This window comes from Vipera berus (assembly GCF_964194415.1).
Source record: "Vipera berus genome assembly, chromosome: 2".
Taxonomy (NCBI): Eukaryota; Metazoa; Chordata; class Lepidosauria; order Squamata; family Viperidae; genus Vipera; species Vipera berus.
This window is the reverse complement of record NC_138203.1, coordinates 31,018,997-31,163,175: the sequence shown is the minus strand read 5'-3', so window position 1 is coordinate 31,163,175 and position 144,179 is coordinate 31,018,997. Positions and strand designations below refer to the sequence as shown.

Below are 144,179 nucleotides of genomic sequence, written 5' to 3'. Positions count from 1 at the left end.
TCACGGCCACTATGTGATCTTCCAAAGTAAGCCGTGAGTCTAAGAGGACTCCCAAGTTGCGAGCCCTATCTACGGGGGGTAATAATTCACCCCCCATAGAAAGAGATGGAATATTCTGAATATCCCGGGATGCCGGGATGCACAGCCACTCAGTCTTGTTGGGGTTGAGTTGAAGTCTGTTCCTCCCCATCCAGACCCGAACCGCTTCCAGGCAACGGGACATCACGTCGAGGGCATCACTGGGGTGGTTTGGGGTCGAAATGAAAAGCTGGGTATCATCAGTATCAACTCCAAAACCACGAATGATCTCACCCAGCGGTTTCATATAGATGTTGAACAGGAGAGGCGAGAGGACCGACCCCTGAGGAACTCCACAAGCGAGAGGCCTCGAGGTCGACCTCTGCCCCCCTGCCAACACCGACTGCGAACGTCCCAGGAGATAGGAGGAGAACCACTGGAAAACTGTGCCTCCCACTCCCAATCCCCTGAGACGCCGCAGCAGAATACCATGGTCGATGGTATCGAACGCCGCTGAGAGGTCTAATAGGACTACTTACTTTTTCATAGGAAAAAAACATCCCAGAACATAATATTCAAATCTCACACTGCCCATTTTCTATTCAGGTGTAAGCATTTCTTGAGGATGAAATAAATGATTTATAACTTCTGGTCTATGTAAGAGCATGAGGTATAACCCTAACCTAACCTTTGATAAGTGACTCACTTCCTTCTTTTGTTGATCCTGGCTAAAATCCAGGAAGACAAACTGATGCACATAGTGGGACTTCTTTACGTTTTCCTGCTACCCCATGACTGTATCATTGTGGAGTTTCTCATCAGATAAACCAGTTTTGATACATTGGGGAGGTATTTGAAGGGAGAATGGTGGTAATGTAAAGAGGATTTGTAATCTCTTGCATGTGTTTGAGACTACATTAGCAGACTCTTGCCTTAGCCTCATTCTCTTGTTTTATACAGAAATCATTACAAATGCAATCTAATGACAGTTTCCAATAAGATTATTATTGACAAACAATTACTGCCTAAGGCCTCATTTGCAAATCAGAAATATGAATACATTTATATTCATGATGATTCATAAATGACCAAGCGTGAAACCATATGTTGCAACTTTCTTTAATGCCATAGTTCTATCTATATTCAAGAATGTTACAGCTGTGTAAAAAAAATTTCAATGCCTCTAATAGTTCTTGTAATACGTACGAATGGGCTAGCAAGAGGATATACTTCCTATAATCATATGTTGTTCATATTGATTAACTTTATGTTGGAGAATTTTCTCTCTCTGCTGTTTCTACTCCATTTTATGGCTCACTTTCAGAAGTATAGTTTCCAAATGAGAGGAAGTAATAGCCTTCTCTATTTCACAGTGGTCAGATCCCACTTCTGTTGGAAGTCTAAATACAATAGTACTGAACCTTCAGAACCTCATGCCCTATTGTTCATAAGGGGCAATAGGCTCTAGACAGAGAATTAAGCTACTTTGTCTATCAATCTAGCCATTCTTTGTCCAAAAGATTGCTATCTGAGGTCTTCTGTCCTCCTTCCCAAACACATACACCCAGGACATTATTGAATCTCCTTCTGGTAGGATACACCTAGCTTAGATGCTAAGCATTGCCTTTTACTATAATGCCTTTTCTATAAATAAATTCATCTTCTATAGTTACAAAACCTGCATCACTAATAATTGTTCAGGTTGGGTACCTGCTTGCAGGAACAGCAGGGCAAAAGCTACACTCACTAATACTGATGATGTTACCTAGTCAAGCAATTAAATGTCTGCAAGCCAACAGCCAAGTTCAGAGAAGACCAAGGATTCCACAGTTCAGCCCTGAGCTACACATACACACACATACACACAGACACACATGCACATTTTTATTGGTGGGTAATCATGACTCACCAAATTAGCCAGTACAAGAGAATGAGGTTGGTGATTTAGCAAACTCTCTCTTGGCTCATGTCAATATAGTGAATCTCCAGGATTCCACTATATGGACTTATCCAGGTTTCAGTATTAAAATGGAGCTCCACTGCCTTCTTCCAGGAAATTACATCCCTTCAATTACTACTGCTTAATAAGTCTGATTTTTTAATGCCTATGGATTTTATTTAGGTATGAGCAGGATATGAACTTGCTTAGTAAATACAGCAAGCCATGATTTTCTAGCCAAGGGCATTTTAAGAAGGTTATATTGTGCAAAGAAACAAGTCTAAAATAGTTTTGTAACAGCAGCACTATAGAGTTGAGCATTTGCTAGCTTTCCTGTTAATTCTTTACATAGGTTATGAGAAAGAGCACATTTCCTTTTTGGACTAAGTAAGAGGTAAGAACTGTATCCAGCCCAAGGGCTCAAGTAGTTCATTTACCATGAATAGTTTTCAAGAAATACTGTATTGGAGAAGAAGTAGAAGATTAATGGATGCAGAGATTACTTTTAATCCACTTATTGAGCTGGTGACAGCTATGTAATCATTTTCACTCTGATGCTTAGCAGGTTACTTTGAAGAAGAACCATAGTCTTACTAAAGAACCAGGGTCTTACTAAAAGTGTGGTATAAAGCAGATGAATGGAGAATACAATTAATGCACTTTTTTTCCAAATTCTATCACAGGACATATTTTAGGAGGCATAGACAGGTTTGTCAATACCCCTACACAGGTAATCAGGTCCATAGCTGTGTATTTCCATGCCATTATTTGTTAGTTTCAGCTGTTAAGTAACCACAGTGATAGAAAAGAAACTTTTGTGCTGGCAGTTCTGCAGATTTTGTTCTCTTGTTCCACTGAGAAGAATTCTTGCTTCATGCTGCTTCAGAGATCCTGGATTATTTCAAGATAAGAATGAGAAGAATTGTAGCCATTTTTTTTTTAAAAAATCATGGTTAAAGATGTAGGTAGAAAACTTTTTTGTTGTTGTTGTTCCAAGGTATACGTATTGTTCCTAGAAGCCTCAGTCTTTAATTCAATATACATGTTTGTAGAAATTTGAATGATGTGTTTGTTATGTATTGAATATATATAAAGTTGTGTTAATCCCTGCTAAAGTGAAACTAACTTAATTCCAACTGCTTGTGAAGCTAAAATGAAACTAACCTTTAGATGATCCTGACTGTTAACTCCAACTGTTTTGGAAGGAAACTTTGAACATTTATATTTGGGCGCGTTTTTCAAGTATTGTGATTGGTTAAAGCCCTGTGGGTTCAGAGTATAAATTACAGGCAATTGCCTGCAGTTCTCCAGTTCTAGTTTGAGTCAATAAATGATGTTGTAACTATGCTGGTCTGATCCTTGTCTATTGAAACTCAATAGTGTTGATGGCTTCAAAGCTACTTTTTATAACAACTATTGAGATTATTTTTCTTATGTTCTGGGTGTGTGAATTCAGTATACTAGCAATTTATTTTATTTTTGTGAAGCTGTCCATGAGAAAGAGTTTCGTTGCTCTGGAATGCAGTAGTTCTTTGCTCAAATGACTGTTTTGTATTGTCCCATTAGTGATATGATGCTTATTGTTTCTAGAATTGTCAGTGAAGTTGACCTCAAAGTTGGTTGTTGGAAAATAGTTTAAAAGGACTAAGAAGTAAAACAGTGCTGTGAAGAAGTATCTGTGGTTACCTTGATAAATATTTTGGTTTGCTAAGGTACTCAAGGCAATCAAGGTTTTAGAGCAAGTGAATATTGAAGGTGATGAAAATATATTTTCTTTTACTGTCTCTATCAAGTTCTAAAGTAAAAAACCATATATATCGTAGATGTTTGCAATAAAAACTGAGAAATTTGCAAGACTAAATTTGCATGACTGTTTGTTTAATTGGCTGAGAAAAACAAGCACCAAAGTTTTTGAATCCCAAAGTTCAAAACATCAATATTGTTTTTATCTTGCTTCTTTAGCATCTATGTTCTGCTTCCATAAAGTGTTACAACAAAAAAATTCCCTGCATAATTTTGTTTTTTGTCAATATAGACATTTCATGGCATGTAAATATATTTTCAAAGCTCTATTGCTAATCTACCTAGTGCTAATCCATTCATTTCATTTCACTTTTGGTTCCTTTGCTATTGATAGTGAAGATATTGTCAGTGAAGACTGGTTGATGTTTTCATTAGTTTGATTTTCTTTCTATTTAATAGAAAATCCCATTCTATTCTAATTCTATTTTCTATTATGAGAGGTTCCAGATCATTTTTACCTGTCAGAGCAGGATCTTCAGCATAGTGTAGGTTATTGATGTTTTTTCCTCCAATTTTATACCACACTAATATTCCAATCCAGTTTCCTTCAATATATATTCGGCATATGTATTGAATATATTTGGGGATAACATACAGTTTTGTCTCATTCCTTTGTCAACATAGAGCCAGAGTCTTTCTCCACATTCTGTCCCGTCTGTGACTTTCTGATTATTTTTAGGTTTTTCATGAGGACAATGAAATATTCTGGGATCCCATTTTCCTAGGCATATTCTACAGCTTGATATGATCAACACAAAATAATGAAACGCATATTAACTTTTTCTGGATATTTTTTCGCTTTCTCTATTGTTCAGTGTGCATCAGCAACAATTCCTGTTTTTGCTTGACTTTTTCTTAAGCCAGTTGAACACTGGCATCTTCCTTTCCATCTAGAGAGAATTGAATGATTCAAAGCAGTCATTCTGAACCTGTGATCCGTAGACCGCAGGGGGTGGGGCCCTGCTCATCACAAGAGGTTCAATGAAGACTTGAAAAAATGTTATTATTTAAATCTTGAGTTAAATCTTGGGGGTCTATGGCCACAAAAAGTATTTAAAGGGGGTCTGTAGTGAAGAAAAGGTTGAGAACCACTGATCCAAAGCATTATTTAAGTAACTTAGTAATTATCACAGTAATGCTCTAATTTCATCTTCTTATGCAGAGTTTCTTCTAAATCTTCTAAGGTATTTTAGATATTGGCATCTGTACAGTACAGAATTTCAGTATACTTTTTCCATCTTTGCTTGTTCTTTGAATCAATTACTATCTCTCCTTTAGCATAACAAATCAAGGTTGGAACCTCCTTCTGAGTTCTGAGATTTTTTTTTTTTGGAAGACTTCCCTTGTGTTTTTGTATCAGTTTTTGTCTTTGATGTCCTTACAGATATTAATGTACCGGTAATCCTGCTTCTTTATCTTCTAACAGCTCTCTGAAATTCTTTGTTATATTCCCTCTTGAGCTCTATCCTTTGTGACTTTAGCTTCTCTTTCCTTCTTTCCATGGTTTGTTTTAATATCCAGTTCACTTTCTTCTATTTCTTGATCTTTGGCAGTCTCTTTTAAGATTCATCCTTAACAAGTTCTTTAATATCATTCCATAGTTCCTTTGGTTTCCTATCAATGAAGTTCAGGATTTCAAAAGAAATTCCTGTTCTATCTCCTTGAAAATAGTGGTTTGATGCTTAAAAACATATTGTGGAAACTGGTTGGCTTTCTTCTTCTTTCTTCTTCCATTTAGCATTTCATGATCCGTTCCATTGTTAGGCCCTGTTTGATTTTTATATATTTTATCTGGTTATGCCCATCTATACAGAATTCTTTTAGCTGTTGGATAGTTTCCTCCTTAATTTTTCCAACTTCGGATGTCCAGATTTCAACTAGTGTATCTTGCATGATGATTCAAGTTCAGATTTAACTTGGCCATTTAACTTGCCAACCTCCCTTTCTTCTTCATCAGCTACTGGAGCATAAACCTGAATAATCACATTAAAGAGTTATTCACAAAAACTAATTGGTATTATCTGATTATTGGCTGTATTTTATGAAATTTGTTGTAGATATGTGAAGTATAATACATTTTTCTTTTTGGTAATGTAATAAATTTTTCTTTAAAAAAACACCATTGAATTCTATTTTTTTGTGAACTAAGCTTTTAACTGTCTGATTTAGTCTGGCTGTTTTTAGCAAGCATGTTAATTGCTATTTAAGAATGATGGGACAAGAAATGATGCTCAGTCTGAAAAAAATGCCACTTAATACCTCCCTGCTTACTCTTTATTTGTTGCTTTGATTGTTGTTAAATTGCCCTTGATTTTCCCAGAAAAGAATAACAGCAGACTTGGATTTCTTTCTTTTGGAAAATGTTGTTAGGATCAACCCATGCCAGGTTCTTAAATCAACTAATTTTTTTCTGGGTCTTATTATTTGTACTCAGAATATAAATGTATCTGTATGTCAGTTGGTTATATTTTCTTCCAGTTTCTCATTTCCTATTTGGGCCAGTCCTAGCAAAAACAAAGAGACCACTTATATATCTAAATTGTTGGATCTTAAACCAAAGATACATAGAAATGAGACAATGCAAACTTCTGAGATCATAACATGTGTTGATAATTCCATTATTAATTATATATTTTTATTTAGGGGTACCTTTGTGTCTTTACAGAGTGCTGTAGAATTCAAAAGTAATTTTTCCATACATTTCATGTCCCATATCAGCATTCAGAATACTAGGTTTTATACATCTACATTATTAATTAGGATCTTAATTTATGCTTCATATAAATATATGGAGAGAAGTATATAAAGAACAAAGAATTAGTTTACTCATGGAAGAGCATCTATATTATTTTTGCCAACCCAAATTCTTTTTCAGTTGTTGAGTACATTATTGTAAGTGCATCCAAGCATGAGTCAGACTCATTCACAGAATGAATTCCATGTAGATGACCTGTTCACTATGAGATAACTATGGCAATAGGTTTCATTAAAATATGGTTTTCCAAGTATGTGCTAATAGTTCTTAGAATAGCACTGTAGCGAGGTGAATGACCAAACCAGAGTCATGAATGATCATATTTAAGAACTGTAGAAATCCTGTGAAAACATTTATCATCCTTTCTTCAGCTTTCCTATCTTGAATTTAGTTTCCTTGTGCTTGAATTTAAATATTAATCATGAATGTCTATTGCATTTTTTCCCAAGTTTTCCTCTCAAATTTCCAGGCAGTATTGATGGGGATGGGGGAGGGTGGTGGAAAGAGATACGCCTGAGGCACTGGGATGTGGGATGGCACAGGATCAGATATTCCTCTCTCTCTGTTTAACATCTAGATGAAGCCACTAGATGAGGTCATCAGTTGGCATGGGGTCAGGTTTCATACTCAACTGTGCATCTCAACTCAGGGCTAACCAAGAAGTGCTGTCAAGGTCTTGTTTCAGTGCCTGAAGGCTGCTGGGATTTGGTTGAGAATGAACAGGGTTAAATTCTACCTTGACAAGACCAAATGACTGTGTGTTTCATATTCTCCTGGTACCAAGGAGTTCCATCTAATTGTAAATATGGTATCACTTCCCTGGACTGACTGGTTCACAATTTTGGGGTACTCCTGGACTTACTCCAACTCAACAAACAAGTGGTAGTTGTGATGGTGGGGTTGCTGCCCAAATTTATTAGTGCACCAATTAGCATGCTTTCCTAGACTAAAAATCTTTTCTATTCATCACTCATTCCTTAACCACTTTGTATGTGTTTTATTGCAATGCAATCTATGAGAATCTACTCTTGAAGACTACTCAGATGCTGTATCTGATCTAGGATTCAGTAGCACAATCAGTTATGGACACACCCTGGCATGCCTATGTAATACCTGTATTGTATGAGCTGCACTGATTACCAGTAAAGATCTAGATGAAATTCCAGGTACTGGTTGTGAGATTAGGGAGACATATATGGTGTTTTCCATTCCCTTAATATTCCATCCTAGTCCTAATAAACTTTTCCTTGCTAGATTCCTCAGGATTATTGCATTGTATATCTCTAGATTATATGCCTGGTTTAAAACTAGTACTGAGCAGAGGCTAATTCAGTATCTGATATTTATTATTTTCCTTGAAGAGCCTTAGTTTTCCCCATCACTGCCTCCCCATCACAGGGCAGTGATGCTGTAATCTCTGTTAGGAGGCTGCAGACTTTTCAGTAAGAACACAATGAAAAGTTGTTCTCTCCTACATTTCACATTTATTAAAAGATTTCATCTTCTCCTGTATAATGTCTGCATCACAAAACAAATCATCAGCTTGCTTTGACCCTGGCACTATTTTATAAGCTTAATAATAATAAATCTATGTCTTCAAATAGTTTCAGCAGATTATAGCAATCCATCAACATTCAGGGAGCCTCAAACCATTAATGTCATCAGTACTGATCCAGCACCCTGGAAATCTGTCTAAATCAGCCATTATTACTAAAAATGCTCCTTAAGACCCTAAGATAAAATTTCCCACTATTGCATAAAAGTAGTATAAATTGCAGCTGCTCTCCTCTCTCCTTTTCTTCCCTTCCCTTCCATTCCTTTCCTTTCCCTTTCCCCATTTGGTAATTATTATTACGAAATCTGGCATTAAATGCCAGATTATTATTTTTTTAAAAAAAAAAAAAGCTGAATAAGAGTTTTTTGAAATAATACTTTGCTTGTAAGTACTTTATCTATTAAATATGAAGGGAAATTATTATAAACTACAGCCTCAAATATTTGTGCTAAAATCAAGACTAGTTCAATATTCATATGATGTTATATCTTGCCATTCTTTCAAAACCCAATTTTTAAAAATTTTTAATCTCATTGTTACGTTGTTGATTTAGTTCCAGGACTGCTGTGCTCCACATTAGTTATCCTGGATTAAATATTACCCCACCATCGAGGCTTCTACATTGTTAAATTTGAAACTTTGGCTCTCCAGGAGGTGGTTGGTTTCTGTGACAGTGCACCACTGGCCCAAGTGAAAGCATTTAATACCAGATGAGAGCACACGAAGCCTCTAAAAATGCAAGGAACTCAAGGTCAAAATTGGTGATTTGGACCAAAGCCATTTCTATGCAGCAGCCTAAGCTGCTTGTTTCCTGGACTACTCCTGGCCATTTCTGTAACCAACTCTAAAATAATACTAATACTACTAATAATTTATTAAATACTACTAATAATTTATCACAGCAACTCTAGGCAGTTTCCAGATTGTTAAAAAATATATTGTGAATTGCAATGGTTTGGCAATGAGGTTGGTTGGATCTCAGTCCAGTTGATGGCCACCATGGGCCCTTGACTGGTCATTTTTCTGCTTCTTACCCTTCCCATATGTTCAGGAGAGATGCAGGAAAGATAAGCCTTACTGCTGGTCCCTTTGCCAGTAGTCTCCGCATTTTCCTTTTAGGAAATTTTTCTGCCTGCGTAGTCACCATCCTTTTCTTTTGCTTCCCAAATTTTTGTTCCCAGGTAGATATCCACATACTCCCTTCCCACATTTTCTTCTTTGAGAATACTGACATTTTCTCTTTTACTATATCATTGTTGCTTGATGCTACAATAATTAAAGCAAAGGGGACCAAATATACTTTTATTTTTACATTCCGTTTTAGGTTTTTAGAAACTTTATGGAAGGATTAACTCATGATTCAGCTCCACAGAAGAAAAATAGCATTCACTGAAACTTTGCAATTTAAAGATTAGGGGGCAGGGAATAATAGGAGGAGCCATCTTTAGATAAAATGTGTGATTTACAAAATGGCAACTACTGAGCAATGGAATTGATAGGGAGTCTGGCAGGTTGGGATGATATGGCTACACAGACCCATGACCAGCAACTGGAGGGACGGAGGCAGGCCAAGTGCTGAAGCCAATTGTAGCTTAGGCAGTCACTAGACTGAATTGTTGCAGACCATCCATATAAAAGGGCTAATGGTAGGTTAAGGAAAACAACAGTTTTGAAATGGAGCAGGAAAACAGGCAGAGGAAGTATCTGTTGGGAGGGGATGGAGGATTACCTCTACCTCTTCCTGGCTTTAAGAAGCAGTTAGTACTGTAGTCTTTTTGGTAATAAGGTAACCATAGAGCAGGGGTGTCAAACTCAATTTCATTGCGGGCCGCATCAGCATTGCGGTTGCCCTCAGGGGGCCGGGTGGGTGTGGCCAGGGTGGGCGTGGCCTACTGGGTGGGCGTGGCTAGACTGTGTATGGCCTACTGGGTGGGTGTGGCCAGCTCTACATCGTTCGCATCAAGGGTGCCTATGGGGGCCTGGGCAGGAGTGGGACAGATCTGAGGGTCTCTGGCAGGAGGAGGGTCTCTGGGCCAGGGCCAAGGCAGTGGGGGCCGTTCCCTCACTGTTTCCAGGATGGTTTTGCGGGCCACATGAAACCACTTCGCGGGCCGCATCCGGCCCCCAGGCCTTGTGTTTGACATGTCTGCCATAGAGTGTGGATCTGCCCAGAGTGTATTTGTAAAAAAACCCATACTCTTTCTTAGTTGAGCCTCCATTGCTTCTAGGATGTTTCTTCAACTTCCAAGGCTAGCCTATAGTCCTGGACTAAAACTAGCATGCACTTAAGCTGTTGTAGCCATTTAAGAGGCATTGCAAAAAAATTTCTGTATTTAAGTAGCAAATGGGAGTGAAGATGACTGTTGTGTATCTTCATAATTTGGGGAGTGGACAGTAAACTTAGATCATTCTGTACTCTACATTTATGATCTTGCTTGTCACGGAATTGCCTCCATTGGAAGAATTTGGAGATGAATTGTATTGAATTTGTTACTGAATAATTTGTATTGTGAATAGCAGTTTCATCTGTTAGATAATCTTTCAGAATCAAGACTGATATTGCAAATCTATTCTATATTTAGGTGCGTAATCTTTCTTTATTAGAGGCCAGGCTTTTTCACTAAATGGTACTTACTATTTATTTTTGTAGTGAATAAGAAAGTTCAAAACTAATCTTAGTAAATCCTTAAGAAACAGTAAGAATCCCTCTTCATCCAGTATCTGCACAGATCCAGGATTGAGGGGGTCATGCTTGTGACTCCAAATGTTTCAGTTATCTGAGTTGATTCACAGGACTGGTGTTGGGCCGCATAGACACCTCATCCTCAGTGAGTGACGAGAAGTCAAGAATGGAGACTGAGGGGATCTGGAGCTAAACTCAACACAAAGATGGAAGACTTCCCTGCTTACCTAAATATCTGTAGCTCCAATTTGGGAAGTAGAAAATAAATTTAGATCATTCTGTACCCTATATTTATGATCTTGTTTGTCATGGAATTGCCTCTAGTCATTTTCAGTTGGAAGACTATATGAGAGAGAGACAGTAACAGTGGATTAAGTGTCAAAAAACTAAACCTTTTTATTTGGGAATAATTATTTGAGAATACAGGTTGTCCTTGACTTACAACAGTTCATCTAGTGACCGTTCAAAGTTACAACGGCATTGAAACAAGTGACTTATTTTCATACTTATGACCATTGCAGCATCCCCATGGTCACATGATCAAAATTGAGACACTTGGCAACTGACTTATATTTGTGATGGTTGCAGTGTCCCAGGAACATGTGATAACTTATTGTGATCTTCTGACAAGCAAAGTCTATGGGGAAGCCATATTCACTCAACAAAGGTGTTACTAACTTAACAACTGCAGTGTTTCTGTTAGCAACTGTGAAAAGAAAGGTTGTAAAGTGGGGCAAATCTCACTTAACAAATGTCTCACTTAGGAACAGAAATTTTGAACTCAATTGTCATAGGTCTAGGACAACCTATAACCTCCTGAGCACAGTTTATCAGCAATCTGAACTAAGCCAATGAAATCCTACTTGTTTAAGGTGAAGAATTGAAGATATAAAACAAGTCAAGATGACCTGTATTGGCCACAATGTCTTCAATCTCTGCTTTTATAACCAGTTTCCTTGGCTTTTTCCATACAGACTACTTGGTTTGTATCCTTATCTTGCTTTTCATTGAAATCTCCTGGATACACCATTTTTGTTTACTTTGGTTGATTTTGGATTGTTGATGGTCCAAAGCCTCTGTTTTATTTCCAAGTCGGTGACTGTTTGGACAGGAAAATGTAGTAAGACCTATCTGTCTGCCAAGTACAGTACCTCCTCTGGGGAAAAAGACAGAAGACAGAAAAGCTGCCAAAACACTTGCTCTGTAATAATTCCTGAGCTTATGGTTTGCCATTGGTGGGAACTCTTGCCTTATCCTGTCTCGTCCTCTTTCCTGCCTCCCTGTAGAAGTAAGAATGCTATTATGTCTAAGTTTCAGCCGACCAGAGGGGTTGCTTTTTCTTGCTATTAAAAGTGTAATGAGACGAGGGCAAAGAGAACGTCAGTGCACTGGCTGGGTGCCAAATTTTAATTCCTGTTGGCCATCTGGAAGAAGTGTTGGCTCACTCATTGATACTTCTACATGCCAAGGGTAACTTTGTATGGCAATGTAAGACACCAGCAGGTAGGTGCAAAAATCATTCTAAGGATTTAGGACAAAATTGATACCTGGATGAAATCCTTCCTTCCTTCCTTCCTTCCTTCCTTCCTTCCTTCCTTCCTTCCTTCCTTCCTTCCTTCCTTCCTCAGAGAAGGGTTAAGGCAGCATGAAAACATCCAAATGCCACTGCCCCCAAACCAATATGGGTAAAAATATGAAATTAAGAAAAAATGGTACCATTTTTTAGTATCCAAAGGCCCCTTTCCCTGCCAAACAATAAACAAGCGTGCCAGAAAAAAGAGTTATGACTTTATATCTTTTGTCATTGAACAATGGTGACACACTCAGCAGAAAACCACAATTCCAGGAATGGATGTTATTGTTTTTTTCCTGCTCCCATGATTTACATGCTGCCAACATCCTTAGTCTTTTATTTTTAGTAAAAACAAGGATTTCCTTTTTAAAGCAACCATATATTAAGTTTTGGGGAACATGTCACAGATGTTATAACCTGTGTTTTTATTGGATTAATCAATTTTCATTCTTTACTAAACACTGAGTTGTTGTCACTGTATAATTAAGTCATGAGTGAAGGAGGAAGTACTATAACAATTGAAGTTGGAGTAACAGAGTAATTCAGAATGGGGCAGGGAATGAGGCAAGGATACATATTGCCTCAAATCTACTTACATTGTACAGGTAATAGATCAGAAGAATGGCACAGTTAGGAGACTTGACAGCTGGAATGAAAACTGAAGGTTGAAATGCTAATAATTTGATTTATACAGATTATATCACTTTAGTAACAGAAAGTAAAGAAAATTCAGAAGAGTTCACTGTGAAAATTGAAATGCAAAGTGAAACATCCAGTCTAATATTAAATATTAAAAGAGAAAGGAATACAGTATTTTCCTCTGTGCTAGGGCTCCAGAATAGATTCATATAGATAGTGTGTTAGGCAAATAAAGAGGAGACTAATCCTAGAGAGGAGAACAGTGCTGTATTTGGCCAAGATCATGAAGGTTGAAGATATTTTAATAACAATAAAGATCAGATTAATTGCAATAATGGCCTTTGGAGTGAGTGTGTATGGCTGTGATAGCTAGATCCTGAAAAGAATAAGAGAACAAAGATAAGATGACAATTACTAAGAATGCCAGGGATTCTTAATAATATATAAAAGCAGACTGGTCCATGAAGCAATTATCAGAAAGTAGAAACTCACATACTTTTAAAATGTAATATGAACACATGATGGATTAACAAGAAATGGTTATGCTAGACAAGGTTGAGGAAAGTAGAAGACAGGGAAACCAATGGATTGATGGCGACGAAAGAGATTATGGACCTGCTTGGAAGAGCTTCAAGTTATTAGTAAGGTATCAGGATGATGAACATCTGTTGATGCAACTATCAGGTGCTGAACTTTACTCAGTAGCTCTGAACTAATAAATGTTAGGTATGTATAGAAATTAAATGGCAACATGAAGTAGAAGAGCAGCAAGATTATATTGTTGCATGGAACAGTAGTGTGCATCTTCTTAGGATATGACCCTTACCAAATGACTGATTGTGGATAATTTTCTTTCCATTGGTAAATGGGATTGTAGAGTATCCCACGGGGCAAGCCGTTATAGCTTACATTATATCAGACTTTTTTCTCTTGATCTTTTTTTCTTTTATTAAAATTGAAAACTAAAGCATACTAAAGTGGGTGAATTTTATTGCAAAAGCAGATTTATATTTAAGCTGGTATTATCCAATAATTTGTAGTTCAATTCCATCAGTGATAGACAAAATAGCCAATAACTTCCAAAAACTGATAGGCATCTGGCTGGCTATCCTTGAGATATGGTAATGTCTCATGTGCATAGATTCAAAGATCAATCTATTAATTTTATATTTGCAATATACTGTAGAATTGAGATTATTTGATCCCATGGTAATTCTAAGGATGTTTTAGGCTATTAATCAGTGTTCAAAGTATGATAGCTCTGTCACAGCCTTGTTCACTAAGAGTCTTATCTGGCTAAGAAGATAAATGCTAATTCATCTTCTGTGCAATTGCTTTATAATCTAAACAGGAAATACTTCTTGGGGGAATAAAATGAGATGAAGCCATGTCAGAATATTCAATTCTGCACTTTACTCTTGTTTCATGACCTCTTATTTTTAAGCTGTCCTCTTTTCTTATCTTGGATCTTGCAAATTGAGGGGCTTTTCAAAACATCTGCCTTTAACTTCTGACCTTTCTATTAACCTGTGCAACTCTGGGCCAGACTGCATGCATTGACAGCAGACTCAAAATGCAAATCTATATCAGACTGTTTGGAGGAGCAGGTGGTGAATCTGCTTTTAAGAATATAAGGGCTATATAGTAAAGACAGATTATTCCTTCATCACTTGTGTCTTAGTTTTCTCAATCAGTCATCACAGTCTCACCCGGCTTTTGATTGCAAAACTAAACCCCAATGAAGAAAAACAGTTGAGGAAGGACTTATTCATTTATTTGTATAAATGAATAAAGTGATTTAAGTGCCCGGGAATGAATTGCAGATAGTTAAGCCACAAGTAGGAAAGCGCTCAGTGCCTGTCACCAAGTTTGATGGTTCTAGTATTAGTCATACTTAAAGTAAATCCACTCAAATTAATGAGATTTAAGTTCGACCTGAATAACATAAATCTGCTTTAAGTATGACTAGGACTGGATTCAACCCAATTGTACAAAGTGGTGGAAATTGTATGATTTACTTTAAGATGAAGATTTTTCTTTTTAATTGTACATCATACCATTTCAGACTGGTGGATTTGCTGTTTGAGTTGTATGGATTAATATGGATTTCGAGGCCTGGGCATATGTATTATCACTATTATTAATTTAAGTTTTTATTTTTTGTATTATTATTGTTTTAATCATCTATGTGTTGTCCAAAATCCCTCTTTTAAGATAGGCAGCTATATAAATTGTATCAATCAATCAATCTATGTATTTCAATTACATTGGTATATCTGGAACTATTGTCTTTGCTTTCCATAGGGAAACTCTATTACATTGTGCTTTTTTTAAAACAAAATTGAGAAGCTATTAATGCAATAATTATGCAAATATCTCTGGACGGAGTAGATTAATACTCTCCATCTGGAAGTTCAGATTTTGGTCATTTTCTGACCAGAAATAGCCTTCATAAGCAGCAAATCTGACAAAGATATCTGAAAACAGCATTTGGAAAATCATTTTGTACTACATCACTGCAGACAATGGTATCTGATTCTAGGTCAACAGTTGTCTGGAAATTTTGTTCTGAAAAATCCAGTTACTATAGAATTTGCAAATACCAATAAGAGATGATGTATTCATTTTACATTTTAAAAGGAAATAAATATTGAAACTGCATCCTAATATGTAGATATATAAATGCCAATTTTGTTCCATTTTAATGATACCCAGGTTAATAGGGAATTTGAATGGAACTGTGTATGAATTTCTATATGTAAAATATGACAGAGTTCAGAGTAGGTTGACTTGCCCACTTTATTGCTAAAATTATTCATTTTGTACATTTTTAGGTGGTATTCCTAAATATTCATTGACCAATCTCATAAACTCAGAGAACAATAAATATTTGTCTTCAAGCAGGTCATAAGGAGCTACAGTGCTAGTCTTTAAATTGTTTGTCTTCAATTATTTGTAATCTTTCTCTTGAGCTCATGAGCTTTCATGATATTACATGGAGCTGTCAAAGAAAGCAACACATTCAGAAACATTCAGTTTCTACACTGCCAAATTCAGAGTGGAGTGTAAATCCTTAGCCTATGATATAGATATTCTACATACATTTTACACTGGGAAAATCCCACTATTCAACTACTTGATGGAGAAGCTTCTCTATTCTCATTTGAATCTTTCTGGCCTTGGACAGAAGATATCACATATCAGGGACTGGCTTATTTTCCTCTAAGAAGGTCACAAAACCTTAGAAGACCAGCAATTGAAACAACTACACAAACATTCACAAGGAGTACCGTAATTAAGTCTATGGTTCTATTGTCTGTAAACAGTTTGGCGGGCTGAAAAGTTTGCTAAAGTACATTTTGGATAAGATTGTGAGCCTTATGGTGGGAACCAGTGGTGTTCAGTCAGTTATGCAAATATGCAATAACTGCTTGGCTTCAAGGTTATTAAGACCCTTGTTTAACAGGTAGAAGAAGTCACAAGTAATGGCCAGACTATAAAAAAAACTGGCAGTAGGCAATCACTTGTAAGGTATGGCATCTCTCTTGTTGACCATAAAGATTTTAGGGTGGTCAAACCATGTCTCCAAGTCTTTGACTGAGTTTAGCTTAGGAATCAAGTTGAGCTCAGATTCAAATTATCCTGTTTGGAGATATTATATGTCTCTAGACAAAGCTCTAATGATGGCAAAGGGGTGAAGAAAGAGAAGAGGATGACCAACAGCAAGCTGGATGGACTCATTGGCAATGGTGCACTGTGGGAAGACCTGAAAGGTTAGGAACAGATTGTCACAGAGAAACTCTGTCTACATGTTGCTAAGAGTTGACACTGAGTTGATGGCAGAAAATCAATCACTCAAAACTATAAAATGACAAGATGTTAGTGATTTACTGCAGAATCCTGGTCAGGGAAATCTGATAGTTTGATCATGAAGGAGAGCACAGTGGTTCCTGACTTATAACAACTTTGCTGTCGGCCTAAGTGCCACAGTCTTACTTTGGTAGAAGGTCAGATGACAATCCAGGGAGGTCAATAAACCCAGTTGATGAGTCAGCTGTTCCAGGAGGTAATATAGAATAAACCATGACAGGACGTTCCTTCCTAATGTGGGCTTTTGACAGACCCTATCATTACTGCTGGGTTTCTCCAGCTGCTGAATTCTCAAATGCAAAATGCCCATTTCTTTGCCAAACAGTTATGATGGAAATTCAAGCAAATTTGCTGTGCTCCTTGCTTGATGCAAACTGTTTCCTTTAAACCTGATTAACCTCCTATTTAAAGGTAAAGTTTCCCCCGCACATGTGTGCTAGTTGTTTGCAACCCTAGTGGCCGGTGCTCATCTCTGTTTCAAAGCCGAAGAGCCAGCACTTGTCTGAGGATGTCTCCGTGGTCATATGGCCGGCATGACTAGACGCCAAAGGCGCATGGAACGCTGTTACCTTCCCACCGTAGTGGTCCCTATTTTTCTACTTGCATTTTTACATGCTTTCAAACTGCTAGGTTGGCAGAAGCTGGGACGAGTAACAGGCGCTCACTCTGTTACGCAGCACTTGGGATTCGACCTGCCAAACTGCCGACCTTCTGATCGACAAGCTCAGCGTCCTAACCCACTGAGCCACCTCCTATTTACTGAGTCCATATATTTATAATTAGCCTAGGGGGGTTCAGGAAGTGCCAACCCCTTTCTGATTCAAAACAGCTCAAAGCTGTGAAAATATTGTGGCACTCCTTAGGAGTAACTTTTAGGATTCAGCCAAACAAGTGATTGCCAACTATAAAATGCAGGACCTATGGCAGTATGCAAGAATATACTGCTGAATTCAGCTATTAGTTGAGGATATAGGTAGGTTCAGATAACTAAGGTTTAAGCTGATCTGATCAGAGACTTTTAATTGAAATATGGAATGAATACATCCATCAAGGCATCCCTGATACAATGATAGCATTAACTCACATTTGTTTGGCTGATTACAAAAGGTTAAGAATTGCAGATTGCAGCCAGAAAAGGTGGTTGCCATTTTGATATCCTTATTTTCCCTACAGCCATACTTGAGAAAGTTGGTAAGTTGAGTCAATGCAGCTGTGAGCCAACAGAGGTACAGCACTGTCTGATAAGATTTTGTGACAACAGACCTTTGTCTATATTAGTATTTTTCGACCTTGATAATGTTTTAGATGTGTGGACTTCAGTTCCCACAACTCCCCAGCTGGCTCTCAGGTCTCAAACCACAGCTTATCTACCCACATTAACCAATATTAGCATAATCCATACATTTGGCAAGCTATTTTGGAGGTTATATTAGTTAATACACTCTCCAAACTAACCTGCCAAATATGTGAATTATACTAATATTGTTTTAAAGTGAGAAACAGAGACCCATTGTTTATTTTATTTATTTATTTATTTAATTAAATTTTTATACCGCCCTTCTCCCGAAGGACTCAGGGCGGTGAACAGGGCATATCTTAAAACTACAAAAGTACAAAAGTTAAAAAAGAATTAAATTATTGCCCACAATAAAAACAATAAAATATATATATAAATATTAAAACCCTAAGTAATTCCCCATCAGGCCAGGCCAGCTTGTTCAAATAAATGGGTCTTTAACCCGCGCCGGAAGGAGCGGAGATCCGGTGCCATCCGGAGCTCAACCGGCAGCTGATTCCACAAAGCCGGAGCGCCCACAGAGAAGGCCCTCCCCCTGGGGGCCACCAGTCGACATTCTCTGACTGGAGGCACCCTGAGGAGGCCCTCTCTGTGGGAACGCACGGGGCGGAGGGGAGTCGACGCCGGCAGCAGGTGGTCCCCGAGGTATTCCGGACCCATGCCATGTAAGGACTTAAAAACCATCACTAAGACCTTGAACCTCACCCGGAAGACAACTGGTAACCAATGCAGCTCATGGAGCAAAGGTGTAACATGGGAGTACCGGGAAACTCCCAAGACAACTCTCGCGGCCGCATTCTGTACCAGTTGGAGCCTCCGAGTGGTCTTCAAGGGAAGCCCCATGTAGAGAGCATTGCAATAGTCAAGACGAGAGGTCACGAGCGCATGAGTGACCGTACACAGGGCATCCCGGTCTAGATAGGGCTGCAACTGCCGCACCAGGCGAACCTGTGCGAAAGCCCCCCTGGTCACGGCTACTACATGATCTTCTAAGGTAAGCCGTGCATCCAGGAGGACTCCCAAGTTGTGAGCCCTATCTACGGGGGGTAAAAACTCACCCCCCATAGAAAGTGATGGAACGTTTTGAATGTCCCGGGATGCCGGAATGTACAGCCACTCAGTCTTGTCAGGGTTGAGTTGAAGTCTGTTCCTCCCCATCCAGACCCGAACCGCCTCCAGGCAACGGGACATCACAGCGAGGGCATCACTGGGGTGGTTTGGGGTTGAAATGAAAAGTTGGGTATCATCAGCATATTGATGATACCCAACTCCAAAACCACGAATGATCTCACCCAGCGGTTTCATGTAGATGTTGAACAGGAGAGGCGAGAGAACCGAACCCTGAGGAACTCCACAAACGAGAGACCTAGGGGCCGATCTCTGCCCCCCTGCCAACACCGACTGCGAACGTCCCAGGAGATAGGAGGAGAACCACCGAAGAACTGTGCCTCCCACTCCCAATCCCCTGAGACGCCGCAGCAGGATACCATGGTCGATGGTATCGAAAGCCGCCGAGAGGTCTAATAGGACCAGGACAGAGGAATATCCCCTATCCCGGGCCCTCCAGAGATCATTCACCAGAGCGACCAATGCCGTCTCCGTGCTGTACCCGGGCCTGAAACCCGATTGGTACGGGTCTAGATAATCTGCTTCATCCAGGACCAGAGGGAGCTGATGCGCCACCACACTCTCAACAACCTTCGCAAGAAAGCGAAGGTTGGAGACTGGACGAAAGTTGTTCAAGACAGCTGGGTCCAAGGCAGGCTTCTTGAGGAGAGGTCTCACCACCGCCTCCTTCAAGACGGTGGGGAAGTTACCCTCACTCAAGGAAGCAGATATCACCGCCTGGAACCAGCCTCGTGTCCTCTCCCTGGCTGCATAAACCAGCCAGGAAGGGCACGGATCCAATAAACATGTGGTGGAGCTCAACCTCCCCATAATCCTGTCCACTTCATCAGGGGTCACAGAATCAAACTCTTCCCAGATAACATTGACAAGACCGCCCGTGTCCTGATCGTCAGACTCTGCCCAGCTGGAGTCCAAACCGGTCCGAATCCGAGCGATTTTATCCGACAGATGTTGACCAAACTCCTCGGCACGACCCTGCAAGGGATCCTCCCTCACCTCCTGATTAAGGAGGGAGCGAGTCACCCTAAACAGGGCGGCCGGGCGATTATCTGCGGACGCGATGAGGGCAGAGAAGTAATTACACCTCGCTGCCCTCATCGCTGCGAGATAAGACCTAATATAGGTTCTTAACCGCAACCGGTCGGATTCGGATCGGCTGGACCTCCAGCAGCTCTCTAGGCCCCGTTTCCGATGCTTCATCTCCCGGAGCTCCGCGGAGAACCATGGAGCTCGATGGGATCTGCACCGGGTCAGGGGCCGCAGGGGTATAACTCGGTCCAGTGCCTCAGTGGCTGCCCTTTCCCAGGCTTCCACTAAGGCATCCGCCGAGCTGTGAGCGACGGAGGCAGGTGGGGATCCCAGCGCTGCCTGGAACCCGAGAGGGTCCATTAAGCGTCTGGGGCGGTACCATCTAGTTGGTTCCACATCCCCACAGTGGGGGGTGGCAAGACGGAAGACCAGCCGCAGGAGGTGATGATCGGTCCATGACAGGGGCATAATAAATGGAGAGCCCCCACCAAGATCATCCAACCACCGTCCAGATAAAAAAGCCAAGTCAAGGGTGTGGCCTCCCTCATGAGTTGGTTCAGAAATTACCTGCGTCAGGTCCATGGCCGTCATGGAAGCCATGAACTCCCGGGCTAACTCAGATGACCCTCCCAGGGATGGCAGATTGAAGTCACCCAAAACTAGAAGTTTGGGGAACTCAATCACCAAACCGGAGAGGACATCGAGTAGTACGGGCAGGGCTGCCGCTGTGTGACTAGGCGAAACGTACACCAGCAGCAAGCCCAACTGCGCCCCCGAACCAAACCTCAAAAAGAGAGACTCACACTCGACTATCTGAAGAACGGTGGTCTCCCGCGGACATAAGGTCTCCCTAATAACAACCGCCACTCCCCCACCCCTACCTTGAGCCCGAGGCCGGTGTAACGCTCGGAAACCTGGTGGGCAAATGTCAACCAAAGGGACCCCACCCTCTGGACCCAACCAGTTCTCGGTGATACAAGCCAGGTCCGCATGCTCACCCTCCACCAGATCCCGCACAAGGGGAGCCTTATTAACCACGGACCTGGCATTCAGGTACACCAGCCGGAGCTCAGGAGGCTGCACATCTTCGCTCCCGGCACCTCGGGGAAGAACCAGAGGGTCGGAGCGTCTCACCGCTTGCAAACAGCGGAGACGGCCCTCCCGGTAACGATACGGCCCTCTGTCCATACGCCTGCTGCCATACCCCAGTGTCGTGGGAATCGGTAATCCCACGACCCGCTCCCGAGCCCCAGATGTAACCACAACCCGCTCCCCCCGAACGCCGTCAGACCCAGGCCTGGCCTGCAACACGGTTGTATGGCCACCCCCCACAGCCAGACAACCATTACCCCCCACCCCCCTCCCCAACCCCCTAAAAAATTTGACTAAAAAATTAACCAGGGGCCTCTTATTAAATTTATATCGAGAGCCCCTGGCCTTACCCGGCCATCTCTCAGGGTCCCAATAATTGGGCCCTTCATCGAGACTGGGGATAGAAAAGAGGGCGGGACGCACCCAGGAGAGGGGGGCACCCCTGAGGGCGAGCAAGTCCGTATCGGAATATCGGTACATACAGTCCGAGCAAATCCAGAGAGGGCAGTCCAATAGTTAAAAAGTCCAACAGGAGGTTCGAAGGTAAGGAGTGGAACATTTGGGCCATCCACCAACCTACTGCCACTCGGTTGGATGCTCCCAGGGGCAGCCCACAACCCGTCCTCTCACAACGGGGCGCGAGCCTGCTCCCGGGGATGGTCCAAGATGCACACCCTGGGTGGGGCAGCACCCATAGAGCTCCCACCTCTATGGGGCTGCCGATGTAAAACAAGCCACTCTCCCACTGTGGCTTGTACCCAGGTCCGTCCCAGTCCAAAGGGGAAAAAAGGAGGCAGCTGGAGAATTAATAAGTTAATAAATAAGTTGGTAGTCCGCTATGTCGCCGCCGTTGCCACAGCCATCGTCGCTGCCGGTAAAACAGGCCAGCGGGCCTCGAAGACGCCATCATCGCCATCACCGTCACCGCCATCACCTCAAGCAGCCGGAACCAAACGAGTCGCTGTCGCCATGGTCGTCCTCTCCACCGCCCAGAGCAGCCCGAGGACGCCGTCGCCATAACCGCCTCCGTCGCTGGCAGCGGCTCGAAACCAGCACAGGGGGCAGCATTGTCAGTAAAGTAGCAAGCGGCCGTCTTCTCCGCCGCCAAACGGCCCGAAGACGCCGCAGCCGCCAAAGAAACAGCACAGGCAGGTCCAATAACAAAATGTCTCTGCCGCCGCTGCCGCCGTCGCCGCCGCTGCCGCCGCCGCCACCAGAATGGTCTGCAGGCATCTCGCACAGGCTCTCCTCCCCTCTCCCGGAAGCGCCGATCAGCTGGGGCTCCGAGGACGCCGAGAACTCCGAGGACGCCGAGAACATTGCCGAAAACGGCCGAAAACCGTCCAAGACAGCAGCGCCGACCCAACGGCCCATGGCGGCCCATGGTTTCTGTGATTGGAGCTCAGTTTCCCATGAAGTACCACTATCCAATTTCAAATGCCTAAAATATTTATTCATAAGAACTTATAAAAATGCTTTATTCTGTCATTTTTCTCTCCTGTAGAACTCCTTAGGTGTCTTCCTGGAACACTTGCACAAGGAATATCAGTTGGATAGCATGGAACTGATCCTCATAAAAGAGGAGCATGGATGCTTAACTGTCTTTGATTTTGCTATGGGATGTTTGGAAGTCATCCATTGGCTGATGCTCTTGCAAATAATTATAAATCATAATTACCATGATTTTCTACAGATGTTCTTGATTATTGAAATATTCCACACCAGTGAAGTTGAGTCTTCAATATTTTCATTACTTCATTTTTATGCTATGATAGCTTGGGCTACCAAATTTCCTTGAAAGGAATTGGAAATATCCTGCTCAAGAAGACTTTATTCCTTCTTGGAGACTCCCCATCTACCACCCCAATTAGGAATAGACACTACTTTGGGAGTTTGCCTTTTTGTTAAAAATGTGCTCCTAATCGTACTGCACTGATCACATTATTGGCTTGTCTTACTAAAAAGGAGATTCCCTTTAAGTGAGATACTGATAGCCGAGCAATTTTTTTTCAGCTGAAACATTTTTTTACTTTTTAGCTCACCCTCCATCATCTACTCATCCTCTGAACTGACTGATGCTTCTGATTTCTCCTTTATACTTGTGTTTCCCCAGTTTGGTCCAGAGCTTATGAATAACTTCCTTTTATATATATTAATATATTTCCATGTTTTGGCCTCCTTAACAAAGAGCATTTGACCAACAGTGATAACTTTTAGCATTGGCACAATCTTCTCAAAGTGCTAATATCCTGTAGAGATTTGAATAGATCCTGGGCAATTGGAATTTACAAGATAACATTTGCCTTTTAACATCAACATCAGAGTCCTGGCTCATGTTTAACTTGTGGCCAATGAGGACATCCAGACTCTTTTTACTTTCACATGTAATACTGCCCAGCTAGGTCTCTCTTACTCTGCACTAGCAAATTACATTTTTTTCTTATGGAGTGTGGAAGTTAGGTCATCAAGGAACAGCTAGAGAGTCTCAAGGCCATGACAAGCATCCATTAATTCAGAAAGAGAGCAAATCCAGGCGTTTAAAAACCAATTATGTTTTTCCACTGGCAACAGGCAATTAATGGTTGTATATGGTTTCATTCTTCTCTATAGGAGAGTTTCAAATGTAGCTAGATCATATCCATGAGTTGTTTTAAGTTTAACAAAGAACCTGAGCTAAATTATGAGACATAAGACATTTGAATTTTACTATTGATTTTTGATCAGAGCAATGTGACATTGACATCTGGGTAGAATTTTTTAATAATTATCTCTTACCTCTTATCTCCAATGTTTATCTCTATATCCCTATTATAATTGCATTCTGATAAATTCACACTTGACTTACACATCTGAGAAGGATGAACTGTAGAATGATACATTTTTTTTAATCCCATTTATATCCTGCCCTTCTCCGAAGACTCAGGGCGGCTTACAACCTAAAGCACAAATCAATGTGCTTAGCAATAGCCTTCATTCTATGTATATGCCTGCTTATTAGGGCTTTTGGCCCCCCCAGCGGCATTATTACAAAGTCAGCTTATTGCCCCCAACAATCTGGGTCCTCATTTTACCTACCTCGGAAGGATGGAAGGCTGAGTCAACCTTGAGCCATTTACACAAGATATTTAAGGATGATGATGATTGATTGATTGATGATGATGGGGGAGGCGGAGAAGGAAGAGGAGAAATTGAGTTTAGAAAATACAATTGTGCTGGACCAGTATACTATCAGCTGCTCCATTTTATATCTAGTTTAGGAATTAAGAATTGTGTTAGTGTATTCAGCATTTACAGGGTTAATACTAGCAGCAATGTATGTAAGAACATGTAGCATTTACAGGGTTAAATGTTATTTCCTCAAGAGATGCCTTATGGGAATGGTAGTCTAACTGTTTAGTGAATACCATGCTTACTTATTTAAGTGGACCCTGGCATGGCTGGGGATATCATGCTCCATCTTCATCATGTAGCTTTGCACAGGATGGAAAGATCATCATTTTTTTCACCTAATGAGATGGACTTCAAATTACAATCTTGCATTCTGAATGGACCAGTGCTGTAACTGTGAGTTATTGACATTGGAAGCATGAAATAATAAAAGTAGTTTGTTTATTCCATTTCATTTGAGTTTATTCTGGCTGTTTCAAGAAGGAACAGCATTCACATCTTTATTTGAAACAGAACAACAATGAACTATAAAAAGGCTTTATTGGTAAACATGTTAAGCCAGAAACACAGTAGTGTGGCTTCATCCCCAGAATGATTTTTAAAAGTTTGTACTTAATCCATCCCCCTCTTCTGCTACTAGATTCAACTTTTATCTTGCTTTTTTTGTCAGCTCTGCTTCTGCCTTTTCTTCAGGAGAATTACCATATTTGGGCTGTAGAGAAATAGATGACCACTAGATGGAAAGTAAGAGTTAGCCCTTTCTTTATCTTTATCTTTCTTTATCTCTTTGCTGCCATCTAGTGATCACCTGACTTTTGGCAGTCTTAATATGGTAATCCTTTTCTTCCCATCTCTTATGGTATGGTACTTATTGGGAAATAAGATAATGTGCAGGCATATGGTTGATTTGGCAACCTCCAAGGGATCTGTGCAATGGAGAGTCTTGAATTGTTTAAGTGGGAAGAATTCTCCTAACCCTAACCCTAGACTCCTAACCCTAACCCCCAGAAAATGACATCCAGGTAGTCTTTTCTTTCATCTTGCTTTTTTCTACTTTCCTTGTATTTCAACATTTTAACAATAAGACATGAATTATTAAAAGAAAAAAACTCAAAAGCTAATGCAGGGAGGCTTTAGATAAGGGAGTTTCTTTCTTCTCCCCTCACAAAAGCCAGCCAAAAATATGATAAAGCTGACCTCAGGTCAGCATCCCTGCTGCTCCCCAATCTATTGCGGCCTTCCGCCTACAAATTGACAGTGAGTGAAAGCCCTAGCTTCAGATTTTTGAGCGAAGTTGATTCTGTAATTCTTCTCCCCTTTACAGTTAATGGGAGCAATAGCAGCTGGAAGAACATTTGCTGTGGGTTGTGTGTAGGTTGCATTAAGGATCAGCATTTAAGCACACCATTTCAACATTGATGCAGAACCCATTTAGATTTCAGCTGCGAACATGTTCAATCTTGTTCAAAACTGAGCCTCTTAGAATCTCTCTGAAAGGTTGAGAACTGCAAGAAACTTAACTTGCTTAGATGACCTTTGCTATAAAAGGTTCTTGCTGACACTTGTTCAGAACAATAGCTCCTTGTTTATTAGTGATGACAATATAGTATAAGCATAGGCATTCTACTTTAGTGGAGATTATGACTCCCCAGTCTCTATTATTGCAATTATTTAGACCTAAATTTAATCTTTGCTGCACCACTGGATTTGCAGCAACAATATCAGCCAGGAGGAAGCTGACTGTAGTATCAGGAAAAACCTTGGACATTTTGTCCTGTATCAAATGTTTCCCAAACCTGAAAAAAATGGACTTATTCCTATCGACCCTCCATGTTCTACCTTATCAATGCAAATGTGGCCAGTTAGGAAGGCTTTTTAACCTGGAGTCTCCCTTTCACTGGGTTGTTCTGGCCCTTTGACATCATACCATACACTACATGTAAGCCTTTCTGAGTGCTTTGAATTAGAAAGTAAACAGTACCTAGACCATGTATAGGTACCCATTAGCACCTGTTGACTACTACTTAAATCAAATGTATTTTTTCCTGGAATCACATGCAGTTGTGTGATCCTGGGAGAAGATGCTGCTTTAAGGAGTTACCAACAATCCTGTAAGAATATCCCTGAGTGCTATCATGTCACCCCCAGTCCTTCTGTTCATTAAACTAGACATGCCCAATTCTTGCAACCATTCTTCATATATTTTAGCCTCCAGTCCCCTAATCATCTTTGTTGCTCTTCTCTGTATACTTTCTAGAGCATGGGTGTCAAACTTGCCACGTCACGTGATGTGTCGTGACATATCGAGACTCTTTTTGCATTGCCGGCAATGGGGTGAGCATGGCTTCGGTATGATGAAACCAGGCCATGGGCCAGCAGTTTGACACCCCGGTTCTAGTGTCTCAACATCTTTTTTATATTGTGGCGACCAAAACTGGATGCAATATCCCAAATGTGGTCTTACCAAGGCATTACAAAGTGGTACTGACACTTCACATGATCTTGATTCTATCCCACTGTTAATACAGCCTAGGACTGTGTTGAGTTTTTGACCACACTGCTGGCTCATATTTAAGTGATTGTCCATCAGGACTTCAAGATCCCTCTCATATGTTTTTCTGCTCCAACATATATGCTCTTGAGCCAGAATAGGAATTGAGTATACTGTGTTTTCTTTGTCACTTGTTTTTGAGTCACAAATGATGATTCTTTCACCAATCTCGACTCATTCTCAGCTTCACATTTTCTGATGCTATATCTACAGATCAGTGATAACTGTTTTTTCATTTCCCATATGTGTCCTTTCATGTTCTTAAATTGTCACTAAGTATTCTGTATTACATTGACTTTTGTCCTCTAATTTTTCTTCAATGGAATTATTTGTAACTTTGTGATGAGTATTTCCTCTTTTGGACACTCCCATCCACCTTGGGCACAGTAGTTCTTCTACCTTGCCACCAAAGGATTCTTTGGAAGTTTCAAAGCTGAAATGAATAAATATCATGGAGCAGTATCTGAAACTGCCTCTTGGTTCTGTTGAAAGACTGTGTAAATTTGATTATGCTGCATGATGATCAAACATTTCGCCACCAGGACAAGGCCAAAGTGCAACTTAATCAACGTCAGCACCTTCATTTGAATATTAGCTATGGTAAGCTGAGAAAAGATTTTCTTTTTGTACGTAATAATTTACAGTATATTGATCTAGCCTTATGAGAGAAAGGGAAACTTAAGTTCACGGTGATAGGATGCAAAAGAAAAAAGAATAGGAGAGGGAAAGAGAGAGCATGCTTGCATACAAAAAAATTTGTGAGCTTTACATTTAAAACTTCCCTGCACTTTGTCCAGATTAGACAAAGATACTCCTATGAAAATCATAGTTTTAAGGCCTCCTGTTCAGCATAGGTTTGTGTGCTCCACAAAAGGTTGGTCATTTGAAGGTGTTGCTGGATCAGTAAGAAAAAGGCAGGCTCATCTTTGATCATCTTTAATTAATATTTCAATTGCATACATTCTTGAAAAAAAGCACTTCAAACACTTCAATGTAACTTTTTCCATTCCAGGAACTTCAATGAATATAAAACTTGGTAGCCATGTTTGTATCTGGAAGGATTCAAAGCAACCACATTGCAACTGGGCTAAAAATTATTTATCCATACCCTATGGCAAGTTGCCTCATCTGACTTTATATTGTTAAAATGTTCTTTTAATTAAAACTACAAGCACAGCAAGCACACTTCTGGAATTCTTTCCTATCCCTTTATTAGCTGTGGTCATAGAAAGCATATGTATCGTAATGTATTCCATATCTGTAGGGATTGTGGGTATATTTTCTTCTAAGGGACTAAGCAGGAGTGGTCAGTATGTGTGTTTCACCAGAACACCCATAGGACCACCACTTTCAGGAGCAGAGACCTATAGCACTCATTCAATCCGAAAAATGGACCCAGTGCATAGAACATAACTTTCTTATAATAAAAAGAATATCTAGAGAAGACACATGAAACTATCAACTACATCTTCAAAGGAATAAAATTCACAAGGGAAGAAGAAAACAACACACTACCTTTCCTGACTATCCTCATCAGAAGAGGCAATGATGGCAAATTGGAAGTACAAGTCAGTTATGAAACTACCCATACCAACCAGGTGCTCCACTACCAAAGTAACAACCCAAACCTCTCACAAGAGAAGTTGTGTAAGAATACTATTTAGATGAGCATAAACACACTGCAGCAACCCTGAGCATCAGGAAAAGGAAACAGATTATCTATATAACATCTTCCAACAAAAAAATGTCTGACCATTCAAGCCACTATAGCCCAACCAACAGAAGCTGTGAAAAAATAATACTGTCATATATCAAAAACATCTCAGAAACCAGCAACATACTATTACAAGCACATGATAATTACTGTAGCACACAAACCAACTAAAGCCCTTCAAAACATCTTAACCAAAAGGCCCAGCAGCTCCAAAAGAAAAAACAAACAGGATTCATCCACAATATAAAGTGTAATGATTGTAACAGCCACCATATAGGACAAATAGACAGAAGACTAGCAGAGTACATCTGTGAAAACCAGCTAACAGTCAAAAGACATGACGAAAACACCTAAATTTCACAACACATGGGCAGACTTAACCATAGTTTCAACTGGGAAACTAGACCAAGCCAAGTCAAAAATGCTAGTGAATTCCTGGAAGCCTGGCACTCAGACAAATTGAGCATCAACAGGCATAGAGAGATAAATAATATCTACATTCAAAAGAAACAATCAAATAGTAAAAAAGGAAACAAAAGGGCCAAAACACCTCCTAGACAGCAATCAACACTGAGATGAGCAGAGAGTAACAATAAGATTAATAATAGACCAACAGTCAAGAAGCAAACAATACACCAGTGAGGGAACTACCAGCTCAGACAAACAAGTTAACAGTAAACTACAGCCTAATCAAGAAACCACCAAGACTACTCCCACCAACACCGATAGGGCAAACCACTAGTATATAAAAAGAGCAAACCTCAATCCTTTCTAGCACAGTTGAATAACGAAACAACTGCAAGAAAACAACCAAGCTCAGAGATCACCAAGGATCACAGTTCAACCTTGAGCTGCAAATATTTTCTTCTGTTGGTAGTTAGACGGACAGAAAGACATCCTGAACTCATCTACATAATTTCTTTCCAGCTTCCTCTTAGGTTAGAAAGAATGAAAGGAGGTGTGTGTATCATTCTGCGCAGAAAATGTCAGCTTACAACATATTTTTAAAATATTTTTCGGAATGATTTTGTACCCAGATATTGTACTTAAAGATGTTCAGCCAGGTGGTCTGAACATCTCATTCCAATAATTAATTTTGTGTTAGCGTTATTCATTTTAAAATAAATGAGACCAACTCTCAAATAGTTTGTATCATTTTTTGTGCCCCTTCCTGACTTGCAACTTCCACAGTATTTTTATTATTATTGCCATGATCATCATGATCAATATCTAGTCTGCATATAAGCAGTCAACTATTGGGGGGGGGATGCTGCATTTTAATGGGCATTTAGATATGAAATATGCAATAAAATTCCTGCTCTCCATAGTGACAACAGGTGAATATGCTTGTTGTCTGCACTCTGGATTTCAAAATGTATTGTTGTAGGAAACTAAATATCTCCAATATTCTCTGTGTATAGAGAAACATAAGGAAAACATCTATAGTGGCTTTTAAAATAAGTTATTGCAATAACAAACAATAATAAACACATTCCTCCCCCCCCCTCTCCATTGCAGCACTTCTTTAAAGCATCCATTGAATTCATGGTTCTGAAATGTACTTAGTCCTTTAGGGCTGTTAGGAACCATTTGGATTTTCAACTTCATGGGTTGCCTAGCACATGGCAATGACAAACAATTAACACATTCTGAAGATCTTTCATGGATGTTTCTAGTAATCCTGGGATTCAAATGTTATTAGTCTTCCAAGAGCTTTGGAAAGTTCAAATTTTTCCTGCTTGTGTTATCCTTTCCCGGGGCATCAACAGCTGTTTTCCTTCTAATAGCTTTGTTCCAGCAGCCTTGTCCTAGTTTGTCTCCATAGAGTTTCTAATGGCCTCTGCAGATTCCTCTGTAGTTATAAATTTAACTTTCTCTTATACTGAATATTATGCATAGAAGGAAATAAGAGCAGAGGAGCAAATTACAGTACAGGGCAAATATGAAATTCAGATCTGTGTTGTTCTATTATCTTGGACTGAGTGGATTTCAGCAAAATCATTATCTTATATTCAAAACTAGATTGGAATAAGGATATGGGAATAAAAATATGCCCAAATGGCATGTTTTATTACCATCTGCTTTTGTTTGTCAAACAAGAAGTCTCAGCCTTACCAGTACAATGACCACCCAGTGAGAGTGGGCATCTGATACTTCATTAGAGGAAAGCATACTTTTTTTTTTTTTTTTAATTAATATTTGTATACCGCCCTTCTCCCGAAGGACTCGGGGCGGTGTACAGGGCAAGAATAAAACACAAAGCTACAAAAATTAAAAAGTAATTAAATACATGCCCAACAATAAATACATTAATAAAACCCCAATAAAGTGATAGTAAAAACCCCACCAATCCCCCCTCAGGCCAGGCCGGCTTGTTCGAACAGGTATGTTTTCAGATCGCGGCGAAAGGAGCGAAGATCGGGCGCCGTCCGGAGCTCAACCGGTAACTGGTTCCATAGCTCCGGGGCGCCCACAGAGAAAGACCTCCCCCTGGGGGCCACCAATCTACATTCTCTGACCGGTGGCACCCTGAGGAGGCCCTCTCTGTGGGAACGCACAGGGCGGAGGGACGTTCCCTGAGGTACTCCGGACCCCTGCCATGTAGGGCTTTAAACACCATGACTAGTACCTTGAATCTCACCCGGAAGACAACTGGCAACCAATGCAGCTCACGGAGCAGAGGTGTAACATGGGAGTATCGGGAAACTCCCAACACAACTCTCGCGGCTGCATTCTGTGCCAGTTGGAGCTTCCGGGTGGTCCTCAAGGGCAGCCCCATGTAGAGAGCGTTGCAGTAGTCTAGTCGAGAGGTCACGAGCGCGTGAGTGACTGTGCATAGATCATCCCGGCTTAGATAGGGCCGCAACTGGCGCACCAGGCGAACCTGGGCGAAAGCCCCCCTAGTCACAGCTCCTATGTGGTCTTCCAGAGTGAGCCGTGAATCCAGGAGGGCTCCCAAGTTGCGAGCCCTATCTACGGGGGGTAATAATTCGCCCCCCATAGAAAGAGATGGAATGTCCGAATAAACCCGGGATGAAGGTATGCAAAGCCACTCGGTCTTGTTGGGGTTGAGTTGAAGTCTGTTCCTCCCCATCCAGACCCGAACCGCCTCCAGGCAACGGGACATCACGGTGAGGGCATCACTGGGGTGGTTTGGGGTCGAAAAGAAAAGCTGGGTATCATCAGCATACTGATGATACCCAACTCCAAAACCACGAATGATCTCACCCAGCGGTTTCATATAGATGTTGAACAGGAGAGGCGAGAGGACCGACCCCTGAGGAACTCCACAAATGAGAGACCTCGCGGTCGACCTCTGCCCTCCTGCCAACACCGACTGCGAGCGTCCCTGGAGATAGGAGGAGAACCACTGTAAAACCGTGCCTCCCACTCCCAATCCCCTAAGACGCCGCAGCAAGATACCATGGTCGATGGTATCGAAAGCCGCTGAGAGGTCTAATAGGACCAGAACAGAGGAATGCCCCCTGTCCCGGGCCCTCCAGAGATCATTCACCAGCGCGACCAATGCCGTCTCCGTGCTGTACCCGGGCCTGAAACCCGATTGGTACGGGTCTAGATAATCCGCTTCATCCAGGACCAGAGGGAGCTGATGTGCCACCACACTCTCAACAACCTTCGCAAGAAAGCGAAGGTTGGAGACAGGACGAAAGTTGTTCAATACAGCTGGGTCCAAGGCAGGCTTCTTGAGGAGAGGCCTCACCACCGCCTCTTTCAAGACGGCGGGGAAGCTACCCTCACTCAAAGAAGCCGATATAACTGCCTGGAACCAGCTGCGTGTCCTCTCCCGGGCTGCATAGACCAGCCAGGAAGGGCACGGGTCCAATAAACATGTGGTGGTGCTCAGCCTCCCCATGATCCTGTCCACTTCATCCGGAGTCACAGAATCAAACTCCTCCCAGGTGATATCGACAAGACCACCCGTGTCCTGCTCGACAGACTCTGCCCAGTCAGAGTCCAGACCGATCCGAATCCGAGCGATTTTGTCCGACAGATGCTGGTTAAACTCCTCGGCACGACCCTGCAAGGGATCCTCCCTCACCTCCTGATTCAGGAGGGAGCGAGTCACCCTAAACAGGGCGGCCGGGCGATTATCTGCGGATGCGATAAGGGTGGCGAAGTGGTTAGACCTCGCCTCCCTTATCGCAGCGAGATAAGACCTAGTGTAGGTTCTTAGTCGCAATCGATCGGATTCGGATCGGCTGGATCTCCAACCGCTCTCTAGGCCCCGTCTCCGACGCTTCATCTCCCGGAGCTCCACGGAGAACCATGGGGCTCGACGGGATCTGCACCGGGTCAGGGGCCGCAGGGGTACAACTCGGTCAAGAGCCTCAGTGGCCGCCCTTTCCCAGGCTTCCACTAAGGCGTCTGCCGAGCTGTGAGCAAGGGAGGCAGGTGGGGACCCCAGCGCCGCCTGGAACCTCTGGGGATCCATTAAGCGTCTGGGGCGGTACCATTTGATAGGTTCCACACACCCACGGCGGGGGGTGGCAAAACGGAAGACCAGCCGCAGGAGATGATGATCGGTCCATGACAGGGGCATAACAATTGGGGAGCCCCCACCAAGATCATCTAACCACCGTCCAGATAAGAAAACTAGGTCAAGGGTGTGGCCTCCCTCATGAGTCGGTCCCGAAATTACTTGCGTCAGGTCCATGGCCGTCATGGAAGCCATGAACTCCCGAGCCAACTCAGATGATCCTCCCAGAGATGGTAGATTGAAGTCCCCCAAAACTATAAGTTTCGGGAACTCAATCACCAACCCAGAGAGGACATCGAGAAGCTCAGGCAGGGCTGCTGCTGCGTGACTAGGCGAAAGGTACACCAGCAGCAAGCCCAACTGCGCACCAGGGCCGCATCTCAAGAAGAGAGACTCACACCCGACTATCTGGGGAACGGTGGCCTCCCGTGGACACAAGGTCTCCCTCATAACAACAGCCACTCCCCCACCCCTACCCTGAGCCCGAGGCCGGTGTAGCACCCGGAAACCTGGTGGGCAAAGATCAACCAGAGGAATACCGCCCTCTGGGCCCAACCAAGTTTCCGTGATGCAAGCCAGGTCCGCCTGCTCACCCTCGACCAAGTCACGGACGAGAGGAGCTTTATTAACGACAGACCTGGCATTCAAGTACACCAGCCGGAGCTCAGGAGGCTGCACATCCTCACTCCCGGGACCTCGGGGCGGAGCCAGAGGGTCGGAGTGCCTCACCGCTTGTAAGCAGCGGAGAGACCTTCCCAGAGATCGATACGGCCCTCTGTTCCTACACCTGCTGCCATTCCCTAACGTCGTGGGAATAGGTAATCCCACGACTGGCCCTGGAGCCCCAGCAGCAACCGACCCCCGCTCCTCCCCCCCGCGATCCGCCTCAGCACTGGCCTGAACAGAGGTTGTTGGACTGCCCCCCTCGTCCAAACAACCAAAAGAAGTACCCTCCCTCCTCCCTAACCCCCGAAAAAATTTCGACAAAAAACAAACCAGGGGCCTCTTATTAGGTTTACGTCGGAGGCCCCTACCCGTGCCCAGCCATACTTGTCTTATAACTTTTCTTTAGTTCCATAGCTGGGACTAAATCATTCCTTCTAGCCATGATTTTAAACTTCACTAATTACAAGCTTTTCTCTCTCTCATTTCTGAACCTCTTGGGTGATTTTCCCCATACATCCATTAACCAAGGCACCTTGTTAAATTTACCTGCAAAGGACACAAAAAGTTTATAGAGAACAAATAATTCTGTAAGCCTGTCTTGACAATTTTTTCCCCCTTCTAAAATTGGAATTGGCTCTCTAAGAGGATTTTCCAGGATGAATTTCAGTTAACTGGAGATTGACTTGAGCATTTATGCATAGCAAAACATATCCTCAGTCTAGCCATTGAGATAACTTAAAAATAGAACCATGGGTTCAATTGTGCACCAGTTAAAACTTATGTTAAATAGCAGTAGTAGTCCAACAATAGCTACTAAAAGGATACTATCTGTCACTGAGTTTGGTCACAAAAGTTCTTTTCCAAAGAAATCCATAGTTTTCTAAGCTCCACTTAGTCTTGGAAATCTTGCTGCATCATAGTGAATGTTGCTGAGAGCATGGTAGTTACAATCACATCTCCCAACCCCTTTCCTCCAGACTATGAAGAATTCCTTTCTTTTCCCAGGTAACTTAAATAAAAGCAGATACTGGAAAGGACTCTCCCTGGAAACCAGCATAGTCAAACACTTGAAATGATGCAAATTAAGTTCAACAATATTTGGAGGCTCACCAGTTTCTTTCTATTGTCCTAGTGGAAGAGAGTAGTTATGCAACCTGAAGACAAGCATCATAAAACACTAGAGATTAAATTTCAGCTTTAGAAATTAAAATCTGCAGCATTATGGCTATACCTGAAAAATGTCATATTTCAATTCTGGGAGAAGGAGACATGGGGCAAATCCAAGTGTGTAGGACAAGGAAGTACAATGGTACTATAATATAATTACTACTCTAGCATGAGAGCTTCAATTAGTCAAGAGCTGGAAGTAGAGAAAGTAGCACTTTTTGCCAATGAGGAGTTGAATAAGATGTCCAATTTGTCTCTAAGGTTTGGAACTATGCCACATGGTTGGAGACAATAATCCCAAAATTGGGCAAGCAAGCAAAAATACATTTAGAGTTTGCTACCAAACTTTGTCAAAGCCTGATGAAGTTGATTGGAATGAGAAAGCATCCAGTACCACTGGTCCAAACATAGAAGGAGGTTAATCATGAAAGTCTCCATTCATTTGTGGAATTCACCGGATTATTCTCTATCCACTTTCTCTCAGCACCATCTATTTCAGAGGACTGTTATTGTGGGAATAAAATGAGAGGAGAACTGTCTTAAAATCTCAGAGGAAAGGAAGGTTAAAAATTTAATAACAATGAGCCTGCTTAAGGTCACAGCAAATCTACTTCCTTATTTGCCTCTCAACAAAAAGAAGGAAATTATCTGTTCCGCATCTTGCAATTTATTTGCTGGACTTAGGTGAAGCCAGTTTTTTTTTCAAATTTAGTAATTTTAAGATATGTGGACTTCAACTCCCAGAATTCCCCAGCCAGAACTGAAGTCCAAACATTTTAAAGTTGGCAAGTGAGATAATAAAGGCCCAGTCTAGTACAATACCAACAAAGAAGAAAAATAACAGCTCTCAAAAGAAACCAGCATGGCTGCATAAAGAACTCTCTGATAAATTGAAAGATAAAAAGGACAAGTATAAGAATTGGAAAGAGGGGCACATAACTAAGTCAGAATATCAGCAAATAGCCCGTGCCTGCAAAGATGAAGTGAGGAAAGCTAAGGCTCAAAATGAACTAAGGCTTGCGACCAAAGTCAAAAATAACAAAAAATGCTTCTTTCAACATATAAAAAACAAGAACAAAGTTAAGGAAATGATTGGTCCATTAGTGGGGGAAAGTGGCAAGAAGGTGACAAGCAACAGGAAGAAAGCAGAACTATTTAATTCGTTTTTTGCATCTGTCTTTACACAAAGGGAAAAAACAGCCCAACCTACCCAAACCAGTGCCATAAAAAACAGAATAGAAACGCAAGTTAAGATAGGCAAGAAAATGGTAAGTGAGCACCTGTCCAGCCTAGACGAGTTCAAATCACCAGGACCAGATGGATTACACCCCAAGGTTCTCAACGAACTGGCAGACGTTTATGTTTATGTTTTATTTAATTTATATACCGCCCTTCTCCCTGGGGACTCAGGGCGGTTCACAGGGCATATAAATAAAAATACAATACTATACAAAAGTTAAAACAAAGATTAAATCAGTGCCCAATTAAAAAACAATAATGCAATCTAAAATGACAATTTAAAACCCAGCTCCCCCATCAGGCCAGACCGGCCAATTCAAACAAATGGGTCTTCAGACCACGACGGAAAGTTCGGAGGTCCGATGCCGTCCGGAGCTCCACCGGCAGTTGGTTCCACAAAGCCGGGGCACCCACAGAGAAGGCTCTCCCCCTGGGGGCCGCCAGTCGACATTCCCTGACCGGAGGCACCCTGAGGAGGCCCTCTCTGTGGGAACGCACAGGGCGGAGGGGAGTTGAAGCCGGCGTGATCTCAGAACCACTGAACTATATTTTTCAAAGATCCTGGAGCACTGGGGAACTACCAGAGGACTGGAAGAGAGCTGATGTAGTTCCCATCTTCAAAAAAGGGAAAAAAATAGATCCAGGAAACTACAGACCTATCAGCCTGACCTCAATACCTGGGAAGATTCTGGAAAAGATAATCAAACAACAAATCAGCGAACACCTTGATGCAAACAAAGTCATCACTAAAAGTCAACATGGGTTTGTCAAAAACAGATCATGCCAGACAAATCTTATTACATTCTTTGACCAAGTGACAAAACTAGTGGACCAGAGGAATGCTGTAGATATAATTTACTTGGACTTCAGTAAGGCATTTGATAAAGTAGATCACAACCTACTATTTGATAAGATAGAAAAATGTGGGTTAGATAGCATTACCACCAGATGGATTCGTAGCTGGCTGACAGGCCGTACTCAGCGTGTGGTCCTCAATGGAACCGCATCTACATGGAAGGAAGTGTGTAGTGGGGTGCCCCAGGGCTCTGTTCTAGGCCCAGTGCTCTTCAATATCTTCATTAATGATTTGGATGAGGGGATAGATGGGGAACTCATCAAATTTGCAGCGACACCAAGCTGGCAGGAATAGCCAATACTCCAGAAGATAGGCTTAAGATACAGAAGGATCTGGACAGACTCGAACACTGGGCACTATCTAACAAAATGAAATTCAATGGTGAAAAAAGTAAGGTTCTACATTTAGGCAGGAAAAATCAAATGCACAGGTATAGTATAGGTGGTACCTTGCTCGATAGTAGTAACTGTGAGAGGGATCTCGGAGTCTTAGTAGACAATCTCTTCAATATGAGCCAGCAGTGTGCTGCAGCTGCCAAAAAAGCCAACACAGTGCTAGGCTGCATTAACAGAGGGATAGAATCAAGATCAAGTGAAGTACCAATACCACTTTACAATGCTTTGGTAAGGCCACACCTGGAATACTGCATCCAGTTTTGGTCACCACGATGTAAAAAAGATGTCGAGACTCTAGAAAGGGTACAGAGAAGAGCAACAAAGATGATTAGGGGGCTGGAGCAACAAAGATGATTAGGGGGCTGGAGGCTAAAACATATAGAGAACGGTTGCTGGAATTGGGTATGTGTAGTTTAATGAAGAGAAGGGTGAGGGGTGACATGATAGCAGTGTTCCAATATCTCAGGGGCTACCACAAAGAAGAGGGAGTCAAGCTATTCTCCAAAGCACCTGAAAGCAGGACAAGAAGCAATGGATGGAAACTAGTCAAGGAGAGAAGCAACCTAGAACTAAGGAGAAACTTCCTGACAGTTAGAACAATTAACCAGTGGAACAACCTGCCTCCAGAAGTGGTGAATGCTCCAACACTGGAAGTTTTTAAGAAGAGACTGGCCAGCCATTTGTCTGAAATGGTATAGGGTTTCCTGCCTGAGCAGGGGGTTGGACTAGATGACCTCCAAGGTCCCTTCCAACTTTATTATTATTATTATTATTATTATTATTATTATTATTATTATTATTATTATTATTATTATTATTATTATTATTATTATTATTATTATTATTATTATTATTATTATTATTATTATTATTATTATTATTATTTGGATAAGTTTGAAAAACAATTACCAAGGCAAGATTGGTGAAATTATTCCTCGTAACCACTTCTCAAAGAATGAAATTCAGTCAGGCCTCAACATGGACAAACATGTGATAATAGCAAAAATTACACTGGGTTCTGTATTCAGCTATTTTTTTTATCTAATCTAGGGTTTTTCAGACTGTTCTGTGGAACCCTTGGGGTTATGTGACAAACTGAGATTAAAAAAAAACAACAACCTCAAAGCATTCACAAACAAAATATTCACTTGAAGGTAGCTAATTTTTCACCACTGGAACTTTGCCTTTGGGTTAGGGATTCTGAGATATTATATTTTAACCAGTGGGATCCAAGCCCAAAAACATTTGTAAATCTCTGGTCTAATCATTATTTCTTACATAAATCACAATTGGCTAAATTTACATAATGTGCTAAACCATAAAGCAGACTTTAAAAATTACAGTATCTAAATGACCACAGGTACCTCCCTTCTGCCAAGTTTCCTATTCCGTTGAAAAAAAGGAAATTTAACACATTTAACTTTTAAATGAAATTACTGCCAAAGTGCCAGCTTCCAGCATTATCATCTTTTTAAAGAAACTACTCAAATCCTTGAAAGACCTCATAAAATTTCTTCAAAAATGAAAATGATGGGCAAAGGGCAGTCCAGGTGTTTGTTGGAATTTGACTACTTGCAAAGAAAAAAACCCTAAATCTATGCAGGTTAAATGATGAGAGCTAGTATTCTAGTAAATTAAGGATTTGTAACTAGTCATGTCTATTGTGAAGCAGCATGGTGGCTAAGCAGTTAAGACATTGGGCTTGTCAAGTGGAAAGCCAGCAGCTTAGGTTCAAGACCCGAGCACCATGTGACAGAGTGAGCTCCCATCCTCACCCCAGCTCCTGCCAACCTAGCAGTTTGAAAGCATGCAAATGCAAATAGATAAATAGGTACCACTTCGGTAACAGCCAGTGGTGGGATTCAGCCAGTTCGCACCACTTCGGCAGAATCGGTAGCTAATTTTTTGTTCCCCAGGTCCAGAATGGACTTCCGGATGCAGCATTCACACAGAGAACCGGTTGTTCACATATTTGAATCCCACCACTGGTAACAGCTCTCCATGATGTCATGATACCCACAGAAATGTCTTCAGACAACACTGGCTCAATGGCCTTGAAATAAAGATGAGCTACACCCCTTATAGTCAGCAACAACTAGCAGAGTAAAATCCACATAGGACGCCATGATTATCGTGGCAACTATTTTGTGACTGAGCAAACTGTCCCCAGCAGAGTGTCCACAACTTCCCAAAATTCAGATGTCTTCACCAGTTCAAAGAATCATCTTTATCAGCTCTTCTTCTATACTGCAATAGCTTCAAAGTAGAGCCTAGTTCACTAGGATGCTTTATCTTGAAATTCCTTATGGAAAGAGTCACTTCACGGTGCACTGGATTTTGACATAATATGTTCAAAATCATTAACTTATTACAGGTAGTCCTGACTTATGATTGGTTGTAAAGTGACCATTCAAAGTTATAATGGATCTCCTAAGAGCTACTTATGCCCCAGTTTCAAAGTTCCAACAGCAGCCCCCAATTTGAGATTGTTTGCAGCATCCTGTGATCATGTGACTGCAACATTTGGCATTTTTTTGCCGAAAACCAGCCTTTACTTCTAACTCCTGGCAAAAAATGCCCATTGGGTATAATGGCTTCGTTTAACTACTGTGGTGTTTAACAACTGCCCCCAAAAAGCTTGTAAAATTGGGCACGATTATGTGGTAACCTGTTTATTGACCGCCTTGACTTATGGCTGTAATTCTGGGCTCAATTCTGGTCATAAGTTAAAAACCAGCTATAAAAGGAAAAGTGCTGGATGGGTAAGAAATCTAAGGAAGCTGGGAAATTCAGACTGAGAAAAATCAGTTCCCTGGCACCAGAAGAAAAGCCAAATACAAACCAGGATGTCCCAGGAAAGGAGTGATAACTACAATGGAATCTAAGCATAGAGGTGTGTTCTGGTCAGAGAGATTTGGCAGGTATGATTTTACTCTCTCAGTTCCACCTTTTCCTGTGCTAGAGAGATTGCTGTTCTTTGAATCCTTACCTAAAATTTTAAGCTCCAACATCAATAATATCTTTATGGTAGTTTAACAGATGAAAGGATCAAATGAGAAGCTATAGGAATAAAGTATTTTAAGGCTTAATAAAAACAGAAAATGAAAGAGAATTAAATGCACACCATTTCACACCATGAAGTACAAATGCTCTGTAGAGGCTGATTCCTCAGATTTATTAATCTTTTCATTTTAGGTGGGATAAATGAGGGAACTAAATCAAATGTAGAATGGTCCTTATCTTTACTGTCTGTTCATTTAGCACAACTGTGTTGTTAATGTCAGAGGTCTTGCTCAGTAGCATAGGCTGGATCCACACATTGTACTATGTATGTTGTTAATGATTGTTCATTGAATAAGGTCTAATGCAGGTGTGTCAAACTTGCAACATCACGTGATGTGTCGCGACATATCGCGACTTTTTTGCCATTGCTGGCAATGGGGTGGGCATGGTTTCACTATGATGCATCCGGCCCCTGGGCCAGCAGTTTGACACCCCTGCTCTAATGGCTAGGATCACACATTGTGCTAGGTCATAAACCATGTGTTGCAAAGTACAACTGGGTTTATAAAACCCGCAAAGCCAAGCCAAATGCATACTTAGGACTGAACCCTGTCACATATAGATTCTAATCTTTCAAAAAATAAAAAAATAAAAAAATTGTGAATAACCCAATATGACCTATTGAGTTCATGACTGAGTAAAGACTCAAACTGGGAAGTCTTCAGGTTTGGTCCCAAACACTAACAGTAACTTACACCAATTTTGCTAGGATAAAGAAGTAGTTCTACAGGCTACCAAAGGTATTTCCCATCAACTCCCCTGATTCTTAATTGTCAGGATTTTTTTTTATTTTGAATTAGTTAATATTGATTTGAATTATTACAGATTATGATTATTTTATGTTCCATTGTTAGTCACCTTAAGTGCTAACAATAGTCAGGATAGGATGTAAATAATATTAGCAACTATAATAATAAATAGAAGATTCCTGTGAATGAGGCTGATGTCAAAAACATGTTCTTTGTTGTTGAACTATGTTTTATCAGTAATAATAAGTTGGAAGGGACCTTGGAGGTCATCTAGTCCAACCCCCTGCTCAGGCAGGAAACCCTATACCATTTCAGACAAATGGCTGGCCAGTCTCTTCTTAAAAACTTCCAGTGTTGGAGCATTCACCGCTTCTGGAGGCAGGTTGTTCCACTGGTTAATTGTTCTGTCAGGAAGTTTCTCCTTAGTTCTAGGTTGCTTCTCTCCTTGACTAGTTTCCATCCGTTGCTTCTTGTCCTGCTTTCAGTCCCTGTTATCTCTTCACAAACTATTCCCTTAGTTCTATGGGTAGGAAAAAAATGGCAATTTTTCCTATATAGAAGCCTCAGGAAAACAACCCTGGGGTTATTCTAGAATAAAAGCCACTGTGATAGCTAGAAAAGGCTGGCATATAACATTGATAGACCCAATTGGGGTATCTCTCTGCTCTAAAGCTTATAATGGTGAGGCCCCTTCTCAAGAAGCCTGCCCTGGACCCAGCGATTTTAAACAACTATCGTCCTGTCTCTAACTTCGCTTTTTGTCGAAGGTTGTTGAGAGTGTGGTAGCGCATCAGCTTCCTCTGTTCCTGGAGGAAACTGATTATCTGGACCCGTACCAATCGGGTTTCAGGCCCGGGTACAGCACGGAGACGGCATTGGTCGCGCTGGTGAGTGATCTCTGGCGGGCTCGGGACAGGGGTTGCTCCTCTGTCCTAGTTCTATTAGATCTCTCAGCGGCTTTTGATACCATCGATCATGGTATCCTATTGCGGCGCCTCAGGGGGTTGGGAGTGGGAGGCACTGTTTTGCAGTGGTTCTCCTCCTATCTCCTGGGCCGCTCGCAATCGGTGTTGATGGGAGGGCAGAGGTCTGCCCCAAGGCCTCTCATTTGTGGAGTTCCTCAGGGGTCGGTTCTCTCTCCCCTGCTGTTCAACATCTATATGAAGCCGCTGGGCGAGATCATTCCTGGTTTCGGGGTGGGGTATCATCAGTACGCTGATGATACCCAACTTTTTTTCTCCACCCCGAACCAACCCAGTGATGCCCTCGCCGTGATGTCCCATTGCCTGGAGGCGGTCCGGGTCTGGATGGGAAGAAACAGGCTTCGTCTCAATCCTGCCAAGACTGAGTGGCTGTGCATACCGGCATCTTGGACTAACCAGCCTATTCCATCTTTAATGATGGGGGGTGAGGTGTTGCCCCCCGCCGATAGGGCACGCAACTTGGGCGTCCTCCTGGATTCACGGCTCAGTTTTGAAGACCATATAGGAGCCGTGACCAGGGGGGCCTTTGCCCAGGTTCGCCTGGTGCACCAGTTGCGGCCCTACCTGGACCGAGATGCCCTACGTACAGTCACTCATGCGCTTGTGACCTCCCAATTGGACTACTGCAACACTCTCTACAAGGGGCTGCCCTTGAGGACCACCCGGAGGCTTCAGCTGGCGCAGAATGCAGCAGCGCGGATTGTGATGGGGGTTTCCCGATATTCCCACATAACACCTCTGCTCCGCGAGCTGCATTGGCTTCCGGTTGCCCTCCCGGTGAGATTCAAGGTGCTGGTGATGACCTATAAAGCCCTAAATGGCTTGGGTCCGGGATATTTGAGGGAGCACCTGCTGCCGGCATCAAGCTCCCTTCGTCCTGTGCGCTCCCACAGGGTCTTCTCAGGGTACCGCCGGTAAGATTGCCGGCGGACAATACCCAGGGGGAGGGCCTTCTCTGTGGGTGCGCCGGCCCTTTGGAACCAGCTGCCTGTAGAGCTTAGGACTGCCCCTGACCTCCGCTCGTTCTGCCGGGACCTGAAGACCTGGCTCTTTGAGCTTTCTGGCCTGGACTGAGGGTATTAATTGGGGTTTTAATTAGATTTTAATTAGGATTTTTATATTCAAAGTTAATATAATCATTTTAATTGTTTTAATTTTTGTAATTGTGGTATTGTTTTCTTTTAAAAAACCTTGTGAACCGCCCTGAGTCCTACGGGAGAAGGGCGGTATATAAGTCTAATAAACTAAACTAGACTAACTAAACTAATGTTAACCCTGATAGAAAGTTGGATAGGGTTACCAAAACTGGCAGCCACAATCCAACCACATTACAGCAGATACAGAACTCCTTCATGCCATCTAGTGGTCATCTGGATTTTTTAGTCTATTTTTTTTCAAGAATCTCTCCCTCCCCCACTTAAATACTAGTCATCATGTTATATACAATTTGTATGAGTTTTGTCTAATTTCAGAAATGATTTATTATGTTGATAAATGATAAATTTAGGAAAGGATGATATCCCATGATTTTAGATTTAATGTGATTAACTTAAAATATGATTAAGTTCACTTTATCTAAAATTTATTTGGGTGAAATGGTTATATTATGCTTAAAATGAAACGATGCACATATCATTCTTTGGAGTTCTTCAGAGTACTATGGTGTCAAAAATACATAGGAGAATCTTTGGCAGAAGAGCAGTTAAATCCGAAGTCTGTTGCGCTGACAGTAGTGGGTGGAAAAGAGAGGCATAACAGGAATGCATCTTTTTTTTTAAAGGGACAGTGAAGGTTCGTCCCTGTTCCAGGAAGGAACATTCAAGAACACTATAGGATTTTTAAATGGGACAAAATAGCCCAAATCCGACAGTATTAATTGAAATATGCCTGATGTGGCAAAGGAAATAGGAACGTATAGCTCTCCCTGATGAGGTAGGACAAAATGGGGAGACCCACAACTTAGTATGGCCTTTGAAATGGGTCCTAAGTTTAGGTAACTTTGTTGTACCAATGAGTTATTTTTCTCTCATACTTGGAATTGAGGGAAAAAGGGAATCCTCTGCTATCTTTACACTTCTATCTATCCTTAGAAAACAAGGATGTAAAGTATAAATAAATATAAGGCAACCCCCTCCTCACTTATTATTGAGCAGTTAACACATAAAATGCAGTTTCAAAACAATCTTTATTCATGTTGAAGACCTAGTACAATTTTTAAAGCAACTTAAAAACAGGACACAGCTCCATCAATTTCAGAAAGCCAACAACATTTTTTTAGGAGGCGCATTTGTTAACATTGTCTTTTAAAGACAATGTGCAACATCCATTTAGCCTCTGCCTCCCTAAAAAAAATAGAAATGTTTTTTAATGTTTTAAAGACATTTAACAAAATAGAGCTTATTTTTTAAGGGGGAGAAACTAAGAATAAAAATAGCAGCATTTTGGGCAGCTAATGCAGTCTCATAGGGACAAATGGCACTGTAGCTCTTCCCTAATTTTGTATGTGACCTGTTTTCATCAGTTTTTACTAAAATTGTTTTGTACAAAAACTAAAAATATTATATTTTGAGCCATGTCCCATGGGAGGCATTGTGCTTGGAATTGCCCATTTCAAAAGCAATCCTGAATAAGTCACAATTGGAATTGCTTTCTCAAATGAATACCATGCATAGCAAAAGCAGTGTGTTAAATCTAACTGATTTTCTCCCCAGTGAAAAACATCACAATGATATTTTCCCCCAAGCATCATAGCTCATTGTTAACTACAAGACAAAGCAACTTTTTTTACATAACAGCTGACACTGAAACATAAGATTTGGCTTTACACATTAAAACAAATTCTAGAAACATGATCTTTTCCAAGCTCCTTATACCTTTCAAATAAGAAAAGGTCAAGTCTCCAATGAAACCAGCTTGATTCTTGGTGATTTTCTGGACACAACCATATATAACTTTCTTGACAATAATTTGGACATTTGCCAAAATAGTTTGCCACTGGAATTTTTTTCTTTTATTACCCAGTCTATCCTGCATACATCCATATATCATCAATCTTTTTTTAGTGAAGCTTTAGTTTGAAGATATATCAGTTTGCATGTTTCTTTTCAATAAAAGAGAAGTTAAAATATGCTGACTTTAATATGAGAATTACATGTGCAGCAAACTTTCTCTTTATTCAAGTATCATTTATAAAATAAAAATTTAATTTTCTGAATTGAATTAAAATCTATGATTTTTATTTCATTTAACGTGAAAAATAAGATTACAGAATTTTTAAGAGTAATTGTTAACATGAATAATAACTAAGCCTTGAAAGACCTTGTCAATGTAATTCCTTCCAGGCTATTTAGAGACTTAGGAAATTTGGAGAAAAGTTTCACTATGCATTTAGATTCACTGAAAACTGCAATCAGAACATGGCCCATTTATACACTCTCTCTTTCACAAACACATATACAGAAGTACATCAAAACCACAAAACTAAGCCTCAAGTTACAGAATCCATAACTTGTTTTGTCTGAAGTAGTTGTATTCATGGTATAAACATAGTAGTTCATATTTCAGAAGCCCTGTTATGTTATTGTTGTAGCTCAGAAGTTTTGGATTTGTCTCTCTGCATCCTCAGAGAGGGAGGGACATGCACACACACAATTATTTTGTGTATGCACCAAATGTTGGATTGGTAGCCATATATTAACCAGGGTCCTGTGCATGCAGTTCTCAAGACTTGATCACTATATTCAACCTAGCTCCTGAGAGGCTGCTTGTATGATTCTCAGTAGAAGAATACCAACAATGCACAGCACTAAATGGTAAATGAAACACTGCTGATCAGCTGGCTTTTGTTTTAACGTGGGAGGACAGAAGCTAGGCCCCATCTATTCCTCATCAAAGGGACCTAGAGGTAATCAGAACTGATAAAGCCAATTAGATGATGACAAATCAGGTGTAGGACCCACTGATGCACATCAATCTCTCTGTCTCTCTCACACACAAAGTGCATGTTAGTAAATTAGTTTCTATTCAGTGACTGGTCATAATTTGCCTTTCAAGAATAAACAAGAGCAAAATGCAGATTCCTTCCTCTTGAAAAATCTAGTGGGAAGAATAAACAAACTGATTAAATTGGCAAATTTGTCTTAATCTTTGCTCTGTGAAATAAAATGCAATTTTCAGTCTATTTCCTTTGGAGTAGATTTTCGGAGTAATTCCACTGAGTTTAGTGAGACTTTAGTGAGACTAAACACCAAGGGATTACTGCTTTACAGCCCAAACAAACCTCTGCTGGGCTCTCCAGTGCTTGTAAAATCCCCATTGGCTTTTGAAGTGTCTCAAGTCTGCTTATTTCTCAGGAAATTCTAAAAAAATGTTTCCAATATAAAATATACGGGTAAATAAAAACAAGAGGACTAAAGCTAATTTATTCATAGTGTTACCTAACAATAAAAATACATCTAGAATAGTCTTTAATGCCTTTTTAGAAGCACAGATTGCCTATGGGATTGAAACCACAGAAGAGCTCTTCCATAAGATCTTTCTTTTTGCTTATTCACTACATAAAAGTCTTCCAGAGTTCCTTAACATTAATCTGTAAAACTATAAAACACATCAAGATTTTTATTGTGTTGGTCAAGATATGTAGAATTTGGTTAAATACTGTAACACTGAGATTTATTTCTTTCATTAACTTAATTACATGGGTACCTGATATATTTGTTCTTTAGGGTAACTTTTTAATTTTTTCCCCTTCATTTAAAATATAAAAGTAACAGAAATTGATTCAGGGAATTAAGTATCATAGAGACAGAGCTTCCCAAAATTATTCTGATTCTGTTACTCACAACAGAATGGAATATAAAAGCCAAATGTATACCTAATTGTATATTTTTAAACAGTAGCTGAAAAACAATTCTTCCATGGGATGCATATATCTAAAATGGTTGTTTAAAATTACATGACAAATAACTCTGAAGGATTACATTTGGTATTTTAGTAGTCAATGTTTTTCACCTGCTTATCTGCAACATTCAAAGTAGAATTTCTTTCCAATAAAACACAATAAGATAATAATCTAAAAACTAAATAAAATATGGTGGATACCATTATGTGAAGATATTTTTAAAACAATATTGTTGGACTCAAGTGATATTTTTGCAATAGTCATTTATTTTTATTGAATAAAGCAGCTTTTAAGCTTATCAGGCACTGCCCAACAAATATTTAGCTGAGAAATTAATCTTGAATTGTAACCTTGAGCTAGCAGCTCAATATGCTACCAAAAGGGAAAAAACCCTGTTAAAATAGTTCATAGTTTTCATTCTGACGCCATCTTTTGCCAATATCCTGTACATTTATTTTTAAAAAAAGGTGTGGGGGGGAGCGAAAGAGGACAACATAAAAACACAAAAAAATATGAGCTATGAAAACATGTTGAGATGACATAAGAAAAAAAAATAGAAACAGCTTATCCTTTAATTACACATGAAACAAATATAGCCTATAGAAAATCAAGTATTGCATAGCAGTGTAAGGATTCGGCTTTGGGGGGAAAATCCAAACAAAAAAATGAATAGAATGAGTTGGTACTGACAGTATCCATCTATGATAGTCATCCCGAACTATGTACATATTATATACTGCTTTTTCATAAAAGTCCAGTTCTCTTCAGTCTTAAATATCTTAAAACAAGATTTTAAATGTCTAAACAAAAACACTTCCTGGCACTTCTATTACCACGCTCATTTCTCCAACGAACACCCTGTCAGAGTCTTAAAGTGTCCCTTAAAAATGAAAGTGCCATTCTGCTACATATCATTCACCAGAAAATCAGCAATCCACAATGCCGGCAACTGCATCCACTGCACACTGCACACCGCATCATCCACGTCATGACTGAGAAATTCTGCTGCCATTTACATGGCCCCCGCTGCACGTTGGGGTCTTCAAAGTTCCAACTTTAGAGCTCGTAAAGCTTCAAAGGGATGGTCAATAAGCACCATGATTAAAGGCCACTATGTCCCTGCAGGGAGACAGGTGTAGCATTTCTCTCTCTTTCGCTGCATTTTTACTTTTGCTTAGTTTTTTTTAAAGCACTTTAGATTAGAAGTGTGTGTCCATAGCTCTGAACCGTGACCTCTCCCACTGCAGTTGTGAAGAAAGCTTCAGTTCCATTTGAAGGCTCTGACACCTTAGCTCCAACTCATAAGCCTTCTTTACCCAGAAGCCTCAAGACTGCCGAATTAACTTTGTGGTTATTTAATAAAAAGAGATAACCCCAAAGGATTAACATCTTCATCGCCTTTGCTGTGCATATACTGGATAGGCTAATGTGACATTGAGAGAGTCATTGTGCTGCACTAATGATGTATGCTGATAATGTAGCACCAGTTCTTTCAGCGTGTTGTACAAGTTATATGGCTCTGCAAATCCATACCCAGTAGGTGTTTTGTTGATGACACAATGCTTCACTTCACTGTCCACACTAAAAAGGGGAAAAAAAGGATTTTTAAAAATGTTGCTAAGAGACATTTTCTTACATAATTTGTTCTTGATATAACATTACAGCAATATTCTTTGACCCATTACTGTAACCCTATCATTGTTTTCATTTAATCAGTAATACTGTATTGCTCTGTCCTTCTATCATAGGTATATAAAATTGCCCTTCTCTGTAATTCTTACAGTATCATTCCAAATATTTCTTATAGATTTCAGCGCTGTTCAAATTTACCAGTGCTTTGCAGAAAATTTGTCCTCTTGGCTGATGGAAGATTGTCTTTATCAGCAGTAGGAAGACAAGCAGTTTTGGCAAATGTTCCTCACTCCACAACCCTGCTCTTGCTTTGAAGAATTCCTCAATTCTCCAAAGAGTTTTGGCAACTGCAAGAGGAGCCTGAGTGGGATGAATGAAACTGCTAAAAATTATCACATTCTGATGCAAGCCTCCACTGAATATGTGTCAGTTGGGGAAACCCAACTGCACACAGCCCCTAAGGGCTTATAAAATCGACTGTTATTAAGGAACATTACAAAATAGGGGTACAGTTGGATCTCTGTAATATTATGAACAAAGTTAGCTAGAATAGATTGGTGGAAAAAATACATACAATCCTCGTTCAACAATGGTTCAGTTATGAGATATTGAGCAAGAGGGATTAATGAGCAGTCTATGAAGTTGTGGCTGTCTCAACATTCCACGATCATATGATCACAAACTGGGCCTTTGGCAACCAGCTTGCAGAGGTTTGCAGTATCCCATGGTCATGTGATCACCATTTGTAACCTTCCATGCTGTCTTCTCACAAACAATGTCAATGGTGAAGCTGGCAAGAGGTTTCAAGTTGTTCCCATTACTTTTTTGCCAGCCTACTTGCATTCCAAACCCAACTTTCCATGCTCTGCAACTCCTGCCTGTGGTGCCCACCTGTGGTCACTGGACATCTGGCTGCACTCCGTAGTGTCTGTCTACAGAACCCACCTGCCCATCTATAGCTCTGCTTGCTTGGGACTTTCACCTCTTCCCATGTTACAGTCATGTGAGGTCCTTGCTTAACAATCTGTGCAGTCCTAGAGTTACAATGGCAACCAAGTCTGCTGGGATTGCCATCACTAAGCAAAGTGATTGAGACTGTATCGCTTAGCGACAGAAATTCCAGTCACAATTGTGATCATAATTCAAGGACTAGTTGTAATCTGGAAATTAATACACTTTGCAAAGAGTATTTATATTTATGACCTATCATATTCTGAAGTCAGGTAGTGAATTTAATGAGTATCAGAATCCCATAGCTTCACAACAACTATTTTCTGAAAGGCTGTTGCCCATGTTTTGAAGATTTCATTACGAACTATTTCAAGCCAGAAAACCAGTATTATAATAATCCTTTGAAAAGCAATCCAATAAGATGCATGGATCCAAGCTTTGGTTAATCATCACAGGGAGGGAATGAGGGTGTTCAATACATTGCTAAAGAAATGGTAAATATTTGAATACATACACAACAGAACAGGCATAGCAACCCTGCTTGCTGCTTTCCCGAACAAGGAATGTTCCATCTCGTTTCCCACGTAATAAATTTTCAGCTTGGCTTCTGTTGATATTTCCAACATTCCATGTACGTTCATCATGATGAGGCAAATCCTCATCATCTTCTACTATAGAATATTGGCTGTTCAGAAGCAACACGAGACAGTTAAAAACCAGAAATAATAAGACCAAGCATAATACAAGAATTTATAACAAAATAAAAATCAAATTGTTTGACCCATGGCAATTTCATCGACTATAAGGCCTATTTCTAGGTTTTCAGAGAAGTCAATATTACATAGCTTGACATTCTTCTCTCTTTGTCTGATGTAAAAAAATGTTGAGACTCTAGAAAGAGTGCAGAGAAGAGCAACAAAGATGATCAGGGGACTGGAGGCTAAAATGTATAAGGAAAGGTTGCTGGAATTGGGTATGTGTAGTTTAATGAAGAGAAGGGTGAGGGGTGGCATGATAGCATGTTCCAATATCTCAGGGGCTGCCACAAAGAAGAGGGAGTCAAGCTATTCTCCAAAGCACCTGAAGGCAGGACAAGAAGCAATGGATGGAAACTAAACAAAGACAGAAGCAACCTAGAACTAAAGAAAAATTTCCTGGCAGTCAGAACAATTAATTAAAGCGCCTCCAGAAGTTTGAATGCTCCAACACTGGAAGTTTTTAAGAAGAGATTGGACAACCATTTGTCTGAAATGGTACAGGGTTTCCTGCCTGAGCAGGGGGTTGGGACTAGAAGACCTCCAAAGTCCCCTCCAACTCCGTTGTTCTATTCTATTCTATTGTATCCATAAATTTTAGATTTATAAAAATAAATCTGACTCTTACTTTTTACTTTCCCGATATAGCATATTATATATTTTGTACTATTCACTATAATTCAATGAAAACTTATTAAGTGGCTCTTGTTCACTTGCCCCAAATAATTAAGGTTAAAACTCTTAGAAATAAAACATTTAGATTTTGGAAAAGAACTGGCCACTTAAAATAAGTAGGGCAGTGCAATATTTTGGGCTTCATTTCAAAAAGATGCCTCAAAACATGTGGATAACCACCATATTACCTCTATGCAATAATCGGAATTTAATTGAGATAACACACACACACACAAACACAGAGAAATATTTTGGATACTCACTCTTCTGAATTTTCATTGCCAAGCCATTCATTCAGTTTCTTTTGCCGAACACCTTTCTGTGTCAGCCACCTACAAAGCAGTTTTGAAAAAACAGTTAATCAAGATAACGCTCAAGTGAAAGAAGTGCACTTAACAGGCTGGAATTCACAAATACTTACATCAAGTACTGATCTCTAGTTTTTCGGAGCTGTATAAGGTCTGGCTTAATGCTGTTCATGCGTTTGTCTATTTCTCTGTATTCTGCAGCCTGCTTCTTTAGGTCTTCTTCCAGTCGATGTCGACTATCCACAATTTCACTGATTCGAGATTTCAGCTTTTCATAGTTGTGCATAATTCTGGACAAAATAATTTGGCATGTTTACATTCCATTTTGATCTCTAGTTTTTTATAAAGACATTTAGATATTAAATACATATACTTTTGAAGCACTCTAACCAACCTTTGTATTTCTTTTTCATTCCCTTCCCGTTTGAACTTTTCAATATATTCCTTGCTGTATCTTTCTTGTGTTTGGCACTGTTCTTCAAATATTTTTATAGTTTCATTAAATGCTTCAATAGCAGTTCTTTTCATTTGAATTTCCTGGATAAAGGCAAAAACTGTTCAATAATACTTTGAGAGTGACTAATTGTGTAATACTGAACCACTTTTATGAAATGATTTTTAAAAAAGCATCACTAAAGGATAGGACTCAAAAAGATGTCTTGTATAGCATTTATTAGTTCACTATTACCTTCTACAACAAGAGGTGGCTTTCCAAGATTTTAGTCTAGTCTATTCCAGGCCTAATTGGAAATAGTATAGATTGAGCCTGGAAGATTCTGCATGCAAAGGATGTGCTATTGCCACAAAATATTTACTACACTTATAGTTCCTCTTGTGGTTGATGTACAGATACCTCATTAACCATCCTATTTTTTAAATCACTGGCATTCAAAAACAATCTTTTCTATGTATAACAAGTATAGCAGGGGTCCCCAACCCCCGGTCCATGGACCAGTACCGGGCCACAGCATGCCAGCAACCGGTCCGCACAAACAAGCAAAGCCACATCTGCGGGATGCAGGCAGCACACAAAACCACACCCCCTCTGGTCCACAGAAAAACCTCTCTCCACAGAACCGGTCCCTGGCACCCAAAAGGTTGGGGACCTCTGATGTATAGTATGTAAGTGTTCAAGGAATATCTTAGAGAAATTATTATTAAAATATTTGAAATAATTTGTTAGTTCACTGCACTTCTCTAATTTAAATAGGTCTACATATTTGTATTTATACAGACATGATTTACTTGTAACATATTGTTATAATGTGAATATTTCAGCTAAATAATTCTAAGACAGTAGATTTTCTGTGGTTATAATGTGCCTGATTTTAAAGAAAACATTTATTACTGGTTTACTGCTGAAGTTACTGTTGGAGAACATAGCAATGCATGTAATATTTGGATGATTTAGCACTATTAATCAATCCCAATCTTGCTTCAAACCAGTTTTTAAAAGTGAAACTGAAAGGTCAAAATTTAGCCTCAAACTCCATCAAACTGAATTTCACTGAATTAATGGGTCTACTGGATGAACCACTTTATATTTTAAATTGTAATTGACATTCAACACTGCTAACCTGAGATGTTCTTGTATAATCTTCATAGAGTCTGTCATATTCTCTGTTCTTTTCTTGGAACTGAATATTATATTCATGTAATTTCTTTCCAACAGCCTCAATACTATCTTCTTTAACCACTTGATCCTAGGAGGATAAATACATGGAAATATTTTCAATGAACGCAGATCCTTTTCATAAAACTGCAATCAACCAAAGTTCATAGTTTGCAAAAGAATGATCATGCTAAAGCTCGTGGAATAGTTTCTGCACAGAACAAAAACCATTCCTTATAATGCTGCCACCACAGGCAGGGCTCCAGGACATCTCTTGCTGTGGGATAAATGGATGAGTTTATTACACTAATAAGTTATTGCGCGTGAACCTTTCTTTTGTTCAGATATTTTTATTTATCTGCTACTAAAAACTAATAGTGATCATTGTGGAATTAGGCTGGTTATACAAATTAGCTCATAATTATCAACATAAAAATAATTTTTCACCCTTCATCCTTCACACCTGGAACACATATTCCAGGTGTGAAGCTCTATATCAGCTATCAATTTGCAAAAACAAAAAGCAACAACAAAAATCTTCCTTGGTTAACCTTAGAAAATATTTCATGACATGAGAATTTTCTTCTAGGCAGAAACCCAGAATTTGCTTCCAATAAAATGAACATATTAATTTTTAAAAATAAGAATTGTTTGCAGAATTTCAGTGTAATTTCTACAGCATTACTATTGTTCACATATTTTTTGTTATAATTTCCACAGGATTAACTTTAAGGGTTTTGAGTTGCCACATCTACAAAATAATTTAAGGTTTTATGTAATTTATTACTATTCATGCAGCAGAGAAAGGGAATAAGATATATATATATTACCTGTTGATATTTGGATACTGGATAAAGTAATTTTACATCTAGTTTTGGATTATATTGAGCTAAAGACTCATTTCGATAGTGGTTTATTAGCTCAACTACAGAATTGAATGTTAATGGATCCGAAAAACCATATTTCCCATCTCGATGAAAGATTTTGATTAATTTATTATTTCCTCCTTTCCTGTAAAGTTCAGAAAAAAAGACTCAGCTATATTCATGATTATTTTTTTTCTTCTGCAGTGTGATGTAAAGCTGATAACTGATTCAGCTGTTTTTACCTTAGTGTGAGAGTGTAGTCACCATGCATTTTTGTGGAGGCATCTCGTACCAGGAATGTACCATCAGCAGTGTCACGAAGTTTCTCATTGACTTCTTCCCTATTAAGGAACCAAAAGCAACCTCAGATTTCTTCAAGAAAGAGCACCCTTTTGCATAACCTTCCTATTTTTTTCTGATTGCAAGGTAAGTATTGGAATTTTGAGTTATTATAATGGAATTATTCTTTTTGCTCAAAAAATTATATCACGGAAGAGTTTGATGGTAACTCGTATATACAAAAGAAAAGGGAAAAAGAATAGATATATTTTGTATTTCTAGTCTTATGCATTAACATAATGAGTTTTAGATGTAAAAATCTAGATGTATCAATTCTGGATATGCTTGCAATAACAGCAAAATAGCATAGAAATGTTTAATAAATCTCTGTTATTCTTTATTTTTTGGCAATGTATGTGTCCAGATATTTTTAAATATTTTATATGTTGTGCAGCCACACAACATATAAATATTTTATATGTTGTGTAGTACAAATGCTTTAAAGCTATCACAATATAGTGCAGGTTAAACACATGTATGTATAATCACCAAGATAAAAGATATATTTTTTCTCTCACCTTGAAATATCTCCCCAGTACCATTCAGCATCTTGCAAAGACATGTTATTATTCATACCGTTATTTGTTACAGTGTTAGGTTTTGGAGGCTTTGGAGGCAATGCTGCAATGAAATTTAAAAAGAAAACAGCTTAGCTGTAACCTGCAGGCAATATAATTTTAAATGCTTTAATGAATCTATGTTTAATTTACATCTATTAAATTATTGCAAGTTGAATTTTCATTTTTTTTGTCATTTACCATATTTTTTAACTTGTCATTAACCAGTCCAAATAGCATGCATGTAAAATTAATTCCTTAACAAGAACAACAACAAAAAAGATACTAATTTATCAGAATTGCAGGTGATTTTTTTTCTTGGTTATAAGACTGCAGCCTGTTACCTGACAGTCTTATGCTTCCAAGTCAAGAGCCCCTCCCCCCTCCATCTAGAACACAACACAATTTAGACTTCCAGATGTATAAACTGAAGTTAGTCTCCTCATGGTACATCCTTTGTTATTAATTTTTTGTTCATCACTTTATATAATGCAATTACGTTTTAAGCCCTCCTCCCCCAATTTAATTACCCAGGAGGAATTGTTTGGCTATCAACTCCAGAACTGCTGTGGTTTAAGAACAAATCAGCAAATCATCAGTACTACTACATGTTTTAGCACATCATCTGGGTTTCTTATGCCTCCTTTCATAATGTGTTGTCTTCAAACACTTTAAGGAAGCAGTCTGTGAACCAGATATCCCTTGCCTTAATCTGAGCAGTCTGTAGGATAAAACTCTTTCAAATGACAAGATTGATTCAAGCCACATACTTCTCTGTTGCTCAATGTCAAGGCTGCATACGTACACCCCCGTGGGTGGCAAAAAAAATACTGCAGCATTCCCTGGCTTATCAGCTAAAAGGGGTCAATATTTAAAATACATAAACATTAAGCAAGTTCACTCATGCCTTTGCCCACTAAACACATTTATAAAACATTACAAATAAAAATGACAATTGCATTTTCAGAGCTTAAGGAAAAATAACAATCTGCGCGTCCTGTGCTAAATGCTTGCAGATAAACAGGATCACATCTAATAAACTGTAACAGTGATTAACAATTTTAAATGCCAGCATTGTTTAAAAAAATGGCAAAAAAATTCTGAGTCAATCATGATGCAGAAATCAGGACCCCCTTTTCTGTATAACCACAGACCTACAGGTGAAAGAACAAAACTAAAACAGAAACATACAACAATTGCAGTTTCATCTAACAAGGAAAAAAGAAATTTGCAGAAACCCCCTTCCTGACTCCCTTTTTCTGTGTACTAACACAACTGAACAATATCACAAAATTCCTCCTAAACCTTTCACTCTGCTCTAATAACAGCAACTGTAACATCCAGAATATGCTTGCCTTTTAAATAATAATGCTGCAGTATAATATTACCATTACCTGGTGGGTCCATTTCTATGTAAAAAATCAAGTCTGTGCCACAATTTACATCTGTCCTAGGATACTCTAGATCCACTTCTTCCATGTTCCAGACTGTGTTGTACATTTGTATGACTTTCAGCAAGAAAGCTCAGTTAAAACGAAACAGTCAGGATCTCTTTGTAATGGTGTCTTGGAATTCATTTTAAAACCTCTAAGGGGCTGCACTGTAACCTATTACATCATAATCCCCAGCCAATCATGTCAAAAATAATGTCACTGGACCACTCCTATTTCATCATTTTTGTTATTCATTGTTAATCTTATAACAATTGTCATTTCAGAAAGAGCAGGCACTAATGATCGGCACCTGATCTTATTTATTAAAAAAGACTGAACGGGTTTCTCAGTTTACAGATTCCCCCCCCCCTTAATCTTTTCTGTCTGGCATTTGGTACATTCCACTGCTGGCAGGTTGACAAAGGGTGATGTGCTGCAGCAGGAAACCTTCTCTTTCACTACTGTGGGATTCTTGGTAAATGGAGAGCTACTTTCCTTCTAGACACAGCAATGCAATACCAGGGCATTGTTTAGCTTTGATGGTGTTGCTTTTAAAGAAAGAAACAGAAACCAGAAATCTTAAGAGGTATCGCCCAATGCCTATTTTATGGATATTTGGTTGTGAATAGGCTTTATCCTAATAAAATGTTCTTAAGATGTCATTTGCTTCTAAGTAGTTCGACATAGGTCATTATTTACAGAATATTTCAATTGCAAGTCCTAGCTTTAGGGGTTAACATTCTAAACAGCTTTATTTTAAAAATGAAGAACAAAAAGGACTCGGCTGCAGCAAGGGAGAAAAATCAACCACTGCCTTTTAGGTGACTTTCCAGTCTGTAAATGTTTGGGGAAATGAGGGAATACTCTTTCAATGTACCGTACTTGGTTTACAAGGATTTAGTTGACTTGATTCCATAATTTGCCAGTTTTGCCATTCTTAAACAAGATCTTAGGGATGCGGTGGCTCAGTGGGTTAGGATGCTGAGCTTGTCGATCAGAAGGTCGGCAGTTTGGCAGGTCGAATCCCAAGTGCCGCGTAACAGAGCGAGCGCCTGTTACTCGTCCCAGCTTCTGCCAACCTAGCAGTTCGAAAGCACGTAAAAATGCAAGTAGGAAAATAGGGACCACTACGGTGGGAAGGTAACAGCGTTCTGTGCGCCTTTGGTGTCTAGTCATGCCGGCCACATGACCACGGAGACATCCTCGGACAAGCGCTGGCTCTTCGGCTTTGAAACGGAGATGAGCACCAGCCCCTACAGTCGGAAACGACTAGCACGCATGTGCGGGGGAACCTTTACCTTTTAAACAAGATCTTTGTGATAATCAGTTTATCAAACTTCATGTTTCCTCAAGCCCTGAAAAATCTCTCAACTAAAAAAACCAAAAGCAAAGTTCTTTTTTTGAAAAAAAAAATTTCTTCTCTAGCCTTCAGAGAAGTCTCTCATACAGTATTATACAACTTGTCATGAGCTGCATTCTGAGTATATAGCAGTTTCACATATGAAGGCCAGACATGCAGAGCATTGAACTCAGTAGTGCAAGTATTGCTACACAAATGATTGCACTGGTATTGTTACAGTTCTGTCCTGCAACAAGAGCCATGAATTTTACAATCAAAGCAGTGCATATAAGAATCATCTCGTGGCCCACTTTTATCTTCTGAAAGAACCAATATTTTGCACTATATTGGCAAATGCATGTGCAAACTCATTACCCCTACCCTACCACAACCATGCTTAAGCCCATCCTGAAGCTGCTTTCCTACCCTTCCCTGTCCAGTTAGGTGGACAGACTCCAGAGATTCCTTCCACTTGTTTCAAGTAACAGGACACTTCAGAGAATCCCAGACACAAGCTCAAACAGTGAAGCTCAGGGTTTAGCCCACCTGCTACCCAAATAGCTCTGTCGCCAAAGCACATTGCTTACATGGGTTGTGTGAGATAGAAGGCAACACAACTATTAATCAGTTCGTTGTTTCTCTCTCTTTGTATTTCCCTGAAATAGGTTTTACAGGTGGGGTATATCTTACAGGTGGGAGAAGAGGATTTTCTTATACTATTGGCTAAATTTTGAACAGCTCCACTTGTATGATCAAGTTACTGCTTAACCCAAACTAGTCTGGCTTGCTATGACATCACATGGCAAACCTGAAAGAGCAAGATTCTGACAAACCAGTGATTTTCCACAGTTCCAGCATATGTTGAACAGGTTTCATTAAAGCACATTTTGACTATTAAAGCATAACTATTTAATCTGCTTGCCTGCAGCATATATTATTCTAATTGTGATAGACCGATAAATATTCACATATATGTAAATTTACACACACACACACACACACACACACACATACACACGAGTTCTTTCCTTTAAAGAATCAGTTTATCTCTCTCATTACTTCAAATTAAATCAAGAATTACTTACTTTGCACACTATGCATGGTGCACATGCACCCTTGTATATCACAATCTGAAAATTCCAGACCAAATGTGGTTTCAGCTGAGCTTCACAAATTACAATACAAATTAAAACAGCCTTTTCTTGGATTCAAATCTTCTCTGAAACAAGTAGGAAGAAGTTATCTCGAAAACTGTAATAAATTCTTCTGCTTGGCAAATCCAGAAGAAAAAGCTGCAGTGTGAGTAGAATCAGAAAGCTCCACGTCTTTTTCCTTTGGAAAGAATCAATCTCTGTTCTTGCTGAGGCTATCAGCCCATTTCTGTTTCATCACTGAATTTAGCTGGCTTTTTTTTTCTTTTTTTTTAAAAAAGTCCTCTGTAGCTTGCACGTCTCTCCAAGATAAAGATCTCAGTTTCATGATTAACTTAGGCAGGTTCAAATATTTGCTGAGCAAGGGATCTCAGATGGGGGAGGGGAGCTGGAGTCAAAGTCAGAGTTGTCACTGGCTAACAAGTGGCCAATGCAAGACTAACCGGTCTCAGTTTAGCTAAGTACAGGAGAAGACCATTGTAAGTAGCCTTAAAACAGTTTCTATAACCAGCTGCTCTGTGCAGCGTTGAAGGAGACTGTCAAGAAAAGCTTTATGAGCAGCCAAATACAGGAAGTGGCTAAGCTAATTCAGGAGGGGGGAGCGATAGAATGAAAGACATCCTTGTAAAGTTTTGTGTTCAAAAAGCCCACAAACTCAGAAGCTCGTTAGCATTCACAACACCATCTTCCAATGGATCACAATGACAGGTGCTGTCTGAGGACTCCTCAGATGCAGCCATATACTACTGAGTCAATTTAAAATCAACTTAAAATCTAACTCCTCCCCCACCTCTTGCTAGCTTCAGCTTCCAAGAGCTTTTATAAAGAACAATCTTGTGCATCTTTATTTGCAAGTACTTCCCACGGTGTCCAATGGGGCTTGTTCTCAAGCAGATGTGCCATAAATTAGATCCCTAAACAAGGGCATTATTTTGGTCAAGCAAGGTCAATAGCACTGTGCAAGATAAAGATTTTAACATGAATGATATTTGACCAAATCCATTTCACTATATCTGGATAGAAAGGATGAATAAGAAATTGTTTACCTCCTACAATCAATATAAATGGATGTTGAACCCACAAACTTTCATTAAAATAAGAAATCGACAACAGAAAGGTGATGGTGGTTTGCAGGGGTTGGGTGGAAGGCAGCACAGAAGTGCCTATATCAGCGAACCAGGCGTACACTAAGTACCTAAGCATCATTAGTCTTGTGGCACTATTTTATTTTACTACTTAATGAGTAAATTTTATTTGGTTTCTTTTTCTCTCTCTTTTTTTGGCAAACAGACAAGTATTCTTTGGAAATTAAACATTTAGAATAGAAGAGCTGGAAGGGACCTTGGAGGTCTTCTAGTCCAGCCCCTTGCTCAAGCAGGAGAACTTATACCATCTCAGACAGGTGACTGTCTAGTCTCTTCTTAAAAATCTCCAGTGATGAAGCGCCCAGGATTTCTGGGGATAAGCTGTTGCACTGGTTGATTGTCCTCACTGTCAGGAGGTTTCCTTAGTTCCAGGTTGCTTCTTTCCTTGATCAGTTTCCAACCATTGTTTCTCGTCCTTCTCTCTGGTGCTCTGGTGAACAACCTGACCCCCTCTGCCTTGTGGCAGCCCCCCAGATACTGGAGCACTGCTATCATGTCTCCCCTATTTCTTCTTTTCTTTAGACTAGCCAAACCCAAGTCCCACAGCTGTTCTTCGTATGCTTTAGCCTCCAGCCTTTGATCATCTTAGTTGCTCTTCTCTGAATGTTTTCCAAACTCTCAACATCTTTTTTGTGATATGGTGACCAAAATTGGCTGCAGTATTCCAGGTGTGGTCTTACTAGAGCTTTCTAAAGTGGTACTATTATCACGTGATCTTGATTCTATGCCTGTTTATACAACCCAGAATTGTATTAGCTTTTTTGGTTGCTGCTGTACACTGCTGGCTCATAGTCAAGTGATCATCCACTAGGACTCCAAGGTCCCTCTCACAGTTACTGTTTTTAAGCAAGGTCTCGCCCAATCTGTATTGTGCCTTTGTTTTTCCTGCCTAAGTGTAAGACTTTGCTTTTCTCCACATTGAAACTCATTTTGTTGGATAGGGCCCATTGTTCGAGTTTGTCAAGATCTTTTTGGAGCCTGGGTTTGTCTTCTGGGGTGTTGGCTACTCCTGGCAGTTTGGTGTCATCTGCAGATCTGATGAGTTCCCATTCAATTACCTCATCTATGATATTGAAAATTATTGGGCCCAAGACGGAACCTTGTGGTACCCCACTGCTAACTTCTCTCCATGTGGAAGTAGTGCTGTTGAGGACTACTCTGGTGGTGATGTTGTCTATTGTGGACTACTCTGGTGGTGATGTTGTGATGTTGTCTATTCCACCTTTTTCTAGCTTACCAATTAGTAGGTTGTGGTCTACTTTTACATTGTTTTCTTTCTTTATTTATACCCCTCCATATTATTCTTTGGGACATGCTGCTCTTAACATCCACTCAAAGCATGGTTGAGGATAAAACAGTTGTAATGGCTGCTGAAGGAGAATGCCCCAGAACGTGTTCCCCAGCCACTTTTGCTTTCTAGAAAAACTTTCACCTCTTGCTCTTCTGACTATGCTTTTGGCTTGACATACTGAATAAAAAATGGAGGCAGAGAATAAACACAGTATGTCAGTTCCTGTCTAGAATATTAGGCAGGAGTTATGAAATTTGGTAAATAAGCTTTGAAAAACTGCATGAGGAGGGGGGGAAGAGAGAGAGAGAAGAGAGAGAGAGAGAGAGAGAGAGAGAGAGAGAGAGAGAGAGAGAGAGAGAGAAACACACATACATACATACAGTATACACTTAATAAATCTTCTTCCTAGTGTTATTCCCGCGCAGGGTCCGCATATACACACTTAATAAATAAATCAGGGGAGAAGATATGCCCAAACTATTGAGACTGACAACAGAAGACTGATGTTATACGGTAGAAATTATCATGAATGGTAAAGAGCCTTGGTGGAGCAGTGGGCTAATGCCTCCTTAACTAACACCAGCTGCCTGCAATTAGTGCAGGTTCGCATCCCACCAGGCTCAAGGTTGACTCAGCCTTCCATCCTTCCGAGGTAGGTAAAATGAGGACCCAGATTGTTGGGGGCAATTAAGCTGACTTTGTAATAATGCCGCTTGGGGTGTGTGTGAAAGCCCTAATAAGCAGGCATATACATAGAATGAAGGCTACTGCTAAGCTTGTAAGCCGCCCTGAGTCTTCGGAGAAGGGCGGGATATAAATGGAATTAAAATAAAATAAATAAATAAATAAATATACGTGTCTCAGGATAATGTTGCAGAATCCACTCTGAGTTGATCAACGGGACCAAAGATTTATTTTTCCAAGCTTTAGGGCTTGTGCTGGAGCCCATCATCAGGGAACTTCTCTCTCTCCAAAATATATGCACTGGGCTGGTCTGAGCATTGCATTTATATGATTCCTGGTTGTGTATAACTTTTAGTTGCTAATTAGGGTGTTAATGGCCAGCTATTAAGTCATTAATTGTTGTTTCCTTGTACCATCATGCCCTCGACTCCTACCGTAAGTATCTGGTAGCAAATCAGCACTCTTATTGATTGACAAGGGACCTGTTAACCAGGCCTCAATCATTTTTCTGACTATTTCTCTGGTAGTAATTTTCCCTTGCATTTTCCCCTAAAATGGATTGGTTATCGTAGGTATGGACTTTGAGTTCCTGTCCTCTAGCCAAACTGGTTTGGATTCTTGGCCTCTAGCATGACTGATGGCTTAATAGTCCTAATTTTCATTCTGGCTGTCTTTATTTGGTTTTCTTTTTCCTTCTGGGCTTCCAATGCAGCCCGCCAGTAGAAATAGAACTATTTGGACAACCATGTTTATTTCTTACATAAAAAAATTATCAAGCCTTAAGAGTGAGCAGGCTTTTTAATGTTATTTGCTTTTTAAACTTCACTACAATCTGTTTGCTTATAACTGTATTTAACATCTTTTGTAAAACTCCGCTTTGCAATACTTGGAACCCTGTCCTATATATAGTCTACCATTATCTAGCAGTAAATGAATTATATTGGACAGAAACAAATTCTCCATAAACATTATTTTTCCACAATTTTTAATTTTGTGATTTTGGTGAAAGAAAAATTGGATAACTTGATTAAATAAGCTACTAGCACTTTCCACAAGGTAGCAACAAGATATCTAGAGTACTCATTTTGTTTTCTTTTAATAGCAAAAACCCACTATTTATTTAACTCCAATCTTGGCTAAGACTTTAATCAGGAGCGGGTAACCCATGATCTGCAGAAGCTATTAGTACAATGTATTATGGATCCTTACTCCATCTTTGTGGTACCTAGCAGCCCACAAACTGATTAGCAACCAACTTTTACTGGGATGAAGAAAGAAGAAACTACCCCTAAACCTAAATATTTGAAAATTCACAGCAATAAATAACAGTGATTGCAACATCCCAAAGATAAGAAATTGTTCCATATTTATTTATGGAAGAGTTTGTTGTCCTGTAAACATAAGATTTTATCAGGAGTGTTATAATTGGAGGTGGTATTTAATGTGCCCCCAGTCTAGCCCTTTCATTACTAGAGGCAACCCTCTTATATATAGCTCTGCATACGTAGGAGAGTAAATTCATGGAAGAACTAACTTGTGACTTCTGCTTCCTTTTCCCCCTCTTTTATTAAGTACTGTAAAAGGCAGAATTTTGAAATTTGATAAGATGACTGAACAAGTACACAGGGTCTAACATTCAACTATGGCTGCTTCAATGATTCTATCTAAAATTTATGTTAAAGAATAACTAGCCTCTGATGCAAAGTGCAGTGCCGGATTTAGTACTGAATATGTTAAAATAGTATGCAACTTGGTTATTATTATTATTCGCTAAAAAAGAGAGCCCTCTGCTGGACAAATATTGTAATACCAATTAGCTTCAAGTTGAATAAAGGGTGTTGGAATTATGTAATGTCAAATACATTAGATCCTAAGCAGAAATAATGACTTATGATTCATGTTGATACTGAGACTTGTCTTTAATATTTCTCTATCATAAAATATGTCATGTTTTCATTTAATTACCATATCTTCTCTTCACTGCTCAGTTATTTATTCATTCATTTCCAACCTTTATTATTTTTACAAATAACTCAAGGCAGCAAACATGTCTAATGCACCTTCATCCTGCTTTCCCAACAACAAGATGGGTTAGGCTGAGAGTGGCTGATTGGCCCAAAGTCACTCTGCTGGCTTTCATGGTTAAGGCAGGACTGGAATTCACAGTTTCCTGCTTTCTTGCCTGGTGCCTAACCACTAATTTGATACAGAACAAGCATCAATTTACACAGTTTTGCAGCCTTATATGAAAGATTGAGGGCAATAGAAGAAGGGGATGACAGAGAATGAGGCGGCTGGATGGAGTCACTGAAGCAGTAGGCGTGAGCCTAAATGGACTCCAGAAGATGGTAGAAGACAGGAAGGCCTGGAGGAAAGTCCATGGGGTTGCGATGGGTCGGACACAACTTTGCAACTAACAACAACAACAGCCTTATATAGTTCCTGGTAGGGCAGACGTGTCAAACACAAGGCCCAGGGGCCAGATCCGGCCCGTGAAGCTATCCTGTAAACAGTGAGGGAACGGCCCCCGCTGCCTTGGCCCCGGCCCAGGCCAGCCAGAAGCCAATGTACAATTTCGTGGTGGTCATCTATGCTGAAATGCATTCAGTCTTAGCTCTACAAGGCCATCTAGAAACAGTGAGGGACCGGCCCATGCCGCGTCGGCACTGCCCCCTGGGCGCACGCTGGGGAGGTATCACCCTTTGTGAGGAATGAAGAAATGCACCATCACCTGGAAGTGGCCAGCATATGACCCTGCCTACTTTGGGCAGGCTAGGGCCTGGGCAGCGTTGCGCTTCTCTTCAGATTCGTGCCACTCAGCTCAGCCTCTCGGCACTGTCAGGAAAGTGTCCCACTGCCTGCCAAAACTGGGCAGGCTGGGGGCTGGGCAGCATTGTGCAGGTCTTCCAGGTGATGGTGCATTTCTTCATTCCTCATGAAGGATGACACTTCCCCAGCTGCGTTTCTTGCCTGTTTTTCCCCCTCCCTCATCTCAAATATTTTCCTACCACTCTGTTCTTGGAAGGAAGGAAGGAAGAAGAAGGGTCTGAGGGAAGTCCTGCCTTAGTCCTGCCCTGCTGCCCTTTCACCATCCCCTTGCCCCCTCCTCCTGGCCTATCCTGGGGGGTCTCCGATCCTATTGCTAAGGAAGCTTTGGATACAAAGCCAGGTCTCCTCACATGGAGAGGGAGTGGGCCTCCCTCTTGACTTTGCCCTCGTACCCATCATGAGCAACCTGGCTAAGGAGAACAAGCACAGCAACAGCAGCCTGAGGAGGAGGTAAGTGCAGCTGGGCGCCACCTTGGGGAAGTGGAGCTGGGCTTAGTGCCATGGGTTCTTGACGGCTGGGCTGGGCATTTGACCTCCACGCCACTGTCCAAACCCCCCCCAAGGCCTGAGAGGAACAGTGAGGCTCCTCCAGTGGACTATGCCTTGGCACTTGCCCCGGTCCCATCTTCTTCTGCCAGAGACCCTCAGATCTGTCCCACTCCTGCCCAGGCCCCCATTGGCACCCTTGATGCGAATGATGTAGAGCTGGCCATGCCCACCCAGTAGGCCATGCCCACCCTGGCCACACCCACCTGGCCCACCAAGGGCAACTGCAGTGCTGATGCGGCCCTCAATGAAATTGAGTTTGACACCCCTGTGGTAGGGCATCCTAAGTGTACTTACACAAAGTAAATCCAACTATATTCCAAAGAGATTATTCTAGATAGGTATGCACAACTTAATCTTTGGGGAGAGTTTTTTTTCTCCTTTTTGCCAAAGTTTTCATTAAAATACCGTATATTATACATAAATTTTAAAATAAGACTTATTTGTATGCTTTTCTTAATTTACTGTGCACTAAAATAGATTTCTCACCATGTTTTATGCTCATATTTAGTAGCTAGTTAAAAATCCTGGAATAGTTAAACTGTAATGACTACATTATAAGAAAGAACAATTTGGCCTCCAGAGATCAGAAGCAGACCAAAAAAGTATTCACCATCTTTATGGAACTCCTTTATTTGTGTTTACCTATATATTCCCTGATTTCTAACTTTCCTATATTGAAGGATACCTAACCAGTCTAGTAAGGTTGAGAAAACACTTTTGTCTGAAAACTGAGGACAATACTAAGAAAAGTATAGCTTAAAGAATACATCACAAAGCAGGTCTCACTAAACACTATCCGATTTGAGAAAAACTATTAGCATTATGGCAGCATATGATATAATCTCTATCAGGACTGTATGTGGCATATGGAATTTTATTACCACCTATATTCTTAGCATTATTAAAAACAAGCTGTCCAATTAATCAATAATTTTTGTTTAGTTAATTAAACAGATAGTTTTTACTTCATATATACCATTACCATAATCCCTATGATTTCTCTAAAAATTATAGGCCACTATTAGAATCTGCAACACAAATATCTAGATAGATACAAAATTTATTTACAACTTATAATTATCAAAATACCACTGTTCTCTAAAATCAATCAAGCACCAATTCTGCTTTTAAGAAAATCATTCTGCAAACAAGTAAATGAGCTAAAGGAACATTTATGTTTGACGCTCAAAAAAATCAGATAAACCTTTATGCTGTGAAATGTTGCATCTTTCACTAAACAGAGTTCATTCAGTATGTTTTCTAAGCATTGCATTTGTGTTAAAAGGAATCTATTATATCATATATAAATGTTTTTGCTGAAATAGGCTGCACATGTCTGACCAATGGCTTTAAGGAAATCAGTAACAAAAATGTAAAAATGATGAAACCAATGATAAAATACTGCAGTTTGCAATCATTTGAAGCACTCCATCATATATTTCCCCTTCCTCTCCTCTGGGTATGCACCTCTCCGTGGTTATATAGCAGTTTTTCCCTTAAGTATTGTTGAACATCTATAAGGTAAAGGTAAAGGTTCCCCCGCACATGCGTGCTAGTCGTTTCTGACTTTAGGGGCTGGTGCTCATCTCCGTTTCAAAGCCGAAGAGCCAGCGCTTGTCCGAGGACGTCTCCGTGGTCATGTGGCCGGCATGACTAGACGCCAAAGGCGCACGGAATGCTGTTACCTTCCCACTGTAGTGGTCCCTATTTTTCTACTTGCATTTTTACATGCTTTCCAACTGCTAGGTTGGCAGAAGCTGGGATGAATAACAGGCGCTCACTCTGTTACGTGGCACTTGGGATTCGACCCGCCAAACTGCCGACCATCTGATCGACAAGCTCAGCGTCCTAACCCACTGAGCCACCATGTCCCTTTGAACATCTATAAACCCTTCTATATCTATGAAAGGTTCACCAAATATGCTGATGTCCCCCCTGTATATGTTTGAGGGGAGCTATCAGAGTTGCATAAGGATTGGTATTCAGAGGACTCAGAATATCAGCTATGAACCCTAACTGAAGCAAGTTCTTTGCCATTGTGCAAAAACAACAGTCTTATGATGGCACTGGAAGAACTTTATAGCTTTTGCATGACTATCTAGGAAGTTCAAGTCAAAGAAGTTATTTGAATCCAACTTACAATTACTCAGTGGGCTACACCTAATATGTAGTCTACTGGCAGTTACAATTGTGTTCTTAAGTACAGAATATAATAAATATTTATAACAATTTATTTAAAGCCACATCCACGAGAAAACACATATTCACTGCAATATTATTGTAAAACAACTAATAGAGACCATATTATTGATTTTAAGATGGGATATATCCACACACGTTATATTTGGATGATAAATCTAAACCAGATTAGTAGGAAATACACAATCTTTACATACCACGAGAAATGGCTTTACCATTGGACACAGTCCAACACATCCCACAAAACTACCTTGCGGGTAGTTTTTATTCTCCACATAGCTTATAGAGAGATTACAGCTAAAGCTTTGAACTATCTTGTGCCAAGATGCACTCGCTGCTAGTATTCTGACAAAAACAACTTTCAGTAGAGTCCTTGCTATTTCCCTTCTGCACACTATGACAAACACCTAATTGTTCAAAGAAGCAAATAAGTATTTACTGTGTATCAAGTAAAAAAGTGATAAATAAAAGAACATCAGATATTAGCCAAAAAAAAATCACACTGCAAATAAATATATTATTTTAGAAATGCACCCCCCCCCATCTGACATTAACTTCATCAAATGTAGCAGTTGTTGATTGCAAAAGAAAACAAAGACACTGACTTCAGAAAGTTTCCAAAATACATGTTTTCTTACCTGGTGCAGGTTGTCTCTCGTTCAATTCACTTGTAATTAACACTTCCAATATTTTTATATGTTGATCACTGTCAGAGCTGTAAAAAACAACAAGAAAAATGACCATGCATTACAGGAAAATAAAACAGAAGTTGGAAGGAAAAAATTATAATTACCACTGAAGAAAAATGTATAATTACCAAGACTCAGGAACTTGCACCTTACCTGGCTACTGGAGATCTGAACAGCAAAAGGCTAAAAATTTCAGCCAGAGATTTTGCATTTAAAGGGTTTTTGGTAGAGACCTGGCAAAGTCTAGAGAGATGTTTAAGCAGATACTGGAGTGTGAGCCAATACTGTTGAGGTATGTTAGGAGATATGATGAATCTTTTCAAGGCTTGAGCATATTCTTCTGAGTTCTGTACTTCTGGGGAAAAAAAAATACCCTCGTCAACTTGAAATCATCAGCAGTTGTTCTAAACAGCCATGAAAAACCATCAATTTTGCAAGAAGACATCAATCCCTTTAATATAAACTGAAACACTTTTCCTTCCTTAAAACAATGAAAAATTAAACAAGCGTGGATGGGAAAAATAAATTGTATCAAAGTCAGATTGAAACTGAAATACAATTAGATGAAAACCACTAAACATTCAGTTAATGCTAGTAGAAATCTCCCTTTCACTTCACGTGACTGGGTAATTTCTGAGATGTAGCAGATAACTTTCAAGAACGCAATTCTAACTTTGCAAGTTGTATCCTGTCCCTATAACGAGCAACTGAATTTGAAAATTGAAAAGGTTAAATCCACAGTTTGAATTCATAATGAAGAGACAAATCTTATCTCTAAGTCTTTATTGCACTGCATCCAAAATTGCAAATGGACTTCAGAATCATGTCTAGCTAATACATTTACCTTGTGCACACAGATAAAAGGTTAACAATTAGCTTTTTCTACATATGAATCCTTGATTGGTTAACCAGTGTTTGAACGAATATTATACTCGCCAGGTTACATGGAGTTCTTAACACTAAGATCTATTGTACATTACGTTTTTAAAATGTACACATACATTTTCAATCATGTGTATCCTACAGGTATGCATGCCAGAGAACAAGATTAGATGCCGATAATCCCAATTTTTGTATATCATATAACGGAAGAAGCTATAATAATGTCCTTTTACATTATTATGTTGGAAAAAGAAACAAAACTCATCATCAGCATCCCACAACAGACCAAAATAATATTCACACAATGATGTAATCATGTAGATGTCATGTCTGACACAATGACCTTGCCCTGTAAAAATAAGGCTCCTCAAACACCCAACTCTACCAAAAGAAACATTTATAAACATACCTTGTGTTACAGAAATCATTTCATTGTAAACAGATGCTGGAATGACAGGATTTGGCAAGTCGAGAAAGTACCTCTTCAATGCATCTGTTAAAATGTGAAGTTCAATTCCATCAAAATCCACTGAAGAAACCTCTAAAAAACACAGACACACCAACATATTATGCACTATACATTTTTCCAAGAGCTAAACTTCACTCAGGGAGGCCCACACTTAAATGAATGATGAGACCTGGGCATTTTACGGCCCATGGGCCACTTCTAGCCCTTCAGCTGTCCTTGTCCGGCAGGGGATGGGGCAGTGGCCCTCCATATCAATCCCAGTTTCTCAAGTGGCCCCTTGTGGACATTAATTGCCCATTCCTGATCTACAGCAACCTGCGGTTTTATCAAAATGTTGGGTATGGCTTCATGACACAAGTTTATTTGTGATACACACTCTTTTGCCCTCCCCACAACAAACAGTGTTGAACAATATCTGCATTTAACTCTCACAAGAATTATTTCTAGGAAGGGAATCCCCACTGAGTAAATTCTGGAAAACACTACTATAAGCAGTCCTCAACTTATGCCATTCATTTAATGACCAACAGGAAGTTACAACTGCCTTAGAAAAAGTGACTTACAATCTGTACTTAATGCCCATCATACCATCCGGCAGTCACATGATTGAAATTCTGGTGCTTGATAACCAACTCACATTTATGATCAGTTACAATGCCATGCAGTAACATTGATTTGTAATTTTGCTGATTTTTAGCAAAAAAACAGCCATCGGGTTAGCTATATTCACTTAACAAAAATTGTCATACAATAGGGTCCAACTTGACTTATGATTGCAACAATTTAGGATGTAAATTTTGGTCCCAATTGTGGTCATTAAACTGAGGACTCCCTGTATAGTAGGTGACAGGGGCTACTTTTGGGAATGCCTTGAACCTTTTCTACTGTTTACAGAAACATTTGTAATGATGATGTGTTTTTACTATGACCAAGTTCCTCTAGAGGCAAACTATAATTTATTGGTAAGGATAGTGGTATTTTCAAAGATTCTATGATTGGGTCTCTTATGATCTACTTTTTAATTTACTGGAATGTCATTAATAACAAGCACCCCCTATCCTTAGTCCATTTAATGAGGTTTCACTCTACCACTATTCCAAATACTATTTCTGCCATAGTATTTGATATATCCCACATAATGGAATTTAAATGTAATAAATGGCATTGCTATCTGAAAGCAAATTACAGTGAAATTAAATTATCACCCAGTTTGATTTCTGAAAATAATTGTCCTTACCACACTCAATAATTTGTCTTAATTCAACACTGCTGCTTGACCCTTGTGACCTATACAATGATGAACATTCCAGACCTTAAAAAAAAAGAATATAGTAAGTTTTATGATGCTGAAAATCTCCTGTAGCTTTCGGTTGTTTACATTTCCTCCATGTTCTTGTATTGTTATGTTCTCTATCTCTCCTGTGCAGACACAGTATGTCTTGCAAACTCTTGATTGTGTAACATTATTAATCTAGTTTTATATCCAAAATTCTAACCTGAGAAAGGCCAAAACAAATATCAAAAATAAAAAAGAACCACCAAACCAAACCTTTAAAGTTTATGAGTTCCTAAAAGGAGTGCTGAGGATCTTAAGTTAGAACTTAAAGGTTGTAACCACTACAATAATACTCTACTTCAGTTAGAAAGGAAAGGCAGATATTTTCTATTGTAATAGATTGAGATTTAATTTAGGGTCTCCTGCAGCTTATTTTAACTTTTAAAGAACTATTTACAGCATCATAATAATGAAAGAGAAGGAGGAGGATCTGATCTCCTATGTCAGGGTTCCCCAACTCCTGGTCCATGGTGGGCGAGCATACAAAGCTTCATTTGCGCATGGGAGCTAAGTTGAGCATGCAATTATCCCTTTCCCCCACACCTTCACTGCTGCTGTTGCTGGTCCATGGAGCCAGAAGGGTTTGGGGACCCCTGACCTAGGTAATGTAGGACCCTCAATTGCTGTGACACACAGGCAGGCCAATTTTGAGCGAATCATTCCTAGCGCTATATACCGACTAGTTACTAGAAAATGGTAGTAATATGAATGCTGCCTTGAGCTCCTGAATAAAGGGTAAGGATACATAAAAAGTAGATAGAACTGCAAGTATCCAATCAAATACAGTAAGGCAAAGGGAACTGAGCACTGCAGAAAGTATCAAATCAAATTATTTGAAGTTATAAAGATTGTTCTTTCAGTGATATTTTTTTGTCCCCCATTAGCCTTCATTCATAATTTTGTAACTACAGCAGTATCGCTAGTCCTCTTATCAACTGCTTCATTTAGTGACCACTCAAAGTTACGTTGGTATAACTCCCCCCCCCCCGTTTTGCAACCAACCATCACGTTTACACTGGTCACATCACTCCAGTGTCCTGTGATTGCCATTCATGTGCTTCACAGCAGGGATCTGATAAGCAGAGTTGATGGAGAACACAGAAATAAAATTGCTACTCACTGTCCCGTGATGTCTCATTTAATGACTGAAGCTCTTAACAGCCAAATTGCTGGTCCTAATTTTGGTCGCTAATGAGGACCAGCTGCACTATCTGCAGTTAATATTTTGATTGATGCGTAACAGAATGCAATCTGAACATTCGTTTGCTTGTTCAGAAAAGGTAGCATTGTTTCCATCTTTGGCTGAGTATTTGTTTGGAAAAGCTGGGAGTCCCTGCTTTCAGAAGCTGAAATGCCTAATTTTAGTTTATAAAGTTGTTTTGAATATAAAACAGTTTCTTGTGGCAATTTTTTGCCTTTTGTTTTTCAGAAACAACTGACTGCAAAAAGTTTAATCTGTGCATTTGTATCATATCCCTTTTTGTATAATACACTTGGAGACAGAGAAAACCTAGGGCAAGTTGGGAGTGAATACCTTGTTCAATGTAAAACAAGCAAGATTTCTTTTCTACCCTGATGTAACTAGCATTGTATGTGTTGAAAGTAGCACAAGTACTATTTTCGTATCAAAGGAAGTATTTGAGGTTGCTGCCATTTAACACTTGGCCCACGTAAGAGAAGTTGTGGGCAGCAAGCACAATGCTAAGAAATGTCATCCAACTGCCTTACACTCTTTCCACCATCACCAATAGTGAATGTTTTTTTTTCAGTATCAATTGAAAAACTTAGCAAAATAAGTTTTAAATCAAGGTAAGAATAAAGTGATAAAGTGAGATAATTTGGTGGAGAGGAAACAGTCTGGTGGAGCGGTTTAAGGCTAGAAACCAAGAGTTCTAATCCTGCCTTAGGCATGAAGCAGCTGGATACTCTTGAACCAGTTCTTCTCTCTCAGCCCTAGGAAGGAAGCAATGGCAAAGTACTTTTGAAAAACCTTGCCAAGAAAATTGCAGTGACTAGTCCAGATAGTCACCAAAAGAAAACGCTGTCTTGAAGGTACAATAGGGGAGAGAGAGAGTCAAAAGTACAACAAAGTCACTGAACTCCGGGATAAATATAAAAACAAAACTGTTTAATACTAAGCTTTCATCGGTCCTCTGCCAACGTCGTCAGAATGAAAGCTGGTGGCTGGAAGATTTGCTTATGTAGCTAGCTGTTTCAATGCTCTGCTCATCGAGCGCGTAACCGGTCTACCCGCCCCTCCCTCAGCCAGTCGTATTGTTCCTAGTCATATCGCATCTATTTGTGCTTGAGCCCCAAGACACTGTGTGTGTGTGTATGTGTGTGTGTGTGTATACACACACACACACATATACACACACACACACACATATAGAGAGAATCCCTGTATTGTTTTGTTTGTACCATTCCTAAGAAAAATGGGTGTGTGAGGTAACTTAGATTAACTTTGATAGAAGAGATTCTTTTGTCAAACCTAAGAGACAAAATAATTTGCTTCAATTAAGCAAAGTACACTGTCTTCAATTTTATGTCTGTTTCTTACCTGTTTTAGGAAAATTTTGTTAAATATGTTAATAAACTCACTAACTGCATTTAATTCCACAGGAGTCATAGATTCTGGATTTTGGACACATTCTGTAAGTTAGCACAGTTGATGTACCATGATACAAACATTATTGCCCTACAATGGATTGTTTAGTCCAGTGAAAAGTTACACATAGACTAATGTGAGTTTTAATAGCATACAGGTTACTATACTAATTTATTCAAATTTATATTCTACCCTATTCATACCTTTTCTTTCAATAGCTTCCACTAATTTCACAAGAAGAGGTGGTGCATTTTCTGGAGGTGAAAACTGCTCACAAAGATCTGGAAGTGTAAAAACTGTAAAACAAACAAACAAAATTTAGCTATACTTGCAGTCTATAAAAAGCCTGAGATATAATGCACCTGATTAAATTTAAAATACCGAACAAGTTTCCCTTATCAACTGCAAAAGTGTATGTGTTTTTTTCTTCTGTGCTTCATATATTGTACATGATAACTTTGTTTAAAATAAAATTTGATGCTGCAATATCCAAGTTCATATTTAAATCAAATTATAGACAAATCAGTGGTAGCATGAAGTGGGCATTCTCATGTCATAATTTTCCTTCTTTTTTAAAAAAGGGTTTTCATGAGGTCAGATATCTGGCTTGCAAATAATGATGATGATGATGGAAGGGACCTTGGAGGTCATCTAGTCCAACCCCCTGCTCAGGGGGTTTATGTAGTAGTAATTTTCAGCATTCTTGCTATTATTTCTTGCCCATCTCCCTTGTCATTTGGATGAAGCAAAATTATTGAGCACAATGAGGGTTATCCTAGGTGCAAACTTTGTAAAACTTTCCCATAATAAATAAGTAAATAAAAATGTATGCATCTGTCTTAAAGCTTATCATCCCGACCTGTTGAGAGAACTATATATTTTATATTTTATTTCATTAGAGCGACAAACTAGCTAGCGATTTCTGTATGAACCATTAATGCAGTGAGGTTTTAAAGCTAGTATTTTTTGCAGCACCTATCTTTGCTTAGGAAAAACCATATATCAGAAGAATGTTCTACTACTTTAATAGCCATTCAATAGACTTCTTGTCATCAAGGAATGTATGTATGTATGTATGTATGTATGTATGTATGTATGTATGTATGTATTTATTTATTTATTTATTTATTTATTTATTTATTTATTTATTTAAATTTCTATACCGCCCTATTCCCGAAGGACTCAGGGCGGTTTACAGGGCAGTATTTAGATAAATGGGAAACAAACATTTTGAAAGAAATAGAGAAGATAAATACTGTGCTTCAGTTTTTAAAAACTGACAAAATATATGTATCAATATGCTGAAGCAACCTACTCGCTTGGCTATTTAGAAGGGCAGAAGGCCACTTGAAGCCCCCCTGCCAGCAACTTGAATCGCCTTACAAAAAGATCTTTACCTGTATGGCTCATAGGCTGTGGAATGTGATTTCTAAGGAGAGATATGTTTGCACCTTCCCCCAGAGGTCCTTTATTTAGAAAGATGGCAAAAACATACGTGTGTGTGTGTGTGTGAATATAGTGAATATAATTTATTTTTTTTAATTCCATTTATATCCCGCCCTATATAATGTGGATATAGTACATATAAAACTCTCTCTCCATCTCTATATATACACACACACCCCTTCTATATTAAATATATACAATAAAACACACTTTGGAAGAAACTTTTTTCATCTTTTTGCATGCCATTAGCAAAACTAAATGACTCAGACTCAGAAATATTCTTGCAATCAACCTGTATGCTACAATAAAGCGAAAGCTGAGCTCTGAAATATGTAAAGTGCTATCCAATTTATATTTACTTGGATATAAATCCAATGCTCAGTGGGGCACTGTGCACATACTATAATAACCTTAATGTCCTGGACAATTTAATTAAAGTCTTTCTAATTTCTTGCAAAGGAATCATTCCAGAGAGCAAGATTTTAAAAATAATATATTAAGGAAAGGAAAGGAAATAGGCATCTTTTCTTCAGAGAAGATGCTTGTAATGTTCCTGGAAATGAATCTATGTTTTAGATGAAATATTATTAAGATATAACTAATCTAGGACAACTAGGATTTTCTTACAATGGGAAAAATACATTTGCTTTTTTCCTCATTTCATCCAGTTCAACATTCCCATACGTTTTATTAAAATTAATTGAAATTGGATGGAAATAAAAGGCACCAAGCTCTCTGAGCTGGCTTGTTTTCTTGCAGACGTTTCAATTCCCAACTAGGTAACATCATCAGTACTAGAATGAAATGAAAGGGTTAGACCTCTTTGTCCCTGTGCACTGCAGTTCATTATATACTCTTCACTTTTCCATTTCCGAGAATTTGGTCAGTTAGGTCAGTTTTGAGAAGGCAGGAACAAATTTCTTTTACAGAAACTGCTTACAGTGAACAAACATCCCACTAGAATCTACTCATAGTAATTAAACATATAATTAATCATGATGAACAAATTATTATATGTTACCGAAAAAGGACATTTTAACACACATTAATTTTTTTTAAATGAACCTCTTCCAGTTTCAAAACTTTTGAATAAACCTCCTATACCATTACAAGTAGTCCTCGACTTACAATCATTTGTTTGGTGACCATTTGAAGTTACAATGGCACTGAAAAAAGTGGTTTATGACTGTTTTTCACACTTAACAACCAACATAGCATCCTCATAGTCACTCGATCAAAAATTCAGGCACTTGGCAACTGGCATATATTTATGATGGTTGCACTATTCCGGGGTTGTGTGGTCACCCCTTGTAACTTTCAGCTAGCTTCCAAGAAGCAAAATCAATGGAGGAAGTCAGATTTGTTTAATGACCACATGAGTCAATTAACAACTGCAGTGATTTGCTTAACAATTGTGGTAAAAAAGGTCATAAAAGGGGGCAAAACTCACTTAACAACAGTCTTGCTTAGCAACAGAAATGTTGGGCTCAATTGTGGTTGTAACTCAAGGACTATTTGCACACTACAATTGGGACTTCAACATTAACTTTCCACCTTTGGTGGTGGTGGTGAAATCAAACCTTTTGTGGTCATTCAGATTAAGAAAAAAAAAATGAGGAAACATTTGTGTTCCAAATTAAACACCCTATAATATTCTTAGAACAAAATAACATTTTACATGATTTACAAAAAAGGCTAGATTTAGTGTGGTATGGTAACAGATTGGAATAAAGCTTAGTAATCCACCTATCAATGCAAAACAAAGCTTTGAATATGGATGAGAAATAATAGAGCAGAGAATTATACATGCATCAAAATATTATAATTAGAACTCAGCTAAACCAAGAAGTACAGGTTGCTTAATGACTGAAGTAATGAGACCTCCCTGGGGGCACTTAAGACCATGTTCTGAAGTTCCAATGGCTGCACCCCAGGACGTGTGACTGCATTTCGGGCCCTTGGAAACTGGCCCATATTTATAGCTGCCTGCAGTGTCCCATGGCCATGTGACCATGTTTTATGTAATTTTTGCTGAAAAACAGCATTTATTTCCGGTTTCTAGCAAAACTGGCTCTTAGTGAACAATCGATTGCTTAACAATTACTGCAAAAAAGGTCATAAATTTGATCAGTCATGTGGGGTGATCCATTTTATGGCCATCATGACTTATGACTTTAATGGGTAGGCTCCATTATGGTCATAAATTGAGGACTATACGTAAATCAAACCAAACCATAACAAGAAATAGGTTAAGAATATAGCTAACTAAATTAGCCTACAACTAAAACTTTATCAAGATACTATATTAATGCCAACATGCAATCTGTAATGATCATGCACAAATTAATACTAAAACAAAAATGTAACAAGTAGTCATCAACCAGTACCTGGCTTTAAAACTATCTTCTGTTTTGAAATGCGTTGTAAAACTGCCCAGAGATTTGGAGACCCAAGTTCACTCTTAAGAATCTGAACAACTTTATAGATTCCTTTGCTACAATCCAGTACCAATTTTTCACTTAAAGTAATCATCTTAGTTTTCCCACCAGAAAAGCACACTCTTCAGTTTTATTTTAAGCCATATTGTCTCCAAAATGTACAAGCCAGTGAATGTCCTACTGAGCCTTCTTCACTGGTCATTAAGCATTTATTCCAGGTTTAATGATAAGGCAGAAATGTTAGTTCTATTTTTATCTTGTCACTGTAATAACCAATCAAATTAAAAAGAGATTGGGATTCCTCCAATCTACAAGGTGTCCCCTTTCACTAATGGAGACAGGCCTGAAAAGCATGTAGCAATGACAACGTGTGAGCTGACAACATACCTTGTATTTAAACACTGCCAACATAGTTACAAACTGCAAGATGAAACCAGCACACAGCTGCACATTTTGGAGAAGTTCTCAGTAAAAAGAAATCTTCAGAGTTATTACCTGGCAAAGGTGCATGGAAAATTAAAGCTAGAAGATTGGCGCTGCAAGTGCTCAGACCTTTCATTACTGCTTGAGGAAGCATGAAAGTGGATATAACAAAATTTATCTTACAATGTAATTGGACACACTATGGAAAAAAGAGATTCATTTAACAGAAAGTATACAGGAGACAAATATTATGATTTATCTCCAAAGCCAAATTATTCTTTTATGTTTAGAGTCTTGCAGAAAACATTTTGTGTTGGAGGAGAACTCTTGTGAAAGGAATTATTTTGTAGCTGCTCAACAGATTGTTGCCATATAGATAAACATGGCACAGATGTGTGAATTTTATAGTCAATGTTCATACTGTACAAGCACAAACCAGACTTTTATAGCCAGGCATTTTCAACTAAATAGACAACTGAAAAGATGCTCAGGTTTACCTAATCTGGGAAATGATGATAACCAAGGAGAAAGAGGGGAGTGTGCTTCAGAAGAAAATTAAAGCTTCTCAAGAACATAGATAATGAGATTTGTACCCAATGATATCACAGGGATTCAGTATTTTAACTTTCTCTCTGATTGTACCCAATACGCTCAATTGAGAGGGTGGAGAAGTTTAATACAAATCACTTCCATCCTGTTGCCAATAAAATCTGAACTCAGTCTTGATTTGAAGGATACTTTAGTTTTTGGATTGACTCCATTTTATAAAGGATATTCCATATTTGTACATATATTAGGTATGCTTTTGTTTGAAAATGTCCCTTTTCAGAGGCAATCATATGGGTGTGTGAAATGCCTGACTTAGCATTTTAAATTAGAATCAATGTAATATAAAGCAAAACAGATTTGAAAATGAAAGAAAATTTGGTTACTGACAAAACACAGTGGTGATATGCTAATAAAATGCATCTTCCAATAGCGAGTTCCTGAGTTTGAATCACCTTTTGGTAACCGTACAGTATGTATTATCTTTAATTATTATGAATGCTCCAAAATATGTAGGCTACCAATTTAATACGCAGCACAGTATCTCGTGTTAAAAGGAAGTGGTATTGTCTGTATGATAGGGAAGAGTTTTGTACATGATGTACTAACAGATTAGGCTGTGGTAACTTTATGAATTATGAGCTGTCATCCAGTTTTTCATATGCTAAAGAATTTACTTCTTGGAAATAGGAGCTATAAATAAGGCAACAGATGTTTTTTATTGGCTCCAACTGGAACCTCTTTTTTTTCCAACATGACTATGAGTGAAAATATCTGTTATATGCTGGTATTCTATAAACTGCGTATAAAGTAGCGTGTTCATTTGCAAAAGTTTATGACGCTTTTTCTAGCAGCTTTCTTTTATCAAAAATCCAAAAAGAAAAATAATAACATGAAGATGTAATATGCATTTTGGAGGAACCGAAGTAAGAATAAATAAATATGGTGAGCTTCCCAGGGCAACTGTGTGTATATGTGTATGTAACATACTATGAACCTAAATATTATTGTTAAAAAGCCAGACTGTATGACATCTTCAAACAAGTTTGGACCTGGGTCTCTGGAATCAAGAATGAGCCTTCAATAGCAGACACTACCTAGAATTCCTTTTGGTCTGCCAGTCATTACCTATAATGGTATGTGGGAAAGACCCTGGGCAAAGAGACATTGACAAGATAATGATCAGACAAAAGACAGTATACCCTGTAACTGGATAATGGGTGGACAAGAAACTGAAGAGAAAACCCTTTTTACTTTCTTCTCATCTTGAAATAAGTATAAGCACCTCTACTGGAAACTATACTATGCTTATTCAAGATTATCTGACTATGTTTAAAAGAAAAAAAAACCCTGCTCAGACATTTAGAACCATCCAATCTTTCTAGAAGTTAGAAATGTAATAAATCAATCAGCAGAGATATTCTTAATGATTCTGATTCAAAAAATGTACAATTTACTTCTGTTTTACTTTACTCACTTTTCCCTGTGAGATTTAAAAATTTCTAAATAGACAATGTTCCGGTTTTTCACATTCCCTAGCAAGTTGTAATATTATCAGCAGATAAGCTTTAATATGTTGATCTGCCAACTCAAATAACACTTTCCTAAGACAATCAAATAACAAAGCACACACACATGTACCTTCCTATAATCTGTCAGAACTTGCTCTGCTGAGTACAAATGGGTTCCTGCAGTAATTACCTTTATATAAGTGTACATTCACAATTCTTTGACATTCAAAAATTATAGTTATTATGTTCCAGCCACCTCTTGTTCACCGCTCCTACTTTCCCCTCCCTATTTTTTAAAATGTGAGTTTTAAAAGGCAAAGAAAAAAGGAACAAAAATAAGTATGCAAATGAAAGCATTACGTATAGCAGACATGTCAAACACAAGGCCCGGGGGCCAGATCCGGCCCGCGAAGTGGTTTCATGTGGCCCGTGAAGCCATCCTGGAAACAGTGAGGGAACGGCCCCACTGCCTTGGTCCTGGCCCAGAGACCCTCCTTCTGCCAGAGACCCTCAGATCTGTCCCACTCCTGCCCAGGCCCCCATTGATGCGAACGATGTAGAGCTGGCCATGCCCACCCAGTAGACCATACGCACTCTAGCCATGCCCACCCAGTAGGCCACGCCCACCCTGGCCATACCCACCTGGCCCCCTGAAGGCAACCGCAATGCTGATGCGGCCCTCAATGAAATTGAGTTTGACATCCCTGACGTATAGTGATGTCCCAAAGAAATAAATGGAGACCGTATTTATAAATGAAGTAAAGTTCTATTTTGATTATTATATATGTTGTATGCTGTTATGAAAAGCAATGTTTTATTTTAAAAGATAAATAAATGAAGTTAAAATTTAAAGAAATTGGCAAAACATTTTTAGAAATTTGAACATGGGAAATGCTAAGACATAGATACTCTGTCTAATTTTGAAAAGATACTCTCAGGATACAGAAGAGCAGAAAGATTAAATAAATAAATAAATAAATTTACTGACAACAGTAAATTAAAAATGTGCACCAGATTCACAGGCACTTCACATTTTGGCTCCTTTTGGTGTATTTCCAAACATCTTTTTATATCTTTATATTCACATTATTTTTTTGTTCTGAACTAAAATCCACATTGTTAAAAGATTATAAAAAGCCAATTTGGTTAAGACATTAGGCTAGAAACTTGGGAAACTGAATTCTAGTCTACTTTAGGTACAAGGGCAGCTGGATAACCTTGGGCCAGTCTCTCTTTCTGAGCCCTAGGAAGAGGGCAGTGGCAAACTACTTTCAAAAATCTTGCAAAGTGAAATACAAGGGCTTGTCCAGGCAATCTCCAGCAATCAACACTATGTTTAGCTTTGGCTATAGGTTGGTGGACTTTATAAACTATATTTTACTGCAAACCTGGTTATCATTAAGTTGTTCCCGGATGAAGTCAAATGATCTGTGCATGTACTTGTACAGAGAGGCAGCCAAAAGAGCTGCCAAAGTGGGGAGAGGAACCCAGGAAAAAAAAATCCAGGTATGTTCAGGTATCTATGTTTGGAAAGAGTTTGTATACATTCCTGAGTGTTCTGAAGCATCCAAGGAAATGCACATAGATTTAAAAAACTGTATTATTACACTAGCATTAAAAGTATATTTTGTTTCAGCAAGAGACAATCTTCTGGGGGGCCATACCTGAAAGACCAGGTTAGGGACAGAGTATCATAAAGAAAATCTATCTAGGTGATTGCTACGAGTTGCCCACAACTTGCTGACAGATAGCCTATCAACTGTGTTGCTTTTAAGTATGATGTACTTATTTAGAGCTTATAACATAGTTGCTATGTATTTCCCACCTCAGAACTGTGGGAAACTATTGTCAGTTTTCAACAGTCATGGCCAAAAAAGGGGAACCTGGAGGCTACATGCTGCTCTGTGGCCACAAACTGTCTAGTTTCTCTATTACAAAATCTATTCTATAGCATATAAAATGAATTGGATTTTTCATTGTTACACCTAGAAACTCCTTATACAGGTAGTTTGACTTACAACTGTTCATTTAACAACCACTTGAAGTCACAATGGACTTCCTCAAAAACTACTTACAACCCATTTTAATGACAGCCATACAGCTCCCATGGTCACGTGATCACATTTTGGGCACTTGACACATGGTTTACCATTATGGCTATCTGCAATATCCTACAGTCACGTGACTGCAATTTTTTGGCAGTTTGTAGAGTTTTTTCTGGTTTCCAGAAAAAAAAAACATCCACTAGGAAAATGGATTTAATAATAATAATAATAAAGTTGGAAGGGACCTTGGAGGTCACCTAGTCCAACCCGCTGCTCGGGCAGGAAACCCTATACCATTTCAGACAAATGGCTGTCCAGTCTCTTCTTTAAAACTTCCAGTGTTGGAGCATTCACCCCTTCTGGAGGCAGGTTGTTCCACTGATTAATTGTTTTAACTGTCAGGAAGTTTCTCCTTAGTTCTAGATTGCTTCTCTCCTTGCTTGTTGCTTCTTGTCCTGCCTTCAGGTGCTTTGGAAAATAGCCTGACTCCCTCTTCTTTGTGGCAGCCCCTGAGATACTGGAAGACTGCTATCATGTCACCCCGCGTCCTTCTCTTCATTAGACTAGACATACCCAGTTCCAGCAGGCGTTCCTTATATGTTTTAGCCTCCAGTCCCCTAATCATCTTTGTTGCTTAACAACTGTGATGTTTTCTTTTGACCCTCATAAAAAATGATTATAACTTTGAATCTAGTTTTTTGATCACAATGACTTACAACCACAATGATATGATTTAGTTACAGGCATAAGATGAGGACTATCTGTACTCAACAGCACTGCAGCAACTCATAAATATCAAGGAGTTAAGTTTCCACTTTCCAATATCAGACAGGATTAAACCTGTGAGGGAAGCTTACAATGTCAGAACTTTTCCATCAATTCTCTAAGACATTTTGTCACTGGATGTTTCAATTTCCAAATGAAAAAGATAGGAAGAAGGCAGGAAGGTCATGGGCTACAGGAATGACCAAGAAAGAATGTTTAAAGATTGTTTTGGAAAAGTCCAACATAGGGCTGAGCAGAAAAGAATGTTTCAAGAGAGATTTTAGAACTATTTAATTAATAACAGCACAAATGGAAATGCAGACAGAGCAAATGCAGACAGGAGAACCAGGAAGCCAACCCACAAGGCTTTGGAGAACTGCCCACAGCAACAGATAGAAGGATATGCTCTACTGATGTAAGATCTAGTTAGATTATATGGTACATAAAATGGATACCATAGCACTAACAGTCATTCACTTCAGTGACTTTGAGGAAAAAAAAAACAGTAGGTGATCAGTAAGCAGAATATCTCAGAAATGCTTGCTTCACCATGTATCTGCTGATGCAATGGGACTTTCCCTTACTTTGCCCTATTCTGTACATAGCATCAAGTCTGTTACAGAAGATCCCCTATGAGAGATGCATGAGAGAAGGAGAATTTGAAATGTCATGCTACACGTAATTATGGTCTTTTACCAATATATTTGAGGAGAGCCACAAAGATGATCTTGGAGCAAATATGCAGAAATAGTTAGAAAAACAAATGTGTGTTAAGCTTTTTTTTAGGTCCAACAGCTATCCAAGGCTATTTTTGAAGATCTATTTTATGCTACATTCTCAGACAAAAACTGCAAATTTCTATGAAATAGATGAAAACAAAAGCAATAATCTTTTAATAATTTTGTTGTTAAAGTATTTTAGCCACTGAGATTTAGGAAACAAAGAATGTCATCCTTCATTTTTTTTTAAAAAATATACAGATTCTGTCAACAAAAATGGTACATGTAAGATATGTCATAAGCTAAAAAAAGACATTTTGCCTTTTTCTTCAATAAACTGACTCTACATGTGTTTTGGAGGAAACATCTGGAGTTAAAAAAAACTACACCAACTTATATCAATCTTCCCCTTTTCAAGTTAGTAATGCAATCTGAATAAAGATCTATTGATAGAGGTTTTTATTTTAATGTTGCTTTCAACATTATGTATGTATTAATGCTAAAGTACCTCAATATGAAATTTCAAGTATTATGTTTCAATAAGAATAATAAATAGAGATGTGTAGTTTCATTCAATATAAGAATTTTCTGCCTTCAGGCATAGAAAATTTACACAGTAAAGTTTGATGTGGAATTGGAACTTTTATGAATTATTTCTAAGAGATTTAATTTGGTCAATCACACAAAAAGTATTATCCTGCCTCCAACCACACCTAATTCACCATCGTATCATTTTATATTGGCGAAACAAAACAGAGAGCATAACCTCTGCAAAACCTTAACTATATTAACTGTATGAAAAAAACCACACTGCGGAACAGGAATTCTTGTTAGTCACAGACAAGAGAGAAACGGCTGCAGGATCCAATCTGGGTGAGTCACTGGGACCAGAAGTTTTGTCTTCTGAGGTTTTGGACACATGCTGGAGCCCATCCGAAACCTCTGGTCCTGGTGACCGATCCAGATTGGATCCTGCAACATTATCCTGGGACACGTATATTTGCCTTCATTCATGAGATAAATGACTAGTTAAAACTCAGGAAGATAGTAAAACATGCCTTATTAGAAAGCAGTGGGGGAAGGTCTCAGATGACAGTCATGTTGATTAAATAGCAGCCAAAACTGACGTCTAGGCTATCTAGAACAGTCCAATGAACAGGGCTACTCTGGCCAGTCATTAGCACCATGCTTTTAAGGAGCCGAGCCACCTCCAGTTATCAGGATCTCTTCCAGTCTGCTGTGACTCATGCTCTCCCTTCCTCACTCAAATTGTTCTGCAATATCTCACCACAACACTTACTTTAAAAACTATCAAGGGTTAACAGATCCATCTTATAGTGTGTATAATTTAGCAGATCTGTCAATAATGCAGTGTAAGTTAGAAGTTCCATCCATAATGTACTAATTGAAAGACATTTTGTGTGAGCTCTGAAGAGTGAATCACCAAAGACAATTGCCAATGTATTATAAACAGGAAACGTGTTACATGAGCTCTCTTTTTCATAATGCGTAATCAGAACAAGCTAAAGATGCCTAGCAGTTAAAATTATTCAGTTTAAAGAGGTTATTACTGTCACTATAAAAAAACCTGTAGCAAAAAAAGAAACTACAAAAAACCCACAAACAAACTAGTGCTTAATTTCTTTTTAACAATTTTTTTTAAATAAAAGCACAATATGCAACATCACTGCACTTGAGCAGTCCCTTTACTTGGATGATTAAATATCTGATGTAAAACAAAACAATTCTTGCTATTTACCATTGTGTTAGTGAATGTGCATTCTTCAGCACTTTCTCCTACCAGGCGAGACTCTGAAGCCTACAGAGAGGTCAAGTCAAAATTAAATGCTGTCAGGGGAAAAAAATCTCTCAATAATGCCTTTAATAAAATTGTTTATATAGGCCAGACATGTCAAACACAAGGCCTGGGGGCTGGATCCGGCCTGCGAAGTGGTTTCATGTGGCCCGTGAAGCCATCCTGGAAACAGTGAGGGAACGGCCCCCACTGCCTTGGCCCAGAGACCCTCCTTCTGCCAGAGACCCTCAGATCTGTCCCACTCCTGCCCAGACCCCCATAGGCACCCTTGATGAAAACGATGTAGAGCTGGCCACGCCCACCCAGTAGGCCATACGCAATCTAGCCACGCCCACCCAGTAGGCCACGCCCACCCTGGCCATACCCACCCGGCCCCCTGAGGGCAACCGCAATGCTGATGCAGCCCTCAATGAAATTGAGTTTGACACCCCTGATATAGGCCAATTATATGCTGCTATTTTGAATTTAAAGCATCACATGAATTTACAAGATCTCTTTATCAATGCACATTCAGGTCTAGCTTAATATGTTCAAAAAGTTAAGATGAACAAATAATAATAATAATAATAATAATAATAATAATAATAATAATAATAATAATAATAATAATGTAATAGTGATAATAATAATAATTCTGTATATGATAGTAAAGTTTGATAAGAAGCTGTATAATTTTGCAGTTTTGTTCCTAAAGTGTGTTTTAAGATTAAAAAAAAAACATATACTTTTTCCCATTTATTAAAAAAGAAAAAACCCATTGTTTATGACATTTTTATAATTTTATATAATCATCCCTATATGATTTTGACTTTGACAGGTTGATATTTCAGAGTGAGAAAGAATCAGGGCACCAGAAAGTAAACAATAGAGAAAAATACAAATGTTAGCATTATTCAGTATGTAGGGAAATATTGATAGCATCAACATCACAGCATCCTTATGAAAATTTGCACGGGCTTTCTTTTTAAAAATGGAATTTTTCTATTAATATTTTAAAGAAAAAAATTCATGACTAAGTTTGCATAAAAACACATTATTGCTAAGAACATAAGAAGAGAATAATTATTTTAAACAGATGTTGTTTATTAAACAACATTGAAGGAGGAAGCCTTAACTAGAGTTGAATATGGAATCTCTGAGCATCCTAAGCTTTTTACACAAAGGGACAGAAGGCGATGCTCATTTCTATATCTTTTGCAGCTGGTCAATGCAAGGTATTTCCACTCTAGCAACAGTTGGAGTAGACTGCTAGTTTCCAAGAATTATCAGATTTCCATTCTGAGAAATAACCTTTGAGATGGTTACAGCAGGATCATGCAGTCAAAGGGGCAAACTTTGACTATTAATAAAATGAAACACAAATGCAAACTTGTTTACTTAGAAATCCTGAATGTATAGCTCAGTGCAATTATGTCAAAATTATCACCTAGAACAAAAAGTAATTAGGGCAGACAAATTGTGCTATTTATCTATTTGTCACCTATCAGGAACCTTATATAATATTCAGTTAGTGCCAATGATGAGTGAAAGATCTATGCTAACTACAGTGGCAAAGAATTTTGTATTCAGCCACATACTACAGTCCTTTGCTTCCTCAATGTGTATCTCATCTGGGCTTGGGAAATGCACAGCCTGAAACTTGTCAATGACACTTCTACAGTTCTGAATACAGAGGAGTTACTTTCACAAGGCTGGTAAATTAAAAGAAATAATCTCCTACTTAATGAAAGTAATTTATTAAATGTGTATGCCCTTTCTTTTTGCCAGACTTTCTCTATCCTGGTAGGATCCAGATCTATTGGGATTAAAACTTTCAAAATACCAAACTGAAGGGGAACTATATTTACCCTAAAAATAAATCTTACTAAAATCACAAAGGGATTTTTGCTTTTGAGTGGTAATCTAAATGTGGTGGAATTTGATGCTGAATTACGGGAAACAGAAACATCAAGTTTGAGTTGTTGCTATGCAGGAAGCAGAATGGAAGGGATCCTCCCTAATTTCTTCTTCTCAGCATTTATCAGATAGTTATGCAGAATGTGCTTTATTTAGTCTGGCAAAATTTTGTCTATAGGTAATAAAGACAGCAATAAAGAAATTGCTTAGAGCATTTACATGTGTCGTTCCCACGCCTGACATTAAATGTTTTACTTCTAAAATAAGCAATCAAATAAATACACTGATATAGTTTTAACTATTGGAACATATATTTATGTAGCACCTAAAATTATTGTAGTGTCCTTTTAAAAATATGTTAACTATTCCTAAATGATAGTTTCAATTAATCACATTAATGTATGGCAATTAATTAATTATAGAACATCAGAATATTTTCTGGACCTATATTATTTATGACTTTGGGACTACAAATAGTCTTAAAGATGTGCTACACAAGTGGCTGGGGAATTCCCCTTCTCTTGTGCTAAAAATATTACGTCAATTTAAGCACTGTAAGACCTTCATATTTAGTCAACAGAGCTTTTAAGCATTCTTCTATGAATTGTGTGTTATGTATGTATATGTATGCAAGGATATGTATGCAAGGATTGCAATAAATTTTGGAGTAGGACTTAGCAATTTTAATAATCAATTACAATATGTTACAGCCTTTCTTTTGAAATATATTTAAAATAAGTACTGTAGCTATACTGATACAAAGTACCCCAATCCTCCAACTAACGAAGTATTACAACACAACAGCTCTGAATCTATATACTATTAAATATAACACAAACACATTTTTCATTCCAAGCTATTAAAATTTTATAATTCCTCAGATTTTAGCCTTCAAACTGATTTCATGGTCATTCAATGAAACACAAAATTTTAAGCAAGCTACACATGCAAAGGGCTTATAAGCAGCTGCAATGCAAACATCTGGGTTCTTTCACAAGAGGCAACATATCTGTAAATAGCATTAAATAAAGATTTAAGAGGGCAGAATGGTACAGAATTATCCTGGGCAAGAATTCAGCAGTTACAAAAAAAAGGTGTTCCTTTTAAATCTTTCTAACTGAAACATAACTAACCTATTCCAGCTTTTCCTGATAGTAAATATTATCTCAATTAAAATGTTTCTCTGATAATGATTAGGCCCTAAAGTGGGGGAAAAGGGAGGGAGATGAAATTTTATTCAATGTGTATTCAATGGGACATTAAAAAAATAAATCCAGAAACAGACAAATTGAAAATCTGTGTATGCTTTGTTTCAGCAGGAATTACCAAGTTAAACACAATATTTACAGTGGTTGGTGAAGCATCACCAACAATAATCACATTTCTTTCAAATCTGGAAAAAATATGCCTTTGTTTCTTTACTAATATAAAATCCATTGATTTGGCATCATATGTATTTCCAGTATTATGAACATTAACCAGCAGGTGGAGTCAAAGAACAGTTTAAAGATAGTTACCAATTTTACTACAGTTTGTGCATGGAAAGTGAAGGATTAATTTTAGTACTTAAGTCATATCTTTACTGAAAAACAAATTTTACTGGAAAATGGTTGAACTAAAAAACTTTTCTTAAGAATTAATGTTCTTTCTTATTAAATCCAATCTTTCTTATTTTACTATACACACCTATCAAACCACCAGTACAGAAGTACATGCCACTCACAAAAAAAACCTTATTGTGAATGGCCTTTTCTTACTGGTAATTTTAACTCTCAACTTCCCACATGCCGTAGTCTTAATATTTCCCAGCATCCTTGCCTCACCTAACTGTAGATATATGTCCAAAGCTCTCCTCACCTGACTCTTGATATATAACATGAAATATATGTATACATTCTATTTTGTTAAACAGGTTTTCTCATACTTGGTTGCTATTCAGATGGCAATTTTGTTGCTTCCTTGTATATTTAAAGAATACAGATAGTCCTTGGTTTACAATCACAATTGGGTGCAGAATTTTGGCTGTACATTGGAGCAGTTATTACATGGAATACCATGTGACCTGACTCAATTTCACAATGGTTGTTAACGGAACAATTCAGTTGATAAGTGAATCCAATATATTCCATGGACCTTTTTTTTGCTGTTTTCTGTTTTCTACCAAAGCTAATGTAAGTTATAATCAAAGCATAAAAGGGGAATCTGCTGCCTTTTCCTATTAAATTCTTAACCTCAATGTGCTCATTTTCCATTCCAGTGTGACAATGTTTCTGGAAATATCTTTCTTCTTTTTCTAATTCCTTCATGAATTGACCTCCTTATCAGCAGCCTATTTTCAGTTTCTATGTAGAGTATATAATTTTTCAATTTTTAATTTGTACGCATTTTATACTATTTTTTTTTATTTTTTAAACTAGCCCTACTGAAACAAACTACAAAGCATGTCATATTAGTAAACAATTACACTTGTAATGTAATATTCACACTTGTAGAAATGGGCAGAAATCTGGGGATCCTTTTATTATTCCTGTAAATTCTAGTGAGACTATGGATTACAGCTACTGCATAAACAACTGTATTCTATTTATTGTGCCCAGGGAACAACAGACAAGATGTCATTCCTTTATCACAGGCTCTAATCATTTAACTGTTAAAGAAAAGTCAATCCATTTAGAAAACCACATAATTTCTCAATACACTGTTTAAAGAAACAGAATTAAAAGAACAACTTTAAGGAAGATTTATTTTATTTATTTTTATTTTATTTATTTTAATTTAATTCCATTTATATCCCGCCCTTCTCCAAAGACTCAGGGCGGCTTACAAGCTTAGCAGTAGCCTTCATTCTATGTATATGCCTGTTTATTAGGGCTTTCACACACCCCCCAAGCGGTATTATTACAAAGTCAGCTTAATTGCCCCCAACAATCTGGGTCCTCATTTTACCTACCTTGGAAGGATGGAAGGCTGAGTCAACCTTGAGCCTGGTGGGATGCGAACCTGCACTAATTGCAGGCAGCTGGTGTTACTTAAGGAGGCATTAGCCCACTGCTCCACCAAGGCTCTATATGATGATGTTTCTATGAATATTCAATAATTTTATTGTACGGTATGGAGCTCTTTATAAATAGACAAAAATTGTTTTGGTATTTTTTTCTAATATACAATTTCCAAACTATTCTTGATGTTACTTGTAAATTGATGACTTTTCCTTATAATATTCATCGGCAATGCTTACTATTATCCACTCTCTATAAAGTTCCTAACTTTTTTGAATACAGTAATCCTTTCATCAGAATATTATAAAATACTGTGTTGCCTAGTTTTGTCTATTTTATAAATAAATTAAACAAAACTAACAAAATACATGTCCTCCTTTTTAAAAAGGTAATTTTGAAAAATCTATTTTTCATTTTTGAAAAATCTCACTGAATGAGCTAAAATTTCTTGCCTGGGAAACAGATCCAATGTGCAGTAAAGTCTCATGACTTTCATATAATTATATTTAAGAGGAACTGAAGAGGCTTGCTAAGCATTTGCTTTTGCCAGCTTTTGCCATATATGATCATACAGCTAGGGAAGAACAAGGAAACACTGATATTGGGCATATGAATACGGAATGAGGAGATTTACATTTTTCTCCAAGTTCTCAAGATTGCCAAAATCAGTAAGAGCACATACAAAACTTAAAGGTCTAAATTTTTAATATAAATTATGATGTGGTAGAATTTTATTTAGTGAAGTCTAGTAGTTGCCACTTAGTACCGACTACTTTCTCATAGTGTCCAAGAACGGAGATCACAGAAAATAATTTGATTATTTCCAATTATCAGCATCACTGGAAGAAATGTGCTACTATTTGAAAGCCACAATATTTATGCACATTGTATGATACTTCTTTCAAAATAGGAAAAGAACAGGAAGTAGTATAATCAAGGGAACTATCAGCTCCAAGACTAGAAGAAAATGAAATGCAAACAGTACAAACCATAATAACTGTGTAACTGGCAATGATAAGTGACTATCATTGATACTAAACAATTTGTTAAGATTTTAAAGCTGCCACAACAGTTTTTGTTAAAACAAATCAAACAGTTGCCCTCTCAAACTTAGTTCTGCATTAAAGTTGCACTATCTGGAATTTCTCTGCTACAGGAAAAGAGAATAAACTGTTTTTAACAGCATTACTTTGTCAACGTTATGAATTAAAATCTCAACTGTAAATAAAGCTTAAGTGAAACATCAGCCTTCCGAACATGGGATTTGAGCTCCAATCAGTTGTACTTGAGAAATATTCTATGTGCTCCTAAAAACAACAAAACACTTGTCTGATTAACCAAGACAACTGAACTAAGTGTCAAGCTGCTTAGTTTGATTAACATAAGTAAAAACACAAGTAGAAAATGTTTATAGAAAACCTTATATGTTTAGGAAAACTTTGTAGAAAATGTATCATAGCTAATATAGCGGAGGGAAACCACAACAAAGATGTATTTTGTAAGCCACACGAACAAATGGGTTTTTCACTCTAATTCCAAACAGTAAAGTAAGAAAACACTTTTTCAGACTCTTCACCACTTACTGGCACACAGCAGTTCAAAACTGTGAAGTCTAGAAAATATAAACTTGACCAATAGAGTCAAGCAATTCTGACACCACGCTCCTTACATTCAAATTGCAAAGCAAGAGTTTATTACTCTGGGAAGATTTCTTCTGGTCAGCTGTCCACATACATCTGGACTATATAAACCATTAACCATTTTATTCTCTGGAAATTCTATTTTTATCATATTTAACAACTGAAGCTCTAAATGCAATGATTAAATACAGTGTTAACATCTCAGAAGTTCTATACTTTTTTAAAGATAGGTTGTAAGCATACTGGATTATTTTTGTTCATTATTTGTATCACTAGTGTATCACTTAATAGATTAAGAAGTATTTTCTCCATAGTCATTTCTGTTATTACTATCACATTTTTGAAGACTAGTTTCTAATCTATCTTTCATGGCTCATGTTTCAGAAGAACCTAATCATATATATGACATTCTGCAATCATACTGCAGCTAAGCAATAATCATGTTGGAAAAGAGCCATGGACTTAATTCGTGGAGTTGCAGCAATGGAGAAGTAACTCCCACATATGTTAACAGCATGCTTAAATGCACCTATACAGTTTTTATTTTGAGTGAAAGTCTGAAGAAAAGCTTATATTTACCTTCAATAATCTAAATAGCTTTCTTCCCAGCTCTAGAACACTGATAAAATTTGTAACTATAAAAAGGACTTACCGTATATACTTGAGTATAAGCCGAATTTTTCAGCCCACTTTTTGGGCTGAAAAATTCCACTTCGGCTTATACTCCAGTCAACAAAAAAAACTTACCGAGGACTTGTGCGCGGCCGAGGCTTTGGTGCTTCCGGGATCGCCCGCACCTCTCCCAAGCCACCGCCGTCCGAGACCTGCCGAAGTTTGGGGAGGTTTGGGGAGGTGCGCGCGCACCTCCCCAAACTCCGCGCCTTGCCTGCCTGCTTCTTTCCGCAGCGGAAAGAAGCAGGCAGGCAGGGCGCGGAGGAACGGAGACTTGCCGACGTTTGGGGAGGTTTGGGCGCCTCCCCAAACCTCGGCAGGTCTCCGTTCCTCCGCGCAGACCTGCCGACGTTTGGGGAGGTTTGGGCGCCTCCCCAAACCTCCCCAAACGTCGGCAGGTCTCCGTTCCTCCTGCCGACCTTTGGGGAGGTTTGGGCGCCTCCCCAAACCTCCCCAAACCTCGGCAGGTCTCCGTTCCTCCTGCCGACCTTTGGGGAGGTTTGGGCGCCTCCCCAAACCTCGGCAGGTCTCCGTTCCTCCTGCCGACCTTTGGGGAGGTTTGGGCGCCTCCCCAAACCTCGGCAGGTCTCCGTTCCTCCTGCCGACCTTTGGGGAGGTTTGGGCGCCTCCCCAAACCTCGGCAGGTCTCCGTTCCTCCTGCCGACCTTTGGGGAGGTTTGGGCGCCTCCCCAAACCTCCCCAGGTCTCCGTTCCTCCTGCCGACCTTTGGGGAGGTTTGGGCGCCTCCCCAAACCTCGGCAGGTCTCCGTTCCTCCTGCCGACCTTTGGGGAGGTTTGGGCGCCTCCCCAAACCTCGGCAGGTCTCCGTTCCTGTTTGGGGAGGTTTGGGCGCCTCCCCAAACCTCCCCAAACCTCGGCAGGTCTCCGTTCCTGTTTGGGGAGGTTTGGGCGCCTCCCCAAACCTCCCCAAACCTCGGCAGGTCTCCGTTCCTCCGCGCAGACCTGCCGACCTTTGGGGAGGTTTGGGCGCCTCCCCAAACGTCCCCAAACCTCGGCAGGTCTCCGTTCCTGTTTGGGGAGGTTTGGGCGCCTCCCCAAACCTCCCCAAACCTCGGCAGGTCTCCGTTCCTCCGCGCAGACCTGCCGACCTTTGGGGAGGTTTGGGCGCCTCCCCAAACGTCCCCAAACCTCGGCAGGTCTCCGTTCCTGTTTGGGGAGGTTTGGGCGCCTCCCCAAACCTCCCCAAACCTCGGCAGGTCTCCGTTCCTCCGCGCAGACCTGCCGACCTTTGGGGAGGTTTGGGCGCCTCCCCAAACGTCCCCAAACCTCGGCAGGTCTCCGTTCCTGTTTGGGGAGGTTTGGGCGCCTCCCCAAACCTCCCCAAACCTCGGCAGGTCTCCGTTCCTCCGCGCAGACCTGCCGACCTTTGGGGAGGTTTGGGCGCCTCCCCAAACGTCCCCAAACCTCGGCAGGTCTCCGTTCCTGTTTGGGGAGGTTTGGGCGCCTCCCCAAACGTCCCCAAACCTCGGCAGGTCTCCGTTCCTCCGCGCAGACCTGCCGACCTTTGGGGAGGTTTGGGCGCCTCCCCAAACCTCCCCAAACCTCGGCAGGTCTCCGTTCCTGTTTGGGGAGGTTTGGGCGCCTCCCCAAACCTCCCCAAACCTCGGCAGGTCTCCGTTCTTCCTGCCGACCTTTGGGGAGGTTTGGGCGCCTCCCCAAACCTCCCCAAACGTCGGCAGGTCTGCGCGGAGGAACGGAGACCTGCCGAGGTTTGGGGAGGTTTGGGGAGGCGCCCAAACCTCCCCAAACAGGAACGGAGACCTGCCGAGGTTTGGGGAGGTTTGGGGAGGCGCCCAAACCTCCCCAAAGGTCGGCAGGTCTGCGCGGAGGAACGGAGACCTGCCGAGGTTTGGGGAGGTTTGGGGAGGCGCCCAAACCTCCCCAAACAGGAACGGAGACCTGCCGAGGTTTGGGGACGTTTGGGGAGGCGCCCAAACCTCCCCAAAGGTCGGCAGGTCTGCGCGGAGGAACGGAGACCTGCCGAGGTTTGGGGAGGTTTGGGGAGGCGCCCAAACCTCCCCAAACAGGAACGGAGACCTGCCGAGGTTTGGGGACGTTTGGGGAGGCGCCCAAACCTCCCCAAAGGTCGGCAGGTCTGCGCGGAGGAACGGAGACCTGCCGAGGTTTGGGGAGGTTTGGGGAGGCGCCCAAACCTCCCCAAACAGGAACGGAGACCTGCCGAGGTTTGGGGAGGTTTGGGGAGGCGCCCAAACCTCCCCAAACGTCGGCAGGTCTGCGCGGAGGAACGGAGACCTGCCGAGGTTTGGGGAGGCGCCCAAACCTCCCCAAACAGGAACGGAGACCTGCCGAGGTTTGGGGACGTTTGGGGAGGCGCCCAAACCTCCCCAAAGGTCGGCAGGTCTGCGCGGAGGAACGGAGACCTGCCGAGGTTTGGGGAGGTTTGGGGAGGCGCCCAAACCTCCCCAAACAGGAACGGAGACCTGCCGAGGTTTGGGGACGTTTGGGGAGGCGCCCAAACCTCCCCAAAGGTCGGCAGGTCTGCGCGGAGGAACGGAGACCTGCCGAGGTTTGGGGAGGCACCCAAACCTCCCCAAAGGTCGGCAGGAGGAACGGAGACTTGCCGAGGTTTGGGGAGGTTTGGGGAGGCGCCCAAACCTCCCCAAAGGTCGGCAGGAGGAACGGAGACCTGCCGAGGTTTGGGGAGGTTTGGGGAGGCGCCCAAACCTCCCCAAAGGTCGGCAGGAGGAACGGAGACCTGCCGACGTTTGGGGAGGTTTGGGGAGGCGCCCAAACCTCCCCAAAGGTCGGCAGGAGGAACGGAGACCTGCCGACGAGCCGCGGCCACACAGGGTATTCCTGTGTATTCAGGCTTGCAGAACGGCGGATCGGCTTATACTCGAGTCAATAACTTTTTCCAGTTTTGGGGGGTGAAATTGGGGGTCTCGGCTTATACTCGAGTCGGCTTATACTCAAGTATATACGGTATATGCATGCTATACGACCTCTTTTAGTTTGGGAAAAATCTGCCTGCCAGTGTAATGCTTCACATGCAACAGACAAGATTCAACAGAGAGACCATTTCTAGGTATCCTTCTCCCCAAACATTATTGGGAAACTTTCTGGAATAAATATTTTCTTCTAATAAGAAAATGAGGGGGAAATCCATTTTAGAAACCTGTTCATATACTTTGGGACAGGGTACTGTTTTATTTTATAGCAGAAGAATGGTGGAAGAGAAACTAAAGAAAGATAATAACCACTTACATAAGTATATTGCCACTGACTTCAAACTGGGCACTGTTGACATATTCCATAATTAGTTAACTCTATTTAAATGTTAGGTTTCTTATCTTTTAATTGGTAATACAAAAAGGCACCCACATAATTTGACTTCTAAATTTTCAACTTTAATTATCCCATTGTAATTATCAGCCAAGTTATTAAAAGATTTTGAATAGAAGCCAATATGCGCATACTGTGACAGCAAACAACAACGTTATATGAAAAAACCTTTACACATTTATATTGCAATAAAACCATGATTTTAAATAAATACATAAGCAGCAGTCAAATTTGTCAGAGTTTTCTCCTTACTATACAGTGGGAAACCATTTACTTGTCTGTCAGAATGTTTCACAGGACTTGATTTTTCTGAGATTGAGCACTAAAGGATCCTGGTCAGGATCTGCCACCTTTGCAGATTATGTGCCTTACAATACTGGGCTTCCTTTTCCTCCCACATTTGTATCAGAAATCCTGCTGTGTAGAAGGAACATTTTTAAAAGAGAATGTTAAATATTTCCCTACTTTTAATAGATGTTTGCCTACTTAAAAGAAATGTGAAGACAGTGTGAAATAATTTCTAGTCAGATTTGTTATCAAATGAACTTGCTTCTTTTACATTTACATTCATTTACATTGTTTAACACCCTACACAACATTTAAACTAATTTCTTCCCAGCTGCAGTGTTAATATTCTACAGCATGAAGTGCTAAAGGATCTAAATTACCTGAGGAAAAAGAAGCAAGGTCATAGTATCTGGTATTCAATTTGTTTGGCCAATTATAATAACAACAAAACACTAACCTGATTGATCACTCTCTGTTCCAACTCTTGCAGGACTTGGTGCCATTGGCAGTGGTCGAACCGGACGAGGCTTTGGAGTAGGGGGAGAAATTTTTTTCCTTCCAATATATTCTACGTAAGTTCCTGGAAAGTCTCCCCTCTCCCCAGTCATTTCATTATAGCCATTCAACCAACCAATTTCCTCAGGTTTTCCTTCTTCTCCATCACTGAATCCAAGAGCAACTAAAGTACCTTTATTCACAGTTAAAATATCTCCCAAATGTAGGTCAATGTCTTCTTCTCGTTCTTTTTTGTAATCATATAAAGCTTTGTACTGGTATCCTTCTGCACTCATTTTGGCAATTTTTTTAGCACAATTATTCTAATGAACAGCAAGCCAGGGATATTTGGATTTATTGTATATACAATTAAAAGAGTTCTAAACACGGCAGTACATATGAATTATGAGAACTGTAACTCAAATATGAAAAAGGCACCACAACCCGTGTTTGTGCAGTGATGTTATTGTTGTTTCTTTGTATTTAGACCAGGAGAAATTTTGATTTAGATTCCCAGCTAATTCTTTTTCGGATCTGTTTGGCACTTAATGGCAGAGTTTTTCAAGGTGGGATGAATGATACTTTTTGCTGAGTTTCCTTCTGATGGCTTTGCCATAATGTTTACTTTTCTTAAAACCTTTGTTGTAGAATTCTGCACATACTTTACCTATGAACAAAAAAACATTGAGACACAAAATCAGTGCAATTATTCAGGCATCAGTGATGGTCATCCAAATGCTCATACACTACAAATCTCAATATTTCTGATTTATGGATGTGCAGGATAGTACTGATGGGAGTTAAGAGTTGGAGGATAACAATATTTGGATGGCCACAGATTGGCAATTTTTCTTCATGGTAACTTTTTCACCAATAGAACATTCCCATAGATAAAAACCAAAAGAAAAGATAAAATTCTGATGTATTTTTTTTTAAAAAAAGTTTTCATACTTAACTCCAATTAGGCCCCCAAAAGATTCTTTTGATTGCAAATCAGATAGGATACAAAGTCTCTCTGCTGCTCTGAACATTAATATGTGTCTGCTGACATTTCCCTGGTCAAGCTTTTTAAAATGTTTTTTTTAATAAATGACCAGCAGGTAAGTCATGAAGCTTCCACCAGCTTTCAAGACAGGCTTTTGCCAAAAATTGATAGAAAACCATGTGTGATGTCACATAATAATAGCTATGGTTTCTACAATAATTGCCTTCCAATGCCCTCCTGGTACTAGACTCTGAGCTTCCAGACTGGGATTACACAGCCACCTCTGTATCCAAAGATGAACTGCACAACATGGAATACCATATATATATAATAGATAATCGAGTAGTAAATGTGCACAAAGCAAACATCCTAAAACATAATCTGTCTTTTCCAACAATGCTTTGGGATCCATGTGAATCCTAGAGCAGAATTCACCAAACCTTCCGGTTTTGCAGACCAGCCTGGGGGGGTGGGGGAGGGAATGGTTCCATGTGAGTGCTAGGAAAGCATGCACATAGCTCATTCATGTGAGCACCCGTGCTTGCTCCGCTTGTGCAAGTGGGGATGCGAGTGCATGCGCATTTGCCCGCCACTTCCGTGGCCCAATTCCAAAGGGCTCAAGGTCCAGGCATTGGGGACCCCGTCCTAGAGGGATTCTTAGAAACTAAAATGGTGGATGGCTGCAGACCAATACTTCCCATATTTGCCTACTTACCAAGAAAAGAAAGCTTAGGTAATAGAGACCAAACAAATAGAAAAGATGAAATAGTGAAGAGCCATTTAAGTTTATGTCTTCAAGTAACACTGTCTTCTGTAACTAGATATATCATCATGTCATCCTTTTTTTAAAGAATGCCAGTAATGTGCTCTTAAAATTGCACATATGTCCATCAACTCTCCCTGGTGACAAGTTTGGGGAGACTTGTCTATTGCATATCAGCACCCTACAGATCCCACTCTCTGGTACAATATCTATTCTTGATTTAAGACAAATTTCCAAGTTATTCTATATTCTATGAGTAAAATGAACAAAATATAATTGGGAAGTCACATTAATCTGAGCATGGAAGATTGTTTCTTAATGGCCAAGCCATTATTTTATCTATTTAATGCAATTCTCTTCTCAAGCTACAGAACTTCTGGTCTTCCCCTTCATGCAATATATAATAGCAGCATAATTCCATGGCTAATCTGCAAACCACTGACCACTTGATTTTACACACTGAAGCTAAATTCTAACCCTGCAGCTTTTTCTTCCTAATTTTCCCACAAGCTAACACGTTCCTTGGGCAGTGTAAGAAGTTGAGCTGTTGTAGTGTATTCCCAAAAGTGTCAACTGTAGATCACAGGCTGTCCACTTATTTTCCCAACATGAAAACCCCAATCTTCCCCCATGATTATACAATGGTGGCTACATTATATCTGCAGCCATGATTTAAATAGTCATAGCTCATCACCTTACATATTGGGGAAAAACTACTGTAGTTCTCACTTACCCTCAATCCAATATTTTTCCAGCAGTTTCAAGCTATATAAAATCTGTAACTTTTTGCTGACTATTAGTAGTAAGGTCAGGTGATTTATTGTAGTTATGGTATGAAATGTATTTTACACAAATTTGGAGCTATTTGTGAAGTTTTGTGCAGTGTCCTCTCACTTTGGGCTTATTTATGTTTTCATCTATCACCTACCCCTTACCCCACCCACTCAATTGTTGAAATCAACCATACTTTGGGCTTCCATAGAAAAGAGGAGCCCAGACCACACTACCCTTCTATCTGGAGAAGAGAAAGGGCATACTTGGGCAACAGTTGCAGCACACTCTTCAATATCCTAAAATAAAATAGGTCAGAATAATGGGAAATGTATTGAGTTTTGGAAAATTATTTGCCAGGTTTCTGCACAGCATGTATTTGTGTCTGTGTGCATGTACGTGTACAAACGTACTTAATGACTAATAATAATAAGAATTTTATTGTCACTTTGAATGTACACCAATCGGCATACATCAAAATGAAATTTCGTTGCATACAGCTCTCAAAGGGTCACCACCTCCGATATACATTCCTTGTTCGTGGCCAGCTCAAGAGTTCTGATGGCACATACTGCCCCCCCTTTTGTGGTCATGAGATCACATTTTGGGCACTTGGCAATTGGCTCACATTTAGGTTGTTTGCAGTGTCCATGATCATGTGACTGTGATTTGTGGCATTTTTTTGCCAGTTTCCATTTAGCGGTCCCCACAACTTACAATCGTGATTATGGGCTCAATTATGAAATCCAAATTGCACTGGAATGAATGAATGAATGCATGCATGCATGCATACAGGTGAAACTCGAAAAATTAGAACATCGTGCAAAAGTTCATTTATTTCAGTAATGCAACTTAAAAGGGGAAACTAATATATGAGATAGACTCATTAAATGCAAAGCAAGATAGTTCAAGCCGTGATTTGTCATAATTGTGATGATTATGGCGTACAGCTCATGAAAACCCCAAATCCACAATCTCAGAAAATTAGAATATTACATGCAATCAATAAAACAAGGAGCGTATATAGAACAATATCGGACCTCTGAAAAGTATAAGCATGCATATGTACTCAGTACTTGGTTTGGGCCCCTTTTGCAGCAATTACTGCCTCAATGCGACGTGGCATGGAAGCTATCAGCCTGTGGCACTGCTTCAATAGCAGCCTTCAGCTCTTCTGCATTGTTTGGTCTCATGTCTCTCATCTTTCTCTTGGCAATGCCCCATAGATTCTCTATGGGATTCAGGTAAGGCGAGTTTGCTGGCCAATCAAGCACAGTAATCCCACGGTCATTGAACCAGGTTTTGGTGCTTTTGGCAGTGTGGGCAGGTGCCAAGTCCTGCTGGAAAATGAAGTCAGCATCCCCATAAAGCTCGTCTGCAGAAGGAAGCATGAAGTGCTCCAAAATCTCCTGGTAGACGGCTGCGTTGACCCTGGACTTAATGAAGCACAGTGGACCAACTCCAGCAGATGACATGGCTCCCTAAATCAACACAGACTGTGGAAACTTCACACTGGACTTCAAGCATCTTGCAGTGTGTGCCTCTCCATTCTTCCTCCAGACTCTGGGTCCTTGGTTTCCAAAGTTGCTCTCATCAGAAAAGAGGATTTTGGACCACTGAGCAACAGACCAGGTCTGTTCTTCTTTAGCCCAGGTAAGACGCTTCTGACGTTGTTGTTGTTCAGGAGCAGCTTGACAAGAGGAATACAACATTTGAAGCCCATGTCCAGGATCCGTCTGTGTGTGGTGGCTCTTGACTCCAGCCTCAGTCCACTCCTTGTGAAAGTCCCCAACACTTTTGAATGGCCTTTTCCTGACAATCCTCTCCAGGCTGCGGTCATCCCTGCTGCTTGTGCACCTTTTTCTTCCACACTTTTTCCTTCCACATAACTTTCTATTAATGTGCTTTGATACAGTACTTTGGGAACATCCAACTTCTTTTGCAATTACCTTTTGAGGCTTTCCCTCCTTATGGAGGGTGTCAATGATGGTTTTCTGCACAACTCTCAGGTCAGCAGTCTTCTCCGTGATTGTGATTCCTACTGAACCAGACTGAGAGACCATTTAAAGGCTCAGGAACCCTTTGCAGTTGTTATGGCTTAATTAGCTGATTAGAGTGGGACACTTTCAACCTAGAATATTGCACCTTTTCACAATATTCTAATTTACTGAGATTGTGGATTTGGGGTTTTCATGAGTTGTATGCCATAATCATCACAATTATGACAAATCACGGCTTGAACTATCTTGTTTTGCATGTAATGAGTCTATCTCATATATTAGTTTCCCCTTTTAAGTTGCATTACTGAAATAAATGAACTTTTGCACGATAATTCTAATTTTTCGAGTTTCACCTGTACATACATACTCTCCAGTGCCTTGCATGCTCAAATTTGGTGAGGACGATTAGACCTCTATCCTTTTTTTTTGGTATAACTTTTGTGTGTGGCGGAAGTGGGAGGAGAACACCTACAGTTGCAAGCAAAAGTATGTGAACCCTTTGGGATTACGTGGAGTTTTGCATGAATTGGCCATAAAATGCGCTCTAAACGTCATATAAGTCACAACAATAGAAAAACACAGTCTGCTTAAAATAATACTACACAAACATTAGCTGTTGTCATGTTTTAATTGAACATAAGATGGAAACTTTCACAGTGCAGGGTGGATAAAGTATGTGAACCTTTGGACTTAATAACTGGTTGACCCTCCTTTGGCAGCAATAACCTCAACCAAACGTTTCCTGTAGTTGCAGATCAGACCTGTACAACGATCTGGAGTAATTTTGGACCACTCCTCTTCACAAAATTGTTTCAGTGTAGCAATATTCTTGGGATGTCTGGTGTGAATCGCTCTCTTAAGGTCATGCCACAGCATTTCAATTGGGTTGAGGTCAGGACTCTGACTGGGCCACTCCAGAAGGCGTATTCTTTCTGTTGAAGCCATTGTTTTGTTGAATTACTTGTATGCTTTGGGTCATTGTCCTGTTGCATCACCCATCCTCTGCGGAGCTTCAGTTGGCGGACAGATGGTCATACGTTTTCCTGCAAAATGTCCTGATAAACTCTGGAATTCATTTTCCCATCAATGACAACAATCCGTCCAGGCCCTGAGGCAGCAAAGCAGCCCCAAACCATGATGCTCCCTCCGCCATGTTTTACAGTGGAGATGAGGTTTTGATGTTGGTGTGCTGTGCCTTTTTTTCTCCACACATAGTGTTGTGTGTTTTTCCCAAACAACTCAATTTTGGTTTCATCTGTCCACAGTATATTTTGCCAGTAGTGCTGTGGAACATCCAGGTGCTCTTTTGCAAACCTCAAACATGCTGCAATATTTTTTTTGGACAGCAATGGCTTCCTCCGTGGTGTCCTCCCATGTACTCCATTCTTGTTTAATGTTCTCCTTATTGTAGATGTGTCAACAAAAATATTAGCATGTGCCAGAGATTTCTGTAGGTCTTTAGCTGACACTCTAGCATTCTTCTTTACCTCATTAAGCATTATGCGCTGTGCTCTTGCAGTCATTTTTACAGCACGACCATGCCTAGGGAGAGTAGCAACAGTGCTAAACTTTCTCCATTTGTAGACAGTCTGTCTTACCGTGGACACATGAACATCAAGGCTTTTGGAGATACTTTTGTAACCCTTTCCAGCTTCATCCAAGTCAACAATTCTTGATCGTAGGTCTTCTCAGAGCTCTTTTCTGCGAGGCATGGTTCACATCAGACAGTGCTTCTTGAGACCAGTAAACCCAAAACAGGTGTGTGTTTTTAAAGGGCAGGACGGCTGTCAGCAACACATCCAATATCATCACACTGGTTGGAGTCAAGGTTGGCTCACTCCTGGCTCCAATTAGCTCTTGGAGAAGTCATTAGGCTAGGGGTTCACATACTTTTTCCACCCTGCACTGTGAATGTTTACATGTTATGTTCAATTAAAACATGACAACAGCTAATGTTTGTGTAGTATTATTTTAAGTAGACTGTGTTTTTCTATTGTTTTGACTTACATGACGTTTAGAGCGCATTTTATGGCCAATTCATGCAAAACACCACGTAATCCCAAAGGGTTCACATACTTTTTCTTGCAACTGTATCAGGCTCTCCCCTTTAGCAGGTCCACCCTGGCCTGGCAGCTTGCTGGTTTCCCATCCATGGGATCTATTGAAATGCAACCAAATAGAATCAGTACAATATTTACTTGAGCTGCCTGTAGCCTTGTTCTCTCTTCTCTTTTACCTATGTCTGCATTTACATTTCTGATTTTTTTTAAAAAAAACAACAAATATAGTTCTTAACCATTTTGAAGCCAGCATGGAGCCCTGGAATTCTAAGGGTAATTTTTCCAGTACCGGAGTTCTGGATATGCTTCTCCTTTTACTCACTTCAACTCTCTTTGCGTAATTCAGCTTCCCAGAGCAAATGCAAATTTATTTTATGTGGACTCCTCCCTGGATAATTTAGCTTTGGGGTTTTTTTTGCACCCTATCTGCTAAAAATATGGAATAAAGTACAAAAAATGAAAATATGTTTGGCACTGCTCAGTTAACTTAATTTTTGTTAAGCACATTTTTATAATGGGGTAAATTATTCTCAATTGTTTCATTTTTTTATAATTTGAAATTTAAATATAAATTTCAAAATTATAAAATGCCAGCTTCACCTGATAGATACGTTTTCTACAGGATGATGAGATGTGGACAAGAAAAATGAAATCAGGGAAGGAAACCAATCAGCTTATAATATTAGACACATTTGCAATTTGGGCAATAAATGAATGAATGAATAAACCTTTATTGCCAAAGTACAACCATGTATACATTGAGATTGGCTGAGCCACGCTTCGTGCACCACCCCCACCCACAGTAACAACATCTTGTTACACCATGTGAGCTAACTGCACAACACACCGGCCTTGCAGGTCAATCATACATAAAGTTATTTCAAAAGCCTACAGCAGTGATGGTGAACCTTTTAGAGACCGAGTGCCCAAACTGCAACCCAAAACCCACTTATGTATCGTCGGCTGCCGGGTGGGCAAGGCCCATTGGATGGGTGTGTCCCACTGGGTGGGCGTGGCTGCGGTGCTAACGGCAGCCTGGGTGGGACTAAAAAGTTCAATCAATCAATTCCAACTTTGCAAGATCTTTTTTTTCTGGCGAGTTGCTGAAATTGATTGAACCACTTTTTTTTTGCACACGGCAGCGGAGGCCTAAAGCGAAAAGGTTTTATAAAACCCAGCTGAAGGCCTAGGACTGGGGCGACGGTGCACATGCCCACAGAGAGGGCTCTGCGTGCCACCTGTGGCACCCATGCCATAGGTTCGCCACCACTGGCCTACAGACTACAGGGGAAAGGTTAAGGACTAACAATTAAGACAACATATTTTATGATGGTGTTGTTTTGCACTGACAGAAGAGGTGCAGGCACCAGTTTATATCAACAGAGACAAAATGGTCCCTACTTATGTCTTCTTCAAGGAGTCAAGAAAAAAATATTTTTTGCCTAAACCATGAAACAGTCAAGGCCAACAATTTTCTACATGCAGTCAGCCTCTTCCCCACAGAATTGGGTAATGCCAAACAACAAACGTTAACTATATCACAATTACTCTTAATCAATACGATTACAGTATTTCATATCTTTATTGGTCACCTGTGTTTGAACATCAAACTGACAAAGCCAACATTTCTCCTTTTGCTTATACATAACAAGAAAAATACACAGGGAGATCTTTTGCATTGAATCATGCTTAATAGCTTTCATATTTTTATCACACTCTAACAATGAAAATATTCATAAATTTTCTTGTCAAATTTCACTACTATGGCTACAGCCTTTATCTTAAAGAGCTGCTATACTGCTATGATTCAGTATTCTCTTCTCTGGTAATCTTTTACACAGAGTTGCAGTTAAAAGTGAGAAAAACCCATAGAACTATAGAGTTACTTTTTTGTTTTCTAGATCAGAATAACATTTTTAACATTTGGCATCTGTGCAAATGTCTTGTTGCTCTGAGATGAATCTTTTGAGAAGCAGCATGGTTCCCATACAACTGTTTCTCCTTAGATGAAGCCATATTACGCCCTATCTTATTTTTTATTTTCATTTGCCATGTATTCATCCACCCATATGCAGTCATATGCACACTTATGTACACTCATTCCCACCTATAAAGTAGTAGTTATTTGAAAAAATTTTGGGCGAATCTTAAAAACCCACTGATCTGATTATGGAATACTGAAAAAAGTTAAGAGACCAAATGTAAGTTGAAAAAAATATATACATCAATGCAAATATTGATATTATATTACTTCACTTGTACTGCAGCAATCAACAATGAAAGTTCAAATCAAAAAACGTTACATTGGAGAAAAAAATAAACCAGAAATAAAGGAAGCTCTGGAAGCTTTTTTCTCATACAAATAATGTAACCAGACGCACAGGAAAATGTCAACAGCACGTCATAGGCAAACAAAACTTAAAAGGAAAACAAAATTATATCTCAGGGGCTGCCACAAAGAAGAGGGAGTTAAGCTATTCTCCAAAGCACCTGAAAACAGGACAAGAAGCAACGGATGGAAACTAGTCAAGGAGAGAAGCAACCTAGAACTAAAGAGAAACTTCCTGACTGTTAGAACAATTAACCAGTGGAACAACCTGCCTCCAGAAGCTGTGAATGCTCCAACACTGGAGGTTTTTAAGAAGAAACTGGACAGCCATTTGCCTGAAATGGTATAAGGTTTCCTGCCTGATCAGGGGGTTGGACTAGATGACCTCCAAGGTCCCTTCCAACTTTTTATTATTATTATTATTATTATTATTATTATTATTATTATTATTATTATTATTATTATTATTGTTGTTGTTGTTGTTGTTGTTGTTGTTGTTGTTGTTGTTGTTATTATTATTATTATTATTATTATTATTGGGGGAAAAATATATGACCATTTCATTCATATTGTTATGTATGGTTTGCAGGTTCCAACCCTGCTTTTGACACACAATACTTAATAATTACGGTAGTTGTTTATCACTAATTCGTAAGCAACAACAATGGTAAAGACAGAACAGTCACACCAAAGAACAAACTCTGGAGATACATTTCTGTAAGGCAGCATTATTACCGTAATATTCAGTGGAAATGTTTCTATAGTTTCAAGGACCTGTTTTGTGTCCCAGCAGGTGGCAGCACCTGGCTGATTTTACCTGGCTTAAAAGCTAAGCAGGGTCAGTCCTAGGATGGGAGACCTCCAGGGAATGCTACATTATAGTAGTAAACAAAGCACATGCACACACACAAAGACACAGATTCTGAAAGACTGGAACAGCAAAACCCTCTGTCTTGTTATCAAGATATCTACCTGGTTGCATCCATCAAGCTTGACTGAAGGGAGATGTTATTTTTATGAATCTGCTTTATCAGTTATGCTAAAAGGGAAAATTAACTTTAAATTATAATCCAAGGTCAAACATAATAGCTTTTAATTTTCATTATCTTCACCTGCAACTTCTCTGAAATGCATATTTGGAGAGAATGGGCAATAATTATTAGTCAACTTTCCCATATTGCCACTTATTATCAATTTTTTTGTACAACCCAAAACAAGTGCACTCACCATTTCGATACAGCAGTTGTATGCCTTTCATTTAATAACTCAAGGCAGCATACAGGTAGTCCTTGTTTAGCAACCATTCAAGATTATGACAAATTCCCCAAAAGGTACTTACAACCCAATTTCAAAGTTCCAACAGCCACCACCTCTCACCTCACAATCGTGTGATTGGTCACTGCTCACGTTTATGGCCTTTGCAATGTCCCACAGTCACATTTTCAGTGATTTTTGGCAGTTTCCAGTGTTTACTTCCTGTTTCCAGCAAAAAAACACTCCTTGGGGATAATAGATTCATTTAACAACTTAACTGTCCCAATTACAACCACAATTCTGGGCTCAATTATGATTGTAAAAAAAGAACTACCTGTACACAGCACTTTCTCCTCCAGTGTTCCTTAAATCAGTTCTCTAAAGCAATTTGGGCTGGGTGAAATTAATGGCCCCAAGGCTCCAGATCATCCATCGCCTGAAATTAATTAGAAACGAGCTCTAATTCAGTGCCTTAACCACTATACCACCCCACCTCTCCAAGCTGTTAAATCTAGAAAAAATTCCTATGAATACAAAATATCAGAAAGCACTTCTGTACCAACTACCATGCATTTAACACAAATGAAAAGTTTGTTGCAGAAAACCAAAACAAACAGGGCCTGTCAAAACAAGTGTTACTTTAAACAGCAAATGGTCTTCCTTAAATGTAGGTATTGTCCTTCTCTCCTTCCTGTCCCTCCTCCTTCCTTACTTTCTCAATCTAAAGCAGTCTTCAGTAATTATCTATGTGCATTGCAAAGTTTCTCTTCAATAGCTCTTTTCCATTATTTTTCTATGCTTTCCAACTGAAAGAATTAACATGCATTATTAAGATAAGTTACTTCCGCCCATTTCCAGACACTGCTTAAGAGTATTTTGCTTAGAGGCTTATGCATAACGGCAAACTGTGTACCACAAGAATCCAGAGGCAGTAACATACACAGAGGTATTGAGACCAAAGCACCACCGAAATCTCAAAGAGATTGTCTGTTTAATTTTACACATGCAGAAACATAATTATACTACATCCTTATCCTATAATAATTATTTTATATTAAACTCAGATTCTTGGAAAATATTTCAGTGATTTGGGACTCATGATTAAAGTTGTATCTTAATTTAAAGCACACCACCAAAGTATTATTTCACTTTCACTACTTACTTTAGAACTTCCACACTACACACAATTACATGAAAAAAATTGGACACAAGGGGTGAGAATGTTCAAGTATTAATTAAATTGTTCTGAAGGTGTCTTAACTGCATTGTTTTCCTTCCTAACTCCTGCAGCAAACAAGAAAATATACTTTTAAATACACCTTGTCCTGAGATGTTGGAACACTGCCAACATTCTATTTAATATGCGTACACTATGTACCAGAAAATTAACACTTGCCCAAATATTCCAAATGCTTTGAAATATTTATTTTCTTGTGTAGAAATAGTTTTGAGTTCAATAAGGGCGTCAGGAGGTATTCTCAGTTTATTTTTGTTGTTATATATATTCTGATAGTCAAATAGCTTCTCTAAACACTACAAAACCTGATTACTCAATTTTGTCCTCTAGTGTGCTATAGTAGGATAAATTCAGCTCCCCACATATTAAAATGTAATAGGGATTATTATAATATAAACAAAGTTTATCAGAAAGTCTAATCCATCAGGATCAATGATATATAATATGGAAAAAGAATACATTTTACATTCTCTTGTCCAACTCCTCTCTGGTTTTTCAGCTTTATTTCTATATACTTGTATTTAGCACAACTGGCAACACTGGCCAAGTTATCAGCTTTACATCACTCTCTTGTCTGCAGTCCATCAGAGAGGAAAGTGAATTTCTCGTGACAAGCCCAGTTATGTTCTTGGGCAAGAGCCTTAGTATCAATGTTCTGTTTCTGGAGATATACTGAAGTACTCTGCCTAAGTACATTTGCATGAGCTTATATTTAGAAAACAAAATCAGAAGTTTTTGAAAGAAGACACACAGACCTGTCCTATTTAATCCAAACCTAAGCCATTGCCTATAGCTATGATTACATAAACTGTCTAGAACTGATTAATTATAGAAGTCTTTACACAAGTTATTCATATACATGAATGCCAAGATAATACATGTAGGATTATGGATTTAGAATAGTCAAAGAGCCTATTAAATAAATATGGCTCACATTTTATCTATCTGAACATGATCCTAAGTAATGAAGATCATCCAGTTGCATCTCTGCAAAGATCTGCTTTATTATCAGTTATTAAAAAAACCCCATCAGAATGCAACTGAAATCAATAGACCACCACCAGATTAAGGTTGCAATCTTAATCTATTTTCCTGATTATAAATCCCAATGAACTCAGTCAAACCTATTTCCAAGAAGACAAGAACAAGATTGTGTTATGAGAATCACTGCTCACACCAGGGAAATATTAACTACTTATTTTTTGTATACACAAGCTATATATATATATATATATATATATATATATATATATATATATATAGTTTGTGTATACAAAAAATAACTAGTTAATATCTATATCTATATATCTCTATCTATCTATCTATATATAGTTATTTCCATATCAGGATTCCTAAGATTATGACAGAGTTGAACGGAATAACAAGAGTTGGAAGGGACCTTAGAGGTCTGCTAGTCCAACCCCCTGCTCAAGCAGGAAACCTTATACCATTTCAGACAAATAGTTGTCCAATCTCTAATTTTCTAAGCAATTTAGTAAATGACAGCTCAGTAACACAAACTATGTTAAAGTACTTGACTTCGCTTAAAGTATTTTTTTCAATTCACTACACGTTTTGCATTTGCCACCTTGAAAGCAAAAAGTTGCATTTACATTTTCAGCTGTTGCACTCATCCTAAAACTTTTTCCTATGACTGTATTCATAATTTAATCTAAAACAGTTTCCAGAGCTTTCCGGAGTCTGCAAAGTTTAGAGGATAACTACAAACAGGGAAGTTATAATAAAAAATCAGCAATCAGAAGAAAAAGATGTATCAAAACAATGAAAGTGAATGGTTAATTAAAATTTAAAATTATCCCAATTCTAAAAGTTACTTTAAACATAACTCATAGTCAATTTGCTTTCATTTACATCAATGTTTTGGATTCAGAACTAAATTGCAATTAATTCTACAATAAAATATAATACAATAATTAAGAACCATGTACTACTTACATTTCATTCCAGTGAATTTTTTTTACAGAAGTGTCAGAAGACAATTTGTCTTGGTATTGATGTGGGATTTCCCAAGAGTAAACATAACTAGGAATCCCAACAATCTGGATTGTCGTACAACTAATTCCTAGATACAGTTGAAATCACCCTAATTTTTAGTTTTTGCCAACTTAGTTAGCTTATACATACTTTATTCCATGAACAATCCTCACAAGATGTGCGGCAGATGTAGAGCATAGGATCTCCTAACAGCCAAAACAGTGAGAGAGGCCTCTTGCTTTCCAAAGATTTTTGGCCTGAACTGGTATCACAACTCCTTGCCTCAGTTGTCAATTTGCACATGCAGCTATTCCAATGGTTGGGAAGAAGAATTTGGCATTAAAAACCCACCAGATTTTTGTCCCTCCCATGTGCTCAAAACCTCATTTGTTCTTTCAGAACTAGACACTCTTGATTTCCAAGAAAGTCACAATACTCCTTAATAAGAGCTATTCTTCCCAAATCCCACTAATAATAAGCAAAACACAAAGCAGTGTTCTCAGCAGCACAAGAAGTTCTCTTAACAGCACACTACACTTTTTCACTGAAATTTACACAGGCCTCCTAAAATATCACTGCTATTGATTCAACCCATGGCACTTCAAACTGCATAGGGCACCAATCAAATCTTTTCCTCTCCCCTCCTCATTATGATGGTTATAGTTGCCTGCAATTTTAGTACCAAGCTTTATTTAGCATTTACTAGTCTAGCACCTCGGTTTACAGCCCCTGCAGACTGTTTTCTAGGCAAGGAAGAAGGGTCACTCACTTCTGGATTGCTAATAAATAAATAAATAATAAAACTTAGTAAGGTAGCAATGCGTTTCCTGGCCACTGATGCCCAGACGGGATATGTTGGATAAAAAGAACGGGGGAAACGTCAGAGAAGGGCAATTAATGTCTATCTTGAACTACAGAGCGAAAAAACCGAGGCGCTCAGACATTTACAGGATTCAACAGTTCGCCTACTCGTGTTGCAATTGAGGGCAAATTTACAGTGACTGCGGCCAGGACTATTATCTTCAGCGAACAGGAAGAAACGTGTTGAATGTGGGCATTCCTGCAATATCTTCCCCTCGGCTGCCAGAGCCGTCTGCCCGCAGTCTCCGGCAGTCCCGCGTGCCTGGGGTTACGAGCTGCCATATACGCTACCATTATGACGGCAGCTAAACGCTTAAGCACATTTGTTCCCGAACCGCCTCCGCGTCCAAGCCGTAAGGGCCCGGGGCTCCACGGAACCCCATGCAGGTCGGGCCCCAGCGCTGCGGCAGCGGCTCCTGAACTTCCTCTGCTCAGCAAAGCTCGAAGCGCGGGCGGGGAGAGGCAGGACTAGGAAGCTGCTTTCCACGCGCCACGCTTGCAGCGCCGAGCCCAGCCAACAGCGAAGCCCGCGGCCTCGCGCGCCCCTTTCCGCCCCGGGTTTGCAGGAGGCCTCGCTGCGCCGCACAGGATGTCGCCCAGCCGTGCGGCGTCCCGGTCCGGCGGGACGGCCCCCCCCCCCGCTTGGCGTTGCCCTCGTTAGGCCGCCCAGATACCCGCGGCACCCCCCTCACCTTCGGCGGCCAGCTCTCCCGAGCCTGGATCCGCGCGCCTCCCCACCGAGGCAGGGAAAAAAAAGGCGATTCTGCAGAAGCCGCCTGTTCCTTCGCCGCCGCCGCCGCCGCGCCGCGCCGCTCCCTCCCGCCGTCTCCGTACCAGCCAGGCAGCCCGAGCCCCGCAAAGGCTGGCCGCCCTCTCAGCTCGCCATTCGCTCCTCCTCCGCTCCGTCGCCCCTGCCAATCCGCTCCGCGCCTTGGGGACCCAAGCACCGCCTCTCCGCCTGGCTGGGCTGTCGCGCTGCTGGCTGAGGAGCCGACGAGCTGGTTGCTGGTGCCGGCTTGGAGCGCTTCGCCTGCTGCTGCCCCTCGCGCTACAACCCCGTCCTCTTTACCGGGGCGAGCAGGGAAAATGGGGCGCTCGTGGCCCCGGAGAATGGCGCAGTATAAAGGGCCCGCCGGGGGGGGAAGGCGTTGGAAAGCGTAGGGATTGGATGTGTGTGTCCCCCCCCCCCGCGGGCCCTTTCTCACTCACTATTGAGGCTTGGAACGAAACTGGCCAAGGCGACGCCAGAGCCCCGGTTGCTTCATGCGGGCTTGCGCTGCAGCCCCGTCAGCAGAGGTTTTGGGGGGGGGTTTCCCCTGGTGGAGTCCTGCGCTGAAATTCCAATGCAGGCAGACACGTGCGGCCCCCCCCCCATCCCGCTCAGCCCGCTGCCTTAATCATATCAAGTTAGTAATCAGTCTCGTGCCATGCGACGTTGGTGTCTGTGGCGGCCTGTCTTTGGATTAAAGTTTGGTGACTGAAATAATACGCGAGGGGAGCTTGGGGTAGGGAGTAAGAAAGGAACAACCTGAACTTACTTGTATTGTGGAATTCCATAGGTAATGATGGCACTAAACAGCCTTCCCAGAACTGCTTTTGGGACCTGCGGAAGGTACTCTGCAAATATGGCACCAAAACACAAAGTCTAAAAAGCCTAGTTTTAGCATGGCCTATAGCACTATAAATCTGAGAAAATGGAAGACCATGTCATAACAAAGTGGGCAGATGTGTGCTTTTATGAATGAGCATTTTGCTTATTTTGACAGTTATCCCTCTCAAAAAACTACCTGCAGTGTATGCCTCCCAGCATACACAAAGGACGGCACAGCAGGAGGCTGATGGTGCAGATCAGCAGAGGGGTTGGACAGCTCCGGGCGATAACTGCTCACTCAGGATAAGTCTAATGAGTTGACAGCCCCAGGCATGGTCAGCCTGGTGGGAAGCCAGGATCTACACCCATTGTCACCTGCACTGGCAGGAAGCCCAGGTTTGAACTGATTGGATACCATCCACCTGGGCAGGTACAAATAGACGCCAGGCTTCCCTGTTTCCCCAGTTCGTTCTGTTCAGAATAAACTCATCTGTACCCCAGCTTTGTGTCCGTCTCTATGTGAAGCACGCGACTTTACACTACCCATTACTAGTCTGCCTACTGTTATGAACGAATATCTTAAAATATTTGTGTGCATGTGCCTCCATGTAGAAGGGATATGAGATGAAGTTTGTTTGCTTACAAGGAAATATCAAGACAAGAGTTCCTAACATGTATAGAATAGGATGGACCAGCGTGGGTTAAAATGGTCTTTGATTATATTTGTGATCTACAGGCCCAAACTGACTAGTTTTGTGTATTATTAGCCTGGAAGGCTGCACATGGCATAATTAAGCTGAAGACTGGTAAATTTATCATACTAAAAATTACATTGTTGTTGTTAGTTGCGAAGTCGTGTCCGACCCATCATGACCCCATGGACAACGTTCCTCCAGGCCTTCCTGTCCTCTACCATGTTCTGGAGTCCATTTAGGCTCACGCCTACTGCTTCAGTGACTACATCTAGCCACTTCATTCTCTGTCATCCCTTTTTTCTCTTGCCCTGAACCTTTCCCAGTATTAGGCTCTTCTCCAGTGAGTCCTTCCTTCTCATTAGGTGGCCAAAGTATTTGACTTTCAACTTCAGGATCTCGCTTTCTAAAGAGCAGTCAGGGTTGATCTCTAGGTTTGATCGCCTTGCAGTGCAGGAGTCTTCACAGGAGTCTTCTCCAGCACTATAGTTCAAAGGCTTCAATTCTTTGGCGCTCAGCCTTTCTTATGGTCCAACTTTCACAACCATATATTGTAACTGGGAAGACCATAGCCTTGACTGTATGCACTTTTGTTGGCAGAGTGATGTCTCTGCTTTTTAGTGTGCTGTTTAGATTTGCCATGGCTTTCCTCCCGAGGAGCAAGTGTCTTTTAATTTCTTGGCTGCAGTCCCCGTCTGCAGTGATCTTGGAGCCCAGGAAAATAAAATCTGTCACTACATTTCTTCCCCATCTATTTGCCAGGAATTGAGAGAGCCGGTTGCCATGATCTTGGTTTTCTTAATGTTGAGTTTCAGCCCAACTTTTGCACTCTCCTTCTTCACTCGCAACAAGAGGCTCTTTAGTTCCTCTTCACCTTCTGCCATTAGAGTGATATCATCTGCATATCTTAGGTTGTTGATATTTCTCCTGGCAATCTTAATTCCAACTTTTGATTCATCTAACCCTGCCTTTCTCATGATGTGCTCTGCATATAAGTTAAACAGGCAGGGTGACAATATACAGCCTTGCCAGACTCCTTTCCCAATTTTGAACCAATCAGTGGTTCCGTGTACAGTTCTCACAAAATTACATTAATACCCTAAAAACATAAAGCACAACCATATAATGTGGAAACTTACCTGAAACCCTAGTTACCCGCATGGGAAAAGAAGAAAGTCATGATATACAGAAAAACAAAAAAACAAAATCACAATACAAAAATGGATAAGTCCTATTTCCAAAGCCATTTAATGTATTGTGTATCCTATAGGTATCAGAAATATAACTTTTTTGATGGCTTGTGTTCAAGGTTAATGTAAAATTTAAACAGAGAATCAGTATAAAATTAAATGAATACTTGTACTTAGTTTCACTTGAATACTGAGTGTTTCTTATTCAGATAGTCTTCAACTTGCAATTGTAATGGAGCCCAGAATTTCCATGATATGTCATGATGGTCATAAGTCAAGCATCTATGTGACCAACTGGATTTTACATTTTTTGCGGTGGTTGTTAGACAAGCATGGTGGTTGTAAAGCAAACACTGGTTGTTAACAAATACTTCTTTGTTGGCAATGGGCATTTTTTTGTCAGAAACTGGGAGTAAACCCTGGTTTTCAGCAAAAAAAAATCATAAATCACAGTCACATGATAGTGGAACACTGCAAATGGCTGTCAGTGAGGGCTGGCAGCTAATCACCCAAAATACAATCACATGACTTCCAGGGCCATGCTGCTGGAACAATGAATCCGATTTGTAAGTACCTTTTGGAGCATCTGTCATAACTTCAAACAGTGGCTAAGTGACTGGTTGTAAGTCAAAATCTATCAGTAGTTTTTAAGTTTGTTCATTTGGGTTTTTTATATGAGTGTATGTAAACTGTACCTATGAGTGGACAGCTTATAATGTTGCAGAAATAAATAAAGGTAAAACAATTAGGTACAGTATCTGCTGAATAAAAAAGGATTTTTTATTGCAACATGTACGTGTCATGTCTGATACATTACCAGACACAATTAGGCTTCCCTAACAGCATGATGCAACAGGCAAATTGTTTCCTAAAAATTGTCAGCTCTGTTTGAAAAGGTTTATGCTACAATATCTAAAGCACTAGCTTATTTGGCAAGTTTAGAATGAGTGATAGATGCTCAGACATGTCAGGAACATTTAATTACAGACTAGTCTTCACAAAGAAGCAATTTTAAAATATGAGCTATAGTTCTCCCAGCAAAAATCTGGATGACCATTAGAGGACAGTAAAGAAATGCACAAAACTCAGGTTCTCCACTACCCTCTATCTAATGGTTGCTTTGGTTTTTTAACCTAGATGGAACAGCCATACTTTCAGACTTGGTTTTTTAAAAAAATATGGCAAGATGACACTCTATAATTAGGTTATAGCATGGTTCTCAAAAGTTTGAATTACCATATAAAATACAAAAAAAAAGCATTGCCTTCCTGCTCTTCTTGGCACAGTAGAATAAAGTAATAACATCCAACTTATCTAACCAGCAAAACTCAAAATCAAAGTTTCATTTTTTTCCATCTCAAGTCCAGAAGCGGTTTCTAAGTAGAAACAAAATTAATTGTACTCTTTTTCTTTAATGAAAGCAGTCGATATAGCCATCTAACTTCATCAACTTTTGCAGCCATTCGTCCACTGTGGGAAAGTATCCTTCCATTTTTGTGCATAGAGTATTCTTGCTGCTGTGAACAGCTCCTTCAACTCATAAACAAAAAATTGTGTGATCTCTAGCATGAACATAATGACTTCGTTGGTATTAGAGTTGGGCAAGAAATAAATATGCCACTTTTGATAATTATATTTTAATATATAAAACACAAGAATTCTCAAGCCCCTGCAGTATAGCAACTGCTCACCATGGATTTGCACAGTCAAAAAAACAAGTCTACTGAGTTTTGAAAGTATATCAGCATAGAATATCCATGTTTCATTTAACAAAACTTACAATATGCTATCTTTTCACAATTTTATTTTATTTTATTTTATTAAATTTATATACCGCCCTATTCCCGGAGGACTCAGGGCGGTGTACAGGGAAGATTAAAACAAACATACAAAAATTAAAATCAGATTAAAACAATTAATTAAATAAAGTCCCCGAAATTTAAAACTAAAGCCTAATAAAAATTAAAATCCCTCAGCCTGGGCCAGACAGCTCAAAGAGCCAAGTTTTCAGGTCCCCGCGGAATGAGCGAAGGTTGGGGGCAGTCCTAAGTTCCATGGGGAGCTGGTTCCATAGGGCCGGCGCGCCCACAGAGAACGCTCTTCCCCTGGGAATAACCCGCTGGCATTCCCTAATTGGCGGTATCCTGAGAAGGCCCTCCCTGTGGGAGCGCACGGGACGAAGGGAGCTTGATGCCGGCAGCAGGTGTTCCCTCAGATAACCCGGACCCAAGCCATTCAGGGCTTTATAAGTCATCACCAGCACCTTGAATCTCACCCAATAAAGATTCACTTATCTTTTTTATCAGGATAAAAATGCTCAGAAATTTTTGAAGGTTACTGCTTCTGGGTATTTTACACACTGATAACTGGATACAGTATTTGAACCTTTATTAGATGAATCAGTGCAAGTATGAAATGCAATGACTACAAACTATCTGTAAGTGTGACATCTATGTTTATTTTTCAGCCTTGTAAAATGGTGATAAGAGATCTGACTTATATATAAATGAAGGCTTTTTCTGCAGGCTTTCACAGTAAAACAAGAGTCACATTATCGGAGAGTTAATTAAGACCTGTAGATGTTTGACAATCACAGAGAAAAAAGTATACTTTTAATTGTTATTTGTGGCAGAAGAAGCACTTTTAAAAACCACTATATATTATCTATTAAAGGAAGCATAAAGTATGACCTGCCAGAACCTTCTCTAGAAATTGCAATGTACTGTATTTTGTGTCATTCTGCTGTCTTCTGTTATGGTTAAATGAAAATGTTAAAGCTGGGCATACAATGAAAGGAAGCTTCCCCCCGCCCCAAGAATCATGTGGCAGATGGAAGGAAGATTTCATTTTTTCCAGACTTTGTTGTCCAAACACAATTTTATTTTATTTTATTGTGTGTATGTCGATTTGTAGAGAGCCAGTATAATGTAGTGCAGGCATTCCCAACCTGGGGTGCTATCACCCTCTGGGTGTACGAGATGATATTCCAGGGGGTGCGAAAATTTGGGTTTTCAAAATTATAGTGTATATGCATAATTTGTTCCCATTATTTTGAACTTTTGTAAGGGGTGCAAGAATAGTTCAGAAGCATTCTAGGGGTGTGGGGTATAGAAAAGGTTGGGATCCACTGGTGTAGTGGTTAAGATATCTGTCTATAAATTTGGAGATTGGGAGTCCTAGTCTCATATTAGGCCTGAAGCTTACTGGGTGACCTTGGGCCAATCTCTCTCTCTCTCAGAGACCATGGCAAATTACTTCTGAAAATGTTGTCAAGAAAATGGCAAGGACTTATCCAGGCTGTTGTTAGGAGTCAAAGATGACTTAAAGGCAGAAAAAAAGAAAAAGAAAAAGAAAATCTATGGACACATACGCATACCTAAGTGTGTGGATTAATGAATTAATGTACTGCAGTTTTGTAATGTGCGTTACTAGAAACTTAAGGTGTTTAGAATAAGCGTCATGAAATAGAATTGTCTGAGAAAGAGAACAAAGCCACCATTCATATTTTATACCATGCACAAAAGGGGCCAGTAAATGAATATGATTTCAGCTTTGTACTGATGTTGAGTATTCTGCACATATGAAAATTCAGTTTTCCTTTAGACGTACAGAGTAAGCCATATGCACAGATAGTGTATGGATGAGCTTCTGTACCACATCTGAGACTAGAAGTTCTTTTTCCATTTAATAATTAGAGCCAGCCTATTGTATGACATAGAATGGATTCAATCTTCTTTGTAAGCTTTATGTCTCCTCTTTGTCTCCTCCACTTATAGTCTTAACAATTGAAGTTTGTTGAAGGTTTTTCGAATCTCACTGAGAATCATGTCAGGTAATAAAAGGGGAATAAAAAAATGCAGTTTTCCCCAAAACTGGACACTTTACAGAACTGTGGGGTTGAATTCCCAGAATTCTCTGCAATGGCCATTCTGGCTGAGAAATTCTGGGATTTGGTCCAATTATCTGAAAAATGCTCAAATTTAGGATGACTGATACAGGAAAAACAGGCAAAGAAAAAAAGCAGATTGAGATAATGTATTTATTTATTTGTTTATTTATTTATTTATTTATTTATTTATTTATTTATTTATTTATTTATTTATTTATTTATTTATTTATTTAATTTATATACCACCCTATTCCTGAAGGACTCAGGGCGGTTCACAGGGCAGTTAAAACAGTACAAAAAAGAGAATAAAATGAAATTAAATTAGTACAAGCCCACAATTAATAATAACAGTAAAAATTAAAATTTTAAATTTAATTTAATTTAATTTAATTTGATTTAATTAATATAATTTAAAATTTAAAATCCCTCAGTCCAGGCCAGACAATTCAAACAACCAGGTTTTTAAGTCCCAGCAAAACGAGCAAAGGTCGGGGGCAGTCCGAAGCTCCATCGGCAGTTCGTTCCAAAGGGTGGGCGCACTCACAGAGAACGCCCTCCCCCTGGGAATCACCTGCCGGCAATCTCTAACCGGCGGAACCCTAAGGAGGCCCTCCCTGTGGGCGCGCACAGGACGATGGGAAGCTGATGCTGGCAGCAGGTGCTCCCTAAGGTAATCCGGACCCATGCCATTTAGGGCTTTATAGGTCATCACCAGCACCTTGAATCTCACCCGGAGGGCAACTGGAAGCCAATGCAGCTCGCGGAGAAGAGGTGTTACATGAGAGTATCGGGACACTCCCATTACTACTCGCGCAGCTGCATTCTGCACCAGCTGAAACCTCCGAGTGGTCCTCAAGGGCAGCCCCATGTAGAGAGCATTGCAGTAGTCTAACTGGGAGGTCACGAGCGCATGAGTGACTGTACGTAGGATATCAGGGACTGATTCCGTGGAGAAAGGTTTTTCTGTGGACTGGAGAATGTGTGGTTTTGTGTGCTGCCTGCATCCACAGACGGGGCTTGTTTGTGTGGACCAGTTACTGGCATGCCAGTTACTGGGGACCCCTGCTCTAGAGGCTACTCATAGATAGTAACACCTTCATTTAGGTAAAGGTAAAGGTTCCCCCGCACATGCGTGCTAGTTGTTTCCAACTCTAGGGGCCGGTGCTCATCTCCGTTTCAAAGCCGAAGAGCCAGCGTTTGTCCGAGGATGTCTCCATGGTCATGTGGCCAGCATGACTAGACACCAAAGGCGCATGGAACACTGTTACCTTCCCACCGTAGTGGTCCCTATTTTTCTACTTGCATTTTTACGTGCTTTTGAATTGCTAGGTTGGCAGAAGCTGGGACAAGTAACAGGTGCTCACTCTGCTATGCGGCACTCGGGATTCGACCCGCCAAACTGCCGATCTTCTGATCGACAAGCTCAGTGTCCTAACCCTCTGAGCCACTGCGTCCCTTAACACCTTCATTTAAGAGGCCTCAATTTAATAAATTTCAGATTTAATGGACAATATTTTAGACTTCACCTCCATTTAGCAGATGATCACCACCATTTAGCAGATGATCACCACCTTCCGACGCGATCTAAAGACCTACTTGTTTGAACAAGCCGGCCTGGCCTGATGGGTGATGGGTTTGGATTTTAATATTGTTTTAGTGCATTTTAACTTATTGTTGTTAGTTTTGGGCACCTTGTTTAATCTTTTTTTAATATTTGTATTCTTGTATTTTTATATGTTTGCCCTGTTCACTGCCCTGAGTCCTTCGGGAGAAGGGCGGTATACAAATAAAATTATTATTATTATTATTATTATTATTATTATTATTATTATTATTATTATTATTATTATTATTATTATTATTATTATTTAGTAAACAAAGTTTGCTAAATCCAAATTAATGGATAACTGGTTAAATTTACATAATTATGAAATATAAATGTATATGAATGATATAAATTTGAATGTAAAGGACATTCAGACTTAATGAGTACCCCTTCTTGCAAATGATTCATTAAACTGAGGTTTTGCTGCATTAGTGATGTCTACTATATGTAACTGAGGCTACCACATCATTTCACAAACTCAGAAATTATAAAATAATGCTCTACCTAGCTTCAAAAATATGTGTCACTGTCTGTGTACATAAAACATGCAAATTGCTAGATGGAATTTAGTAGTTACAGTTGTAAACAGGAAACACATGTAGATGTGAAACAAATATTTAAAGAAAAACCTATTGCTATGAAACATTGCAAAGTGTTGATAAAAATTCTTTAATTGTTCATCATGATAACTGTCAAAATGGGAAGAGAACATAAATAGATAGGATAAAGACAAAATAATTAACTAGTGCCAGTTTTATAAGACTGCTGTAATATATATTTAAAAAGCCATCATTTTCAAGATAACTGAATTTAGGATTTGGCTCTGATGGTTTATTTCATTCTTTGCTCGTCTTATTTTGAAAGTTTACGGTGAGTAATACAATTTCTTTTACAATAATATTAAGGATAAATTCACAAGTCACTTTCACCAAAACTTGATAGTCTGAGCAACTTGATCAGAATGGGAAAATAATCCAAGAATACTAAAATGTTGCAATAGTGGTGAATATCTGTCGCTCGGGTGTAGGACGAAGGTGAAGGTTTGTTCTCTGAGCTTGTGGGTTGGCTTCTGAACATTTTGTTACCAGGCTAGGTAACATCTTCAGCGGAGTTCTCCATTTGTTACCTAGCCTGGTAACAAAATGTTCGGAAACCAACCCACAAAGCTCAGAGGATTAACCTTCACCCTCAATATTAAAATATGTTAACCCATACAATATTGTCCAATACTGTTCACTTAGTAGTGTATTTCTAAACAAACCAAAGTATTGGAAAATGAATTTCATTTCCATTGTTCCATTGTTTTCCAAAGAGAACCATCAAAGCCAGATAAACATAGCCCCAAAGAGTCTCAATATGTATTGAAATGGGGAACATATAATTTAACCGTGTGAACTAAATAGAAAAGTAAAAACACTTTTTTAAAAAAATTCAAATGTTGCCTAGCTTAAGAGTGTTGTTTTTAAAATGATAATAGTTGAACTGATAGACAGGAGAGGGAGGTCAAAAGCAGCTTTTACCCAAACTGCTAGTCATTTAAATATGTTGGACTTAATACTAAAGGTCTGGACTTAATATTAGGAAATTCCTATGTATTAAAACTATGTTGTTAGAATGAATGCGAAAAGAGACTCCAAAGCCCAAGAAATTGAAGGGAGAAAATTTTATATCAGAACAAATACTGGAAGTTGCCAAGAAAAAGGAGTAGCCAAAGCTAAGAAAGAAAAGACTTTAGGAAAGGACCTAACAAAGAATTTCAGAGACTCCTGAAGAGTCACCAAATAATATTACAATAACAGCTGTAAAAATATTGAAAATGGAAACAGACATGGAAAACAAGTAAAGTCTTCCATAAGATCTCCACACTCAGAAGACAGTTTCAGCTTCAAATAGGCATACTAAAAGATGCCAAAGGAGAGATAGTATTCTGAATCAAACTGTACTAATTAGATCAAACAAAGATGGAAGTAGTATACTGAAACTTTGTACATTTGGGTTGTCAACAACCAGAATAACTTAGAAGATAGGTCCTATTTAGAAGAATCTGTAGTATAAGAAATTATATTATCACTCTGGTCATTGCCAAGTCAGACAGCTACAAAAATGGATGGACTGATTGTAGCAATATGATAATGGGAGGAGGATTAATAAAAGTTTTAACCAAACAAAGACATCAGTCTACAGACTAATACCAAAGAAAAGAGATTTAGTGTATACAAACTATTGTACAATATCCTTATTTTCACTATTAAAAAATAATGCTTAGGATTATCCAATATAGATTAGAGACTACATGGAAAAGGAGATGCCACATTATTCAAATTGGTTTCAGAAAAAGCCAAAGAACAAGCGACATTGCTTGTGAGACAATTGAGAAAGCCAAAGAATATCAAAAAGAAGTCATTATCACTATGTGCTTTATTTATTATAGTAAGGCCTTTGATTGTGTTGACCATATCAAGTTGTGGGATGTCCTTTGGAAAAATGGAAATCCTACAACAACTCAATGTCTTCCATGAGAAATATACTGATTGATTGATTGATTATATGCAATCAAGTCATTTTTTACTTCTAGCAACTACATAGATGGACCTTCCCCCTGACAATCTATCCCTATCCTGTTCTTTCAAGTTTCTCAACAGTACATTCGCCACCCCTGTTGACTGAGTTCAGCCACTTTGCTGCTGGACATCCTCTTCTCCATTTCCTTCTACTTTCCCAATGTATCAGCATCAAATCTACAGTGATTTGATGCTACATAATCAATCACTTGTTACTTGATGTGAACCTCATGTTCTGACTCTTTCAATAGGTTTCATGGCCTATATTCATTCAAGAAAGGGAATTCATATCTTCATTACTCTAGTTACTCCCTCTTTGAGTCATAATACATCACCACTGAACCACTGAAAGCAAGCAAAAGGATAGTTAATGTTATAGTTCCAAGTAAGCTAGCATAACTTTGCTGTTCCTGTTACCTTGATCATGCATCATTCTTCTAAGAATTATATACAAGCATTTAGTAAAAAGCATGAAAATGTTAAGTATTATTATAGTAGCAGTTCATTCAGTGTTACATTATGTAACAGAACATGGTAGAAACGTTTTTCACTGAGCTCAGCAGACCACAAATATTTTGTTTTCTTTTTAATGATAAACTGGGAGTAAAATTATCCCCATAGTTCAGCTGCTATTTCACAATATCAGCAAAGCACAGCATAACCAACTGATTTAATGCTTTTTAACACATACAAAGTAGTACAACTTCCCACCAGCTGCTTTTTATCAGTCAAGCCACAAAAACCATAATAAACAATAAAGAAAAACATGGAAATTGAAAGATAAGACTGAAACTCTGTCCCTTACTTTTGATAATGTTCCTTGTTACTGTTATACTATACTGAGCTCCATATATTTGTAAGTAAATGTTGCATAAAGTCACTTGCAGTCACATCTTTTGTTTTTTTTTAATGTTGAAAACACAAACTGGGGATTATTAAAGGTAAACATAATAAGAGAAAAATGGGGCAAAGGATTAGGTACCGTCTTAGCATTACTAATAGTTGAATATAACCCTCATGCCTATATTTCTTGTAGCTCAGCAAATCATTTGTAAAACTGCAATATTTTATGCAATTTTCATTTCACCAGTTTTAAGTTAGTTGTAATCCATCTCATCTATGTTGCAGTGTCCATGTTTTTCTGTACATTTGACCTAAAATGTGCATTTTATATACATTATTCCCTAACAATAAACTTTTTATAAACGTTTCCTAATGCCAACATGACTTGAAATAATTTTCCCATATCTTCTCCATGCAACCTTAATGTATACATTTTGTGAACACTTCATCTATGTACTTAAGCATGCATTCTTAAAGTTCTGTGCTTATTTACCAAAGTTGCCATGTGAATCATTCTGATTTTCAAATCACTTCACAAAATGTAAATTGGAGAAGTTTGCATTCTAATAAAAATAAATGTTTTCCTTACCCTACTGTTGGGCAACATTCATTTGTGAAATTAATTTAAGATTAAGTTCTACTTTTCTTTTAGAAATTACTAGATTATACTATATAAAGCTCTAAATACACACAAAGTGATATTATTATTATAACAATGTCAGTATCTCATTATTTGAAAGATCATTGTATTTGTTCTCAAGCACTGAATACTGGGAATTGTTCTACAGTATCTTCCTGCTTCTTTATCTCTTTCAGTCAGTAGACATGGACTTGTGCAAATGAAAGTCTGGGCTGGATCTGATGTGAAAATTCCCATTAAATTTCTTCCCAGAGAAACCTTCAATATCCAAAGTCTTTACAAAAATGTCTGTGATGTGATTTTTGCCAGGAATGAAGGTGAAATGGTTATTTTGGCAAAGAACAGAGGCTGTGAATACTGAGGATTGTAGCCCCAGCACATCTAAAAGTTGCCAGTTTAGGGAAAGCTGCTTTATTCTAAATAAATGAGGGATCAGAAGCACTACAAGATTTGTGTGATCTTCAGCTTCTGGACTCTGTTCCCCTAGCTAGGTTCCAAGTGTTACTGGCCTGGCCTGATGGGGAGTTATTTAGGGTTTTAATATTTATTTATATTTTCTATTGTTTTTACTGTGGGCAATAATTTAATTCTTTTTTTAACTTTTGTATTTTTGTAGTTTTATGATATGCCCTGTTCACCGCCCTGAGTCCTTCGGGAGAAGGGCGGTATAAAAATTTAATAAACCTAAACCTAAACCTAAACCTTCCTTATCTTGCATGTGGGAATGATGATGGCAATAACTATGGGAGCATCACTCCTCCTTTCCTTATAGGGGTGGATTACTGCCAAACAGTAGAAAGATGGCAGAGGCTGCAGCTACCTACCATTGAAGGTAAGGTCGATTTTTCAGTATAACACCTGACCTGAAATGATCATTCCTTTTCGGGTGCCTAACTAATGAGGATAGAAAATGTGGGAGTGATGCCCTTATTTGACACCAGTCCAGAGGTAGCATCTGATTCTTGCTGTTACTCTTGGACCTATGCAAATACTGATGCAGGCCATAGAGAAGAACTGGGATAGCTTTCTGAGGAATCTGAAAATTAAACAAATAATTCTGTTCCAATGTAGTATGTACATTAGCTATTATAAATGTGTGATAGAAGAAATAATTTATCTTTTGTTCTTTGCTCTTAATATTTTCTTAGAGCAAGAAAATGTGTGTGTGCATTGGTTCTTGGTTGGATGGGAACCCTAGTATCAAGAAGATTGTCAGTGTTGTTTGTCAGAGGATGGAAGTACTTGACTACAGATGTAAGAATTCATCTTTTATAAAAGGCTTGTTTCAACAAGGACTTAATAGCTGGTATCTCTCTTTCTCTCATACATAAAAAGACACAGTCACTTTGCTAGCCATCCTGTTTGTTTTGATTTTGTTTCTCAGAAAGCGTATCATGTTCAGTAAGGTAACCTCCCAATTAAGGCAAGAGACTTATGCGCTTATCATTATTTAATTACTAAGTGTTTTTTTTTAAAAAAGCCTTACAATGAAAATAAACAACTGTAGCTGCATATAGATTTTAATGATAAGAAAGCAACCGTTCAACTGTTCTGTAAAATGAAATGCTCTAACTTTTCATGAGAAACAAGAAACATTTTCATTTTTAATATTAAATTTATCATTCTGATATAGTGGTATTTCCTTTGTATTGAAATTTTCTTTCTGTCATTTTAACAATTCTCTCTTTAAAAAGCTCTGCTTGCTTTTGTGTAATAGTGTGAGAACAATTAATTCTGTTGCTCTGATACCAAAGTACAAAAGTGTGAAAAAGAAAGACTAATTTAGTTATTGACAAAGAACAGAATATTAGTTTATCATGAGAACATCAAGGCTAGATTTACAAGTACATTTTATCTCAGCAAATTAGTATTCTGTAAGGACTATTTTGACAAAAAAATATCAAAACAGGCTGTTTTAACATTATATATTTCCCTGATAATAGTGCCACAGCTAGCCTAATTTATTTTCCACATCTCAGTGGACAGAATGCAGGAAAGTACAAATAAAAATGCCAAAATATTTCATCTTTTGTTTCCTTCTATATAATGCAAGTGGGAGTTGGAAACAACTTTAAATTGGTAGAGTAACACAGATAAGATTTATTAAGGCTAACATATTACTAATGAATTGTTTTAAAAATAAGCAACACACTTGGATTGATGTTAGCCACATTGCATTGTGCAGGGATAGATCTGTTCTTGGTGCTCTGTTTTCTTGCAGATGTTTCATTACCCAAGCTAGGTAATATCATCAGTGCTAGTAGGGAGTGCTGATTGCTGTCAGTTTATATTCTATTGGCTTGTCTGTCAGTGTTGATGGGAGTGGTCTTAGAGATTCTTTGATTAGGCTGTTTGCTGTTGGATTCTTTGGCAGTTTCTTGATTGGGGTATTGTTTACCGGACTGTTGATCTGCTGTTAACCTTGGAATTAATCTATGATGATGTGGGTGCTCATTGCTGGTGGAGAAATGCTTGGGTCTTTTTGTTCCCTTTTGGGCTGGTTGACTGTCTCTTTTGCAGAATCCATAGATGTTGTTTATGTCTATGTGTCTATTGATGGCTAGTTTGTCAGAGTGCCAGGCTTCTAGAAATTCCCTAGCATTTTTGTTTACTTACAATTAAGACACTTCTTCTAATGTTCAGTTGAAATGTAGCCTGCCATTAAATGTAGCCTACCATTAAATCATGGCAGGGAAGTGGCGATGCTGTATGTACTTTCAAAACTATTTATTTATTTATTTTTATTTTAATCCCATTTATATCCCGCCCTTCTCCGAAGACTCAGGGCGGCTTACAATTTAAGCACAAACCAATGTGCTTAGCAATAGCCTTCATTCTATGTATATGCCTGCTTATTAGGGCTTTCGCCCCCCCCCAAGCGGCATTATTACAAAGTCAGTTTATTGCCCCCAACAATCTGGGTCCTCATTTTACCTACCTCAGAAGGATGGAAGGCTGAGTCAACCTTGAGCCTGGTGGGATGCGAACCTGCACTAATTGCAGGCAGCTGGTGTTACTTAAGGAGGCATTAGCCCACTGCTCCACCATTTATGGTCTTAAATGTATTCAGATATTATAACATACCTTTCCCAATTTGGTGTTTGTCATACTCAGGGCTTTTTTTCTCATAGAACGCTCAGAATGGAGTTCCGGCACCTTTTTTGGATGGAACCTTGTAGGGTAGGCAAGGCGGGTTATATGACATGAGTGAGTTCCGGCACCTTTTTCTTTTACAAAAAAAGCACTGGTCATACTGGATAGAAATTCTAGGAGCTGAGATGCAGGATATCTGTCAATGTTCAGTCAAGGGAATCTACACTACAGCATTCAAACTGTGTCATATGCCAAGTATTTGATTTGAGTCATGACGTAGAAAGAATATGTTCAATCTTTCATTGCTTCTCAGGGGATTTCTTAATCTTTGCCAGCTAACAAAGAAAGCTGGGTAAATCTTTGGGGTTGGGCAATATTATAATCCTAAGCAAGCTGGCAGTATCAGGAAGACACTGACCTTTTTCTAGGTCAGACCCTCTTGACTCTGTTCTTCCCCCCCCTTTAGCTGATGTCCTCATCTATTTCTTTCTTGACTTCTGTAATACTTTTCTTCACTCGCTGCTGAAATGAGGGTAAATGCTCCTGACAAATGGTAATTTCACTCTTCAAAACTAACAGCAGATGAATTCAGCTAGCTATCCACTCTGGCCTGTAAGGAAATGGATTACTGACTTGGAAATACCCTTAATGAGGTATTTGTACCACAGTGCCTTGGCCAAGAGAAAGAGGATGATGTCTGTCTGTATCAGAAAATTCTTTATATTGAATTTTTGCAAAAGTTCAGTTGCTTTCCCCATACAATTATGAATTATTCTAGGACTCTGAGCTGGACCTGCAAGATGTTGAGTACAAAAGTTCCCTCAGGTAGCAGTTGTTGAGGGGAGCCGGGGGTGTGGGGTAGGGTGGGGTGGGGGGGCAGAGAGAAGAGAATTCAGCAACAGGGTAGGGAAGTACAGAGCTTCAGTGTTACATCATTAACCTTGCACTACCTGAACCAGCTTGATATTTCAGGATATAATGGAAGATGTACCTTTTCTTGGTCAATTGTTGTCTGTATGTATGTGTCTCCCTGTGCCATGTTTTAATTTGGCTTGGACAACAAATTGTCCTGAGTCATTTCTGCAAGCAACAGGTGTCTTTATAAATTATGAATGTTCTTCTACTTCTACTTAGCAGATGAATTATTTATCTTCTTTTAGTGAGAAGTAATGGCCAGATGTTTGTTTTGCTTTTTGGGGCACCATGTAACTGCAAAAACAAGTCATGATTATAAAGATGTATCCTAAATTTATGATGAGGTGGATACGCTATGGATATCATGTATAATAGATACATTTTAAACCTAACCCAGATATAAACAATGTGAACTCAGAATAAGGATGAGCCAAACCAATTATAATACTATCTGATTGCCTTATGCAGTAAACTTATCCTACATCCTCCCCAACCTGAAGAGCATTCAACTGGTACAGAATGCAACGGTGTAAGAAGTGTGTCCCTAGTATGGCACATGTTACACCTCTACTCTGTGAACAGTATTAGTTTCTAGTTTACTTTTGGGTTCTATTCAAAGTGCTGGTTTTGTTTTTCAAAGCCCTACCTGGCATACTCATCCCATCAGATCTGGCAAGAGATGTATGTTGTGGGCCCTATTTGCTAAAGAGTTCCATCTGATAGAACCCAGGAAATGAGTCCTTTCTTTTGTGGCTTCCACCTTTTGGAAAAGAATCCCACTTGAGATGAGGTTTGCTCCATCTCTACTTGTCGTCTGGAAAGTCCTTAAAATAAGTTTTTCCCTCCCAACAACTTTGGATATGGGAACATGGAGCTCGCAAAATGGTTATATATGTCAGAATCCATTTATATCACATTTCATAATTGTATAGGTAGAACAACGTGCTATTTCTGGGGATTCTGCCATCTCTCCGAGGGGGGGGAGAGGATGGTTACTAAAGCGATTTTCAAACAACAGGGGATGTTTTACTGGGGAAGGGAGGGGGGACAGACAGGTCTGGATTGTATCTTCATTTACAACTGAAAAGGAAAGCAATAACCATAAAACCAAGGAGAGTTCCCTTTCCCATGGAAGGACCTGACACCTAGCAACTGACGACAGCCTGACCAAATGGATGAGGGGAGGGGCTGGAATGGGAATGGTTTATATAGGATTGAAATGTAACTTTTCTCAGATTCCGTCTTGTATTCCCACAATCGATTCCATCCTAGTAAACATTTTCCTTTTGGACTAACTTGCATCCAAGAGTTCTTATTTCCTAAGATGTGGATTGAGGTGGGTCCTGACAATATATGTTTAGGATGTGGTCCATTGTTCTTCAGTCTTTATTTTTATTTATATTTAACTGCTTTTTAATAATCATTATAATTTATTTTTACATGCCCATGCTACCCAAAGTCACATTTATTTATATCCTGCCTTTATTACTTTTACAAATAATGCAAGGTGGCAAAATATCCCACACATTTTCCTCCTCCTATTTTCCCCACAATAACCAACCTGTTGGATGAGTTATGCTGAGAGAGAGTGTCAGCTTTTATAGTTCTTGTTTTCCAATCTGGTGCCTTAACCACTAGGACTCATAGATTTCACTCCCAGAAGTCCATGCATCTTAAGGTTTGCCAAGATTGGTCTATCTTATCATCATTATGTGCAACTAAGGGATAAAAACAGCTGCTTGATAACTGTTGACCACTCAGGTAAGTCAAAATTGGGCTGCAACTAATTTAGCTTTACTAATAAAACAGTATTGCCTTTGACCTCTCTCTTTCAATAAATTGAGTATAAGATTTTAAGCCCATTTCATCTAAATGATTCTATTTCTCCAGGCTCATGTTGCCAGAGAAAAATCCCACATACAATAGGTCCAATCATCTGAAGAACTGTTTTAATAGAGTTTTACACTCAGGTTGCTTACAGAGCTGGAAAGTAATCTAAAATTTAATTTGTCAGTGGGAATCAGATCTGACTCTTCAGCAAAATGAAATCAAAAAATCTTCCAGCATTTCAGCTTATTTGTAAAGACAGCTTTGAAAAAGAATCCTCTCCAAATGCGGGCCAGTTGGTCAGCTGCAAACTTGGCACAGCCCTGAAGTATGTTTGCTGGGCTGTTTTCAGGAACACAATGTTCTTTTTCACATCTAAGCACTGAGGAGAATGAAATCATGGCTCAGCCCAAGACATAGTTGGATCAACACAGAAAGATACAAAGTACAAAATGAGGGCAGGAAGGAATTATCCAAAACGCTCGCCTTAAATAGCAGTAGATTGGGTGGGGGAGAGAGAAATCTCATTTAAAAACCCACATGGAGAGTGAAGAATAAATACAAAGCTTTGTTTCAGTTTAGAATCCAATTGTTTGGGTTATTGTCTGAATTGGATAACACAAGGAGAATTCACTGGCAAAGCTTACGGAATCTGATCTTTCACTCCTTCCAGGAGGGATATCATGTGTAATTCCTGGAGGAGGGTGGAATACAAACAATAAACACCCACTTAACTTTGGAATCCTAATTATAAAATCAATTTTCAAAGGTGGAAAGATCCCATGAAATCAACATATTGAAAAATACCTCTCAATAAATTTGAAATATGAATATTATAAAGGAACAAGCCTCATCCTTATATTTGAAAGAATGCCTGAAATATCCTGTTATCAAAAGGGATGTACCTCATAAGCAACATTGTTCAAAAACTACACTTTGTCTGGAGCTAAACTGGAGAGGATCAAAGAAAATACACTTGAAGGCCTGGGTTCACACCTCATATCAGGGCATAAGGTTCTTTTTAAAGGTACCTTTTCCAGTGTGGGAGATGGCATCAAATTAATCACCTGTACTTTTGATTCCTAATCTCCCTTGGCAGTGAATCAGAATCAGGTTGCTGTCTGTGTGGGACATGAAAGGGAAGAGTCTTTTTGTGACTAGATATTTCACTGTCTGAACACAGAGTGGTCAGTTTGACTGACTGGAGAATGGCATCCAAGGAGCCATTCCTCTGATTTCTCTTCCTTCTCCTGCCACCATGGCAAAGAAGTTGTGTGTGTGTGTGTGTGTGTGTGTGTGTGTGTGTGTGTGTGTGTGAGAGAGAGAGAGAGAGAGAGAGAGAGAGAGAGAGAGAGAGAGAGAGAGAGGAGAGAAGAGGGGCAGACAGAGCTGCTGCTGCTAATCTTCCAACCTATGGAGTTAACATTAGGAGTAATCATTGGGATCACCTAAACCAGGGGTAGGCAATCTCGGCTCTTTTATGACTCATGGACTTCAACTCCCAGAATTCCTGAGTCAGCTGACTCAGGAATTCTGGGAGTTGAAGTCCAGGAGTCATAAAAGAGCTGAGGTTGCCTACCCCTGACCTAAACTATGGGAGGCAGTGTTTGACACATAGCCAGTAGTCTATCAGAAGATTTGTGGACTTACATAAAAAGGCTCTCCCCAGGATGTTGACACTGCAGCACCTAATCTGCGTAGTAGCCAGCTCTAATTTGATAGGAACCAGCTGAAGCGAAGCAGAGAAAGCGGTTGTTCAATCACCATTCCCATACAAAAAAACCCTGGGGAAAAGCATATCTTTTGGGGAGAAACTGAAACGAGAATGTGATAGTAAGGGAAGGCATGATTGACACAAATGAACAAGAGATAAGAAGAGAATCAGTTGGTAATTTACCTTATAAATGGCAGCTTAGTCTAGGTGGCAAGAAACCTGGGAAAAAATATTCAGAACATAAGATTGCTTTAACAAACTCATTAAAAATGAGTGAGAAATTCCTCTAGCAGTTTCTAAGATGTTCTGTTTATCCTGATACTTGCATTAATGGCACCTTCCTGAAAACCACATAATTATTGCTTTCTTGATCTTGCCCAGCTTTGTGGGTTTTGACAATTGCAGCCCAAAAGATCTTCGCCTTGCCTTTCTTCATGTGTGACCAGAGAAGCAGGAAGAAAATTATTATTTGATGCAAGTTCTCCATCTTACTTCCTGGTAATGAAGTTGCCAACTAAATACTATACCTCTTAATCCACAGATGGGAGTATTATTTTGATGTGTGTTCAGTGGACCTACCTCATCTCACCATTCAGGCACTTGTATGCCTTCTCCAGCAAAGCTCGATGAGCTGTTTTAACATGGAGGAAGCAACGAAGGAGTCTTTGAATTTGGAGAGCTATAATAAATGAAGAGTTGGTTCTTCACACTTCTCCCAAAAAATTCTTTGATCCCATGGTAAAACTTTGCAGAATAGAACTGGTGGCTAAAGAGCTTTCCCCATCATGTAATTGACTTGGGGATCTGCTACCAGATATGGAGGGCTAGCATGAGATGTGGAATATACAGTAAAATTTGAGACATCTTACTCTCCCTTTGTAAAAGCCAAATAACCCTGAAGATGTGAGTCTGCACATCTACAGCAGCCTCAAGTGGCCAGTAGAAGCAAGATTGCTTCCTGCCTCAACCTTAGCTTAGTGTTATGTGTCATCAGTTCACAATGGCTTGCCTGTGCTTCTAAGAATCCTAATTTTATATTATCAAGGTGAAGTGCCCCATCATAACCATTACTGCAAATTCAACAAGAGAATTCTATATTTGCATGGGATCCTGTGAATTTCCCAATCTTTTATCAAGTGTTTCCTAATATTGTTTAAAAACCTTCACCTATTTTTTGACCATGCATGACATTTAAATATCCTTGACAAGAAACAAAATAAGGTCCATCTAAACTTTACTCCTGCTTGATAAGCAGAAACAAGAAACAACCCCCCCCTATATTCAAATTCAGTTCCACAATTTTTCCATCTCCACCCATTCTTTCTCCAACGCAACTCCATACAGGACCTCACATCCTGAGTGAGTGTAATAGCCATCCAACTTTTAAAAACTTAATATGACAGATAATGCCACAATGCTATATGCAGCTATGAAATCTAGATTAAAATCTAGATTAAAAATCCACCAATTGCCAAATGACTCCAATGTAGGATGCCAACATAATTATTCAAATATTCAAATAATGCATATATGGTCACTGCTTAAGATTCATGCTTCTGAAAATCAAACTTTTTGCCTTCAGAATGTTTTGTACTCAAGATTACAATACTGTTTTGCAGTGATGATATGACTGTATCTATGAGTATTAGTCTACATTCCTTCAGAACTGCATCCCACCTGGACCTATGGATAATCTGCATTCCAATTGTTTGGAGTGGGTAATTTTTAATGGGAAGCTCACATAGGAAACAACCTGATCCTTCAGATGTGTAGGTATGTCCATCTCAATGCAGTATCAGCTCCAACTATTTTGGTTCACAAAAATAATCCTATGGTTGGTCAGCTGTCTTCTATATCTGACATTTTCCACAAAAACAAAATTGGAAACACCAATTCCTTCATCTTTCTTTATCTAATAGGAAGTGCCTTTGAAAAATACAAGGAGTAAATTTATTAGCCAGCAGCCTCTTAGACCTTTTTAAATCTGCATGAAAAGATGTTTAATTCCATAAAGACCTATGTAAGGGTAACGACTGAAGTAGAATGAGGCCCAATGATTTCTTTTACAAAATATTTATTTTAAAAAGGTGACCTGAATACTGTAGAATTATAACACAAAGCTGAAGTTTAAATGCAGGAGTTACATTTATAGAACATAATAGCTGGTCTGCAGCAAATAAATAATGCATTTCAAAATGTATAGTTGTTAACCATGCATATCCATGTCTCCTGCCACCCAAGACGTACAAACCACAACATCAATGCACTTTCAAAAGCAGAGTGCTATTTCGACTAATTTGATAAATTCCTCTTTCAAGAAGGATATAATAAAACTGGTTGTAAGTGCTTTAAAACATATACATTCTCAGGATAACATGAAAGAAGAACAAGTGTTAAAATTCAGATGGCATTCTTCTTTTTCTTTTCTTTTCTAAATCCATATAAACTGTCAGACCCAAATGTTTCATCTATTCCTTATAAACTTTTGTTTATAGCATTTAGATAAAATAGTTAAACCTGAGAATTGTCATTCTGAGCTATCAGTTGGTTTCATTTGTTTATAGTGCTTCATGACCTTTCTAAATTTAATTCCATCAAAAACTGGGATGGATTAAAAAAATTAAGAAAGGGTTAATAAGAATATTTTAAACATTTAAGGAAGTGTAAATTAATCCAAGGCAACTGCAATTCTCACATAGATGTGAACTGCTGAATCACTCACTGGTTTCCCTGGTAATGCATTCATTTAAGGAAGAGATGTAATTTTGAAAAAATATTTCATTATGTGTTTATTTACAGAGGCAACTTGTTTTGGTAAAAAGCCACATTCCTTTCAGGGTAAATCAGTGGTGGGTGGGGAGGAACCAGACATTGTATGGAGCAAAAGCCAAAAATAGGGATGGCTTTTGTCCACACTGTCCTTCTCCTCCTTCTCCTTCTTCTTCTCCTTCTCCTTCTCCTTCTGTCCTTCTTCTTGTCCTTGTCTTTCTTGTCCTTCTCCTTCTCCCTGATAAATCCCTTTCCTCCTTCCCTTGTACTCTTTTTTTCTTTTTTCCCTTTCTAAGAAAGAAATTCCTTTTAGAGATTTATATTACTTATCCACATATAGCTTCTGAAATTAGGTAAAACAACCCTGTGAAGTGCATTGTGCCGAAAATGACTAACCAAATAGACATTACAGGTAATTCTTAACTTACGTAATGGAGACCTGGCATTTCTGTCATAAGTCATGGTGGAATGGCTTACCTCCAGAAATTGTGTGTGCTCCATCATTGGAGGTGTTCAACAAAAGATTGTCCAAAATGGTATAAGGTCTCCAGCTTGAGGAGGGGGTTGGACTAGAAACCTCCAAGTTGCTTTCCAGCCTTTTTATTCTATGTTCTATGAGGGTTGTAAGTTGAGGCACCCATGTGACCAGATCCAATTTTACAATAATTTTTGGCAGCAATCGTTAATTGAACCCATGTATTCCAAAAACCAAACTCAGAAAAACCCTGCAACCCAACACTGCAGTCCTAAACTAGAGACATTCTCTACCATCAAAACTCTTTTTGTTATTTCTGACATTAATGTATGAGTCACTTTCGATACATATTGATAGGTAGCACACTTAGTCTAAGAAAATATTTTGGACAATGCTAGAAACAGTTGTCTCCTGAAAAATGAGTGTTGGTAAGGTGCTAATGAAGCATAACTCCAATGTCATTTCCTAGAGTTATTTTATCAACACAATGTCAAATAAGGTTATACCTAGAAGGAATAATGTTTCAGAACTGATTTAATCCAGGGAAATTGACTTCTTGGAGAAGTCTTATTGGGATGACTAACATCTGACAAAGAAAACCCTCTTTGCCTAATTGATTTGGTAGTGTTTGAATTTATATTTTAAAATGCTAAATTTATAATGACAACTTTGTCCAAGCACATTATAGTGAAAGTTTTATGTCTATAAAGTTTTAATTTGACATGTGGAAGGCTTCAGCCTTTGTTGCATTTAGATTGAAATAAATTACACAGATGTGAGGATTATAAAATCCAATTTCCTAACGTTCTGATGGTGATAAGGATAAGGATCCATTTTAAGCAAATTTACTTGGAGTTCAGTAAGGCATTTGATAAAGTAGATCACAACCTACTATTTGATAAGATAGAAAAATGTGAGTTAGACAGTATCACCACCAGATGGATTCATAGCTGGCTGACCGGCCATACTCAGTGTGTGGTCCTCAATGGAACCACATCTACATGGAGGGAAGTGTGTAGTGGGGTGTCCCAGGGCTCTGTTCTGGGCCCAGTGCTCTTCAACTTCTTCATCAACGATTTGTACGAGGGGATAGATGGGGAATTCATCAAATTTTCAGATGACAACAAGCTGGCAGGAATAGCCAACACTCCAGAAGACAGGCTTAAGATACAGGAGGATATGGACAGACTTGAACACTGGGTGCTATCTAACAAAATGAAGTTCAACGGTGAAAAAAGTAAGGTTCTACACTTAGGCAAGAAAAACCAAATGCACAGGTATAGTATAGGTGGTACCTTGCTCAATAGTAGTGACTGTGAGAGGGATCTTGGAGTCCTAGTGGACAATCACTTCAATATGAGCCAGCAGTATTCTGCAGCTACCAAAAAAGCCAATACAGTGCTAGGCTGCATTAACAGAGGGATAGAATCAAGTTCACGTGAAGTATTAATACCATTTTACAATGCCTTGGTAAGGCCACACTTGGAATACTGCATCCATTTTTTTTATTGAAAAGTTTTACAGTACATTTTATCTTTAACAATCCCCCCCTCCCCCCACCCCTACCTAACCCTCCCTGTCCCTCCCCCCATTTCCCCCTCCCCCCAACTTCCCAGAGCTAAGTACAAGGTATAAAAACAAAGAACAATCATAAACATCCATATGCTAACAACAATAAACTATTAAATCTATCGCTCTCTAGCTCATATAAGATAACTACAAGCAATATTAATATTACATATAAAAAGAAAAAGAAAAGAAAAAAGAAAGGAAGACTTATTCAAATGCTAAATGAAACTTTTTAGTCCCATATTTGTTCTGGATATAATCAATCCATTTTTTCCACTCCATAATATAACGTTCTTGCAAATGATCTTTCAAGTAAGCCGAGATCTTTGCCATTTCCGCCAGGTCAGAAACCTTTAGAGTCCATTCTTCTATAGTCGGCACTTCCTCCTTCTTCCAATATTGACCTATTAAAAGTCTTGCTGCTGTAATTAAATTCAACATCAACTTAGTGTCCACAACAGTAGCATCTGTAATTATGCCCAACAAAAACAATTGCGGACAAAACTTTATCCTTTGCTTGAAGATCTTCTGCATATTCCACCAAATTTTTATCCAAAAAGCCTTAACCTTTTTGCAGGTCCACCATATATGAAAATATGTTGCATCTTCGCCACCACACCTCCAACATTTTGGCTGATAATTCGGATACATACTTGCAAGCTTTTTAGGATCTAAATGCCATCTATAAAACATTTTATAAAAGTTCTCTCTTAGGTTTTGGGCTTGTGTGAATTTTACGTTCCTCACCCATATCTTTTCCCACGTGTCCATTGTAATAACTTCTTGGATATTCTGGGCCCATTTTATCATACAATCTTTAACAAGTTCTGTTTCTGAGTCAATTTCTATCAATGCAAGATATATCCGTTTAATATGTGCTGGACCCTGATTTCTAATTTGCTTTATCAAATTTTCGTCAGTCATTGCAAAACCAATTTTCTGATCTTCTTTCCACCTGGCCCGCCAGCAAAGACAATTGCAATTTTTCCCAGCTCTCCAATTCTTTTTGAATTTTTCCCCATAACTTTTCATAGTTATTTTTATATAACTTTGTATTAGAGGGTGACAAAAACACCCCCAAATATTTGACCCTTTCAACAATCTCAAATCCAGTTAATCCTTCTAAAAGGGCCTTTTGCGATACTGTCATATTTTTGGCCAAAATTTTAGTTTTTTGTGCATTAACTTTAAATCCAGAAACCTTCCCATATTGCATTATTATCTCCATCAGGTCCACAACAGAGTTTTCTGGCTGGGTCACCGTAACAACCAGATCATCTGCGAACGCTCTCAGTCTATAATCCTGATCTCTAATTTGTATACCCTTAATTCTTTCCGAATTCCGTATTTTTACCAATAATATCTCCAATGTTAAAACAAATAATAAAGGTGATAACGGACACCCTTGTCTTGTGCCCTTCTCAATATTACATACTTCAGTCAAACTATTGTTAACTATTATTCGGGCAGTTTGTTTTTGATATAATGCCCTAATTGGTTGCAAAAATTTATCCCCGAAATTCATTTTATCTAAAACTTTCATCAAAAATTGCCAATTCAATTGATCAAAAGCTTTTTCAGCATCTAGAAAGATTAGCGCCGCAGGGATCTGGTTGTTCCTTTCCAAAAACTCCACCACATCAACTATATGCCTCACATTATTTTTCATTTGCCTACCACTTATAAACCCAGTTTGATCCCCATGAATCACCTGTTGCAGAACCCTCATCAATCTGTTAGCTAACACCTTAGCAAATATCTTGTAATCTGTATTTAAAAGTGATATCGGTCTATAGTTTTTTACTTGAGTAGCATCTTGATCTTCCTTCGGAATCAAAGAAATAAAAGCAGTTCTCCAAGACGGAGGCACCTTTCCCCCTCTCTGAATTGTCTGGAACAGTTCCTTTAACGGCTTTATCAGCTCCAATTGTAAATTTTTGTAGTAAGCCGCAGTCAAACCATCCGTGCCTGGCGCTTTATCCACCTTCAGTTCCTTAATTGCTATAAGAATTTCTTCTTCTGTTATCAATTGATTAATCTCCTCCTTTTGTGCTTGCGTAAGAACCGGGATGCTAGCATTCTTCAAATATACATCAATATCTTTTTCATTAATCTTCTCCTTAGCATATAATTTAGAATAAAAATCCACAAAGGCTTCCTTAATAAGATCCTGTTGAAACACAACCTTTCCCTTATATTCAATTTTATCTATATTAGAAGCCCTTTGCTTTTTCCTTAACCTGTAAGCTAGCCATCTACCTGGCTTATTAGCATTGCAAAAAGTATTATGCCTAGCAAACCGTAAATTGGTTGCCACTTGATCAGCCATCAACTTATCAAATTGTCCTCTTAATAGGTTAATAACCTCCTTAATCTTCAGATCCAATGGGTTCAAAATTAGGGCCTTTTCTTTTTCCCTAATTTCATTCTCCAGTTCTTTCCTTCTAACTTCCAAGGTACGTCTGTATTTATTATTCATATATATCAACACCCCTCTCATGTAGGCCTTGCTAGCATCCCAAACCATGTCCATAGAGGTATCCTTATTCATATTAATTTCAAAGAAATCCTTCATCTGCTGTTTACATTCTTCCACATTTCTCTGATTTCTAAACAAATTCTCATTTACGCGCCAAGAGCGCCTATCCCTATTGTCCCTATTGATCTCTAACCAAACTGGGCTATGGTCAGAAATAGTTCTTGCACAGATCTTTACCTTCTTAATCCTAGAAAAAAAGTCATTAGTCAGCAAAATAAAATCAATCCTGGAAAAAGATTGATGTCTATCAGAAAAAAAAGTATAATCCTTTTCATGTAGATGTGTATCACGCCAAATATCTCGCAGTTCCAAATCGTCCTTCATTTCAAAAAAAGATTTAGGCAATCTAGCATGGCTCGGAACACGCTTAAAAGAACCAGCTTTGTCCATCTGTACGTCTAAGACACCATTCCAGTCTCCCATAAAAATAAAAGATTTATAATCCAATTGGGTAACCTTTGTGTGAAGTAAGTTTAAAAAGTCAGCTTGTTGATTTTTTTTTATTGAAAAGTTTTAAAATACATTTTCTCTTTAACAATCCCCCCTCCCCCTCCCCTACCTATCCCTCCCTACCCCTCCCCCCCCTTTCCCCCCTCCCCCCCGACTTCCCAGAGCTAAGTACAGGGTATAAAAACAAAGAACAATCATAAACATCCATATGCTACCAACAATAAATTCTTAAATCTGTCACTCTCTAGCTCATATAAGATAACTACAGACAATACTAATATTTCATATAGGAAAAAAAAAGAAAATAGAAAGGAAGACTTATTCAAATGCTAAATGAAACTTTTTAGTCCCATATTTCTTCTGGATATATTCAATCCATTTTTTCCACTCCATCATATAGCGTTCTTGCGAATGATCTTTCAAATAAGCCGAGATCTTTGCCATTTCTGCCTGGTCAGAAACCTTTAAAGTCCATTCTTCTATAGTCGGCACTTCCTCCTTCTTCCAATACTGACCTATTAAAAGTCTTGCTGCTGTAATTAAATTTAACATCAACTTAGTGTCCACAACAGTAGCATCTGTAATTATACCCAACAAAAAGAATTGCGGACAAAACTTTATCTTTTGCTTGAAGATCTTCTGCATATTCCACCAAATTTTTATCCAAAAAGCCTTGACATTTTACAAGTCCACAATATGTGAAAATATGTTGCATCTTCACCACCACACCTCCAGCATTTTGGCTGATAGTTCGGATACATACTTGCAAGCTTTTTAGGATCTAAATGCCATCTATAAAACATTTTATAAAAGTTCTCTCTTAAGTTTTGAGCTTGTGTAAATTTTACGTTCCTCACCCAGATCTTTTCCCACATGTCCATTGTAATAACTTCTTGAATGTTCTGGGCCCATTTTATCATACAATCTTTAACCAGTTCTGTTTCTGAATCAATTTCTATCAATGCAAGATATATCCGTTTGATATGTGCTGGACCCTGATTTCTAATTTGCTTTATCAAATTTTCATCAGTCATTGCAAAACCAGTTTTCTGATCTTCTTTCCACCTGGCCCGTAACTGAGTATATTGAAACCAGGTTTGAACAATCTTCTCATCTCGCAAGAGATTATATGATTTTAAACACCATACACTTCTTTCTAAGCTTAAAATCTCCTTATTCGTGGTCACGTCATGTTTGAAACCAACATTTATGTTTTCTATTGCGTGTTTTGGAATTGCCCACAATGGCATCTTACAGTCTAACTTGTATCTATACTTCTTCCAAACTCTCAACAATGCCTGTCTTAAAATATGCACTTTAAACACATTATCTACCTTCTTATCATACAACAAATATGCATGCCAGCCAAATAACAAGTCGTGGCCCTCAAGATTTAATAATCTCTCTTGTGTCAAATTAATCCAATCACTTATCCCTGCTAACGCAGCAGCTTCATAGTATAATTTAAGATTGGGCATTTTAAGACCACCTCTTTCACGAGTATCCTGCATAATCTTAAGTTTAACTCGTGGCCTTTTCCCTGCCCAAACAAATTTATTGATACCCCGTTGCCATTCTTCCAAATTAGAATCTTTCTTAAGAACCGGTATCATTTGAAATAAGAATAAAAATTTAGGCAGGACATTCATTTTCACTGCTGCGATTCTTCCCAACAAAGACAATTGCAATTTTTCCCAACTCTCCATTTCTTTTTGAATTTTTCCCCACAATTTTTCATAGTTATTTTTATATAACTTTGTATTAGAGGGTGACAAAAACACCCCCAAATATTTGACCCTTTTAGCAATCTCAAATCCAGTTAATCCTTCTAAAAGAGCCTTTTGCGGTACTGTCATATTTTTGGCCAGAATTTTAGTTTTTTGTGCATTAACTTTAAATCCAGAAACCCTCCCATATTGCATTATTATCTCCATCAGGTCCACAACAGAATTTTCTGGCTGGGTCACTGTAACAACCAGATCGTCTGCGAACGCCCTCAATCTATAATCCTGATCTCTAATTTGTATACCCTTAATTCTTTCCGAACTCCGTATTTTTACTAGTAATATCTCCAATGTTAACACAAATAGTAAAGGCGATAACGGACACCCTTGCCTTGTGCCCTTCTCAATATTACATGCTTCAGTCAAACTATTGTTAACTATTATTAGGGCAGTTTGTTTTTGATATAATGCCCTAATTGGTTGGAAAAATTTATCCCCAAAATTCATTTTATCTAAAACTTTCATCAAAAATTGCCAATTCAATTGATCAAAAGCTTTTTCAGCATCTAAAAAAATTAGCGCCGCAGGGATCTGGTTGTTCCTTTCCAAAAACTCTAACACATCAACTATATGCCGCACATTATTTTTCATTTGCCTACCACTAATAAACCCAGTTTGATCCCCATGAATCACCTGTTGCAAAACCCTCATCAATCTGTTAGCCAACACCTTAGCAAATATTTTATAATCTGTATTTAAAAGTGATATCGGTCTATAGTTTTTAACTTGAGTAGCATCTTGATCTTCCTTCGGAATCAAAGAGATAAAAGCAGTTCTCCAAGACGGAGGCACCTTTCCCCCTCTCTGAATTGTCTGAAACAGTTCCTTTAACGGCTTTATCAACTCCATTTGTAAATTCTTATAGTAAACCGCAGTCAAACCATCCGTACCTGGCGCTTTATCCAACTTCAATTCCTTAATTGCTATGAGAATTTCTTCTTCTGTTATCAACTGGTTAATCTCCTCTTTTTGTGCTTGCGTAAGAACTGGGATGCTAGCATTCTCCAAATATACATCAATGTCTTTTTCATTAATCTTCTCCTTAGCATATAATTTAGAATAAAAATCCACAAAGGCTTCCTTAATAAGATCCTGTTGAAACACAACCTTTCCCTTATGTTCAATTTTATCTATATTAGAAGCCCTTTGCTTTTTCCTTAGTCTATAAGCTAGCCATCTACCTGGCTTGTTAGCATTGCAAAAAGTATTATGCTTAGCAAACCGCAAGTTGGTTGCCACTTGATCAGCCATCAATTTATCAAATTGTCCTCTTAATAGCTTAATAACCTCCTTAGTCTTCACATCCGATGGGTTCAAAATTAAGACCTTTTCTTTTTCCCTAATTTCATTCTCCAATTCTTTCCTTCTGGCTTCCAAAGTACGTCTGTATTTATTATTCATATATATCAACACCCCTCTCATGTAGGCCTTGCTAGCATCCCAAACCATGTCCATAGAAGTATCCTTATTCATATTAATTTCAAAAAAATCCTTCATCCGCTGTTTACATTCTTCCACATTTCAGCAAAATAAAATCAATCCTAGAAAAAGATTGATGTCTGTCAGAAAAAAAAGTATAATCCTTTTCATGTAGGTGTATGTCACGCCAAATATCTCGCAATTCCAAGTCGTCCTTCATTTCAAAAAAAGATTTAGGCAATCTGGCATGACTTGGAGCACGCTTAAAAGAACCAGCCTTGTCCATCTGTACATCCAAAACACCATTCCAGTCCCCCATAAAAATAAACGATTTGTAATCCAATTGAGTAAGCTTTGTATGAAGTGAACTAAAAAAATCAGCTTGTTGTTGATTAGGAGCATACAGTCCAACTAAGAGCGTTTTTTTACCTTCTAACAACAAATCTATCATGACATATCTTCCTTGCTTATCTACTTCAATTAGTTCCGCTGTTAGAGTACTTTTAATGTAGACAACCACTCCATTTTTCTTATTCATCGCAGAAGCAACAAATTGCGTGCCCAACCTTGAGTTCGATAAATACTTTTGGTCCATAACCCTAATATGCGTTTCTTGCAAACAGATAACATCAATCTTAAATTGTTTTAAATATTGAAAAACTTTCTTTCTCTTCTGTGGTGAGTTTAATCCATTAACATTCCAGGTTAGAAATTTAGTCGCCATGCGTGGCATCCCGAAGCTTTTGGAGCACATCTTTAATAGCCCCTATATTTTCTTTGGGCCGCGCTCCTCCCACAGCTTCACTATAAGTACGCTTTGAGAGTTCCATAAACTTCTGCTGGTCTTGCTCTTGTACTTGTCTTGCTCGTTTTACAGCGGCGCGCGTCAACCTCTGCTCTCCAGCAGCAGCCGATGAAGCTGTAATTTGATCCCCTCCAGCACCATTCTCCTCTGTCTGTCCACCTTCAGCCTCTTGAGGTTTTCCCTCTCCAGATCCCTTTGCAGCTTCCAGAAGTGATAGAGGGGTTGCTTTTAAAACATTATTGTAGAAATCACGCGCCTGAGTCACAGTAACCAGACGATATCTTTTACCTTCGTGCATCACCACCAATCCAACTGGAATCTCCCATCTAAACTTAATATCACGTTGCTTAAGTTCCTGTACGAGAAATGCAAAATCCTTCCTTCTCCTTAAAATCTTTGGAGGAATTTCTTTTAGAACCAGCACTTCTTGCTCAGCAACCACAACTTTAGTATCATAAGCAGCTTGAATAACTTCATCTCTAGTTGCTCTCTTTGTAAAATAGACCACCACATCTCTAGGTAACTTCCTCTGCCTTGCAATCCATGAATTTACACGAAAGATTTTATCCATACTTCCCTCTATTTCAGATGCTGGCTGGCCCAATACTGCTTCCAAAGCCTCAGAAATCAGCTGCTTTAGGTCTTCTTTAGGATTCTCTTTTAAGCCCCTGATTCTAATAGCATACTGCATCTGATGATACTGGACAAGACTCAATTCTCCGTCCATTTTATCCCTTAGATTTTCATTCTCCAGTACCTTTACTTCTAATATAGTGTTCTTTTGACTAAGATCCTCCATTTTTTCTTCCAAACATTGCACACATTCAGCCACGCTTTCCACTGTAGACAAGATGTCTACCCTCATTGCACTAAACTTCTCGTTAAACTTCTCTTCCATCCT

At 39.3% G+C, this 144,179-nt stretch overlaps 1 protein-coding gene across 3 annotated transcripts; it reads right to left on the bottom strand.

Annotated features, from left to right (window-relative positions):
- Positions 1–44,596: 44,596 nt before the first annotated feature.
- On the bottom strand, positions 44,597–111,780 carry PIK3R1 (phosphoinositide-3-kinase regulatory subunit 1). Of its 3 annotated transcripts, none has more exons than XM_081316497.1 (16): positions 111,600–111,780; positions 96,615–97,319; positions 73,833–73,925; positions 70,923–70,997; positions 69,626–69,757; positions 68,488–68,689; positions 68,284–68,360; positions 54,987–55,089; positions 54,372–54,470; positions 54,094–54,274; positions 53,229–53,354; positions 52,046–52,188; positions 51,765–51,941; positions 51,607–51,675; positions 50,428–50,598; positions 44,597–48,911 (listed from the first exon to the last, which is right to left on the bottom strand). In XM_081316497.1, the coding sequence occupies exons 2-16, from the start codon at positions 96,946–96,948 to the stop codon at positions 48,722–48,724; spliced, it is 2,172 nt and encodes a 723-aa protein (XP_081172623.1). In that variant the 5' UTR covers positions 96,949–97,319; positions 111,600–111,780; the 3' UTR covers positions 44,597–48,721. The 3 variants fall into 3 exon arrangements, with proteins under 3 accessions (XP_081172623.1, XP_081172624.1, XP_081172625.1); XM_081316498.1 differs by lacking the exon at positions 111,600–111,780 and adding an exon at positions 110,008–110,639; XM_081316499.1 differs by lacking the exon at positions 96,615–97,319 and having other exon boundaries at positions 111,600–111,700.
- Between the last annotated feature and the right edge of the window lie 32,399 nt (positions 111,781–144,179).

Bases quoted from the DNA above. Each gene is read 5' to 3' on its own strand.
- PIK3R1 (XM_081316497.1), bottom strand. From the start codon at position 96,948: ATGAGTGCAGAAGGATACCAGTACAAAGCTTTATATGATTACAAAAAA. The intron at 54,471-54,986 runs GTGAGAGAAAAA...GTTCCTTAATAG, and splicing joins TACTGGGGAGATATTTCAAG to GGAAGAAGTCAATGAGAAAC. The intron at 51,676-51,764 runs GTAAGTATTTGT...ACTGCTTTGTAG, and splicing joins ACTAGAGATCAGTACTTGAT to GTGGCTGACACAGAAAGGTG.